The sequence below is a fragment of the Callorhinchus milii genome, unplaced genomic scaffold (assembly GCF_018977255.1).
Source record: "Callorhinchus milii isolate IMCB2004 unplaced genomic scaffold, IMCB_Cmil_1.0 Scaffold1, whole genome shotgun sequence".
Taxonomy (NCBI): Eukaryota; Metazoa; Chordata; class Chondrichthyes; order Chimaeriformes; family Callorhinchidae; genus Callorhinchus; species Callorhinchus milii.
The window spans coordinates 72,051,958-72,189,640 of record NW_024704742.1 but is presented as its reverse complement, the minus strand read 5'-3'; the positions used below and the strand labels follow the sequence as shown (position 1 = coordinate 72,189,640).

General features: G+C 52.0%; 7 protein-coding genes across 7 annotated transcripts; 3 read left to right on the top strand and 4 right to left on the bottom strand.

Moving 5' to 3' along the window:
- Positions 1–316: 316 nt before the first annotated feature.
- On the top strand, positions 317–2,618 carry LOC103173274 (serine protease HTRA2, mitochondrial-like; the record flags this gene model as incomplete). The annotated part of the gene is made up of 2 exons (XM_042344073.1): positions 317–538; positions 2,006–2,618. Coding segments are annotated over 2 exons (645 nt in total), but the record flags the coding sequence as incomplete, so codon positions are not given.
- Positions 2,619–14,227: 11,609 nt separating this feature from the next.
- Positions 14,228–23,710, top strand: LOC103188537 (neurofilament light polypeptide). Its single transcript, XM_042344015.1, has 7 exons — positions 14,228–14,236; positions 14,934–14,995; positions 15,207–15,282; positions 17,529–17,858; positions 18,787–19,605; positions 19,932–20,056; positions 23,558–23,710. The coding sequence occupies exons 1-7, from the start codon at positions 14,228–14,230 to the stop codon at positions 23,616–23,618; spliced, it is 1,482 nt and encodes a 493-aa protein (XP_042199949.1). The 3' UTR covers positions 23,619–23,710.
- Positions 23,711–25,643: 1,933 nt separating this feature from the next.
- LOC103188550 (matrix metalloproteinase-21-like) lies at positions 25,644–44,148 on the bottom strand. The gene is made up of 8 exons (XM_007908585.2): positions 44,045–44,148; positions 39,947–40,220; positions 37,762–38,593; positions 37,307–37,446; positions 34,133–34,274; positions 33,318–33,575; positions 31,544–31,716; positions 25,644–26,004 (listed from the first exon to the last, which is right to left on the bottom strand). The coding sequence occupies exons 1-8, from the start codon at positions 44,146–44,148 to the stop codon at positions 25,699–25,701; spliced, it is 2,229 nt and encodes a 742-aa protein (XP_007906776.2). The 3' UTR covers positions 25,644–25,698.
- A 2,796-nt stretch (positions 44,149–46,944) lies between these two features.
- On the bottom strand, positions 46,945–61,579 carry hspa12b (heat shock protein 12B). The gene is made up of 12 exons (XM_042337070.1): positions 61,319–61,579; positions 56,521–56,618; positions 56,105–56,229; positions 55,036–55,222; positions 54,818–54,922; positions 54,185–54,301; positions 52,423–52,603; positions 51,842–51,928; positions 51,569–51,673; positions 49,802–50,060; positions 49,261–49,364; positions 46,945–47,605 (listed from the first exon to the last, which is right to left on the bottom strand). The coding sequence occupies exons 1-12, from the start codon at positions 61,356–61,358 to the stop codon at positions 46,953–46,955; spliced, it is 2,061 nt and encodes a 686-aa protein (XP_042193004.1). The 5' UTR covers positions 61,359–61,579; the 3' UTR covers positions 46,945–46,952.
- A 12,574-nt stretch (positions 61,580–74,153) lies between these two features.
- Positions 74,154–79,899, top strand: tex261 (testis expressed 261). The gene is made up of 6 exons (XM_007908571.2): positions 74,154–74,331; positions 76,471–76,550; positions 76,893–77,046; positions 77,534–77,601; positions 78,410–78,512; positions 79,270–79,899. Exons 1-6 carry the CDS (start codon positions 74,262–74,264, stop codon positions 79,383–79,385), a joined length of 591 nt encoding a protein of 196 aa, XP_007906762.1. The 5' UTR covers positions 74,154–74,261; the 3' UTR covers positions 79,386–79,899.
- Positions 79,900–79,901: 2 nt separating this feature from the next.
- Positions 79,902–87,622, bottom strand: ankrd53 (ankyrin repeat domain 53). The gene is made up of 6 exons (XM_007908572.2): positions 87,551–87,622; positions 86,029–86,180; positions 84,329–84,528; positions 82,849–83,013; positions 82,480–82,600; positions 79,902–81,048 (listed from the first exon to the last, which is right to left on the bottom strand). Exons 2-6 carry the CDS (start codon positions 86,170–86,172, stop codon positions 80,185–80,187), a joined length of 1,494 nt encoding a protein of 497 aa, XP_007906763.1. The 5' UTR covers positions 86,173–86,180; positions 87,551–87,622; the 3' UTR covers positions 79,902–80,184.
- Positions 87,623–94,465: 6,843 nt separating this feature from the next.
- shtn2 (shootin 2) lies at positions 94,466–113,094 on the bottom strand. The gene is made up of 17 exons (XM_007908583.2): positions 112,891–113,094; positions 110,937–110,986; positions 110,562–110,613; positions 107,623–107,717; positions 105,725–105,881; positions 104,396–104,493; positions 103,487–103,568; positions 101,888–101,982; positions 100,923–101,069; positions 99,820–99,973; positions 98,707–98,771; positions 98,065–98,141; positions 97,286–97,347; positions 96,734–96,834; positions 95,884–95,934; positions 95,505–95,655; positions 94,466–94,617 (listed from the first exon to the last, which is right to left on the bottom strand). The coding sequence occupies exons 1-17, from the start codon at positions 112,979–112,981 to the stop codon at positions 94,466–94,468; spliced, it is 1,680 nt and encodes a 559-aa protein (XP_007906774.2). The 5' UTR covers positions 112,982–113,094.
- Between the last annotated feature and the right edge of the window lie 24,589 nt (positions 113,095–137,683).

Here is a 137,683-nt window from a genome sequence, read left to right as displayed (position 1 = left end):
TACAGGGTGATGCTGGGGTATACACAGGGTGATGCTGGGGTATATACAGGGTGATGCTGGGGTATACACAGGGTGATGCTGGGGTATACACAGGGTGATGCTGGGGTATATACAGGGTGATGCTGGGGTATGTACAGGGTGATGCTGGGGTATACACAGGGTGATGCTGGGGTATGTACAGGGTGATGCTGGGGTATACACAGGGTGATGCTGGGGTATATACAGTGATACTCGGGTATATACAGAGTGATACAGCTCAGTCCGGTGTGATTGGTGGTTCATAGCTGTGGTATAATTGGCTGTTCAGAGCCTTTAATGTGGGTTGTTTTTCAGGCACCCATTTAGTGGGCGTGAGATCCCGGTCTCCAATGGCTCGGGTTTCTTGGTGACGCAGGACGGCCTGATCGTGACCAATGCTCATGTGGTGGCCAACAAGAGGCGCGTGCGAGTGCGACTGGCGGACGGGGAAACATATGACGCCACTGTCCAGGATGTGGACCAAGTCTCTGACATTGCGACCATCAAAATCAATCCCATGGTGAGGGTGTGGCCCTCTCCCAGCGTTCCCCATCCTCGCTCCCCACTGGAGCTCTCTACTCTAATTCTATTCCCTCCTCTCTCCCTACTGGAGTCTCTAATCCTATTCCCTCCTCTCTCTCCACTGGAGCTCTCTACTCTAATCCTATTCCCTCTCCTCTCTCTCCACTGGAGCTCTCTACTCTAATCCTATTCCCTCTCCTCTCCTCACTAGAGTTCTCTTCTCTAATCCTATTCCCTCCTCTTCCCATTGGAGTTCTCTACTCTAATCCTATTCCCTCTTCTCCCCATTGTGTCTATGCTGGTGATCGCTCCCCCACTGGAGTTCTCTAATCCCATTCCCAGCTCTCTCCCCATTGTGATATATCGTGAACTGTGTTCAGTTCTGGGCATCACACTTCAGGAAGGACGTCAAGGTATTGGAGAGGGTGCAGAGATTTACCAGGATGGTACCAGGAATGAAGGACCTGAGTTATCAGGAGAGGTGAGAGAAGCTGGGATTATTCTCCTTGGAGCAGAGAAGGTTAAGAAGAGACTTAATTACAACAACAAGATTACATTTGTATAGCGCCTTTCACGTCGGGAGGACAGTGTACAGTATTTCAGACCCGAGGTGCTGAGGTGCTGGTGTGAGCCAATCAGGAGGGCCTCGGTCTTGTTCACATTCAACTGTAGGAAATCTGCCCTCATCCAGGACTTGATGTCCGACAGGCAGTCTGTCAGGATAGCAGTGGTCCTGGAGTTGAGGGTGGATGCAGAAAGATAGAGTTGGGTGTCATCTGCATACATATGGAGGTTGACCCCATGTCTGCGGATGATGTCACCAAGGTGGAGCATGTAGATATTAAAGAGGAGAGGGCCAAGGACAGAGTCCTGGGGGACGCCAGACGTGACAGTGCGGGGGCTGGAGGAGAAACCGTTAGACTTAATAGAAGTTTTCAAAATTATGAGGGAATTTAATAGGGTGAACAAGGAGAAACTATTTCCACTGATGGGTGGGTCGGTAACCCGAGGGCACCGATTTAAACTAGTTGTTAAAAGAAACAGAGGGGAGGAGAAATTTTTTTACACAAGTTTTTTGGATCTGGAATGCATTGCCTGAAAGGGTGATGGAAGCCAATTTGACAACTTTCAAGAGATAAGTAGATAATTATTTTGGGTGGACAGGTTTGCAGGACTATGGGGAGAGGGCAGGGGAGTGGGATTGAATTGGACAGCTCTTTTCAAAGAGCCGACACAGACACGATGGGCTGAATGGCCTCCTGTGCTGTATAATTCTATGATGCTATGATCCTGTCTGTGCTGGTGCTCGCTCCCCATTTGAACTCTCTATTCTAATCCCATTCACTGCTCTCTCCCCATCATGTCTGTGCTGTTGCTCGCTCTCTCTCTCCCCCTGTTCTTACCCAGTGGGGTTAGTTGTGGGTACAACGAGCCTGTGACTGACCCCGTGTGTTGGGACCTGCAGAGACCGCTGCCCACGCTGGGGTTGGGCCAGTCCTCAGACGTGCGTCACGGTGAGTTTGTGGTGGCCATGGGCAGCCCCTTCGCTCTGCAGAACACAATCACGTCTGGCATCGTCAGCTCAGTGCAGAGAGGCAGCCGCGAGCTCGGCATGGGTCACAGTAACATGGAGTACATCCAGACTGACGCCACCATCGATGTGAGTACAGCCAGCGTGCCCATGTCTGTGTGTGTGTGTCTGTGTGAGTGTCTGACAAGACATCTCCGACTACTTCCTCGTCTCCCTCGCCTCTCGTATCACTCTGCCCTCCTCCAAGCCCTCACGATCTTTTTGTGCCCATGGAAAAAGCTTCCCCTCCCCCAACTCCCTCACAAACGCCCTCTCATCCTCAGACCTTCTCTCCCTTTGGCCTTCCACCCACAATGATCCAGACACAGCTGTCAAGCTGCTAAACGAACACCTCTCCTCAACCTTCAGTTCCCTTGTCCACTTGAAAACCAGGTCCATCTCCAAGCCTACCCGCTTCCTCTGGTACAAAAGTCATCTCTGCTCCATCAAATCTCAAACCCAGTTGCTCAAGTGCAGATGGCACAAAACTCGCCCCACTGTTCACCGCCAGCTGTGGTTCCAGCTTCTTCATACCTACATCCACTCCCTTTCTCAAACTTAAACCACGTTATACTCACAGGACATTCTCGAGGCCAAAAACAACCCCAAAATCCTATTCTCTACGACCCATCATCTCCTCCAAGACCCCTCTCAAGCATCCTCGATCCTCACTTTGGATGCCAAGTGCGAAGAGGTCCTGGACTTCTTTATCTCTAAGATAGATAACATTTGCCTGGCTGCCATCTCCTCCTCCACCCACCCATGTCGCCTACCACCCCCACCCATACCTCCTTCATCACCCTCCCCTCCTACCACAGCTCCTACCACGGCCCCCACCCTGCACTCCTTTGCCCCCATCTCTCTTTCCTCCCTTTCCCCCACCATCACCCAGATGAAACCCACCACTTGCTGCTTTGACCCCCTGCCCACCCAGCTTTTGGTCACTCAACTCCCCCTCCTCTGCCCACTGTGGATGACACTCAAATCTACTTCTCCAGCTGTGACTCTCAGTCCACTGATGTCCTGTCAGCTTGTTTGACAGACATCAAGGCCCAGATGAGTGCAAATTTCCTGCAGCTGAATGTCAGAAAGACGGAAACCATACTCTTTGGCTCCCGTCAACGTCTTCTCTCCTGCAGGTCTGAACTCCTCAACCGCCCAGGGCTCTCCCTCAGACTCACCGAACCCATTTGCAACTTAGACGTTAGGTTCGATCCCCAGCTTTCCTCACATCCATTCCCTGACAAGGACCGCTTTCTTCCACCTCCGTCAAATTGCCCAACTCCATCAAATTGCCCACTTCTATCAGTACCTTGCAACCAATGCAGCTGAGATCCTCGCCCATGCCTTTGTCACCACTATTCCAGTGTATACCCCAGCATCACCCTGTGTATACCCCAGCATCACCCTGTACATACCCCAGCATCACCCTGTGTATACCCCAGCATCACCCTGTACATACCCCAGCATCACCCTGTATATACCCCAGCATCACCCTGTGTATACCCCAGCATCACCCTGTATATACCCCAGCATCACCCTGTGTATACCCCAGCATCACCCTGTGTATACCCCAGCATCACCCTGTGTATACCCCAGCATCACCCTGTACATACCCCAGCATCACCCTGTGTATACCCCAGCATCACCCTGTGTATACCCCAGCATCACCCTGTGTATACCCCAGCATCACCCTGTGTATACCCCAGCATCACCCTGTGTATACCCCAGCATCACCCTGTATATACCCCAGCATACCCTGTATATACCCCAGCATCACCCTGTATATACCCCAGCATCACCCTGTGTATACCCCAGCATCACCCTGTATATACCCCAGCATCACCCTGTGTATACCCCAGCATCACCCTGTATATACCCCAGCATCACCCTGTGTATACCCAGCATCACCCTGTACATACGCCCAGCATCACCCTGTGTATACCCCAGCATCACCCTGTACATACCCCAGCATCACCCTGTATATACCCCAGCATCACCCTGTGTATACCCCAGCATCACCCTGTATATACCCCAGCATCACCCTGTGTATACCCCAGCATCACCCTGTGTATACCCCAGCATCACCCTGTACATACCCCAGCATCACCCTGTGTATACCCCAGCATCACCCTGTGTATACCCCAGCATCACCCTGTGTATACCCCAGCATCACCCTGTGTATACCCCAGCATCACCCTGTGTATACCCCAGCATCACCCTGTGTATACCCCAGCATCACCCTGTGTATACCCCAGCATCGCCCTGTATATACCCCAGCATCGCCCTGTATATACCCCAGCATCACCCTGTGTATACCCCAGCATCACCCTGTGTATACCCCAGCATCACCCCGTGTATTACCCCAGTATGGCCCTGTACATACCCGGTATGGCCCTGTACGTACCCGGTATGGTCCTGTGTGTACCCGGTATGGCCCTGTGTGTACCCGGTATGGCCCTGTGTGTACCCGGTTTGGCCCTGTGTGTACCCGGTTTGGCCCTGTGTGTACCCGGTGCCGCCCTGTGTATACCCTGTGTGTACCCGGTATGGCCCTGTGTGTACCCGGTATGGCCCTGTGTATACCCGGTATGGCCCTGTGTGTACCCGGTATGGCCCTGTGTATACCCCGTGTGTACCCTGTGTGTACCCGGTGCCGCCCTGTGTGTACCCTGTGTGTACCCTGTGCCGCCCTGTGTATTATACCCTGTGTGTACCCGGTATGGCCCTGTGTATACCCTGTGTGTACCCGGTATGGCCCTGTGTATACCCTGTGTATACCCGGTATGGCCCTGTGTGTATCCGGTGTGTACCCGGTATGGCCCTGTGTATACCCGGTATGGCCCTGTGTGTACCCTGTGTGTACCCGGTGCCGCCCTGTGTGTACCCGGTGTGTACCCGGTATGGCCCTGTGTGTACCCTGTGTGTACCCGGTATGGCCCTGTGTGTACCCGGTGCCGCCCCTCAGGCCCTCTCACCTGCCCAGGATCTCTATGGAGACCACTGCGGGTCCTGTTTTCTCCACCACATCAGCGATGAAGTTGTAGCGGTGTCGCGGGCTGTCGGGCCGCACGGGTTGGGCGGCGAGGAGGGCGGGGAGCAGCCGGCGGGCAGCGGGGCCTGGGCCCCGGGGCCGCGCGTCCCCCCCCAGCTCCAGCCCCCGGCTCTGGGCCCACAGCAACGCCGACCCCAGCCCCAGCCCCAGGCCGAGCCCGAGCGCCAGGCCCCGCGCCCCCGCCCCCGCCCCGGGCTCGGCCCCCGACCCCACCCGCACCCGCACCCGCGCCCACACCCGCACCAACCGCCACAGCGCGCGGCCGCCAGGCACCACCATCACAGCAACGCGCCTGCGCACTGCTCAACACAACACAGCACCAGCAGAGCCCCAACACAGCACCAGCACAGCACCAGCACAGCCCCCACACAGCACCAACACAGCACCAGCAGAGCCCCAACACAGCACAGCAGAGCTCCAACACAGCACAGCCCCCACACAGCACCGGCACAGCAGAGCTCCAACACAGCACCGGCACAGCAGAGCTCCAACACAGCACCGGCACAGCAGAGCCCCAACACAGCACTAGCACAGCAGAGCTCCAACACAGCACCAGCAGAGCTCCAACACAGCACTAGCACAGCAGAGCCCCAACACAGCACTAGCACAGCAGAGCTCCAACACAGCACCAGCAGAGCCCCAACACAGCACCAGCACAGCAGAGCTCCAACACAGCACCGGCACAGCAGAGCTCCAACACAGCACCAGCAGAGCTCCAACACAGCACTAGCACAGCACAGCCCCAACATAGCACCAGCAGAGCCCCAACACAGCACAGCAGAGCTCCAACACAGCACCAGCAGAGCTCCAACACAGCACTAGCACAGCACAGCCCCAACATAGCACCAGCAGAGCCCCAACACAGCACAGCAGAGCTCCAACACAGCACCAGCAGAGCTCCAACACAGCACTAGCACAGCAGAGCCCCAACACAGCACTAGCACAGCAGAACTCCAACACAGCACCAGCACAGCACAGCCCCAACATAGCACCAGCAGAGCCCCAACACAGCACAGCAGAGCTCCAACACAGCACCAGCAGAGCCCCAACACAGCACTAGCACAGCAGAGCCCCAACACAGCACTAGCACAGCAGAGCTCCAACACAGCACCAGCAGAGCCCCAACACAGCACCAGCACAGCACAGCCCCAACACAGCACCGGCACAGCACTAGCACAGCAGGGCTCCAACACAGCACCAGCAGAGCTCCAACACAGCACCAGCAGAGCTCCAACACAGCACCAGCAGAGCCCCAACACAGCACCAGCACAGCCCCAACACAGCACCGGCACAGCACTAGCACAGCAGAGCTCCAACACAGCACCAGCAGAGCTCCAACACAGCACCAGCAGAGCCCCAACACAGCACCAGCACAGCACAGCCCCAACACAGCACCGGCACAGCACTAGCACAGCAGAGCTCCAACACAGCACCAGCAGAGCTCCAACACAGCACCAGCAGAGCTCCAACACAGCACCAACACAGCACAGCCCCAACACAGCACCAGCATAACACAGCCCCAACACAGCACCAGCATAGCACAACCCCAACACAGCACCAGCAGAGCTCCAACACAGCACCAGCAGAGCCCCAACACAGCACCAGCACAGCACAGCCCCAACACAGCACCGGCACAGCACTAGCACAGCAGAGCTCCAACACAGCACCAGCAGAGCTCCAACACAGCACCAGCAGAGCTCCAACACAGCACCAGCACAGCACAGCCCCAACACAGCACCAGCATAACACAGCCCCAACACAGCACCAGCATAGCACAACGCCAACACAGCACCAGCAGAGCTCCAACACAGCACCAGCACAGCACAGCCCCAACACAGCACCGGCACAGCACTAGCACAGCAGAGCTCCAACACAGCACCAGCAGAGCTCAAACACAGCACCAGCAGAGCTCCAACACAGCACCAGCACAGCCCCAACACAGCACCAGCACAGCAGAGCTCCAACACAGCACCAGCAAAGCCCCAACACAGCACCAGCACAGCAGAGCTCCAACACAGTGCCAGCACAGCACAGCCCCAACACAGCACCAGTCCCAACACAGCACCAGCACAGCCCCAATACAGCACTAGCACAGCAGAGCTCCAACACAGCACCAGCACTAGCACAGCAGAGCTCCAACACAGTGCCAGCAAAGCACAGCCCCAACACAGCACCAGCACAGCCCCAACACAGCACCAGCACAGCCCCAATATAGCACCTGCACAAACCCAACGCAGACCGAGTACAGCACCAGCACAGACGCAACACAGCACCAGCACAAACCCAATACAGCACCAGCACAGACCCAATAAAACCCCAATACAGCACCAACAAAGCCACAATACAGCCCCAATACAGGGCCAGCACAGCCCCAATACAGCACCAGCACAGATCCAACACAGCACCAGCACAGCCGCAATACAGCCCCTGCACAGACCCAAAAAACCCAATGCAGTGCAGACCCAATGCAGCCCAAATACAGCCCAGCACCAGCACAGACCCAACACAGTTCAGCACAGCCCCAACACATCACCAGCACAGCCACAACACAACACCAGCACAGCATTAACACAGCACCAGCACAGCCCCAACACATCACCAGCACAGCCACAACACAGCACCAACACCAGCACAGCATTAACACAGCACCAGCACAGCCCCAACACAGGAGTGGAGGGATTTGAAGACAAGGGTGAGGATCTTGAAGTCGATCCTCTCTGGGACAGGCAGCCAGTGCAGTCCTGGCAAGGACTGGGGTAATCGGGGAGCGGAGTTTGGTGCGGGTAAGAATGCGGGCGGCAGAGTTTTGGTTGATCTGGATTTTATGGATGGTAGTGGAGGGGAGACCGGCGAGGAAGGCGTTAGAATAGTCCAGCCGAGAAGTCCCAAAGTGAGGTGGAAAAATAAAGTTGGGTGTCGTCCGCATACATGTGGAAATGTACCTCATATCTGCGGATGACATCCCCAAGAGGGAGCATATAAATTAGAAAGAGGAGGGGGCCAAGGATGGATCCTTGGGGTACCCGCAGGTAACCGGGTGAGAGTGAGAGGAGAAGCCATTTGTGCAGATGTACTGCTGGCAGTTTGTGAGGTAGGACTCGAACCGGGCGAGTGCGTTCCCACTGAGGTGGATGACAGAGGAAAGCCAGTGGAGGAGGATGGCGTGATTCATGTGCCGAAAGCAGTGGAGAAGTCGAGGAGGTGTGCGCGGAGTTGGTTGGCACCAACGCATATTTCTAGGCCTTTTGCGAGGAAGGGTAGGTTAGAAATAGGGTGGTAGTGCCTGGGGTTTGAGGGATCTAGGGAAGGTTTCTTGAGGAGGGGGGTGATGACAGCAGTTTTGAGGGGGGCAGGGACTGATCCAGAGGAGAGGGACTGGTTGATGACATCAGCCAATAGTGGGCAGAGGAGGGGGAGCTGAGTGATCAGCAAGTTTGTGGGGAGGGGCTCGAGGCAGCAGGTGGTGGGTTTCATTGAGGTGATGGTGGGTGAGAGGGAGGAAGATGGGGAAGAAGGAATGTAGGATGGGAGTCGTAGTAGGAGCTCACGATGGGGACGGTAGAGGAGAGGCGATCTTGGAGCAGCTGGACGGCTGCTTCAGAATCTCCGCAGGTGGAAGGCCAGAGGGATAGGATATTTGAGGATGTGAGGGCCTTTGTGAGGGTCTCAGAGTGTAGCCTTTTCCATGGGCGATAGAGTATGGTTGAGGGCTTGGTGGAGGAGAGAGGGATTGAGAGGAGAAGGAGATGAGGAAATGGTCCGAGATGGCCTTGCCACTATGCTAAGGTCGGAAATGTCAAGGCCGTAGGTGATGACCAGGTCAAGGCCATGGCCACGGTTGTGGGTTGGTGAGTTAATGTGAAGGGTGAGGTTTAGGGAGGAGAGGAGGGCAGTGAAGTCAGAAGAAGTGGTGCAAGGGGAGTTTAAGTGGGTGTTGAAATCGTCCATTATGAGCAGGCGTTCAAACCAAAGGGAAAGGGAAGAGAAGAGAGTAGAGTAGAGATGTCTGTTTGGAAGGAGCCAGGGGACTTAGTGGGGCAGTAGACCAGGAGGATTTTCAGTGGGAGAGAGGGATGGAAGAGGGTGAGGTGCTCAAAGGAGGGGAAGCAGCAAGAGGAGGCTTTGGAGATGAGGGCCACCTCACCGCCACGTTGGTTTGCACGGGGGTGTGTGGTGGAAGGAGTAGCCTGGAGGGGAGGCTTCAACTAGGGTACGGGGTCATTGGGGAAGAGCCAGGCCCAATACACCACTAGCACAGACCCAACACAGCCTCAATACAGTACAAACCCAATACAGGACATCAGCAATTCAGACCCAACACAGAGCCGATAGCGCACTAGCACAGACCCAATACAACCCCAATATAGTACCAGCACAAACCCAATACAGCACAGCACCAGCACAGACACAACACAGACACAACACAGCACTAGCACAACGACAACAACAAAATTACATTTATATAGTGCCTTTCACATAGGGAGGACATCTCAAGGCGCTGAACAGACAGAGTTACGGACTCGAGCTGAGGGTCAGGGTGGGGGAGGGGGGAGGGGAGGGCAGGGGGATCAAAAGCACGGTCGAAGAGAAGGGTTTTGGGGTGGGTTTTAGAAGGTGGCCTGGGAGGGGGCGAGACAGAGAGATTGCGGGATGGAGTTCCAGAGGGTGGGCGAAGAGTGGCGGAAGGCCCGCCTGCCAATAGTGGGACTAGGAAGGCAGGGAACGTGAAGCAGGCCAGAGTCCGCTGAGCGGAGCACAACAACAACAACAACAAGATTCCATTTATAGAGCGCCTTTCACGTCGGGAGGACATCCCAAGGCGCTGTACAGTTGGGTCAGGAACCGAGCAGGGGGGAAATGGTCAGGGTGAGGGGAGGGAGGGAGCGAGGAGGGGGTAGAGAGTCAAGAGGGGAGCTGAAGGCACGGTCAAAGAGAAAGGTCTTGAGACCGGCCTTGAAGGAGGAAAGGGAGGAGGCGGCGAAGGCACTGGGGGATAGAGTTCCAGAGCCAATATAGCAGACCCAATATAGCACAGCTCCAGCACCAACTCCAGCACAAACCTAACACAGCCCCAATACAGCCCAGTACATACGCAACACAGCCCGAATACAGCACCTGCACAAACTCAATACAGCCCAGCACAGCTCCAATACAGCCCAGCACCAGCACAGACGCAATGCAGGACCAGCATAAACCTAACACAGCCCCAATACTGCCCAGCCCCAGCGCAGACCCAACACAGCCCAGCACAGCACAAACCCAACACAGCCCCAATACAGCACCAGCATAGACCCAACACAGTCAAGCACCAGCCCAAACCCAACACAGACCCAATACAGCCCAGCTCAGCACCAGTCAAACACAGCCCCAGTACAGCCCAGCACAAGACCAACACAGCCCCAACATAGCCCAGCACCAGCACAAACCCAACACAGCCCCAATACAGCCAATGACAGTGACCCTGCACACACACTGACCTTAGTGAGGGGGGAGGGGGTATTACCTCAGTGGAGTTTTTCTCATTTCATGCTGAGCTGTGTTCGCCATCAGGAAACTCACAGGGAACCTGGTACCAGCCATTCATCCAATGAGAACTCAAACCCACGCTTGTCAGATGTCAAATGAACAACTAGTAACTATCCTCATTGGGTGGGGGTAAGCGGGAACTAGCTCCAAAGTGACGTGTTTCGCAATGGAATGTTGGAATCGAGCCCTCTGTGAGGGTCTCTGGTTGGGTTCCTTGGCCAGCGGATCTACAGTATTCCAGGGCACTGCTGATGACAGCACAGCCCAGCCTGGCTCATCGTCAGGACCTGGAAGGGCAGATAACAACAACAACAACAAGATTGCATTTATAGAGCGCCTTTCACGTTGGGTCGGGACCCGAGCAGGGGGGAAATGGTCAGGGTGAGGGGAGGGAAGGGAGGGAGCGAGGAGGGGGTAGAGAGTCGAGAGGGGAGCTGAAGGGACGGTTGAAGGGAAAGGTCTTGAGATCGGCCTTGAAGGAGGAAAGGGAGGAGGCGGCGAAGGCACTGGGGGATAGAGTTCCAGAGCCTCGGGGCTGAGAGGCTGAAGGCCCGGCCACCGATGGTAGGGCGGTTGGGGCGGGGGATGTGGAGCAGACCGGAGCCAGAGGAATGGAGGTTACGGGCAGGTACGTGGGGGGATAGAAGGTCGGAGAGGTAGGAGGGAGCGAGGCCGTGAATGGCCTTGTAGGTGAGGATGAGGATCTTGAATTCGATCCTCTGGGGGATGGGGAGCCAGTGGAGGCGAGCGAGGGTGGGAGTGATGTGGTCGCGAAGCCTGGTGCGGGACAGTACACGAGCTGCAGAGTTCTGAATGACCTGCAGTGTGGAGGGAGGGGCCGGGAAGGCCGGCGAGGAGAGAGTTCCCGTAATCCAGCCTTGAGGTGATAAAGGCGTGAACCAGGGTTTCAGCAGCGTGAGGGGTGAGGTAGTGCCGTAGTCTGGCGATGTTCCGGAGGTGATGGAAGGCGGTGCCAGTTGTGGTGCGGATGTGGGGAAGAAAGGACAGCTCAGGGTCGAACAGAACCCCGAGGTTCCTGATGGCTTTGAGAGGTGGAGAGTGCAGCCTTGGATGCTGATGCTGTCAGCGCCTGAGGTGCGGAGGCGCTGACGTGAGCCAATCAGGAGGGCCTCAGTTTTGCGCACATTGAGCTGAAGAAAGTTGTCTCTCGTCCAGGACTCGATGTCGGACAGGCAGCTGTCAGGACATCGGTGGTCGTGGAGTTGAGGGTAGAGGAGGAAAGGTAGAGTTGGGTGTCATCCGCATACATGTGGAAGTTAACCCCATGTCTGCGGATGATGTCACCAAGGGGGAGCATATAGAGGGTGAAGAGGAGGGGACCGAGGACAGAGCCCTGAGGGACACCGCACGAGACAGTGCGGGGGCTGGAGGAAAAGCGTTTGCAGAGACAAAATGAAGACGGCGGGAGAGGTAGGACCTAAACCACTCAAGGACAGGGCCTTGAAGGTTGAGGTGGGAGGACAGGAGGTGGAGGAGGATAGAATGGTCGACCGTATCGAATGCGGCCGATAGGTCGAGGAGGACGAGGAGGCAGAGGGAGTCCTGGTCGCAGATGGTCAAGATGTCATTGGTGACCTTGACCAGGGCAGTTTCTGTGCTATGGGCAGCACGGAAACCCGACTGGAGGGGTTCGAAAAGTGAGTGGGTGGAGAGGAAAGAGCGCAGCTGGGAGGCGACGACTCTTTCGAGAACCTTGGACAGGAAGGGGAGGTTGGAGATGGGCCGGTAGCTTGATAGCTGCGACGCATCAAGGGACGGTTTTTTCAATGTGGGAGTGATGGTGGCAGTTTTGAGGGGAAGAGGAGAGGGACAAGTTAATGGTGTCTGTCAGAAGTGGGGCAAAGAGGTGGAGCTGAGAGATAAGGAGTGGAGTGGGGATGGGGTCCAGTGAGCAGGTGGTGGGTTTCAAGGACAAGATGAGTTTGGTGACAGAGGGTGGGGAAACGGGTTCAAAGGTGTGTAGGGGAGGATGGGTAGGAGTCGGAGTATGGGAGGGAGGGAGGGGGGTGGGTGGAAGTTGGAGGGGCAGTGACCACGGAGTGGATTCCTTTGATTTGGGATTCAAGGAAATCTAACATCTCCTCGCAGTGAAGGTTGGAGGAGATGACCTGCGCGGGGTGGTGGGGGGGACGGAGGAGTCGGGATGTGGTGGAGAACAGAAGCCTGGGGTTGTTCTTCGCCTCCAGGATTATCCTGGAGTAGAAGGACGACTTGGCCGAGGCTAGAGTGGAGCGGTAGATTTTGAGGAGGTCCAGCCAGATTTGCCGGTGGACCGTTAGGCCAGATTTGAGGCAGGTGCGTTCAGCGGCCCGCACCTGGCTCTTCAGTGAGCGGAGGTGGGTGGTGAACCAGGGGGAGGAGCGAGAGTAAGAGACAGTACGGGAGGTGATGGGGGCAAGAGTGTCGAGTGTGGAGGAGAGGGTGTTGTGGAGGAGGGTGAGAGCAGAAGAGGGGTCAGTGAGGGTTGAAGGCCAGAGGGAGAGGAGTTCAGAGGACTCCAAGGCAGCGGTTAGGGATTGTGGGGGTAACTTCTTCCAGGGGCGGTAGAAGATGGTGGTGGGTCTGGTGGAGGTAGGGAGGGGGGTGGAGGTGGTGAAGGAGATGAAGTGGTGATCGGAGACGGCCTTGTCGGTAATGGTGACATCCGAGACACTGAGGCCCCGGGTGATCACCAAATCGAGTGGGTGACCGTGAATGTGAGTGGCGGAGTTGATATGGAGGGAGAGTTTGAGTGAGGAGAGGAGGGAGGAGAAGTCCGAGGAGATGGAGCAGGAGGGGGTGAAGTGCAGGTTGAAGTCGCCCAGAATGATGAGGCGATCAGAGCAGAGGCAGAGAGATGTTAGGAGGATAGAAATATCGGAGATGAAGGTGGGAGAGGTTTTAGGGGGCGGTAGAGGAGGAGAATTTTGAGTGAGAGATGGGAGGGGTGGGAGAGGGTGAGGTGCTCGAAAGAGGGGAAAGAGCCAGAGGAGTAGGGATATAGGGCAAGTGGTGTCCTTGAGATAAGGGCTACACCACCGCCACGGCGGTTGGGGCGAGGGATGTGGTGGGAGGTGTAGCCGGGTGGTGTGGCCTCCGTGAGGGGGAAGGTGTCGCTTGGGGTGAGCCAGGTTTCCGTTAAGGCTATGATGTCGACGCTCTCATCAAGGATGAGATCGTTGATGACCAGGGCCTTATTACAGAGGGAGCGGACGTTTTGGAGTTCGATGTGGAGGGAGCGGTTGACAGAAGGGTGTGTGGGGATGGAGGGACAAGGCAAGGAAGGCAAGGACTCTTCACATTCGGCTCCTGTTAACCCTGCAAGCCAAAGCCCTAATGGGCAGGGTGGTCGTAGGTGGACAAGCAGCGGGAAATCTTGCCAGATAGTGCTCTCAAAGGCAAGCTATGCGGTTTTAGACTGTTAGACTCCAATAACAACAACAACAACAACAAGATTCCATTTATAAAGCGCCTTTCACGTCAGGAGGACGTCCCAAGGCGCTGCACAGTTGGGTCATGACCCGAGCAGGGGGGAAATGGTCAGGGTGAGGGGACTCTGGGGTCCCTTGACTCTTCCCAACCTACACCTAATATTCCCCACATTTAGAAAAAGCAGAATGCGTCCCTCCAAGGAGAAAGTGTACATTCCATTTCAATAAACATCTTGGGAATTTCCATGTAGAGATGGGATGAAAAGAATTCTCAGTTTGGGTTTGGGTAATACTGCAGGGAGGGGGGCAGGGGGTTGACAGTGACTGTGAGTCATAGCGGAGCTTCTCCCCCACCTACAGGGGCACCAGGGGGCCTGTCGTTGGGTGACGTGCTGAGTTGAGCTGTAATGGGAAGGGCTGTGACAGCTTAAGCTGCCCCTAGTGGTGGCTGGTGGCACAGTCACAGTCAGACACAGGACACTTAAGGCACAGGACGTGGTGCCGGGCACTCAATGCGGGCTCAGCCTCCCAGCCTGACGTTCCAGCCCGCGCCTGGAGATGCAATCCTGTGTGAAGAAACAGGAGTAGGCCATTCAGCCCCTCGAGCCTGTTCTGCCATTCTATTAAATCACGGCTGATCTGTACCTCAACTCCAATTACCCATCCTTGTCCATATCCCTTTATTCCTTGACCTAACAAAAGTCACCTCAGTTTTGAAAATTTTAATGGATCCGTATCCACAGCCTTTTGGGGGAGAGAGTTCCAGATTTCCAAAACACTGTGTGAACGCTGTTGATGTTGTTGTTCCCAGGTTATTCCTCCAGCGGTGGAAGGTGCTGGGCTTCTGATCAGCGTCATGGAGGTGATTGACACGCAATTCCCTCCTTAATGTCTCTAAACCCTTCGCATAGTTAATGTCGGGGAGGGGGTACATTGGGGGAGGCGGGGAGGGGTTACACTGGGGGAGGGGTACACTGGGGGGGGGTACACTGGGGGGAGGGGGTGCACTGGGGGGAGGGGGTGCACTGGGGGAGGGGTGCACTGGGGGAGGGGGTGCACTGGGGGGAGGGAGTGCACTGGGGAGGGGTGCACTGGGGGAGGGGTGCACTGCGGGGGGAGGGGGTGCACTGGGGAGGGGTGCACTGGGGGAGGGGTGCACTGGGGGGGGGCACTGGGGGGGGGGTGCACTGGGGGGAGGGGGTGCACTGGGGGGGGGGGGGGGGGGGGGGGGGGGGGGGGGGGTGCAGGGGGGGGGGGGGGGGGGGGGGGGGGGGGGGGGGGGGGGGGGGTGCACTGGGGGGGAGGGGGTGCACTGGGGGGGAGGGTGCACTGGGGGGAGGGGGTGCACTGGGGGAGGGAGTGCACTGGGGGGGAGGGGTGCACTGGGGGGGAGGGGTGCACTGGGGGGAGGGGGTGCACTGGGGGGAGGGGTGCATGGGGGAGGGGTGCACTGGGGGGGGCACTGGGGAGGGGGTGCACTGGGGGGGGGGGTGCACTGGGGCGGGGGTGCACTGGGGGAGGGGGTGCACTGGGGGGAGGGGGTGCACTGGGGGGGGGGGGGAGGGGGTGCACTGGGGGGGGGGGGGCATGGGGGGAGGGGTGCACTGGGGGGAGGGGGTGCACTGGGGGAGGGGGTGCACTGGGGGGGGAGGGGGTGCACTGGGGGAGGGGGTGAAGTTGCCAATTTCAGCACTTGGTGAAGATGCTGCGGCAAAGCAGTCGGGAGCAGCATATCCTTTGTTTGACAGCTCCTCCCGCTCTGCTTTGGCCCTGATGCTGTGAGTGGGAGCAATGAAGTGCAGACCCGCCCGGGAGGACTGCACTGCAGACATACATTGTGAACGGTGGCCGCTGGGCTCAGGCAGTCACTCTCGTTAAATAGGTTGTGGGTTCATGCAGCTCAACGGAGATTTTGAGCTCACCTTCCAGGCTGACACCCCAGCACAGTGCTGGGGGAGCGCTGCATCGTCAGAGGTGCTATCTTTTGGATGAGACATTAAACCGAGATCCCATCTGTGTTGTTCAGTTGGACATTAAAAATCCCGCAGTGCTGTTGGAAAAAAGAAGGGAGCACTGCCTTCCAGTTTTCTGGCTGACAATCCCTCAAATAAAATCGATGATTAACTTCATGGCTGTTTGTGGGATGTTGCTGTGTGCTAATTGGCTGCTGTGTCTCCCCACACAGTCACTACACTTTACAGTAAAATCCTGCGAAACGATTTGAAAAGGGTGGCTGGTATAATTATATCAAATGTATTTTTTTGGTCAGCCGGGTGACTGACACATGCAGAAACATGATAAGGCCCCCGTATCAAACGCAAGGATGATTATTATTATTATTATTATTATTATTATTATTATTATTATTATTATTATTATTATTTTTAAACCAATCACCCTGCTTAAGAATATCCAAACCAAACCGAGAATTCCATGCATCCCACCTATACCGTGTGTCAGTCTGGCTCAGCGGTCACTGTCTCGCCTCTGAGTCAGAAGATTCGAGCCCCACGTCAGGACCTGGAATGACAGTCCAAGCTGACAGGCCAATGCAGTGCTCCGAGTGCGTTACATTGTTGGAGATGCCGTCCTTTGGCCGAAGCATTAAACCGAGGTCCCGTCTGCCTGTTCAGGGGGATGTCAAAGATCCCATGACACTATTCAAAAAGAGAAGGGAGTTTCTTCCAGTGTCCTGGACAACAATTGCCGTGCACAATTGGCTGTGGTGGTTTTCCCACAAAATACATAATGAATCCGCTTTATGCTTGGGCGAGGTACCTTGGGACGTGCTCTTAATTTGAAAGGCTCTCTATAAATCCAATTTGATGTTGTTTACAGTGTGTCCTGCGTAGCGATTTAAGGCATCTCCATGACGTGATAAGGCACGATATCAAATGCAAAGATTATTATTATTATAATACGTGGAAATTCCACAGATGTTTGTTGGGATGTAAGGATTATTATTATTATTATTATTATTATCATCATCATCATATCCTGGTCGAAGTGAATAAAGATCACAAGAACGAGCAGGTAACGGTTTCTCAGCAGTCAAACCCGGGGAGAAATGGAGTGAATTCTCTCCCTCTATCCCTCCGACTTGCCCCTCACTTAACCCGTCTTCAGATTGCGCCTGAAGACCTTCCTCCTCGACAATGTCCGCGGTCACCTCCCTCCTCCTCCTCCTCCTCCCCGCGCCCCCCCCGCCCCTGCAGTCGAGCGCTCTTGGACGCTACCCCCCGCCCCCCCCGCGCGAGGAAGCGCCGTACAACAATCCTCGCGCTCGACGCGGCGTAGCGCCTCATCACGTCTTCCGGGCGCCTCGAGGCGCCTCGCGACGGTACCAAATAAAAGCCAAAGAAATAAGTGCAAGTTGCTGTCGTCGGCGAAATCCGCCCGTCCGTGATTGGTGCTGCTGACGGGCGGGGGGGCGAGGGGGGGGCGGGTTATATATATAGCGGTGCGGCATTGCAGGGGTTTCACTGCAGCAAAACCCGCGCTCCTGAGCGGTCCGCGCGGCAACATGAGCGCCTACGAGCCCTTCGCGCCTCTGCGCAAACCGTGGGATGAGCACCGCAGCCGCCCGACCAAGACCGGCGTCTGCTCGGGTCTGTACTCGGTGCACCGCTCCCCGGGCCCCGGTCCCGGCCCCGGCCCCGGCCCCAAGCGGGCGGCCCGGAGCAGCGCCGCCGCCGCGCTGCTCGCGGACTACACCGAGCGGGTGGACCTGTCGCAGGTGAGCGAAGCGACGCTGCTCAGATTGGGCGGGTTTTCACGCCCAAGTTGGGCGGTTTTTTTTTTTTTGGGGGGGGTTGTTTTTTTTTGGGGGGGTTGTTTTTTTTTGGGGGGAGGGGGGGGTTGTTTTTTTTTTGGGGTGGCACCCGTGAAAAAACACCGGTTGGGCAAATGCTTTTTTTTAATAGGTGTATAATATATATAATATGTATATATATATATATAATAAAATCAGGTGTGTGTATATATATATATATTTTAAAAAATGTAAACCCGCAAAATGTGTGTTTTTTTCACACACAACTACAACAACAAGATTCCATTTACAGAGCGCCTTTCACGTCGGGAGGACGTCCCAAAGCGCTGGACAGTTGGGTCGGGACCCGAGCATTGGGGGGGGGGGGAATGGTCGGGGAGGGAAGGGAGGGAGCGAGGAGGGGGGAAATGGTCAGGGGAAGGGGAGGGAGCGAGGAGGAGGTACGGAGTCGAGAGGGGAGCTGAAGGCACGGTCGAAGAGAAAAAAAAAACCTTTCTTGCATAGTTTTAAAATGCCAGCTCAAAAATATGCGTTTCCGGCTGTGCGAAGCAGAATGGCCAATCGGCAATGCATGTTACTGGGCTAGTATTTAATAGTAATAATAATAATCCTTGCATTTGATATAGCGTCTTATCATGTGTTCGAGATATCTCAAAGCACTTCACAGAATCTACTGTAAAGTTTTGTGGGCGAAACGTGGCAAACAATTGCGCGTAGCAGTGTCCGGGAATCTAACCTGGGTCCTCTCGCTTGCGAGGCGAGGGTTCTGGCCACTACGCCGCAGAACTCCGATTTGGTTGACCTTGGGCTACGCATGATATTGGGCTACGTTTTGGGCTGGTATTTGGTTGACTTTGGGCTACCAAGGTATTTGATTTGTTGCCCCCTGCAGGTGAGTAATGTGAACGCGGAGCTGCTGACGCTGAGAGCCCAGGAGCGAGAGCAGCTGGTGGACCTGAACGACCGCTTCGCCACCTACATCGAGAAGGTTCACTACCTGGAGCAGCAGAACAAGGTGCTGCTGGTGGAGCTGGAAGCCCTGAGACAGAAGCAATCTGACCCCCCAAGGCTCCATCTCATCTACGAGCAGGAGATCCGCGACCTGCGGGCTCTGCTGGATGCCGAGAGCAACGAGAAGGCGCGGATGGAGGGGGAGCGCGAGCGGCTGCGCCAGATCTACTCCCAGCTGAAGGACAAGTACGAGGAAGAGGTGCGTCTGCGGCTGGAGGCTGAGGATAACCTGCACAAGATGAGGGAGGAGGCGGGCAAAGTGGTCCTGGCCAACAGTGAGGTGGAGGGGACCGTCAGCTCCCTGGTGGAGGAGATCGCTTTCATCAAGAAGGTCCATGGCCAGGAGAACGCCGAGCTGCTGTCCCAGATCCAGGCTGCCCACCTGACTGTGGAGGTGGAGGTGACCAAACCAGACCTGGCCGTGGCCCTGAAGGAGATCCGTTCGCAGTACGAGACGCTAGCCAATAAGAACATGCAGGCGGCCGAGGATTGGTACCGAACCAAGGTGGCCACCGTGGCTGAGATGGCCAACAAGAACAACCAGGCCGTCAGATCCATCAAGGAAGAGACGGCTGAGTACCGGCGTCTCCTGCAGTCCCGAGGCTCCGAGATCGAGGGTCTCAAGAATGTCATTGACTCCTTACACAAACAGCTGGAGAGCCTGGAGGACAGGCAGGGCAAGGAGGTGTCCAAATACCAGGTACAAGCTCCTCCCTCCATCTCACCCCCCACCCACTCTCTGAATCTCACCCCCACTCCATCTCTGCCCCCCCTCCATCTCACCAGAGAGATTTACAGCACAGAAAGCAGATCATTCGGCTCATAGTGTGTCAGAGTGTATATTAATGCATCAGACTGAGTGTGTGTCGGTGAGTGTGCATGTTGGCACTGGCAAGTGTGGCAATGGGAAATGGCAACTTCGGTGTGAACAAGTAATGCAGTGTAATTGGCTGGGTCAGACAGTGGGACTGAGGCAGATAGACTGACTCTCGGCCTCTCAGTGACTGACTGTGTGTGTGTGAGCAGGAGAGGATCAGCGAGCTGGATAAGGATATCAATGATGCAAAACAGGAGATGACGCGTTACCTGCGGGAATACCAGGACCTTCTCAACGTCAAAATGGCGCTGGACATCGAGATCGCAGCTTACAGGTATGGCATCACTCAACCTCCACAGCTCATAACTCCAAGCTTCATGTTGGGTACTCTGAGCTCACAGTTCAGGCTGACGCTCCAGTGCACTGCTGGGGAGAGAGACCACCACATTGTCAGAGATGCCATCCTTCAGATGAAACATTAAACCAAGGCCTCGTCTATGCCAGTTCAGGCGGACGTTAAAAATCCTGCAGTGCTGTTCGAAAAAAGGAGGGCATTTCTCTTGCTCTCTGTCTCCTCCTGCCACACCAAACTGCCCTATTGTGGAGTCCTCCAGCATTGTGCTTAGTTTGCTCGCCTCACAAGCGAATAGGACCTGGGTTGGATACCTGGGCAGAGCGAACCCTTAGGCAAGCTTCCTTACTCCACACACCTCCGTTTACTTAGCTGTAATAATAATAATCCTAACTAGGAAATAGGAATCCAGTTGTTAGTCGATTGGCGGATCATTTTCCAGGGGTAATAATCACCCCCCCCCCACAAAATGGTCATTCAATTCATGACCGTTTGTGGGACAAGGCTGTGTGAAATTGGCTGTCGTGTTTTGCCCATAAAATACACAGTAAATTCACTTTATAGTATATTCCGTGAAGCGCTTTGAGACGTCTCAAACAACATAAGTCGCTATATCAAACGCAAGAATTATTATAGAATTATTATTGTAACCATAGGAAAATGGAACAGGAGGCGCCTGTTCATCCCTTTGAGCCTGTTCCGCCATTTAATTAGATCATGGCTGATCTGTACCTTAACTAATCCTTTCAATTCCAATTTCCCACTTTCTCCCCAAATGCCTTAACACCCTGACCTACCAAAAATCTATCAACCTCACTCTTGAAGGTGTGGATGGATCCAGCATCCATGGCCTTTTGGGAGAGAGAATTCCAGATTTCTGTCACCCTTTGAGTGAAAAAATGCTTCCTGATTTCACTCTTAAATGGCCTGGTTCTAATTTTAAGATTATGCCCCTTGTTTTGGATTTCCCCAGTAGAGGAAATCTGTATCTACCCTATCAAATCCCTTTATCATCTTAAATACCTCGATCAAATCACCCCTCAACCTTCTAAACTCAAAGGAATACAATCCAAGTTTACGCAGCCTTTCCTCACAACTTAACCCTTTTAGGCCTGGTAACATTCTGGTGAACCTGCGCTGCACTCCCTCCAGGGCTATTATCTTTCCTGAGGCGTGGTGCCCAAAACTGAACACAGTCTCCGGATGGGGTCTGACAAACGCTCTATACAGCTGAAGCATCATTTCTTCCCCTTTGTATTCCAGGCCGCTTGAAATAAAGGCCAATTTTGATTACTTTTTGCACCTGGGAACTAGTTTTTAGTGATTTGTGGATATGGGCACCTAAATCTCTGCTCTTCCACAGTTCTTAATTTCTCCCCATTNAAAAAGTATTCTGCTTTATCTTTTTTCGGTCCATAGTGTATGACCTCACACTAGAACTCCATCCTCTACATTGAACTCCATCAACTACAGCTTTGCCCACTCACTTAATCTGTCTAAGACCCTTTGTAACTTCCTACTCCCATCTACACAACTTACTAAGCCTCCTAGCTTAGTGTCATCTGCAAACTTGGATATAAAATTTTCTATTCTTTTATCCAAGTCATTATATTTATATATATGTATGGCGAATAGCTGGGGTCCCAGTACAGACCCCTGGGGGACAACGCTTGTCACGTCCCGCCAATCAGAGAACGTTCCTTTTATCCCTACTCTCTGTTTCCTGTTTCCTAACCAATTACCAAGCCTCGTCACAAGGTTACCTCTGACTCCATGTGCTTCCATTTTCACTAATAATCTTTAGTGTGGAACCTTATCAAATGCCTTCTGAAAGTCCATATAAACAAATCCTTAGACACTCTCTTATCCACCATTTTAGTGACCTCAAAAAATTCAACTAGATTAGTCAGAAACGACCTACCCTTCACAAACCCATGCTGACTCTCTTTGACTGTCTCATACTGTCCAAGTGTTCAGTCATTCTATCCCTGATGATGGATTCCAGTATTTTCCCTACAAATGACGTTAAGCTGACAGGTCTGTGGTTTCCTGGTTTCTCCCTCCCTCCCTTATTAAATAAAGGGGTGACATTCACACTCTACATCACAACTCTCTGGAGGTCTGTAGACTACTCCCAGCAGAGTCTTACCTCCTTTGCTGTTCCTTAATTCTACCCATAGTGTTTCCGCTACCTGATCGGCCTTACTGAAAGAAAGGAAAATCTTTCCTTTCCACTGCTGTAATAGTGTCTTTTATCAATATTGCTACTCCTCCTCCTTTCCCAATGTCCCTGTCTTTTCTAAAGATCTTATAGCCTGGAATATTTAGCTCCCAGTCCTGCCCAGCTTGTAACCAGGTCTCTGTAATGGCTACTACATCGTATCCTTTAAGTGGAATTTGTGCTTCTAACTCACTTTTTTTTATTTCTTATGCTACATGGATTTGTATACATAACTCTTATTTGGGTAACTGTCCCCAACATGCCAAAACGCCTTGATGATGTTCTTCTCACACTTTTTGACTTTTTACACCTTTTGTGATAACTTCCTATTACCTTTTTCTTTCCTGTAGTATTTGTTATTTTTATCACTATTTATATTCTGACCATTGCTCATCTTCTCCTTGCCTTATGTTTTGTTTTCTACCCGTCCCTCCCCTTCCACCCATCCCTACTCGTTTAAAGCTTTTTCTACAGTCTTATTTATCCTTTTCACTAGTACCTTGATCCCACCCCTGTTCAGCTGCAGCCCATTCCAGCAGTACAGCTCATTCCTGTCCCATTACTGGTGCCAGTGTCCCATAAAATGGAACCCCTCATTCTCGCACCACTCTTTCAGCCCACATTTATCTCTTTATCTGATCCATTTATCTTTATGACAATTTGCACGTGGCTGAGGTAGCCATCTGGAGATTGTTTTTTTCTGTCTTTTAATTTAACCCCTAGCTCTTGATACTCTCTTGGCACAACATCCTTCTTGCTCTTTCCTATGTAATTGGTTCCCGCGTGGATGACAATTGGTTCTTTCCCCTCCCTTTCCATCTCCGCCATTGTTTCTCAGTCTGACCCTCACACACAAACCAGTAATAATAATCCTTGCATTTGATATAGCGCTTTTCACGTCGGGAGGACGTCCCAAAGCGCTTCACAGAATTGAACTCAGGTCTCTCACTTGCAAAGCGAGTGCTCTAACCACTGAGCTACAGGACTCCACAATAGTAGTAGTAGTAGTAGAGGGTGCTGTGGAGAGGGTTCGGGGACCAGGCGGGCTTTGCCATCCCAGTGAGACACATACACTTAGCACAGAGCCCAGTCTGTGTGGGTGTCTCTCTCCTCACTTCTCACTCCATCCCCCCACCTGGAGGGAAGAATTTTCCACAATTCCTTCATTTTGAGTTGGAGGAGGTCCTGCAGGCTGAGAACAGGTGGAATTCAGGACCCGCATGACTCGGTACTGTTTTTTTTCTCTCTCCCCGTCTCCTCAGGAAACTTCTGGAAGGTGAAGAATTCCGCCTGAGCTTCTCGTCCCTCCCGTCGTACAGTTAAACCACTCGCCGAGGGTGAGCCACCATCACATCAGCTGTCATCACACCCAGCCAGCGCCTAGCACAACCCCCCTCTCCCCGCCAGCCCCCCCCCCCCCCCGCCAGCCCTTCCCCGGCCCCCCAAACTGCCATCAATCACAAAGACAGTTTCTCTCTCACCAAACACGCACTCGCACATTGATTCTTTCTGTCACAAACACAGTTTCCCTCTCTCTCTCTGACGACGAGATGTTGTGGATCAAGTCACGAGGATTGCAGCGCTATCAGCCAGTAGCGCCAGATCAACTGACCCCCAGCACAACCTCTCCCTCATTATAGGGGGGGAGGGCATAACACTGAGTCAGCGAGGCTGTGAGCAGGGCGGGAGGGGCTGAGCAGGGAAGGTGTTCAGGTGTAAAGTCTGTTTATTGTGTAAACCTGGGAGTTTGTTGCTGTCTGAGCTCACATTAAACTGTACTTGCCATCCATCTGCCCATCCTTACTCTGAGAGAGCAAGGCAGAGAGAGAGAAAGGTGGAGTGAAGAAGAGCGACAGCAAAAAGAAACAGTTAATGTGAATGCGCTACGTCCCCCCCCCTCGGAATCCCCGCCCGCCCATCTCGGAACCCGCACCCCCCGCCTCGGAGCCTCCGCAACCCCACCCCTCGGAAACCCCACACCTCGGAAACCCCACCCGCTCTCCTCGGAACCCCTCCCTGCAGGAGCCCCACCCACTCCCCATGGAAACCCTCCCACTCGGAACCCCACCCTCTCCTCTTGAAACCCCCCCCCCTCCTTGGAAGCCTGTCCTTTCACTTCGGTGCCCCTTCCTCCCATGGGGGCGGCTGTCACCGTCATGTTATCGCTTTTTGCTGGGTTTGTGTGTAACCCGGCTCCACTCAACAGGCGAGAAATCCACAAGGAATAAAGTTACTGAAACCTCCGAGTTGTGTGGTTCCCTCCAGCCCCACCACATCACCTCACACATCTGAGCTCCACAAGGGAGGGTTAAACTCCTCCAGGGAGGCGGGCAACGATGACAGGGGGACACTACCTGTCAGATGTCAAAAAAACAACTATCCTCCTCGGCAGGAGGTAGGTGGGGTCTCTTTGGAATTGACACTGGCTCCAAGGTGACGATGCTGGCAACCGAGTGTCAGAATTGAGCCCTCTGTCTGTCACGGTCTCCAGTCCGGTTTCTGAGCCAGGCGGGTCCACAGGAGGTGTTGTGTGGGGTCGCCTCTGACGGTGGTGATGTTGCAAGCAGCTGATCGCCATGGCTGAGTGTGAGAGTGACATCACTTTATTCCTGATCTTCGGTCATACAATACAGCTTGACAATAACAATAACTAAATTACATTTGTAGAGCGCCTTTCATGTCAGGAGGATGTCCCAACGCGCTGGACAGATAGAGTTTTAGACCCGAGCTGGGGGTTGGGATCGGGGATGGTGGAAGGCAGGGGAGGAAGCAAGGTGATCAAAAGCACGGGAGGGGGCGAGGCGGAGGGACTGCAGGATGGAGTTCCAGAGGGTGTGGGCAGAGTGGCAGAAGGCCCACCCGCCAACAGTGGGGTGAGCAAGGTGGAGGACATACATTTACACTAAGTACATTGTGCATTTCCATTTACACCAAGTACATTGTGCCCTGCAGGCAGAGGTACAGGCACAATACATTCACAGGCACTAGTAACTTACATATACAGTGAGAGATACAATCACACTATGCCGATACAGGCAGAAGGTCAGATACACAGAACAGTCACAGGCCCAGTATAGACGGGGTGGGGGAACACTACAGTGCAAGCCAAACAGGCCACTTGTTAACAATAACAGCAACACCAACGGTGAGCAGGTCACACAGAAGGAGAGGGAGCCGAGAGAATAGAATGAGAAGAGAATGATTGGGGGAAGGGGGAAAGAAAGGTCAGGAGAGAGAAGAGATGGGGGAAGGGGGGAGAGGTGCGGTGAAGGGGAGGATGCAGGGTGAGGGGGGAGATGGGGGGATACAGGGTGAGGGGGGTAGATGGGGTGAGAGGGAGATGAGGGGGGGGGATACAGGGTGAGGGGCAGAGATGGGGTGAGGGGGAGACACCACTCGCCCTCTACTCGGAGCCGAAGACGAGGGGTGCATCACCGTCACAGATGTCGAACCACTGCTGGTGGATGGAGCGGGCGGGGAGGAGGCTGTTAAGGGGCAATGAGGAGTTCCTTTCCCGGTCCCGCTCGCCCACCACCCGCCAGAACTCTGCATCCTTGAACATGAAGACAGCACTAAGGCTGTAGGAGAAGTAGACGGAGTCCAGGTTCCCCAGTGGGTGGTCTCCTGGGACCACCGGGGGGAATACGTCCACGATGCGCTTTGGCCAGCCGTCAAGGCGGGCATTCTGGTCAGTGTTAAAGGCTGTCACCTATCGGGCAGCAAAAGACAGCAGTCAGCACTGGGTTGGGCAACAACAATAATTTATATTTACACAGCGCCTTTCAAGTCAGGAGAACGTCCCAATAATAATAAGAATAATCCTTGCATTTTATTTAGCACCTTATCATGTATTCTAGACATCTCAAAATGCTTCACAGAATATACTGTAAAGTGGATTGATTTTGTATTTTGTGGGCGAAACGCAGCAGCCAATTGCACACAGCAGTGTCCCACAAACAGTCATGGATTAAGTGACCAAATTTTCGGTTTTTTTTAAAGGGATTATTACCCCCGGAACCATTTTGCCAATCGACTAAAAGCTAGGTTCCTACTTACTGCTTGGTAAACAGAGGCATGTGGAATAAGGTTTCATGTTGCCTAAGGTTTCAACAACAAAATTGCATTTCATGTCCAAGGAGCTGGACTGACAGAGTTTCGGATCCAAGCTGGGGGTCAGGATTGGAGAGGGTGGAGGGCAGGGAGGGAAGCAGGTTGATTGAAGGCACGGTCGAAGAGGAGGGTCTTGAGATGTTGAAGGAGGCAAGGGAGGGGGCGAGATGGAGGTACTTTGGGATGGAGTTCCAGAGGGTGGGAGTAGAATGGCAGAAGGCCCGCCCGCCAAAAGTGGGGCAAGTGAGGTAGGGGACATGAAGCAGGCCGGAGCCCGCTGAGCGGAGGGAGTGAGCAGGATGGTAGGGGGTTAGGAGGTCGCAGAGATAGGTGGGAACAACGAGGGCTTTGAAGGTGAGGACCAGGATCTTGAACTGTCTTCTCTGTGTGATGGGAAGCCAGTTGAGTAGGGTGAGGATGGGGTTGATAGGGTCAGGGAGTCTGGTGCAGGAGAGGACACAGGCTGCAGAGTTCTGGATGATCTGCAGCCTATGGAGGGAGGAGGTGGTGAGGCCGATAAGCAAGGAGTTTGCATAGTCAAGCCTCGATTTAATGAAAGCGTGTAAGAGGGTTTTGGCGGCTGTGGTGTGAGACAGTGGCGAAGCCAGGCAATGTTGCGGAGGTGGGGGAAGGCAGAGCGGGTCATGGCACAGATGAGAGGTAGAAGGGATAGTCTTGGGTCAAAAAAGGCATCAGGGTTCTGGACTGGCCTAGTGAGGTGGAGTGTGCATCCATGGATGGTGATGCTGTCAGTACCTGAGGTGTGGAGGCACTGATGGGAGCCAATCAGAAGAGCCTCGGTCTTGTCTTTCAACTGAAGAATATTAGCTCTCATCCAGGATCCTCAGAGGATCGAATACAAGATCCTCATCCTCACTTTCAAAGCCCCCTCCTACCTCTCTAACCTGCTAACTCCCTACCAACCTGTCCGCTCCTTCCATTCAGCGGGCTCCGGCCTGCTCTATATCTCCCACCTGATCCGTCCTACCATCGGTGGCCGGGCTTTCAGCCTCTCTGCCTCCACACTCTGGAACTCCATCCCACAGTCCCTTCACATCGCATCCTCCCTTGCCTCCTTCAAGGCCGATATCAAGACCTTCCTCTTCGATTGTTCCTTCAGTCGCCCTCCCACCTTTCTGCCTTCCCTCATCCCTACCCCACGCCTCCTCCATGCTTGGATCCTGACCCCTGACTGTCTAGCGCCCTGGGACGTCCTTCCGACGTGAAAGGAGCTCTATAAATGTAATTTTGTTGTTGTTGATGTCTAACAGACATTCTCTCAGGACATCAGTGGTCCTGGAGTCAAGGGTGGAGGCAGAGATGTACAGTTGGGTGTCATCCGCATACATGTGGAATTTGACCCCAAGTCTGTGGGTAATGTCACCAAGAGGGAGCATATAGATATTGAAGAGGAGGGGACCAAGGACAGAGCCCTGAGGAACGCCGCACAAGACGGTACAGGGGCTAGAGGAGAAACCGTTTGTGGAGATGAAGTGGAGGTGGTGTGAGAGGTATGATCTGAACCAGTCAAGGACAGAGCCGTGAAGGTTGAGGTGAGAGGAGTGCAGGTGGATAAAGATAAGAGTGGTCGACAGTGTTGAAGGCAGCAGAGAGGTCAAGGAGGACGAGGAGGTAGAGGGAGCCCTGGTGGAAGATGGACAGAATGTCATTTGTCACTTTGACCAGAGCTGTTTCTGTGCTGTGGGTGGCACAGAAACCCGATTGAAGGGGTTAGTGAAGGGAGTGGCAGGAGAGGAAGGAGCAAAGCTGGGAAGCAACCACGACTTTGGAGAGGAAAGGGAGGTTGGAGATGGGGCGGTAGTTTGAGAATAGAGATGGGTCCAGGGAGGGTTTTTTAAGGAGTGATAACGGCAGTTATTAATGGATGGGAACAGTTCCAGTCGACAGGTTTATGATGTCTGAGTAGAGGAATAAGGAAGTGGAGCTGGGAGGTAAGAAGAGGGGTAGGGATGGGGCGAAGGGAGCAGTTGGTCGGTTTCAGGCAGGTTATAGTGGTGGTGAAAGAGGAGTGGGAGACAGGTTTGAAGGTGTGGAGGGAGGGATGGGTAGGGGACGGGGTGGGAGGAGGAGATGGGAAGGGGGTAGCAGACGGAATAGCAGAGGCAGCTGAGCAAATCCCTTCAACTTTGGATTCAAGGAACCTAGCATCTGCTCACAGTTGGCATTTGAGGTGAGGATGGCGAGGCATGAGAGGGTGGGCAGAGAAGCCGGTTGGTGATGGAGAAGAGGAGCCTAGGGTTGTCCTTGGCCTCCAAGATTGTCTTGGAGTAGAACGACGATTTAGCGGAGGTGAGGGCGGAGCTGTAAGATTTGATAAGGTCCAGCCAGATCTGCTGATGGCCCATTAAATTTGATTTAAGCAGGTGCGTTCAGCGGCACGCACCTGTACTTTAAAGGAGCAGAAGTGGCTGGTGTACCATGGTGACTTATGTGAATAGGAGACAGTTTGGGAAGAGAGGGAAGCAAGGGAATCAAGTGTGGAGGAGAGGGAGCTGTGGAGAAGAGTGATCAAGGAGGATAGGTCATTGCGGGAGGAAGCCCAGGGGGGAAGGAGTTCAGATGACTCCAAGGCAGCCGAGAGTGGGGGGTTTTGAGGAGTTAAGGGAGATGAAGTGATGGTCCGAGATCGCTTTGTCGATGATGGTGAGGTCCGAGACGGCGAGGGGCTGACCACGGACGTGGGTGGCAGAGTGGATATGGAAGGAGAGGTTGAGGGAGGAGATAAGGGAGGAGAAGTCAGCAGAGATAGAGCAGGAGGGGTGAAGTGAAGGTTGAAGTCTCCTAGGATGAGGAGGTGTTCAGAGCAGAGGGAGAGGGAAGATAGGAGGGTGGAGATGTCGGGGATGAAGGTGGGGGAGGGCTTGGGGGGTGCGATTTATAAGGAGAATTTTCAAGGAAAGGTTGGCAGGGTGGTAAAGGATAAGGTGCTCTAAGGAGGGGAAGGTTTCAGAGGAGTAAGGGGATAGGCCGAGTGGGGACCGGGAGATGAGAGCCACACCACAACACAGTGGTTAGGTCGTGGCGTGTGATGTAGGAGTAGCTGGGTTGTGTGGCCTCTATCAGGGGGAAGGTGTCGCCTGGAGTGATTCAGATTTCAGTGAGGGCGAGAATGTCGGGAATTTTGGCTTGCCTGGGAATCGAACCGGGGGGATTCTAGCCACTATGTTTTGCACCTGAGGTGCTGTACAATGAGGGGTTTGCACCTGAGCTGGGGGTTGGGACCGGGGGAGGGGGGAGGTGACCAAAGGCATGGTTGAAAAGGAAGGTCTTGAGACAAGCCTTGAAGGAGGTAAGCCAGATGGACTCCGGGATGAGTACCAGAGGGTGGGGGCGGAGAGGCTGAAGGCCCGACTGCTGATGGTGGAGCAGGGGCGCGGGGGACCTTGTGTAGACCAGTGCCTCCTGAGCGAAGGGAGCAGACAGGTTGATATGGGGTTAGCAGGTTACAGAGGTAGGAATGAGCAAGGCCATGGAGAGCTTTTAAGGCGAGGACGAGGATTTTAAACTCTACAACAGCAAGATTCTATTTATAGAGACGAGAACGTCCCAAGGCGCTGTACAGTTGGGTAGGGACCCGAGCATTGGGGGGAAATGGTCAGGGGGAGGGAAGGGAGGGAGCGAGGAGGGGGTAGAGAGTCGAGAGGGGAGCTGAAGGTCAAAGAGAAAGGTCTTGAGACCGACCTTGAAGGAGGAAAGGGAGGAGGCGAAGGCACTGGGGAATAGAGCTCCAGAGCCTCGGGGCTGAGAGGCTGAAGGCCCGGCCACCGATGGTAGGGCGGTTGGGGCGGGGGATGTGGAGTAGACCGGAGCCAGAGGAACGGAGGGTACGGGCAGGTACGTAGGGGATAGTAGGTCGGAGAGGTAGGAGGGAGCGAGGCCATGAATGGCCTTGTAGGTGAGGGTGAGGATCTTGAATTCGATCCTCTGGGGGATGGGGAGCCAGTGGAGGCGAGCGAGGGTGGGAGTGATGTGGTCGCGAAGCCTGGTGCGGGACAGTACACGAGCTGCAGAGTTCTGAATGACCTGCAGTGTGGAGGGAGGTGCCGGGAAGGCCATCGAGGAGAGAGTTCCCATAGTCCAGTCTTAAGGTGATAAAGGCGTGGACCAGGGTTTCAGCAGCGTGAGGGGTGAGGTAGTTCCGTAGTCTGGCGATGGTCCGGAGGTGATGGAAGGCGGTGCCAGTTGTGGTGCGGATATGAGGGAGAAAGGACAGCTCAGGGTCGAACAGAACCCCGAGGTTCCTGATGGCTTTGAGAGGTGGAGAATGCAGCCTTGGATGCTGATGCTGTCAGCGCCTGAGGTGCGGAGGCGCTGACGCGAGCCAATCAGGAGGGCCTCAGTTTTACGCACGTTGCGCTGAAGAAAGTTGTCTCTCGTCCAGGACTCAATGTCAGACAGGCAGGCTGTCAGAACATCGGTGGTCATGGAGTTGAGGGTAGAGGAGGAAAGGTAGAGTTGGGTGTGAGAATTGGACAAGCTCCGACTGTTCAGACTGGAGCGATGTCTCAGAGGAGGCCTCAGAGGTTTATATAAGATGGGAAGAAGAAACCCAGAACAATGCTCTCAGATACACCAGGACAAGACGTCATGGGGTCAGGAGTGTGAGCAGAGCTAGTGGAGCCAGCCGCTGCAGAGTTCTGGATAGTCTACAGCTTGTGGAGGGAATAGTTGGGAAGTTCATCGAGCTGGGAGTTGGCATACGCGTGGGAAAATCTCAGCTACACCTCCACCAGCGACAAACAGAGTCACAGGGCTGAGGTGGGGTGGGTGGGGTCTGCTCCTTGACACAGCTCTGACCCCCTCCTCACCCGGCTCCCTATCTCCAGCACCACAATCTCTCAGACCTCCTTATCTCCAGTGTCCTGTATCCACTGTTTCCTCTCAACACCGCACTGCACCAATTCATCTTTCCTGACCTCACCCCGCTCCTGTCCTCAACACATCAATCTAAAGGGAGTCTTATTCTTTCTCTAATCCATGCTGTTACTGACCTGGGGGTGTTTACAGAAGTGTGTGGGAGACAAACAGTGTGGGGGAGTAAGATGAACAGTATGGGGGGAGATGGATGGTGTGGTGCGCGGGGAGGCAGATACGTGACAGGTGGCACTCACACTCACGTTATATCCCTTGAAGAAGTAGATGATGTGATCTCTCTTGTTGAAGAAGACTGTGTCGATGGGGCCCTCAATGCCAGGGAAGCCCTGGGTGATCAGCTTGGGGTATCGGTTCCCCTTCCAGTCCTCCGTGTACACCCGGTCATTGTCATTGTCATAGCGCCAGTACTGTGTGCCTGACATACACACACAGTCAGACTGACATACACACACACACACAGTCAGACTGACACACACATTGAGAAGGACACACAGTGAGACTGACATACACAGTGACGCACACACACACACACACACACACACAGTGACGCACACACACAGTGAGACTCACACACACATTCATTAATAATCTTGGGCCAGCCCCTTAGGACCTCCTCTCAACGTGAAAGGCACTAAACAAATGTAATTTTGTTGTTGTAATCTCCGCCTACATTCAGTGATTGCCACACTAAAGGATCTGTAAACAAGTCACATGTGATTCACACAAGAGGTTTGGGTGGGAGAAGACCCTTCATCCTCTCACAACTGTCCTCCCATCAATGTTTATTAAGCGACCTTCCTGGTGACCCTGTTCCGAGCTGTCAATTTCCCCCGTCAATACATTCCAGATCTTTGTCCTGGAATTGCTGCTCACACTCCTGACCCCATGACGTCTTGTCCTGGTGTATCTGAGAGCATTGTTCTGGGTTTCTTCTCTCAATCTTATAGAAACCTCTAAGGTCTCCTCTGAGACATCGCTCCAGTCTGAACAGTCGGAGCTTGTCCAATTCTCACAGCTCATCTCTCAACCACTGGGTACAGCATCACTGCTCTCCTCTGTATCCAACACTGGGATCAGCCTCACTGCTCTCCTCTGTCTCTAACACTAGGATCATATAAGAGACTTGTAAGCAACTTAGAAGCCCACGGTATTAAAGGGACAGTGGAGCATGGATACAGAACTGGCTGGAAGACAGAAAGCAGAGAGTGGTGGTGACTGGCTGTTTTTCACTGGAGGGAAGTGTGCAGTGGTGACCTCCAGGGGTCAGTATTGGGACCTCTGCTGTTTTTGATCTATATAAATGACTTGGCTATAGGGAGTACAATTTCCAAGACTGAGGATGATATTAAGCTAGGAGAAGTAGCAAACAGTGAGGAGGATAGTAGCAGACTGCAAGGGGACAATGGGCAGACACGTGGCAGATGAAGTTTAATGTGAAGAAATGCGAAGTGATGCATTTTCGGAGGAAGAATGAGGAGAGGCAATATAAGCTGATGGTACAATCTTAAAGGGGGTGAAGGAACAGAGAGATCAGTAAATCTTTGAAGGTGGCAGGACAGGTAGATAAAGCTGTTAAAAAAGCGTACGGGATACTAGGCTTTATAAATAGGGGCAAAGAATACAAAAGTCAGGAAGTTATGATGAACATTTATAAAACACTGGTTAAGCCTCAGCCGAATGGCCTCCTTCTGTGCTGTATAATTCTATGATCAGCCTCGCTGCTCTCCTCTGTCTCCAACACTGTAGGATCAGCCTCACTGCTGTCTTCTTCTCTGACACTGGGATCAGCCTTGCTGCTCTGTCTCCAATATTGGGATCAGCCTCGCTGCCCTTCTCTGTCTCTAACACTGGGGATCAGCTTTGACATTTTCTTCTGTCTCTAACATTGGAGATCAGCTTTGACACTCCTCTACACTGGGAAGGGGTTTGGGCCATTAGGAGTGTGTACAGTGGAAGTGAGTGAAAAGGAGGTTGGTATATTTGTGAGTTTGCACTACATTCCAGAGCAACATCTACCTTTAAAGAAGAGGGTGGTGTCTTTATTCCACGTCCATATATGGACAAAGGCATCCAGGTTGGACGGAGGGATTCCCCGCCAGCCCACTGACAGGGGGATAGGGTCCCCATACCGCGTGCGGTTCTTACGGTTCTCGTACATCCAGTACCAGCTCTTACGGAAGAAATAAGTGTTATAGCGGTACGTGACCTCCCCCAACTGGTTATACTCTCTGCGAACCCAGTCAAAGACGGTATTAAAGTTCCCCTTACACACGCCTGTATACGCAGACACAACACACAGATACACACACAGATAGACAAACACACATAGATATACACACATACAGACAGACACACACACACACATAGATACACACACACAGCCAGACATACACACAGACACACAGAGAGACAGAGTGGGTTTAACCTCAGTTACAACAACAAAGTTCACAAAATGAGCCACGCAGAACACAGCCCGGCCCAGAGCATAGCACAGGCCAGAACACAACATAGCCCACAGAACAGCCCTGCCCAGAGCACAGCATAGCCCAGAGCACAGCATAGCCCAGAGCACAGCACAGAGCACAACCCAACCCAGAGCACAGGCCAGAGCATAGCCCAGCCCAGAGCACAGCCCAGCACAGAGCACAACCCAAAGCACAGCACAGCCCAGAGCACAGCTCATAGAACAGCATAGCCCAGAACCCAGCCCAGAGCACAGCCTAGCACTGAGCACAGCCTAGCACAGCACACAAACAGGTCATTTGGCCCAGCCAGTCTGCACTGTTTGTGCTCCACACGAGCCCCCTCCAGCCCGTGGTGAGTGGACGCACCGTAGATCTTCTGGATGGCCTTCCTGTCCTCCCAGTCCAGCTCCAGGGTGGAAGCGTGGGGGATGTAGTTAGGCTGCATGATGGAGCCTGCGCGCTGCATGTGAGGCAAACCCAGCACATGGCCGATCTCGTGCACCGCCACCTGTGGGGAATCGCAATACAACAGGCAGAATTCAGTCCATCCGCCCCCAGCACAGCCGTCCCACCACAACACAATATAATAATATCATAATCTCTGCATTTGATATAGCAATTGTGAGCAATTGGCTGCCACAATATATAGTCATTCCACTTTACAGTATATCCTGTGAAGCGCTTTGAGATGTCTCAAAGCTCTTCACAATGTTATAAGATGCTATATCAAATTCAAGGATTATTACTAATACTATAGCACTCTATCACGTTGTTTAGATTTTGTGAGCGAAAGACAGCAGCCAATTGAACCACGGCAACGTCCCACAAATAGTCATGACTATCAATTTTTTTAAATGTTTTATTTTTATTTTTTAGGGACCCCCAGAAAACGATCTGCCAACCGACTAACAACCAAGTTCCTCCTTACTGCTAGGTAAATAGAGGTGTGTGGAGTAAGGAAACTTGTCTCAGGTTTTGCCCCACCCAGGAATCGAACCCGGTCCTCTCGTTTGCGAGGCGAGTGCTCTAACCACAACACTACAGGACTCTAGCACCTCTGATGGGCTCAGCCCCACCCCTACCCCAGGTCAAGTCGATCTCTGCTGTCACAGACCCTCACAATCAGGGCAGGTTGGATGAGGAAAGTGTTTTGCCTGTTTGATCTCAGAATCTCCACCTGAGAGTTTTCCTATCTCAATTGATTCCAATGTCCTGGCCTCAGTCCCTCCTGATTCCTGCTCCAGCTGCTCACTCCTCTCGCTGGAATGAAACCGTTCTCAGCAATTAAATAGGCACTGACATGTGCCTATCTTCCTGGGAGGGAGGTAATATAATAATAATCCTTGCATTTGATATTGAGCCTTATCATATCTTTGCGACGTCTCAAAGAGCTTCACAGAATATACTGTAAAGTGAATTGACAGTATATTTGTGGGCAAAACACTGTAGCCAATTGAGCACAGCAGTGTCCCACAAACAGTTGTGGATTGAGTGATCAAATTATTATTATTATTTTTGAAGGGATTATTATCCCCAGAAAAGCGATCCTCCAACCGAATAAAAACTGGGTTCCTACTTACTGCTAGGTAAACAGCCATGTGGAGTAAGGAAACTTGCCCAACGTTTTGCCCTGCTGGGATATTGAACCCAGGACCTCTTACTTGCGAGGTGAGTGCCCTAACCACTAAGCTATAGGACTCCATTTTATGCGCATGTTCTGAGCTCTGTGTATGCCGGGGGCGCGGGAACGTGGGAGTTGTAGTTACCCTGCTTGGTTTCTTCTCCTCTATCTGCAGACCATAGGCAATAACTGGTCTTTTGGTGTCTGGTCAATGCTTCTAACCAGACTGTACAGATGCCTTTAAATCTGGAATTTCTGGTCCCAAACTGGGCAGTTGGCAACCATATTGTGGGTTCAAGCCCTACGCCGGGGACATAAGCTGTGCCAGTGAGTGTGCCAGTGAATGTGACAGAGATGGGGTAGTAATTTGAGAACAGGGATGGGTCCAGGGAAGGTCTTTTGAGGATAGTGGTGATGACAGCTGTTTTTAAGGGGTAGGAAAGGTGTCAGTGGACAAGGAGAGGTTGATGAAGTCTGTGAGTAGAGGAACAAGGAGGTGGAGCTGGGAGGTAAGGAGAGCTGGTTGGTGGTGGAAAAGAGGAGCCTGGGGTTGTCCTTGGCCTCCAAGACTATCCTGGAATAGAAGAATGATTTAGTGGAGGCAAGGGTGGAGGGATACGTTTTAATGTGGTCCAAACAGATCTGCAGATGGACCATTAAATTAGATTTGAGCCAGGTGCATTCGGTGGCACGCACTTGTGCCTTGAGGGACCGGAGGTTGCTGGTGTACCAGGGTGACTTGAGTGAGTAGGAACCAGTTCGGTAGGTAATGGGGGCAAGGGCATCGAGAGTGGCAAGTGGGAGTTGTGGAGGAGAATGACCGAGGAGGTAGGTCATTGCAGGAAGAAGTCCAGAGTGGGAGGAGTTCAGATAACTCCAAGGGAGCAGAGAGGGAGGGGATGATTTTTTTCCAGGGTGGTATGAGATGGAGGTGGATTGGGAGCCAGCGGGGAGAGGGATTGAGGAGTTAAGGGAGGTGAAGTAATAGTCCAAGATGGCTTTATCGGTGATGGTAATGTCCCAAATGCTGAGGCCCCAGGTTATCACCAGATCAAGTGGGTGGCAGTGGATGTGGGTGGCAGAGTGGATGTGGAGGAAGAAGTTGTGAGAGGAGAGGAAATGCCAACAACAGTGAGGAATGTCATCAAGTCATCAACTGCAGGAAGTGGCCTCATAAAGATACCAAAAACAGAAAATAACCTCATGTAGACATCAACAATTTGCACAAAAGTCCTGGCTCCCAAATTTCTTTGGGTTTTAGGCTTCAGACATTGTCTTAAATGCAAGTTGTTGTTGCTGGTGCTCGCTCCCCCACTGGAGCTCTCTACTCTAATCCCATTTCCTTTTAAGTGTTATTCTGGTCTCACTTTCGCCAGCTAAACCATTCCATGCTCTAATAACACTCTGTGTATGAATAACTTTCTTCTAACCTCCCAATTAACTCTTCCAGTCACCGTCTTGAGGTTAGGCCCCTTGTTGCAGACTCAATTGTTCCAATGCCGGACTTCACAGCTACTCTTTTCACAAGCTGGAGGAGTCACTCCGCCTCACCACCTCCCTCCTGGAGTTACTCCACCTCCCCCCTCCCTTACCTCCAAAACTCACCTAAAAATCTTTCTTTTTGAATGTCCTTTCGAGCACTGTTACCCCCTCCTCCACTTACCTCACCCCCACCCGCAACCCCAACAACCCCCTCCCCCAATCCTCTTGATTCTGATATTCCATTGCCAGGAACCTCACCTCGGAGGCAGTTTATTTCAGCTGTGGTGAGACCCCTCTTACCCCCTCCCCCGGAGGATGTTGGTGTGTGTAATGTGCCGCTGGCTGGCTTGCGGGCTCTTGCTGGCCCGGCTTGCCTGCACGCTGTGTGCTGGAGCTGCCCTATTGGCCTGTGCTGTAAATGATAAACAGAGCCAGACCTTCAGTAAGCTGATGCCTTCCGTGCTGGTCGGGGCCACAAAGTGCTCGTCGTCATCAAAGTGAATGTTCCCCAAGCGCCAGGCGTGGGCATACTCACGGCCCGTCCCGTCAAAGACCTGAGAACAGCCTAGGTGTCTCTCTGTGGGCAACAGCACAGGCACAAGGCACCAGTCAGTGCCTGTCACACTCACAGGCACAATCACAGGCACACACTGGCACACACTGGCACACTCACTGGCACACTCACGCCTCCCCCTCTAACCAGGATGGTGAGGGAGACAGTCCCGGTGCCTGTCCCTGTCCTAGTACCTGTGCTGGTGCCTGTCCCTGTGCTGGTGCCTGACCCTATGCTGGTGCCTAGCCCTGTGCCTATTCCTGTGCTGGTGCCTATTCCTGTGCTGGTGCCTAGCACTGTGCCTGTCCCTCTTCCTGTGCCTGTGTGGCAGTGACTCACTGGTCCCGAAGCCCAGCTTGATGTCGATGTGGGAGCCGCTGGCCAGCAGGTCCTCCTGGAAGGTGAGTGGGGTGACCTCGCTCCACATGCGGAAGGCGAGCCTGAGGATCAGACGCTGGTCCTCCACACTCAGTTGTGAGCTGTAGCCCTCGGCCAGGATCCGCCATTTCAGCCGTGTCTTGGTGAAGCCCAGCTGCAGAGTCGCCGCGTCCAGGAAATCTGCCGAGCCTCGCGGCCACCTGCCGGCATCCAACACAAGCTGTAGGAACCGCCTTGCCCGAGCGGGGCCGGGGGCAGAGCCCGGGGTGATGACATCAGGGGTGGGGCCAAGGACGAGATCTGGGCCGGGGATGGGGACAGGGGCGGCAGCAGGGGTGAAGTAGGCACTAGGGATGGGGCCTGGAGCAGGGGTGGGGCCTGTGGTAGGGCCATGGGTGGGGCCAGCCTTAGAGACAGTGCCAGGAGCAGGTGTGGTTCTAGAGGGCGGGGCACGACCCTCCCCCCCGTCTGGTTCTGGCTCATTGTCTGGGGTCTTGTGGTCAGGAACACCGCACCGAGGCTTGTTCATGGCGTCGGTGGTGGCCATGTCCAGGATTCCGGTGACAGGCAGCCCATTGGCTTTCTGGAAGCTTCTGAGGGCATTGACGTACTGCGGCTTCATCTCCTGTGGCCGCACCTCTTCCTGGATGTGTCGGCGAGCGTAGCGGCCCTCCGAGAGCAGCTCGGAGATATCTGGGGGCGGAGGGTCATCGTTCAGCGGAACCGTCACGCCCCGGAATGCCAGAAGCTCCCATCTCACCGGCTTCGTCCAACCATATTTCACTAGATATTCCTGGACAGACAGAGAGAGGGGGAGACTTACTGCGGTGTGATTCCCATTGATTTTTTTTGATCAGACGGGGACACAGGCGGAAACCCATCACCATGCTTTAGAGTCTGTAAACCAAGCTGAGAATTCCACGTACCCCACCGACACATGGAAATCCCAGAGATACATTGGAGAGAAGCATCCTGTTTACCTAATTCCGGAGAGTATTAGGCGCAGGTTGGCAAGAGCCAAGGCTTGGGGAATCCCAGAATGTGCGTTGGGGGCAACTGCTGGATTCTAATCAGCTAAAACCACATTGCTTGCCACTGAGATCACTGTCTGGTAAGCTTTCCCACTGCTTGTCCAGCTAGGACCACACTACCATGGGGAGCTGAGTGGAAGGATTCCCCGCCCCTAGTGACTTTAACGGCTATTGGAACAGTGAGAAAGGAATTTGATAAATTCTTGACAAGGAGGGATATGAATAGTTGTGTACGAACAAGGAGTGGAAGTTCCTCGTGTTCTCTGTCTGTTAGACACTGAAATTACACAGAACCGGGGGAATTCTCATCCCTTCTTCATGTGGACCCTGATTTTCTGCAGTTCCTAAAAAGAAACCAGTTTCCAGGTTAAGACGGAATTTCCACAGTTCTGCAAAATCTTGGAATGGTTACACAAGCACAGGCTCTTTGGGCTCCGACCATCTAGGGTTAGGCACCCTAACCCTAACCCTAACCCCAGGTGTCAACCCTTCAGCCGTTTCATCTCATTGTTCAAGAATTCTTTCACTCCCAACCATCGCTCCACTCAGGGTTGTGTTGGACACTGTTTGTTGGGCATTGAATGATTGACATTAATAATAATGCTAATCCTTGTATTTGACATAGCACCTTATCATATTTTCGAGATGTCTCAAAGTGCTTCACAGAATATACTGTAAAGAAAATTGACTGTATATTTTGTGGGTGAAACGTGGCAGTGTCCCACAAACAGTTGTTGATTGAGTGACCAAAAAGTTTTTGTTTTGAAGGGATTATTACCTTAATTGAGTATTGGGCATTGCAGGCTTGGGCACCAGACCTGTATGATACTAGGGTTGGGCAGTGCCTATGAGCGGGTGGTTGACATTGGCATATGGTGCCCATTAGTAGTGCTCATTGGCTGGCAGTATCTGTTGGTGGGCAGTACCTATGGTCAGTGACTGGAGCTGAGTGTTGGTGTGTGATGCCTGCTGACAGGGCCTGAGTATTGGTGTGTGGTACCTGCTGTCAGGGACTGGGTTTTGGTGTGTGGTGCGCGCTTTCAGGGGCTGGGTGTTGGTTTCCGTTTTCAAGAGCTGGGTGTTGGTGGTGGTGCCCGTGCTTGGCAATGCCTTACCTGGGCTGACTCGGAGGTCAGAACTGGCCTGGCTCGCATCCAAATCCTCTCCCTGATGTCGGAGTGGTCACGGCTGTGATAGACTTTCTCACTCCCACTGGGAGCGAGCAACGTCAGGTAAATACACAGAGAACAGCCTATCACTGCCCTCGCTGGCCACCGACTGTCAGTCACTGCCCCTCGCGGGGAGCTGCCCCGCCCCCCTCTGCTCCTCATCAATAAATAGCTCCAGGAGAGGGTGAGGCCTCCTTGTCTGATCTCAGAGAGTTTCTGCCTGCGACACATGGGGGAGAAAGATCAGACGTGATTGATGGGTGAACCGTGTAAATCCACCGCTAGCTCCTCCAGCTCTCTCAGCCAACACTTCACCATGTTTGACAACCCTTCCCCATCACTCTTCCCTTCCCCCTGCAGTGAACAGGCCTCCATCCCTTCCTTGTTCCCTCCCTCACTCATACTCACTCCTTCCCTCACTCTTTTACAGAGGAGTATTTCAGAACATGCTTTGGCTTGCAGGGTCTGCATTTCCAGCCGGTGTCTGACACACATAGAAACTCATCACCTTGATTAGCCAGTGTCTGACACACATAGAAACCCATTGCCGTGATCAGCCGGTATCTGACACACATGGAAACCCATTGCCATGATCAGCCGGTATCTAATACACATGGAAACTCATCACCATGATCAGCCAGTGTCTGACACACATAGAAACCCATTACCGTGATCAGCCGGTATCTGACACACATGGAAACCCATTGCCATGATCAGCCGGTATCTAATACACATGGAAACTCATCACCATGATCAGCCAGTGTCTGACACACATGGAAATCTGCCACAATGAGCAGCTGGTATCTGACACACATGGAAACCCATCACCGTGATCAGCCGGTGTCTGACACACATGGAAACCCGTCACTGCGCTTCAGAGTCAACGAACCACACTGAGTTTCATATGTTTGCCACCCACACATGGGAATTTCCCTGTGTCTGGAATGGAATGTGCTCTCTCTCCCTGGAGGGACGCACCCCTTTATCTAATTCCAGAGAGTATTAGGCACAGGTTGGGGAGAGCCTAGGCTTGGGGATGTGAGGAGAAGGTGTCCATGGGCCGGAATATAAACTGGACAGAAAGGAAAAACAAGACGTGAACGAGGTTACAGTGGGACAGAAATTAAACGGGTCTGTACTGGGAGCCTCCTGTTCCTCATATATACTAATGACCTGGATTTGCGGACCCAATGTAAGATGATTACAATTTGCAGATGCAACCAAAGTTGAGAAGAGGGAAACTGTGGAATCAACAGAGAAACCTGTCACGCATCAACGATATCACAGAGAGATTGATAACTGGCAACGGAGTATGGACAGACAGTGAAGAGAGCTTTACTCTGTCTCTAAACCCGTGCTGTTGATCTCCTACCCTCCCTGTCTCTCCTCTCACTCTGTCTCCATCCCTCCTTCCCTTCCTCTCATTCTTTCTCTCTTTCCGTCTCTCTCTCTCTCTCTCTGGGTGAGGGCGATGTGGATGGCTGGGCTGAAGGGCTGGATGTCCCAAACTGTGGACAACCTTAACACTGGTTGTAGTGTGGGATGGAGCAGGTTAGGCTTCCTCAAGGCTGCGAATCCACCTTAAACTCCACTCCAATAAACAAGCCTTCACAAGGGAACCTGAATTCACAGACTGTTTCTCTCTTTCTACCTCTCATTCCCTCTTCCTCCCTCCAGCGTTCTCTCTCTCATTCTCTCTCTGTCTGTCGCGCTCCCTTTTTGGCTTCTCTTTATTTCTGTCTTTTTCCTTTTTGTCACTTTCTGCATGTGTCTCTCTGTTTCTCCTGTTCACCCCCCCCCCACTCTCTCGCTCTTGCCTTCTCTCATTCTTTCCCTCTTCTCTTTCTATTCTTTTTGTCTTTTGCATACAGATACACAAAACAATAAAAGTGGTATAATGTGAAGCGACAGACAGATAGACAGACAGACAAAAGGGCTGATAATATTTTTCCTGTCCAGTTATGATGCAGATAATTTGTTACTCACCCTCTTGCTGTCCTGTGTGCTGGCTCTCTATCTCTCGCTCTGCGCTGGCTCAGACCAGTGATGTTGGGTGCACGTGGCTGCTCTCACACTCTCACTTGCCAGCCTCAAGTTTTACAGCCAGATTCTTCCAGAGGGAGTGTTGGTGTTCCCTGGGCTCCAGCCAACGACAGCGCTGGGTACAGGCTCAGCCTCTCCGCTGCCTTCCCCCTCCAGCAGCGAGCTGGTCCGTGGCCAACACCCGGGGCAGTGCAGGAAAAGGCCACAGCATTCACAGCAGGGAGAGAGTGAGAGTGAGTGAGTGAGTGTGAGGAGATAGAGGCGAGAGAGCTTTCTGCAGCGCCCACCATCTCCACCGACACCCTATCCTCAACAGCCTCCACACACCATCGCCCCCATCCTCGCCATCGTCCACACCGCATCACCCCCAGCCTCACCAGCCTCCCACACCCCATCACTCCCATCCTCCCCAGCCTCCCACACCCCATCACCCCCATCCTCACCTGACTCCACAGAAAACATTTTTCCTCATCTCCCCATTTGCTTGTTTACCATCTTAAATTGTGTGTCAGCCTGGCTCAGTGCTAGCACTCTCACCTCTGAGTCAGAAGATTGTGAGTTCAAGCCCCATCAGATCTTGAAATCACACAGACTAAGCTGACACTGCAATACAGTGCAGGGGGTGTGAGGGGTGGGTGGGTGCTGCGTTGTCAGAGGGTGCCGTCCTTTGGCTGAGATGTTAATCCAAGGTCCTGTCTGCAGTTCAGGTGGATATTAAAGATCCCACAGGACTATTCGAAACGAGAAGGGAGTTTCTCTCTCCCAGTGCCTGGCCAACAATCCCCCAAATGAAATTGATCATTCACCACACGGCTGTTAGCAGGACATTGCTGTGAGTGGAACGTTGCTGTGTGCAAATTAGGTGCTGCATTCACCCACAAAACACACAGTCACTACACTTTAGAGTGAATCCCACTGAAGTGTTTTCAGATCTTTGATGTTGTCGGTTCTGAGAATATTTATCTTTTAAGAAACTACGGAAAAAGTGGCTTCAAACTGAGACTGATTGAGGAATTTACATTTTAAGCCAAATGGTTTTACGGGTGAGAACAAGTGGAATTTCAGGCCTGGGGAGCTGAGTGCGTGTGTCTGCTTTTCTGTCCTGCGAGAGGGTCCCATCATAACGGAGCCCGAGAAGGGATGGGGGGCACAGACCCTCTCTGCTCTGACCTAGTTAATTGACCTCGCGTGTTCCTGCTCTCACCTTTGTGTGCCTGTATGGCTGCCTCCCTCCCCTCCGGTGCTGAACGATTCCTGTGTGTCTCAGTGTTATCGCCTGTGTGTACAATGCACAGTATGATTCACTCCTACCTATATTATACCATCCACACTCCCAAGTCAGTGACAACACGGTTTAGAGCCAGAGTAAAGCTACCTCTACACTGTCCTTATAAACTCCCAGGTTAGTGACAACAACAACAAATTACATTTGAATAGTGGTCAGAAGGATGTTCCAAGGTGGTGGGACTGCGACCACATGGGTTAGAGACAGAGTAAAGCTCCCCCTACATTGTCCGTATACACTCCCAGGGCAGCGAGGTTGTTTGTGGGGGGAGATGGGTGAGGTAGGGTGAATGCAGTGCTTTCCCCCTCCCCCCCCCACCACCCTCTCCCCCGTGCTCACCCAAGCATAGGGATGGGGTGAAAGGTGACACAGCCCATTAGGCCAGGAGGTAAGTGGGCGTGACATTCCTGCGTGGTTGTCGGCCAGAATCCGGCTCCTTTCCTGCTCTTTCTGTTAACTCTTCACTCCCAATATTCCAACCAGAAAACTAAAGGAAAACTATTAAACAGTGTGAGTGAATGTGCGTAAGTGAGTGTGCATGTACACTCTTTCCTTCACACCCTCACTCTGCCCTTCACAACCTCGCTCCACCCTTCGCACCCGGCTCCACCCCTCATACCTTCGCTCCACCCCTCATACCCTCACTGCACCCCTCACACCCTCGCTCCGCCCCTCATACCTTCACTCCCCACACACACTCTTGCTCTGCCCCTTACCTCTGCCCCTCACACCCTCGCTCTGCCTCTTGCCGAATTCCAACATGGGTGACTCTTGGCCGACAGTTCAGGATGGTGCTCCAGCGCAGTGCTGGAGACACCATCCTCTGTATGCGGTGTTAAACCAAGTTCACGTCTGTGTCTATTCAGATAGAAGTTAAGACGAGGATGAATGAATGTGTGAGTGAATGCGTGAGAGTGAGTGAATATGGGAGTGTATCAGACTCTGAGCTGGGTGTTGACATGTGCTATAGACTAGTGCTGGGTGTTGACATGTGTTGAAACAGAGAGCGCGAGAGACTGAGAGAACAGGGAAGATCGACAGAGAGTGACCAAAAAAAAATTGACAGAAAGAGAGTGTGAATGAGAAAGTTTGACAGGGAGAATGAGAATGATTGAGAAAGAGAGCAGTGTGGATGGGGTTGGAATTGGTTGGAGATTGCTGGAGTTCAGGATGAATGATTGATATGCGTTCCATTGGCAGGAAGAGGAGCCATGGGGTGGGTGTGAGGAAGCCGTACGATCACCTGGCTGTAATCCTGAAAATCATTTTCCTAGAAATAAACCGATAAGAAGCAGATTCCTGGCAAGTCAGACAGCCAGCGCTGATAGGGCCAAACAAGGAAAGCACAGGGGTGTCTAGGCTTTCCAGGAACTGGCGATCGCTGGGCAGCGAGACAGAGAATAACAGAACAAACGAGCAAGACTGTCAATGTGGACAGACTGGGGTTTTGAGGTGATGAGAGAGATGGTGCTGAGGAATCTTGTGCGTGTGAGGTGGGCGATCATCTGCTCCTGTCTGACACTGTGTTACTGTGGGTTGGAGATGCTGTTCTTAAAATGAGTCATTAAAGTTGGTACCTTTTCAGTTCACTAGGAGTCCTGTAGTGTATTGGTTAGGGCACTCGCCTCGCAAACGAGAGGTTCCGGGAGTTGATTCCCAGACAGGGCAAAACCTTACTCCACACACCTCTGTTTACCCAGCAGTAAGTAAGAACCCAGTTGTTAGTTGATTGGTTTCTGGAGGTAATAAACTCTTCAAAAAATAAAATGTAGTCACTCAATCCACGACTGTTTGTGGAACACTGCTGTGCATAAATGGCTGCCATGTTTCACCCACAAATATACGGTCAATTCACTTTAAACTAGATTTTGTGAAACGCTTTGAAACATCTCAACAATGTGATAAGGCGCTATATCAAATGCTAGGATTATGATTACTATTATTATAAAACCATGGTTCCGTCTGTGCCTGTCAGCTCACATATTGGGGTCGGATCAAGCACAAGGATTATTTATTTATTATCAATAATTAGTTACAATAAATGGCAACAGGATAGAGAGTTATAGCAACAAATAATCAGATAGAATATATAAAAATAAAACCCATTTTTACAAATTTACCCACAACCTGATGTTACAGTGAAGGCACCAGTTATTGACAGAGATCCCCCCATTCTGCAGCCCTCGTGGGACATACACCTTTGTGTAACAAGCACCATGGGGAGTGGGGGGAGATGATCACTAGGGGGTTGGAACGAGGATGGCATTTTGGGGGCAGATGTCCATCAAATAGAGGTTAGGGGCGCAAGCTGCTGGAAGGCATTACCTAGGGTCCGAGTTCGTGAACACGTTCCTACATACAGCACCTGGAATCCACCGATTGGCTTGCAGAAAGGCAAGCAGCTGCTGCTTAAACGCTGCACCCTCAACTATTGGAATGGACGTGTGCTTGAACTGCAGACAGGAAGATGGTGGCAATGCTCTCGTGCATTTCATACTGAGCTGTGCAAGCCCTTGACTGTCCAGTGCCTTGGGATGTTCTCCCGACGTTAAAGGCACTATACAAATGCTACTTGTTGTTGCTGTTGTGTTGCCCATCGAGAGGGTCACGGGAAGTTCCTGGTACCTACCATCCGCCTAGCGAAAGCTCAAACCTACGCTTGTCGGATGTCGAATGATCAACTCGCGTCCTTTCAGGGAGAGAATCCAACAATCTATCCCTGGAAGTTCCATGTGTAGATGGGATACATAGAATTCTCAGTTTTGTTTGGATACTCATCCGCCCTCACACCCTCTGTGTCCTCACACTCCACCACTGTCAAGCACTCTGGGACGCTACCCTGCATGGGGGGCGCTATATAAATGCAAGTTGTTGTTGTTGGGTTTCTGCATGTGTCAGACACCCGGTTGACCCAAAATTATAACTGCAACTGTGCACACAGTTCCATGCATCCCACCTATACATTGAAATCCAAGATATAGATTGTTGGAATGGAAGGCACACTCTTCCCCTGGAGGGACACATCCTAATTCCGGAGAGTATTAGGTGCAGGTTGTCAAGAGCCAAGTCTTGGGGATCCCAGAGAGTGCGTTGGGGTAACTGCTGGAACCCAGCTAAAGCCACATAGCTTGTCATTGAGAGCACTGTCTGGCAAGCTTTCCCACTGCTTGTCCAACTGGGACCATCCTACCCATTAGGGCTTTGGTTTGCAGGGTTAACAGGAGCTGAGTGGGAGGATTCCCTGCCCCCAGTGACTGGTCTGCCCTTCCAAGTCCTCCCGATGAGCCAGGCTGGGCTGAGCTGTCATCAGCAGTGCCCTGGAATACTGTGGACCCGGCTTGGTTCAGGAACCGGACTAGAGACCGTCACAGAGGGCATTCTGACATTCTATTGCCAAATATGTCACCCTGGAGCCAGTTCAGCTCAGAGGAAACCCAGCTTTCCTCCTACCCCCAGGAGGAGGATAGTTGGTTATTTGACTTCTGACAGATACAAGCTGAGCTCCCACTAGGTGGATAACAGGTACTAGGCACTCTCTGCAAACTTCCTACCCCTCACTGCCCTCCTCTCCTCCCCCTCATTGGCCTCCCCCTCATTGGCCTCCCCCTCATTGGCCTCTCCCTTTTAATTGGAGAGGAAGTCGATAGCGACCTTGACGGAGCGGGCGGTGGTCATGTCCATGCCGGTCACTCTGATCTCTGTGTCACCAAATTGCATGCTGGTCCTGATCTCTCGGCGGTGCCGGGAGCTGCCGGTGGGGGGCTGGTCAGGGGATGCCTGTGGGAGGTCCAGGCTGATGGTGCCGCACTTGCGGACGCCCGGCTCAGTGACGTAGGCCACGCTGTCGGCTGCACTGCAGTAGATGTTGATGAGGATCTTGCTCTGGCCACGCCGGGCTGGAGTGTAGCTGCGGTGAACCACCTCACCTACCGCCACTGACTGATCGGCTGCCACGAAGCTGTCAAAGACATCAGTGCACCAGCGCACACCGTCCTTCACCAGCAGCTTGTCCTGCGGGTGTTTGCCCTCCACAAAGGTGTTGAGGACCCCCACCCCGTAGGTGAGGGGCGAGCGCCGCACACGCACCACCCCGGGGTCCAGGCCAAACAGCACCGCCCCCTTCAGGATGGTCAGCCCCACATCCTGGGGGATGATAACCCGACACTTGCCGCCCAGCATCCCCTGCACTGCCTGCTGCAGCATCGCCGACTCGGCAAAGCCCCCCACCAAGAAGAGGAACCGCACCCCCCCGACCTCAGGTCTTCGCATCAGGTTCTCTGTGTGAGAGAGAGAGAGAGAGAGAGACATAGGGAGTGAGCGGGTGAGAGCATGAGAAAGAGGAAGAGAATGAGAGAGAGGAGGGGAGAGAGAGTGAGAAAGAGGAGGGAGATAATGAGACATTGAGGGGAGAAAGGGTGAGTGAGACAGAGTGGGAGGAAAGAGAGAGCGGAAAGAGAGATGGGGAGTGTGTGAGAGAGATAAGAGGATTGAGAGGGAGAGACAGACAGTGGGGTGGGCGGGTGGAGGGGAGGAAGGAAGGAAGAGAAAGGAGGGAAAGAGGGACAGTGAGACGATGACAGTGGGAGGGGGGAGGAGAGAGAGAGATTTACACAGACTGTACAGCATGAAAATTGGCCACTCGACCCAACCAGTCTGTGCCGGTGTTTATACTCCACACAAGTCTTGGCCCACAACTTACTCCCTCCCACACCCTCTATTTCCCTCTGCTTCATGTGAAGGTTCAGCTTCCTCTTGAATGCATCTACATTATCTGATTCAACCACCACTTCAGGCAGCGAGTCCACAATCTCACTACCCTCTGTGTTAGGTCCCCCTTTAAACATCACATCTCCTCACTTTATACGCTAGCCTCTGGATATAAAGTCCAGGACCCCATTGGCCTTTTTATAGCCTTATCCACCTGTGTAGCTATTTTTAGAGATTTGTGGATCTGAATCCCCAGATCTCTTTGCTTCGCTATTCCTCTTATGTTCCTACCATCTATATCAGTGGTGGCCAACCTTTTTGGTCAGCCAACGAAATAAATTTTCTTGGTTAAACATTTCTGGATTTATGCCATAAATTTGCACATGACACCAAACTGTGAATTAATTTGCATTTTTCTATATTAAACTTCATTTGCTACCAGTCTGCCTATCCTGCAAGCCTGTTTATATCTACCTGCATTCTTCTGCATATCGTCTTTACTGTTTATAGCCCCCCACCCCCAGTTTTGTGTCATGTGCAAACGTTGACACCACACCTATATCTGAATCCAAATTAGTTATGCATATGGTGAACAGCAGTGGTCACAACATGGATCCCTGCGTAACTTCCTGCTTCTTGCCATTCTGAGGAGATGCTCTTGACTCCTACCCTTTGCTTTTGGTTTCCTAACCATTCTTTAATCCATTCTGCTGCCTCTCCACACACCCCTATTTTACTCACGAGCTTCTCATGTGGCACTTTATCAAAAGCTTTCTGGAAATCCAGATACACCGCACTTCCCTCATCTATTTTATTGGTTATATCTTCAAAGAATTTGCTAAGGTTGGTCAAGTGTGACCTTGCTTTCATGAACCTATGTTGGCTGCACACAATTATATTCTCCTTCTCCAGATGACTAGTTACTTCATCTTTTATTATGGATTCCAAATACCTCATCCACAGCCAATATTAAGCTGACTGGCCTGGAGTCTCCTGAATTAGCTCTATCACCCTTTGCTGGAGTTTAACTGGGTAAAACCACTAGTTTACTATTGAGAAGAAAGAGACAGAGCCCGAGGGAGAGGGATGGGGAGCAGGAGGGGGAGATGGGGAGCGGGGGGAAAGAAAAGAGAGAGAGCTGGAGAGAGGGGGAGGTGACTGTGTGGGGAGGGGGAGCAAGGTAGAGGGGGAGCGATGGGGGAGGACAGGTGAAGGGGTTACTGACCTATGTGCTGAAGCACCTGTTTGATAGTCGGCTGGAAGAGCTGGTTAATGGCCTCAGGAGAGAGACGCAGCATTCCCTGAGAGGACCATTGGACTGCGTTACATCTGGGGACAGAGAGAGAGAGAGAGAGAGAGTGTGTGAATGCAGAGAGAGAAAGCGAACAGAGAGAGAGTGAACAGAGAGACAATGAAAGTAAACAGAGAGAAAAGAGAGAGAAAGATAAAACAGTGAGAGAACAGAGAGAGAATCCTAGAAATTTTCAGCCCAGAAGGAGGCCATTCGGTCCAGAGTGTCTGCCTTGGCTCTCAGAGCACCTATCCATCCAATCCTCCTACTCCTCTCTATCTCCACATCCCTCTCTCACTCTCTCTCCCACACATTCTCTCTCTAAAATTCTCCCCCCCCCACTCTCTCACACTCTCTCTCCCTCTCTCTCTTTCACTTCCTCTCTCTCACACACATACTTTCTCACACGCATGCACTCTCTTGCTCTCACAGACACACTCTCACACTCTCTCTCTCACTCTCTCTGATCTCCTACGTGCTCCTCCTGATGGCAGCCTCCACGCTCTGTGATCTGTGCCTCCTGTAGAAGTCTATGAAGGAGAAGGGCAGGGAGATATTGAGTGCGTTGGGCCGGTTGGGTGATGCTGTCCGTTTCCGGGCCTCAAAGGCAATCATCAGGTCCACCCAGGCGGCCGGTCTCTTCAGCTTAAAACAACGAATGAAATCCCAGCCGAAAATCTGTCCCAGCAAATCCTCGAAGGCCAGGTCCACACCCAGCGCCCCGTGAGGGCCCCCTGCGAGAGAGACACCAACGTGAATGAGAGACACAACACCAATGTGAGCGAGAGACATATCACTGTGAGCGAATTTTGTCTCTCTGTGAGTAGAGTGTGTTGAGCAGGAGACATAACACCAACGTGAGGGTGTGATGTGAGCACACAATAGATACTGGCCATGGAAAAAAAGAACAAAGAGATCTGACGTTTAATAGCATCTAATGTGGAGGGATTTTGCATGTCCGAGGGTTTACAGCACACTGACAGCACATGCAGGTGTGTTGTGTATGGAGTGTGCTGCGTTGAGCTCTGCTTGTCACAAACTATGTCTATGTATCAGTACCTGCCTGGCTCAGGGAGTCCACCATTACACTATATAAAAGCACATAGCTTGCCATTGATATCGGTGTCTTGCAAGCTTTCCCGCTGCTTGTCCAGCTAGGACCACCCTACCCATTAGGGCTTTGCCTTGCAGGGTTAACAGGAGCTGAGTGTTAGAATTACCTGCCCCCCCACCGTGACTGGTCTACCCTTCCAGGTCCTGCCAACGAGCCAGACAGGGCTGTGCTGTCATCAGCGGTGCTCTGGAATACTGCAGACCTGCCTTGCTCATGAACCGGAAGAGAGACCAGTCACAGAAGGTGGGTTTGAATCTGACATTCAGTTGCCAAACATGTCACTTTGGAGCCAGTGGAGCCCTGGAAACCCTGGCCGCTCCCCACAAGGAGTGGACTGTGTGTTCCTGTAGCCAGTCATTGTGGGGCTTGAGGTGATACCATTTCTAGCCACGAGGTGGTGATTCTGCTCCACCTGCCCAGGTCCAGCAGTGGCTGAACCTGAGTGAGAGACATGGGGCTCTCAGTCTCTGGCTTTCTCCCCGTGTCCATGAGCCCAGCTCTCTCCTCAGTCTTGGTCTCACTCAGTCTCCTCCACCCTCACCTACGGCTCAGAGGGTTGTGTTTTCAGTACAGAAAACTTTCCCTTCTCTTTTCCAATAGCTCCGCGGGATCTTTCACATCCACCTGGACAGGCTCAGATGGAGCCTTGGTTTAATGTCTCATCTAAAGGATGGCACTTCTGCCCCAACCCCTCAGCGCAACACTGGAGCCTGGGCCTGGACTGTGATCGCAGAGACCCAACGTGGAGCATGAACCCACATCGTTTTGAACCAGGCGAGAGGCAGAGATGAAAGATTCCTTTGCATATAATAAGGGCTCATCCTATCGATTGTAAGGAAAGCATTGATTGACCTCAGACCCTCAATCCCTTGCCCCCAACACTCACACCCTTTGACCATCACCACTGGCCTTGAGCCCCAATTGGTTCCACATCCGAACCACCCCCTGTCCAGTGCTGGGTACCTAAGTGTGGTGTGGTGAGGTGTACTGAGGTGAGATGTAGTGAGGTGTGTAGTGAGGTGTAGTGTGGTGTGGTGAGGTGTGATGAGCTGTGTTGTGTAGTGAGGTGTGGTGCGGTGTGAGGTGTAGTGAGGTGTGCTGTTGTGCGGTGTGGGGTGTAGTGCTGACCTGAGGCCTTGTACAGCTCTTTCAGTGTTCCCCGTGATTCCTCGATCTGGTGCACCGTCAGGTCCACGGTGCCACCACCACAGTCAGCCACAATGTATTGGTCACCTGTCACACCGACACGGTCAGAGCAGGTCAGGGGTCAAACACAAACAACCCTCAGTGCTACGACCCCCTGTCTGTACAGCCCCTTTCCTCAGTGACCACTCCCCTTACGACCCCTACCCCCGCACCCTCCCACCCTGAATGTGACCCTCCCTGCCCCACCTCCCCTACCTGGTTGCATCTCCGCCCACAGCTCGCCAACGCCTGTCTCCACCAGGAAGGTGCGGCTGTGCCGAGAACGTCTCAGCTGTTCCCGGGCTGTGGGAGACAGGAAAAAAACACATTCGATCCTACGATTTCACTCACCCCAGCCCACCCCAACTCAGCCCAACCTAGCCCAGCCCACCCAAATCCCCCACCCCCGCCCAACCCAACTCAGCCCAACCTAGCCCAGCCCACCCAAATCCCCCCCCCCACCCCAGCCCACCCCAACTCAGCCCAACCTAGCCCAGCCCACCCAAATCCCCCCCCCCACCCCAGCCCAACCCTCCCCACCCCAGCCCCACTGCAACCCAGCTCCACCCCAGCCCCACCCCACATCAATCCAGCCCATCCCAGCCCTCGCCACCCCACGCCAACCCAACCCTCTCCACCCCACAACATCTCACCCCAACACACCCCACAGCGGAGGGGTGACAGGTGGGAAGGGGAGCGGGGACGGTACAGGGGAGGAGAGTGGGGACGGTGTGGGGGGAGGAGAGCAGGGACGGGAGGAGAGCGGGGGGGCAAGGGTGGGAGGAGAGCTGACTAACCCTGTCTGAAGCTGGAGTGGATGGAGCCGGGGCTGGGGCAATTGCCCGGTCGGGTCCCCGGGTGCTGGGGGCTCAGCTCATGCAATTGGTGGAGACGTAGTTTTCGACAGTAAATCGCTGCTGCCTCAGGCTCCAGGGCGATCAACAGCTGCTCCGCGAACTCACGGGAGGCCAGGCCCGCCTGGGAGAGACCCCGACACTGAGCACTCCTCCAACATTGAGTGCCCTCTCCTGCGACACTGAGCTCCCACCTCCCCGTGACACTGAGCTCCCACCCCCCCCACCCGCGACACTGAGCTCCCACCCCCCCCACCCGCGACACTGAGCTCCCACCCCCCGCGACACTGAACGCGCACCCCCCCGCGACACTGAGCGCCCACCCCCCCGTGACACTGAGCTCCCACCCCCCCCGCGACACTGAGCTTCCACCCCCCCCACCGCGACACTGAGCTCCCACCCCCCCGCGACACTGAACGCGCACCCCCCCCGCGACACTGAGCTCCCACCCCCCGTGACACTGAGCTCCCACCCCCCCCCCCGCGACACTGAGCTCCCCCCCCCCCCCCCCCCCGCGACACTGAGCTCCCACCCCCCCGCGACACTGAGCTCCACCCCCCGCGACACTGAGCTCCCACCCCCCGCGACACTGAGCTCCCACCCCCCCGCGACACTGAGCTCCCACCCCCCCGCGACACTGAGCTCCCACCCCCCGCGACACGGAGCTCCCCCCCCCGCGACACTGAGCTCCCACCCCCCCCGCGACACTGAGCTCCGCACCCCCCCCGCGACACTGAGCTCCCCCCCCCCCGACACTGAGCTCCCACCCCCCCCGCGACACTGAGCGCCCCCCCCCGCGACACTGAGCGCGCCCCCCCCCGCGACACTGAGCGCCCCCCCCCGCGACACTGAGCGCCCCCCCCCTCGCGCGACACTGAGCGCCCCCCCCCTCGCGCGACACTGAGCGCCCCCCCCCTCCGCGCGACACTGAGCGCCCCCCCCCTCGCGCGACACTGAGCGCCCCCCCCCCTCGCGCGACACTGAGCGCCCCCCCCCTCGCGCGACACTGAGCGCCCCCCCTCGCGCGACACTGAGCGCCCCCCCCCCTCGCGCGACACTGAGCGCCCCCCCCCCTCGCGCGACACTGAGCGCCCCCCCCCCTCGCGCGACACTGAGCGCCCCCCCCCCTCGCGCGACACTGAGCGCCCCCCCCCTCGCGCGACACTGAGCGCCCCCCCCCCTCGCGCGACACTGAGCGCCCCCCCCCCCGCGCCCCCCCCCTCGCGCGACACTGAGCGCCCCCCCCCTCGCGCGACACTGAGCGCCCCCCCCTCGCGCGACACTGAGCGCCCCCCCTCGCGCGACACTGAGCGCCCCCCCCCTCGCGCGACACTGAGCGCCCCCCCCCTCGCGCGACACTGAGCGCCCCCCCCCTCGCGCGACACTGAGCGCCCCCCCCCTCGCGCGACACTGAGCGCCCGCCCCCCCTCGCGCGACACTGAGCGCCCCCCCCTCGCGCGACACTGAGCGCCCCCCCCTCGCGCGACACTGAGCGCCCCCCCACCTCGCGCGACACAGAGCGCCCCCCCCACCTCGCGCGACACTGAGCGCCCCCCCACCTCGCGCGACACAGAGCGCCCCCCACCTCGCGCGACACAGAGCGCCCCATCCCCACCTCGCGCGACACAGAGCGCCCCATCCCCACCTCGCGCGACACAGAGCGCCCCCATCAACACTGAGGCCCCCCTCAGCCGCCCTCACTCACCAGGTATGCGGCTTCCCTCATGAACTGTTTCGCCGGCTGTTTCCATATAGCGGGGACTGTGATCACCCAGCGCACAGCCTCCGCCTCTAGTGGCTCCTGGGCATGATCGGCAAGCTCCTGTACACAACACAGAACACAGCCAGTCACTGTGTAACCTCACACAGCCAGTCACTGTGTAACCTCACACAGCCAGTCGCTGTGTAACCTCACACTGTGTAACCTCACACAGCCAGTCACTGTGTAACCTCACACAGCCAGTCGCTGTAACCTCACACTGTGTAACCTCACACAGCCAGTCACTGTGTAACCTCACACTGTGTAACCTCACACAGCCAGTCACTGTGTAACCTCACACTGTGTAACCTCACACAGCCAGTCACTGTGTAACCTCACACTGTGTAACCTCACATACCCTTCAGTCATTATCCCCATTTCTCATTCCTTATTATCTTATAATATTGATCATCCCGTGGGGTGGGGGTTGCGGTGTGTGGGGGGTGAGGTGTGTGGGTGGTGAGGTGTGGTGGGGGGGTGAGGTGGGTGGTGTGTGTGTGGGGAGGGCTGAGGTGTGCGTGGGGGTGAGCTGAGTGGTGTGTGGGAGATGTGGGTTGTGCTGGTGTAGGGGATCCGTACCATCAGGGCGTGGTGTCGGAAGTAAGAGAGTGCGTGGGAGAAGACCTGGAGCGCTCGGAGCCGCTTCCCATTCACAGCTTCCAACTCCGTGTCCATCGTCAGCTCCTGGAACACACAGTGAAATCTCTGTATTTCACTCCACACAGACACCCGCGCCCCATGCAGAGACCCTCACCCCACGTACAGAGACCCTCGCCCCACACCTACAGGCCACCTACGCTGGTGCTGTGGATTTTCATTTTGAACTTGTCGAAGTAGAGCCAGTGTTTAGCCTCCTCGGGCTCCAGGTCGTGGTAACAATCTCTGGCCGCGAAACCAAAGCTGTGGAATTGTGCAGCTGGCGTCAGGAGCAGGCAGGTCGGGGTCTTCTGGTTAGCAACGCCAGGGTCTCCACCTTCCCACCGCCTGGCACAGAGGCAGCCATCAATCTCACATTACACATAGTCTAGCAAAACATCCACAGGGCATGCAATACACACTGCATCCCACTACAACCCTACACAGCATGTAATACACCCCGCACAGCATGTAAATCACCCCATTCAGCATGTAATGCACCCCACACAGCATTTAGTACACTGCACACAGCATCCCACTACACACAGCATCCCACTACACACAGCATCCCACTACACACTATTGGATACTCATTAAGACAATAAGGACCAATTGACTAGGACCAGTGGAAGGGGATCAGGAGGCAGAAAAGCAGCAAGTAGGGAGAACTGAGTAGAGGGCTTTTAGTTGGACTGTTTAATTTTGTAACTGGTGAGCTGCAATAAAAGAGTTGTAGACATTGTTTGGTGAGGACATAACACACCCCGCATCCCAAGGCACCCCGCATCCCAAGGCACCCCGCATCCCAAGGCACCCCGCATCCCAAGGCACCCCGCATCCCAAGGCACCCCGCATCCCAAGGCACCCCGCATCCCAAGGCACCCCGCATCCCAAGGCACCCCGCATCCCAAGGCACCCCGCATCCCAAGGCACCCCGCATCCCAATACACTCCACGCAACACCCCAATACACCCCACACAACATCCCAATACATATACCATCCCAATACACCTCACACAGTGGTCAACTATAATGCAGATTATAGTACGGAATAAAGCTACCTCTACTCTGTTCATCCAAACTCCCAGGTCTTTATTAGGGACGGAGTAAAGCTCCCTCTACACTGTGCATCCACGCTCCCAGGTTAGGGTTAGAGACACAGTAAAGCTCTCTCTGCACTGTCTGTCCACTCCCAGGTCAGTGGTAGGGGTAGAGTTGAGCTCCTCTCACCTCATCATGTGGATGGACTCGGGTTCGTGGGTCAGGCTGTATGCATAGCCACTGGCTGTCGTCCCGAAGTCAATGGCGATGACCACCTGGAATGGCTGGTAGTGCGGAGAGCCACCGTCCGATCTCTGTAAACCGGCAGGAGTCAATGTGGCCCATAACTGTGTCAGTCTCACATCTGTGTGTGTATGTGTGTGACTGTGTGTGTTGTCTGTCTGTCTGTGTATAAATGTATGTGAGCATATGAGAATGTGTGTGGTGAGTGTGTGAGTGAATGAGTGTGTGTACATGAGTGTGTCTGTGTGTGAGTGAGTGTGTGCGTGAGTGAGTGTGTATTTGTGTGTCTCTGAGTGTGTGTATATGTGTTTGTGTGTGAGTGAGTGTGTGCCCCCACGGTGTATGTGGTGATGATCACATACCAGGGTGGGTGAGGGTGTCAGGGGGGCGACACCACAGCTGTCCCCTAGTAATGGTGAGTTCGGGGGGGATGGAGTCAGTGATCTCTCATCCCCATTGTCTAGCAAAAGAAACAAAATGTTATAGACATCCACAAACACTCACACAGACATAGCCTCATACCCACCCTCGCACACTTTCACACATACCCTCACATCCTCATTTTTTTAGGATTCAGCTGGATGTCTGACATATGTAGAAACTCATCATCATACTTAAGAGTATCCAAACCAAGCTGAGATTTCCACGCATCCTACCTACATATGGAAATCCCAGAGATAGATTGTTGGAATGGAACGCACACTCTCTCCCTGGAGGGACACATCCTGTTTACCTAATTCCGGAGAGTATTAGGCGCAGGTTGGCAAGAGCTAAGGCTTAGGGACCCCAGAATGTGTGTTGGGGAACTGCTGGAGTCTAACCAGCTAAAACCATATAGTTTACCATTGATGGGTTTGTCTGGCAAGCTTTCCCACTGCGGGTCCAGCTAGGACCACCGTACCCATTAGGGCTTTGGCTTGCAAGGTTAACAGAAGCTGAGTGGGATGATCCCAATGACTGGTGTGCCCTTCCAATTCCTGCCAATGAATTGTCATCACCAATGCCCTGGAATACTAGGGACCCGCCTGGCTCAGGAAGCGGACTAAAGACCGTCACAGAGGGCTGGCTCGATTCTGACATTCCATTGCCAGGCACGTCACCTTGGGGCCAGTTCAACTCTAAGGAGATCCTACTTATCTACACCCTCATACACACCCTCACACAGCCTCGTACACAGACACACACAGTATAATAATCTCTACAGAGAGTCTGTAAAACCAAATGTTTCAAAATGCTTCACAGGATTCACTCTAAAGTGTAGTGACTGTTTTGTAGATGAACATCGCAGCCAATTTGCGCGCAGCAACATCTCACAAACAGCCATGAAGTGAATGAGAGACTTTCCAAGATCACATGATTGATTTGGATAAAGAAGACCCTTCGACCCACCTGATCTCATCCTCCAGAATCTCAACCGTACCATACCCCCATCATGGCATCAAGCTCCTAATTAAATCAGTCCTGTGTCCGGGGCTCAACCACCCTTGCTGGTTCCACTGTACCCCTCAACTTGGTGTTGCACTGTCTTGGAGTTTTTTCAATCTTATTTAAAATATTAACACCTCTATAACATCTTCTCTGAGTCACCTTGTCTCCAGACTGATGAGCCCGAGTTTGTCTAATCGTTGCTCACAGCTCATTCCTCTAACACTAGGGATCAGCCGCGTTGCTCTCCTCTGCACTGTCTCTAGGGTCTGAGCAGCCCCTTATGTCACAGTGACCAGGACTGTCTGCAGTGTTCAAGGTGGGGCCTGACCCGAGCCCTGTCCAGTGTGACGTCTGGGGATCTGAACTCACATGATTGACAATCTAGCGTCCTGTTTGCCTTGTTTATTGCTGCCTCACACTGTGTGACATAGTGAGGAACGAGTCAACTAACACCTCGAGATCTCTCTCAGCTCCTCCTTGGCAAGTTCTGTCCCATTCGTGGAGTATTTGTGTTTCCTATTCTTGGATCCTATACGTAGTGCCTTACATTTATTAGTATTAAACTTCATTTGCCAGTTATCAGCCCATGTGCACACACCCTATCAGGCTCTCTTTGTAGGGCCTTTGCTGCCTCCTCTGATTCCACTGTACCCCCCGACTTGGTGTCATCTGCAAGTGTAACTGTCTTACACTGGGTCAGTGAATCCAGGTCATTAACATATACAAAGAATAGGCTTGATCTGGGGGATTGTTGGCCAGGACACAGAGAGAGAGAAACTCCCTTCATTTTTCAAATAACGCCACAAGATCTTTAATGTCCGCTTGAACAGGAACAGACGGGACCTCAATTTAACATTTCATCCAAAGGACGGCACCTCTGACAATGCGGCGCTTTTGCCACCACCGCATTGGAGCATCAGCCTGGACTCTGACAGTCTCTGACAGTACAGGATGAAGTTAGGCACAGATGACATTGGCTGTTACAGGCACTCGAGACAAGAGGGTGATGGAGGCTGTGTTCTCAATCTCAGACTGTCAGCTAGTCTGCCAGGAGAGGCCTGCAGTTAGACTCCCTCCTCGCTCCCCACTTCCCCCCCACCGATAGAAGTGGAGCCAGGGTTTGCCGAGTGCCCCTCCCCCCAGCCCCCGCAGCTCACGCCGCACCATATAACAAGAAACAGATGTAAATTCTTCCACACACACAGACCGAGCCAGAGGCCCCACTCCCCCACTCCCAGCCTCACGCTCCCACAGCAAGAGGGTAGAGGTGGGGGGGGGGGGCGAGAAGGGGGAAGCGAGGGGAGAGTGAGGGGAGAGCAAGGGGGCGAGCAAGGAGGAGAGCGAGGAGGGACAAGGGGGGCATTAAGGGAGAGCGAGGGGGCGAGTGAGGGGGAGAGTGAGGTGGCGAGTGAGGGGGAGAGTGAGGGAGAGAGCAAGAGGGAGAGAGAGGGGGAGAGTGAGGGGGGAGACTGAAGGGAAGAGTGAGGAGATGAGGGGAGGGCGAGTGAGGTCAGCAGAAAGCGAGCAGAACAAGGGGGCAAGCAGGTGGGGCAAGTAAGGGGGCACGAGTAAGGGGGAGTGAGGGTAGAGCGACGGGGCGAATAAGGAGGGTGAGGGGAGAGCGAGGGGGTGAGTGAGGGGGCAAGTGAAGGGAAACAAGGGGGCAAGCGAGGGGGTGAGGAAAGAGCGAGGGGCGGACAAGGTAGGGCGAAGGCTTGAGCAAGGGGTTAGGGGAGAGTAAAGGGGTGAGCGAGGGGGACAGGGAGTGGGAGGAGTGAGGACTGAGTGAGTGGTGAGAGAGGGAGTGAGCAAGGGGGCAAGGGGGAAGCAGGGGGGCGAGTAAGGGGGGTGAGTAAGGGGAATGAGAGGAGAGCGAGAGCATTCGTGAGGGGACAAGCGCGGGGAGTTGAGTGGGTGAGCGAGGGGGGCGAGGAGAGAGCGAGGGGGTGGGCAAGAGGGGGCGAAGGCTTGAGCAAGGGGTTAGGGGATAGTAAGGGGTTGAGCGAGGGGGAGGATTGAGGAGTGAGTGGTAAGCGAGGGGGCTATGCTGAGTGCTACTGGCACCAGGCTGTCCTGGGCAGTGTGGGCACAATAACAGGATAACAATGGCCCTTTAAGAGCCTGGCTGAGTGAGGGGGGGAGGGGGGGCTTTGGGAATGCTCAGCCCTTCCCGCCATTGTCTCCGTGTTTTTTTGGGAAGTGGGCGTCTCCTGGGAAAGGGATCTGAGCCTCTCCCGTGTCGGCTGGAATCTTGGCTGCGATCCCACTGCTCAGCTCCCCTGTCAGACAGTGAGTGGGAGCAAGCGGGGATTCAGACGGGGGACAGTGTGTGAACGTGTGGACGGTGGCCATCCCCGCTCCCGGCCCTACACACACCACACTGTCCTCACACACACACACACACACACATCGTCCACACACAAACACCATGCACACACACACCGTGCACACACACACACACACAGACACACCGCCCACACACACACAGATCGTCCACACACAAACACCATGCACACACACCATGCACACACACGCACACCATCTACATACACGCACTGTGCAGACACACACATACACACCGCCCACACCACACGACGTCCAGACACACACACACAGTGTCCACACACACAAACACACCATTCACACACACACACCACCGTCCACACACATACACCATCCACACACACACACGCCCTTCAATACACACACACCGCCCACACACACACACACCATCCACACTCACACACCATCCACACACATACACCGTCCACACACGCACACTGTCCACACACACACACCATCCACACACACATGCACACACACATACACACACACATCGCCCACACATACATAACGTGCAGACACACACACCGTCCAGACACACACACATAGTGTCCACACACACAAACCGTCCACACACACACACCGTCCACGCACGCACACCATCCACACACGCACACCATCCACACACACACACCATCCACACACACACACACACCATCCACACACACACAAACCATCCACACACTGTCCACACACACACATACCGTCCACACACATATACACACACCGTCCACACACACACACAAACACACCATATACACATACGCGCACACGCGGGCACTGTCGACCCACACAAACACACCTTATACACTTATTTTTATATTATTATTATTATACAGTCCACACACACACCATCGACACACACACTCACACATGCACCGTCGACACACACACTGTCCACACACGCACACCATCCACACACACTCTCTACACACATACACCGTCCACACATACACATACACACCATCCTCACACACACATGCACACAGGTACACATACACACACACACACAACTCTGACAGGAGCAACTCTACCTCCATCTGAACCATCTCGGGAAGGTGGAGGATGGTGGGGGGCACCTACAAATCTCACCTACAAATGAAACTGCACGAGAGATGTCTGTACAGTGAGGGATGTCTGTACAGTGAGAGATGTCTGTACAGTGAGGGATGTCTGTACAGTGAGAGATGTCTGTACAGCGAGGGATGTCTGTACAGTGAGGGATGTCTGTACAGTGAGGGATGTCTGTACAGCGAGAGATGTCTGTACAGTGAGAGATGTCTGTACAGCGAGAGATGTCTGTACAGAGAGAGATGTCTGTACAGCGAGAGATGTCTGTACAGAGAGAGATGTCTGTACAGTGAGAGATGTCTGTACAGTGAGTCCTACCTGTGTTGAGACTCCTCATGTCTGTGTTTACAGTTGTCATGTTTATCCTCTGTCAGGCTCCAAAACATCAACTTTCCTGTAAAAGAAGGGAAAGGAGTTCCCGGGCTGGGTGTCAGTGCTGATGCTGTTCTAGCTGTCGCTGCCGCTGCCTGGCTGTGTGTTGCTCAGTCGCTCCCTGGCCGGCCAACGCGCAGTGTCACTGACTGTAGCTCACAGCTTCACTAAACCCTATAACAAGAAGCAGATGGAGTTGTGCTGACTGATTGCAGCTCTCTGCTGGTGGAGCTGTTAGACAGTGAGGTGATGGTGGGGGGGTGGGCTCAGAGCAGGAGTCGCCAGCAAAGTCCCCCGCCCAGGCTGCCCTCCCACCCCCCCGGACGTCCTGACTAACTCACTAGTTATTAATAGTCACTCTGGCAGTCAAGGGGTTTGAAAAGAGACGCCCCTCCCCAGTCCCTGCCTCGCACGTTAACCCCTTCCTCTCTGACCCAGCCTCTGGCTCAGCTATTCACACTCGCGCCTCCGGGTGAGGAGCTTGTGTGTTTGAGCTCCCCCACCCTCCCCCATCACATCAGATTGAGCTCACAGTCCAGGCTGATGCTCCAGTGTAGTGGGGGGGGAGAGAGTGCTGCATTGTCAGAGACGCCTGTGCCCTGTCCAGGTGTACATTAAAGATCGCGCTGTGCTATTCAAAAAGAGAAGAGTTTCTCTATCCAGAGTTCTATAATAATAATCCTTGCATTTGATAAAGCGCCTTTCAATCGCAGCATCAGTCGCACAGGTAAAATCAGTCACTCACTTCACATCTGTTTGTGGTATGTCGCTGTGCACAAATTGGCTGCCGTGTTCACCCACAAAATACACAGTCACTACACTTTACAGTGAAATCTGTGAAGTGGTGTGAGAGGTTTTGATAAGAATCTGTAGCAAGGGAGTGAGGGAAGGAAGGGTGAGGGAGGGAAGGAGGGAGGGAGGAGGGAAGGAGAGAGTGATGGAGGATGGGGGGGACAGGGAGTGATGGAGGAAGGAGAGAGGGAGGATGGAGGGACGAAAGAGGAGGAAGGGAAGGAGGGAGGAAAGAGGGAGGGAGGGAGGGAGTAATGGAGGAGGGATGGAGTGGTGCGGAATGGAGGGAGGGAGGGGGAGAGAAGGAGGTTGTGAGAGAAGGAGGAGGGATGGAGTGATGGAGGAGTGAGGGAGGGAGTGACGAAAGAGGGAGGAAGGAGGGAGTGACGAGGGAGGCGGGAGGGAGGGAGTGATGGAGGAGGGAGGGAGTGATGGAGGAGGGGGAGTGACGGAGGAGGGAGGAAGGAAGGAAGGAAGTTAGGAGTGAGGGAGGGGGGAGCGATGGAGGAGATGAATTGAGTCTTGGTTTAAGAAAACAAAGTGTAAAACTAAGAAAATGTATAATTTGTGGGTTTGGTTAGCTGCCAGATTGGGGCCCTGGGCTGCTTATTTACACCCCTGCTGTGTCTCTCTCACTCCCTCTCTCTTTTTCTGTCTCTGTCTCTCTCACACCCTCTCTCTTTCTCTCTCTCACACTATCTTTTAACTCTCTCTCACGCATTCTCTCATTCGCTATCTCTCTATCTCTCACACACTCTATCTGATTCATTCTCACTCTATCTTTCTCACACACATGGGAAAGGGAGGGAAGGAGGAAGGGAGGCGGAAGAGGGAGGGGAGAGAGAGGAGAGGGGAAGAGAAGGGAGGAGAGATGGAGGAGGGGGAGAGCGAGATGGGGGGAGGGGGGGGAGGATGAGAGAGGAGAAGGGAGAGGGAGCGAGAGGGAGAAACTAAGTAAGAGTGGGAGAGAGGTTGAAATTGAGTGGGTGGGAGGGGGAAGGAAGAGAGGGAGGGAACCATTGCTCTAGGAGCTGGAAAGGACAGTAGACATATATTCACAGCAGAGGAGGACATTTCCCCATCGTGTCTATGCTGGTGCTCGCTCCCTCACTGGAGCTCTCTACTCTAATCCCATTCCCTGCTCTCTCCCCATCGTGTCTGTGCTGGTGCTCACTGCCTCGCTGGAGCTCTCTAATCCCATTCCCTGCTCTCTCCCCATCGTGTTTGTGCTGGTGCTCGCTTATCGAAAAACTCCCATCATCCGACCCCTTCAGGAGGAAAGAGAGGGGCAGGGGAGACTGGGACTCTTATTGACCGAAGTACGGAGGGCAGTTTTTACTGCCTCAGACACGTGCCCTCCCTCATGCCCCTCTTCTGGGCTGTTCGTCTCACAGTCTGTGACTGAACCTGGAAGTGTGAACCTGCAGTATTCCCAGACCACCACACGATGGAGGCAAAGCATAGCAATTAAAGTAGCTAATTTTTTGGTCAGCCAGGTGCCCAACACACACGGAAACCCATCACCATGCTCCAGTCCCCAAACCAGACTGAGAGTTCCTCATATTTAATAACAATAATAATCCTTGCATTAATATAGCGCCTTATCATGTCTTTGAGACGTTTCAAAGCGTTTCACAGAATATACTGTAAAGTGAATTGACTGTGCCAATTGCGCAAATTGTTAATTTTTTTAAAGGGATTATTACCCCTGGAAAAGCGATCCACCAATCGACTAGCCATTGGGTTCCTACTTACTGTTTTGCCCCGCCTGGGAATCAAACCGAGTCCTCTTGTTTGCAAGGCGAGTGCTCTAACCACTAAGCTACAGGACTCCATATTTATGCCATCTGCACATGGAAGTGTATAGAATGGAATGTACATTCTCTCTCCCTGGAAGGATACATCCTTCTTATCCAATCCCAGGGAATATTAGCTGCAAGTTGGCAAGAGCCAAGGATTGGGGACCCCAGGGTATGGGGTAACTGCTGGTGTTACATAATATCCTTCACACAGAATAACACAGAGCACTTTACAATGGCTGGGGGAGGCAGGAGGCTGATCAGGAGGGGCAGAGGAGGAGGGATAGCAAAAAGACACAAATAGATTTTAACAACAACAAAAAAAATTGCATTTGTATAGAGCTTTTCACATCGGGAGGATGTCCCAAGGTGCTGGACAGAGTTTCAGACCCAAGCTGGGGGTCGGGGTTGGGGAGAATGGAGGGCAGGGAGATCAAAAGCATAGTTGAAGAGGAGGGTCTTGAGATGGGTCTTGAAGGAGGCAAGGGAGGGGGTGAGGCGGAGGGACTACGGGATGGAGTTCCAGAGGGTGGGGGCAGAGTGGCAGAAGGCCAACCCGCCAGTAGTGAGGCGAGCGAGGCGTGGGACGTGAAGCAGGCCGGAGCTCGCTGAGTGGAGGGAGCGAACAGGATGATAGGGGGTAAGGAGGTTACAGAGGTAGGGGGAAGCAAGACCATGGAGGGCTTTGAAGGTAAGGACCAGGATATTGAACTGTATCCTCTGTGTGATGGGAAGCCAGTGGAGTTGGGCGAGGATGGGGGTGATTGGGTGTGGGAGAGGACATGGCCTGCTGAGTTCTGGATCATCTGCAGGCTGTGAAGGGAGGAGTTGGAAAGGTTGGCAAGCAATGAGTTTGCATAGTCAAGCCTCGATGTAATGAAAGCATGTGTAAGGGTTTCGGCAGCCTGCGGTGTGAGAGTGGCCGAGTCCGGTGATGTTGCGGAGGTGGGGAAGGCAGAGCGGAGCATGGCAAAATGTGGGGTAGAAAGTTAAGGGTCAAACAAGATGCCAAGGTTCTGGACTGGCTCAGTAAGGTGGAGTGTGCAACCATAGATAGTGATCTGTCAGCGCCTGAGATGTGGAAGCGCTGACGGGAGCCAATCAGGAGAGCCTCGGTCTTGTTGACATTCAATTGAAGAAAGTTAGCTCTCATCCAGGACTTGATGTCTGACAGACATTCTGTCAGGACAGCAGTGGTCCTGGAGTCAAGGGTGGAGTCAGAGAGATAGAGTTGGGTGTCATCCGCATACATGTGGAAGTTGACCCCATGTCTGCGGATGATGATAGCAAGAAGGAGCATATAGATATTGAAGAGGAGGGGACCAAGGATAGGTTCCTGAGGAATCCTGCACAAGCCGATTGTGGAGATGAAGTGGATTTAAGGTGGGGATTGAAGACAGATTGAGAGAGGGAGGAAGTTTGAGAAGTTAGGTGTGTAGAATTGGAAAGATCGGTCACCAATTAGAATCCGGCCTGTAACTCACTCCCGGGATCTATTTTCTGGAGCTGGGTGGATGGAGAATGTTCTGGTGGGAGGTTGGGATGGGGAGTGTTGGGGTGGGAGGAATGTTGTAGGGCAGGTGTTATAGGTGGGGAGTGTTTTGGGGCGGGGGGGGGGGATAGTGTTGTAGTGGTGGGGTGGGGGAAGATGCCAGGCACTGCTGCAGTCTGCCACACAGACCCATTAGATTGCTGTCCTTGCCTCTCAGTGTCACGGTGCTAACCTTGGTGAGTAATGTCTCCCGAGGCCCTGGTTGTGATCGAGACACTGAGCTTTGCTGACAGGTTAATGGTTAGTGAAGAGGGGTCACGAGCAGGCCTGATTTAAATATAGATGAATCTCTACATTCTAGGAAAGCACACGTTCTAGGAAAGCACACGGACAATTGTATCAATATTGAGGGTAAGTGAAGTTGAGGGAGTTTCGGATACGCTCCGAGGGCAAGGACCGATTCATTACATCATTCCCAGAGACACTGTTATTATTAAGTGCTCCAAGATGCTACCCCGTGTGAAGGGTGCAATGTAAATGCAAGTTGTTGTTATTATTCCTCGTTGTGTATTGTAGAGGGAGAGTGACAGTGTAGAGGGAGCTTTACTCTGTCTCTAATCCGAGTGGCGACAGTACAGTCCAAGTTCTGGGAGCCCATCATTGGCAAAGGATTGAGTTTAGAAGTTAAGATAATCCTTTATAAATCACTGGTTAGGCCTCAGCTGGAGTACTGTGTCCAATTCTGGCCACCATACTTTAGGATGTTAGGGTCTTGGAGAGGGCACAAAGGAGATTTACCAGAATTATACCACAGATGTGTGACTTCAGTTAGGTGGGAGAGAAGCTGAGATTGTTTCCCAAAAAATTTTTACCCAGAGAATTGTAAAATCTGGAATGTCTGAAAGGGTGGTGAAGGCAGATTCGATAATAGCTTTCAAAAGGGAATTGGATAGATAGTTCTAAAGGAAAAAATTGCAGGGCTGTAGGTTAAGAGTGGGGGAGTGGGACTGATTGGGTAGCTCTTTCAAAGAGCCAGCACAGGAACGATGAGCCGAATGGCCTCCTTCTGTGCTGTAAGATTCTATGATTCTCTCTGGGCTCCACCTGCAGAAATCTTGATGTAGCCATCAAGCTGCGAAACAGCCATCGCTCCCCCACCCTAAACTCACTCGCCCACTGAAACCCGCATCCACCCTTCCCACTCCTTCTGGTACAAAAGCCACCTTCACTTCTTAAATCTGAGTGCCACGCCCTGAAACGCATAAGGCACAAAACCAGCTAATGTTTACCACCAGTTCTGGTTCAAACATCTCCCAACGATCTGCATCTCCCTCAAAATAGCTAAAACTGTGTTTTACTCCAGTGCTCTCCTGGAGGCCAAAATCCATCCCAAGCTCCTGTTTTCACCACATAATCTCCTCCTTGTCCTGTCTCCCCTCCTCAACACCCTCCACCCTCTCTTCACATGCCAAATGCGAAGAGATCAAGTTTCATCCTCAGTATATTCTGTGAAGTGCTTAGAGATGTCTCAACGATGTGATAAGATGCTACATCAATTGCAGGGATTATTGTTATTATTAAGTCCTAGAATGCTCTAGGGTTGGGTCAAGTAAATGGGTGGTAGGTTAGGATAGGTGAGTGCGGGTGGGTTAGGGTTAGGACATGTGAGAGCTGATTGGTTAGGGTTAAGACAAGTGAGAGCTAGTGGGTTAGTACAGGTGAGACCTGGTGGGTTAGTACAGGTGAGAGCTGGTGGGTTAGTACAGGTAAAAGCTGGTGGGTTAGTACAGGTGAGAGCTGGTGGGTTCGTACAGGTGAGAGCTGGTGGGTTAGTACAGGTAAAAGCTGGTGGGTTAGTACAGGTGAGAGCTGGTGGGTTAGTACAGGTGAGAGCTGGTGGGTTAGTACAGGTGAGACCTGGTGGGTTAGTACAGGTGAGAGCTGGTGGGTTAGTACAGGTAAAAGCTGGTGGGTTAGTACAGGTGAGAGCTGGTGGGTTAAGACAGATGAGTGCGGGTTTGACAGGTGACTGCAGGGAGATGACGACAGCTGAGTGCTGGTGGGTTAGGACAGGTACCCACATGCCGAGCGGAGGTGCGCTGAGACCCGGGATGAGTCAAAAAAGGGCACAGGTGGTGTCACGTGTGGAGCGCTGGTTCCCCCGGATCATTTGCAGTTCACAACCCCGTCACACTTAACGCAAACTGACAGGGAAGCCTTTAGTGGAACAAATGCAAGTGTGGTGTCAGGCACGGTTGACCGAGTCCTGAACTCTCTGCCAAACACAGAGCAGATTAACATCAACCAAAATAGCAGCTATTTCAGATCACTTCTGTGTAAGGCGAGCAGTGCCACTGAGCTGTCCGACTGGGTTAGTGCATCCAGGCATACAGGAGAGATTCAAACACACAGTGTTATACATAGAGAATCAGCACACTGCATTATACCCAAAAATTCAAACACATTGCCTTATACAGATAGATTCAAACACACAGCGTTATATAGAGAGATTCAAACAACAAGAACTTTCACTTATATAGCGTCCTCCACCCAGGGTAGTGTCTCAGAGTGTTTAATAGTGGCTGAGCCTGAGTCAGAGATGGGGGTGGGGGAGGTGACTGTAGGCATGGTTGAAAAGGAAGGTTTTCGGGCGGGAAAAAGGGGAGAGAGGGGGCAAGGCTGAGGGAGTGAGGGAGAGCGTGTTCCACAGTTTCGGGGTGAAAGTGTGATCTTCAGTGGTTAAGCGGAGGGTGCAAGGGACAAGTAGGAGGCAGGTGCAGGTCGAATGAAGGTGCCGGGTGGTGGCTAAGGGAGTGAGGAGGTTGAAGAGTTAGGGAGGTGCGTTTACAGAGAGATTTAACACCGAGAATTATATAAAGAGAGTCAATAACAACAACTTGCATTTACATAGTGCCCTCCACACCTTGTGGTGTCTCAGAGCGCTTAACAATGGTGGAGCCCGAGGCTGAGCCAGGGGGAGGGGGAAGGTGATCACAGGTGCGGTCAAAAAGCAAGGTATTCAGGCATGACCTGAAGATGGGGAAGGAAGGGGTGAGGTGAAGGGGTTGAGGGAGGGAGTTCCAAAGTTTCGGGGCATAGTGGCTGAAGGCACGGCTGCTAATGAAGGAGCGGAGGATTTGGGGGGCACAGAGGAGGCTGGACCCAGTAGAGCGGAGGCAGCGGGTACTGGTGCGGGGAGAGAGGAGGTTAGAGAGTTAAACACAAAGCATTACACAAAGAGCTTCAACTCAGGTTATACAGAGATTCAGCACAGAGCATTATATACAGAGACAGAGATAACACAGGTCTGATATTATGGTTTGTGTGGTGACTTGAGTTCCTCCTTCGAGATTCCTCGCTCTTTAAACCAGTGTGTGGCTGGAGCAGATCATACTCCCACATAACAGTATCACTCCTCTGGCAGAGCTTAGCATTATTGTCTCTCTCAGAGATACACATACACATACAGTGTGTGAGAGGAACACACATACATACAACAACAAATTAAATTTGTATAGCATCCTTGAGTGAGAGAGAGAGAGAGAGAGACACACACACACACACACACACAGAGCACACACTTACATCAATAACAACAAAATTACAAAAATACAGAGTGAGGGGGAGTGAGAGGGATACACACATACACAGTCACAGAGTGAGAGACACACACACAGAGCACATACATACAGAGTGAGGGGGGAGTGAGAGACGCACACATATACACACACAATCACAGAGTGAGAGAGGGTGAGCGAGAGAGACACATAAGCGCTTACATAGATATACACACATGCGCGTGCATGCACACACAGGGGTATTAGGATGTGGAACACCCACTCACTGGTGGAAGCAAGTTCAGTAATAACTTTTCAGAGGGAGCTGGAGAAATATTTGAAGAGAAAGGATGACCCCTCCAACAATGCCAGGAATCAGAGAGAAACCAACTCTGACTGAGGTGTGTTCTTGTGCTGTGTGTGAGACCTGGCCCCAGTAAGCCTCTCACATACAGAGAATAATAATAATTATACTGTAAACAGCCATGGATTGAGTGACCAAATTATTATTTAAAAAAAAGTTTTTTAAGGGATTATTACTCCTGGAAAAGCGATCTACCAATCGACTAACAACCGGGTTCCTATTAACTACTAGGTAAATAGAGGCATGTGGAGCAAGGAAACTTGCCTAATGTTTCGCTCGGCCTGGGAATCGAACCCAGGTCCTCTCGCTTGTGAGGCATGTGCACTAAGCTATAGGACTCCAGAAATCTGAGGAGGCAGCTGGAGCTCTATTACTGAAGTGCTGGGAAGTTAGCTGTATTAGCAGGCAAACGCTGGTGTTGCAGGTCGTTTACATTGAAATTTAGAAAATTATTCACTGGCTGAGCTCTAATCTTCTATGTGCCAACTCCTGCTTACTGACAGGAACCAAAACCCTGCCCAAGAAAGAGAGACAAAGAGCATGAGAGAGAGGGAGAGACTGAGAGAGTCTGAGAGATAAGCAGAAATACCTAGAGCAAAGGGAAGAGAGAAAGAGACTGAGAGAGAGCGAAAGAAAAACTTAAGAGTGGTGGAGGCGGGGGAGACCAAGAGCATCAAAGAGAAAGAAACTGAGAGATAGGGAGATCGAGAGCAAGGAAAGAGAAAGAGAGACACCGAGAGAGAGAGGTAGAGACTAATAGACAGACAATTCCTCCTACACTGTCCGTCCAGCATGGGTTAGAGACAGAGTAAAGCTCCTTCTACGTCCAGACTCCCAGGTCAGTGACAGCAATGTCCCACACACAACCATGAAGGAATAACCAATTTCACATCAAACAGCCCGGGCACATTATGTTCCTCAGAGCTGATTCCTGGAATCCCGGGTGCTGGTCGCTGAGTCACATCTTTCCTGCTCACACCCAGTGAGACAGACTCATTATCAGCTGCCAGCCTATTCTGGCTATAGAGACCTCTAATCATGAGAGTGTAGCTGAACGCTGGGGGCCAGTAAGTCTGAATATTTACCCAGTAAGTAGAGAATCCCGGACCAATAAAACGTCACCTGAGGGAACTCCCACTCTCCCTAACCCCCCCCCAGCCACCCCATTGGGGGCACTTCATTGTCAGGCTCTCACGCAAAACCCACTGTGTTCAGGGCTCATGTGTGACAGACACACAGAGGAATGGAGAGGTTGTCACTGACCTGGGAGTGTGGATGGACAGTGTAGAGGGAGCTTTACTGTCTCTAACCCGTGCTGTCACTGACTTTGAGCCTTTGAAGGGTATTTTGTCAAAAAACTGCAGATGGTATTTTTGATGAGGGGAAACAGCAACTGATGCACAAGAATAATAATAATAATAATCCTTGCATTTGATATAGTGCCTTATCAAGTCATTGAGACATCTCAAAGCGCTTCACAGAATATACTGTAGAATGAATTGACTGTATATTTTATGGGCGAAAAGCAGCAGCCAACTGCACAGTGTCCTATAAACAGTCATGGATTGAGTGACCAAATTAATTATTTTTTGGAAGGGATTATTACCCCGGAAATGAGGTCCGTCAATCGACTAACAATCAGATTCCTACTTACTGCTAGGTAAACAGTGGGTTGTGGGTGAGAGGCCTGGGGTTGAGGTTTAGGGTGCATGTTCCTGTATAATATAAACCTGACATTGACTGTAGACCAAATGGCATCCTTCAGAGCTTTAAAGAGTGTGCTATATATTATCTCAGAGATCAGGTGGACTGTGCTTGCTCTTTCTGCTGCTCTACATCCTGAGGGCCTGGGGGGAGAAGAGGTCACTTTGCTTAGTTAATCTCTTAGATCACAGTGGTCCAACTGGCGGCCCACAAGCCGTATCTGGCCCCCCTTCCCTCCATTTCATCTGGCCCACCCCCGCCCTCCATAATCTGTAAATGTTATGTTATGTTTCTGGAAGGGAAACGCAAAAAAAACCTTATGTGGCCCGCAGACATTTCTCAAATAGGGCAACTGGCCCTCAGCAGCCAAAAGGTTGGATACTCCTGTCTTAGACTAATAAAGGTCAAATGATTTCTTATAGGCCTGTCTGCAAAGGCTACAAGGCCCCATTTCTCCCACTTTCATGAAGATTTGTCTTCGAGAAGTTTCTTTAATACAATAATAAAATGTCAGTGACTTGGAGTTTGAGGCTTTCCACCCAAGCAAACTGCAGTAGCTGAGCAGGGATGGAGTCTGTCTGAAAATAATGTTAAGAATGATGAGGGGAACTGACAGCTTAGAGAGTGGAGACTCTTCCCTCTGGTGGAGAATCACTAACAAGGGGCCGGAGTGTGGAACTCAGAGCCAGACCAGTGACAGTGAAATCACAAAACATCTCTTCACACAGAGGGGCTGAGAGTGGGCAACACTCACCCCAGGAGCCGTGAAGGCAGAATGGATCAGGAGGTTTCAAGATGGCGAGAGCGTGAATTAGTGAGTCAATTTATCCCTTTTACTTTGCACCTACACACAAAGGAGCATTCTCACACATACTTTCTCTCACACACACTCTCCCACATACACTCTTCCACACACACACATACATACACAGGAGTAGGCACCATTCACACACACACAGGAATGGGGATTCACACACACACAGGAATGGGCACTGATACACACACACCAAGGAGCGGGTATTCACACACACACACACACAGGAGTGGGCACTCAGACACACAAACAGGAGCGGGCGCATACACACAAACAGGAGCGGGCGCATACACACAAACAGGAGCGGGCGCATACACACAAACAGGAGCGGGCGCATACACACACACATGATCTGGCACTGACACAAACAAACACACACACGCAGATACATACACATACACAGGGCACTCAGACACATACACAGGAGCGGGCACTGACATACACAGGAAAGGGCACTACATTCACACACAGGAGCTGGCACTGACACACACACACACACACACACAGGAGCGGGCACTCAGACACACACACAGGAGTGGGCACATACACACCCACACACAGGATCTGGCACTGAAACACACACACACAGAGGAATAGGCACTCACACACACAGGAATGGGCACTCACACACACACAGGAGCAGGCACTCACGCACACACAAGAGCTGGCACTGACACGCACACACACACAAGAGCTGGCACTGACACACACATACACACACACAGGAGTGGGACTCAGACACATACACAGGAGCAGTCACTGACACACACACACACACACACAGACGAGCTGGCACTGACATACACACACACACACACACACACACAGACAGGAGTGAGCACTCAGACACATACACAGGAGTGGCACTGACACACATGCACTGACACACACACACACAGGAGCGGGCACTGACACACACACACACAGGAGCGGGCACTCACACACACACAGGAGCGGGCACTGACATACACACACAGAGGAGTGGGCACTCAGACACACACACACAGGAGCTGGCACTGACACGCACACGCACAGGAGTGGGCACTCAGACACACACACAGGAGCGGCACTGACACACCTGCACTGACACACACACACACATACACACAGGACCTGGAACTGACACACATCATTCTGGTTTATGCCGTGAGCTTCAGTGGGTTAAAACAACTGAAAAAAACGCTTGGCATTTATATTTCATTTGTGGCTACAGCAAGGTGTGGGTGGGCGAGGAGCTGTGTAAGTGCGCTGATGTCCTGTGTGTACTGGAGCTGGCATGGTATACGGTGCAGTGGCAGGTTTGCTAATGCACAGTGGCAGTTACAGGGGCTGTGATTCCCAGCCACAACCACTCAGCTCACTGACCGCACTTTGACCCCCGCTCTGCAGTGAGACTGCGCATGGTGCCCAGCCCCGGGGAGGGAGACAAGAATGACAAAAGGGGGACAAACGGGGGGCACGACAGCTCCACTACCATCCCCACATCTTCCTGTCCCTCCTAAAGGCCAACCTCATTGGCTGAGAAGTGCTACGTGCTCCTTACTAGGCTGACACTCCAGCACAGTGCCGGGGGGAGACTGCACTGTCAGAGATGCCATCCTTTGGATGAGACGTTCAACTGAAATCCCATCTGTCAGGTGGATGGTAAAGATTCTACAAAGATGTACAATGGAAACTGGCCGCTCGGCCCAACTGGTCCGTGCTGGTGTTTATACTCCACATGAGTCTTCACCCACTCCTCACTCCTCCCTCAGGTGAAGGTCCAGCTTCCTCTTGAATAAACCACAGTCAAAACGGAAGGTCTTTAGGCGGGGTTTGAAAGTTGGGAGGGAAGGACAAGGCAGAGGGATTGAAGGAGAGAGTTCCCGAGTTTCTGGGCGTACATCACTGATCGTGGAATGGAGGGTACGAGGGATATTGGGGGTGTTAAGTCAGGGCTGTGATATGGAGGGTGTTATATCAGGGCTGTGATATCGGGGACAGTGTTATATTGTAGCAGTGGTATGGAGGTGTTATATCAGGGCTGTGATATCGGGGACAGTGTTATATCGTAGCGGTGGTATGGAGGTGTTATATCAGGGCTGTGATATCGGGGACAGTGTTATATCGTAGTGGTGGTATGGAGGTGTTATATCGAGGCTGTGATATGGAGGAGGGTGTTATATCGAGGCTGTGATATGGGAGTGTTAAATCAGAGCTGTGATATGTGGGGGTGTTATATCGGGGCTGTAGTTTACTGGGTGGCCTGGGCGGGCGGTGGCGCTGTCGATGGAGCCGGAGGTGCTACCAGTCGTTGTGGGGCGGAGCGGCCTGTGTGGACCTGTGTGAGCCGGGCCTGGGCGCGATTGGGAGCTGTTGCCGGGCGGGATGGGGTTCCTGACCGCCCTGAGCTGGCTCTCGCTGCTGCTGCAGATCGCTTTCGTCACTCTGGCTATCGGTGAGTGGCGGCGGCCGGGCCTGGCGACGGGGACAGGCCGGAGACCACCGTTGTCATGGTTTCCAGGCCGGGAATTTACCTGTGGCTTTGGTGGGGCTGGGGGGTGGGAGAGGGGTAACCAATCAAAGGGCCCCTTACATCAAATGCGGAGAGGGGTAACCAATCAGGGGGGCGTTTACATCAACTGGGGCGAGGGGGTAACCAACTGCGGGGTGGGGGTCCCCGCAGCTCACGTGCTCAGCCCTCACTCCCCCAACTGAGGACCTTGAGCTCACAGTCCGGGGGAGAGCGCTGCGTTACAGATCAGCCACGACCTTATCGAATGGCGGGGCAGGCGAGAGGGGCCGAATGGCCCACTGCTGCTCCCAATTCTTATCTTATGTTCCGATGTTGTCGGAGGGGCCGTCCTTTGGATGAGACGTTAAACCGAGCCCCTGCCTGTGCCTGTTCAGGTGGATGTTAAGGATCCCCGCAGCGCTGTTGGAAAACAGAATGAAGTTTCCGAATCTATGGAACCCCCGGCCTCAATCCCTCCGTCTTGCCCTCTCTTTGCCCGTCTCCACATCGCACATGAAGGCTTTCCTCTTTGACCGTACCTTCGGTCATCTCTCCTATTCAGCTCAGGTCAAGTCCTGTCGCTGTTAAGTGCTCTGAGACAATAATAATAATAATAATAATCCTTGCATTTGATATAGCGCTTTTCACGTCGGGAGGACGTCCCAAAGCGCTTCACAGAACACACTGTAAAGTGAATTGACTGTATATTTGTGGGCGAACGCGGCAGCCAATTGCGCACAGCAATGTCCCACAAACAGTCGTAGATTGAAAATGACCAATTTATTATTGTTTTTGGTTTTGGAGGGATTATTATTAGGCTCTGTGTGGAGTAAGGAAACTTGCCCAAGGTTTCGCCCTCTGCCTGGAATTGAACTCAGGTCTCTCGCTTGCAAAGCGAGTGCTCTAACCATTGAGCTACAGTACTCCTGTAGTTATGCGTATGAAGGACACTTGTATAGTATAAGTGCAAGTTGTTATACTTGTGCACCTTATAGGAGATGCATTGGGAGGGTGTAGAGGTTGCATTAATCAGGGAGTGGTGATAGAGAAACTATATATATATATCAGACAAGGCACTGCCCACCAATCAGAGCTGTGGAAATGACATTCTTTCCAATATAGTCCAGCAATACAGTCAAGCGACAAAGAGTGGACTTTCAGCCTAGAGTTTCTGTCATGGAAACGCTGATCAACTCAAAGCAACAGACGCTGAAGATGCTGAGAAAGATTCTTGCCCTTTCGCCCCAACCCCGGCAAAGCACGAGGGCTATTATAACATATTCAGTTATTATAAGCCCCTATTTACCTAGCAGTAAGTAGGAACCTGGTTGCTAGTTGATTGGCAGATGGCTTTCCAGGGGTAGTAATCTCCTCCCCACCACCCCCCAAAAAAAATTGGTCACTCAATCTATGACTGTTTATGGGACACTGCTGAGCGCAATTGGCTGCCACGTTTCACCCACAAAATATACAGTCAATCCAGTATATTCTGTGAAGTGCTGTGAGACTTCTCTGTGACGCAACAAGGAGCTACATCAAATGCAAGGATTATTATTATACTTACTGAGAAATCATACTGACTGATCAGGGTAGAAGCCACCTTCCTCAGTTCCAGCCAACACCGCCTATTTCTCTTTTGCTCTGACTCGCTGAGGTTATCATCATGTAGTCCTCCATGCCGATCAACTAATCTGTCTCTGGCCCCCTGAAGTTGCTAACAATCTTTTTTTTACTGTTCATTCCGTCGCATTTCACCCACACAGTCAATCCACTTTACAGTGTATCCTGATAAGCGCTCTAAGACGTCTCAATGGCTTGATAAGGAGCTTTATCTATTATTATTATTATCAATTATCATTATTATTAGCCAAGGATATTGAGCCGAGGTGCTGGGGAACATGGAGGCTGGAGGAGGGTCAGGGGTGGGCATGCAGAGTCTCGGGGGAAGAGTTGATAGATTGGGAAAAGTCTAGATGAAGTGAAGTGGAGGTGAGGAAGCTTGGCAATGTCTTGATCGGTCAGTGGGCTAGGAGTGGGAGCTTGGAGCAGATGGGTAAATGTGTCTGTCTTCCGCCTCCCCAGCCGCTGGCTTATACTATCTGGCAGAGTTAATAGAGGAATACACAGTCATCACCAGCCGCATCATCAAGTACATGATATGGGTGAGTTCAGCATATCAGTACATCTCCCACTGCTTGCTCTCTCCCCACTGGGTCTTATTCCCCACTGGAGCTCTCTACTGTAATCCCATTCCCTGCTCACTCCCCATGTGTCTGTGCTGGTGCTCACTCCCTCACTGGAGCTCTCTACTGTAATCCTATTCCCTGCTCTCTCCCCCTCAGGTCCGTGCTGGTGCTCGCTTCTCCACTAAAGCTCTCTAATCTCATTCCCTGCTCTCTATGTGTTGGGCTATGGTGGTGTGTGTATTGTGATGTGTTGGGAGAGTTTGGAGGTGCTGTGCTGTTATTGACCTCCCCACCCCTCAGTGACTGTCTGTGTTTCAGTTCTCCTCAGCTGTGCTGGTCGGTCTCTACCTGTTTGAAGGCTTTCCGGGGCTGATGGTGGGCGTTGGCCTCTTCACCAACCTCGTCTACTTTGGGCTCCTGCAGACGTTTCCCTACATAATGCTAAGCTCACCCAACTTCATCCTGTCCTGTGGTAAGGTCCCGGACGGGCTAGTGTGGGATGGGCTGTGTAGGCGGTGCGGGAGGTGGCGCGTTGGTGGCGTTTGTGACGGCCATATTGCTTGTGCGTGGGCAACACGGGAGGTAGTATGTGGGTGGCCTGTGGACAACACAGGAGGTAGCGTTTAGGTGGCATTGTGGGCAACACGGAGGTAGTGTGTGGATGGCATGTGGGCAACACGGGAGGTAGCGTGCGGGTGGCATGTGGACAACACAGGAAGTGTCGTGTGGGTGGCCTGGGGGCAACACAGGAGGCAGCGTGTTGGTGGTGTGTGTGACAGCCATGTGGGCGACGTCAGAGGTGGGGGGGGGTTGGAGGGAGCCCAAGTGGGCAGACACTCTCCTCGGTGCTGGACATTGGACGGCTGTGTGGCATTGGTGAGCGGCCCTGGAGGTGGAGTGTATGCTGGCTGTTTAGTTGATGTGTGACGGGCACTGATCTGCTCCTCTCCTCTTCGCAGTCCTGGTTATTTATAACCATTACCTGGCGTTCCAGCAGTTTGCCGAGGAATACTACGCTTTCTCCGAGGTGAATGTGTGAGCATTAGCTTCACCAGACTGAGCGTGGGGAGGCTGTGTCTCCGGAGTGAGATGGGGGAGGGAGTGGGTATGAGGGAGTGTGTGTGAGTGTGTGTCTGTAAGTGTGATGGTATGTGTCTGTGAGTGCGATGGTATGTGTCTGTGAGTGTGATGGTGTGTCTGTGAGTGTGATGGTGTGTGTGAGTGTGATGGTGTGTCTATGAGTGTGATGGTGTGTGTGAGTGTGATGGTGTGTGTGTGAGTGTGATGGTGTGTGTGTGAGTGTGATGGTGTGTGTGTGAGTGTGATGGTGTGTGTGTGAGTGTGATGGTGTGTGTGTGAGTGTGATGGTGTGTGTGAGTGTGATGGTGTGTGTGAGTGATGGTGTGTGTGTGAGTGTGATGGTGTGTGTGTGAGTGTGATGGTGTGTGTGAGTGTGATGGTGTGTGTGAGTGATGGTGTGTGTGTGAGTGGTGGTGTGTGTGAGTGTGATGGTGTGTCTATGAGTGTGATGGTGTGTGTGAGTGTGATGGTGTGTGTGAGTGTGATGGTGTGTGTGTGAGTGTGATGGTGTGTCTGTGAGTGTGATGGTGTGTCTGTGAGTGTGATGGTGTGTCTGTGAGTGTGATGGTGTGTGTGAGTGTGATGGTGTGTGTGTGAGTGTGATGGTGTGTGTGTGAGTGATGGTGTGTGTGTGAGTGTGATGGTGTGTGTGTGAGTGTGATGGTGTGTGTGTGATGGTGTGTAGGTGAATGTGATAGTGCATGTGTGAGTGAGTTCCTGTCCCGGTGGTTACTGACTGACTGTGTGTGTCTCAGGTGCTGGCGTACTTCACTCTGTGCCTGTGGATTATCCCCTTCGCCTTCTTCGTGTCACTGTCCGCCGGGGAGAATGTCCTCCCGTCCACCGTCCAGCACGGAGGTGAGTGTCTGCCCTCTCGGGCTCCCTCCAACCCACCTCCGCTCCATCCCAACCCCCACTGTACAGGACTCCTCATCTCTCTCGCTCTTCCCTTCCTCCTACACTCTACAGATCAGGAGGCCGAGGGAGTAAAGAGTAGCAGACAGTGAAGTGGGAATGAAGGGGATGGTATCCAGCCAGACTGAATTGTTTATTCCCTCGGTGATGTTGAGAGTCATGAGAGAACGAGGCGCAAAACTGCCGACCAGCCGGCAGGTGTCATTAGCCTGAAAATGGTGTCCAATGTTAGCCCAAAAGGCCACCTGGTGGAGGACAGCAGTATTACCACATCCCGTATTGATCTGATTTCCAAAACAGCTCCGGGCTATCAATCCATCGAAGCTACATTTCTTCCTTTTGAAACAGCGCCTTATCAGGCGTTGAGATGTTTCAAAGTGCCTCACAGGATTTACTGTAAAGTACAGCGACTGTGTTTATAGGTGAATGCAACAGCCGATTTGCCACAGCAATGTCACATAAACAATTAATGACCAATTTTAGATGGGGTGGGGGGAGGGGGATTGTTGGCCAGGCTCTGGGAGTCAAAAATATGAAAGACTACTAGGTTAAACAGAGTTATGTAGAGTAAGGAAGCTTGCTTAAGGTTTCACCCTGCCCTGGAATCGAACCCGGTTCTCTCGCTTGCAGAGGCCAGTGCGCTATCCACTACGCTACGGGACTTCACAAGTTGTTTATTGGTTATTGTTTGATTTTCCAGACGACGTCGTGTCAAACTACTTCACTAAGGGCAAGCGGAGCAAGCGCTCAGGAATCCTCATCATCTTCACCTTCTTCAAAGAGGCCATCTTACCCAGCCGGCAGAAAATATACTGACGCGGGCAGAGGTTGGCGAGAGACTGGCCCCGCGGGGGAGGGGAGCATGGGTGTCTAAGCAAAGCGGGGGAGGAGCCCCCCCGCCAGGGCCCGGCGTCCGATCTGGACAGTGATTAGGATCTCGATCTCTCAAGCCCTCTCCCTCCCTCGGTTGCCATCCGCACAGGGATTGGGGTTTGCACAGGGATTGGGGTTTCATGCTGACTTCCCATAGATTATGAACTGAGTTCCATTTAGCGGAACTGGCTGCTTCCCCTCCCCTCCCCCATACACACACACACATACACACACACATAGTGTATTAAATGTAAATGGTCCCATTTTACAGGCATTCTGTGTCTGATTGATTTATTCTATTGGATGAAGAGTTCAGAATCCTCTGTAATGGACAGAGCGAGGAGCTGGTGGACATCAATACAGAGACAGACACAGTCAGTGACACGACGCTGGCCAGGAGAGATAGTCTGACACAGTGAGAAGGAACAGGAGACTATAGAAAGGAGGGAAATGTCTTTTGGGAGGGAGATGGGAGGGAAATGTCTGATGTGCGACTAGGTGGGGCAGTGACCACAGCAGATACCACAGTGACCTTTGGGCCCTGGCGAGCAGGTGCAGGGATCATTCACATTCCCAATGTAAGCAAGACACTTCAGACATCCAGTCTCTGCTCCTCACTGTCCAGTCTCCACCGCTCACCATCCAGTCTCTGCCCCTCACTGTCCAGTCCCCACCGCTCACCATCCAGTCTCTGCCCCTCACTGTCCAGTCCCCACCGCTCACCATCCAGTGTCTGGCTGTGTCAGGGCTGCGAGCAGTAAGTGCTGACGGCGGGCTGCGTGTGTGTGGGGGGCTGAGGGACGAGGCAGGCAGACAGGTCGTGTTTAGGGGGCTTGGTAGTGGGAGGTTTGGGGGTGGGGGGCTTGTCGGTGGGGGTCTGTGTGTAGGCAGTGAAGGCCTCGGGCTCCAGGACCTCCCGCAGGTGCAGTCCTATCTCAGAGACGGGGAGACGGTCGCTTGGGGGCCGGCGCTTCCTCAGGACGGTAAGGATGTTGGGAGAGCGGAAGTTCTCGGGGTAGTGCAGGCGGGAGAAGACTGTGAAGGGGAAGAGGTTTTTCCTGATGACGTGGTCAGGAAGGCTGGGCATTCGGCCTACCTGCCAGCCAATGTATGTGCGCAGCTCGGGACGTCCCATCTTGCTCACCCCAAGCCGGAAAAACGGCTCAAAGTTATAATCCTTCAGCACCCTCTTGGGGTCCACGGTTGTTCTCAGCATTACCGGACGGTTGATTTTGGTGACGGGGTGGGTGCTGGGGTTGGTGCTGGGGTTCCAGCGTGGTTTGCGGGCCGTGCCCACTACTGCCATGGTGGTCTGGTCGTCGAGCTCCTTGGGGTGCGCTCGTCTCCGCAGCTCCCTGATCCAGTCCCGAGGAGGGGTCGCCTTCCGGCACGACCCCCGGCTCTTCTTGATGCCAAATTCCTGGGCGGCTTTGAGCTGGTCGGAGCTCTGGTTGAGGATGAGCGAATCACGGCGTTGTTTCAGCCATTCCGTGGGCGCATTGCTGCGTTTCTTGTAGAAGGCAGTAGGTTTGTCCAGGATATTACGCATGTGTTTCTTCTCCAACCACCACTTGAAGGCCTCGTTATTAAAGTACTCCTTCTCCTCCTGCAGAGATCACCTCAGTAACCACACTTTCAGTTACTTTGCTCTGAAGCTTTGAAATTCTCTACCCCAATCACTCCACCTTGCCCCTCTTTCAAATGCAAGTTGTGATTGTTGTAAACCAGGCACCCAACCCAATCCCCTTGTCAGCCCTCCCATTTTGCAGCCCTTAACTTGACTGTGTCTTAGGCCTCACAGGGCCAGAGTTAAATCCCTGTGTTGGAACGTAGTAAAACAGGCACATTAGGAGGTCTCATTCAGCCCACCAAGCCTTTTCCGCCAGTTTACTGGTAGTTGTTTTCATGCCCATGCTCTGCCTTCACCACCCTGTCTGTCTCTTATCATACATTATTGGTTGTCTCCAGATCTCTCTGGGGCCTAATGTTCCCCACTCTTACAGTGCTGCGTGAGGATATGCACAACTAAAGACCTTCCTCTTCCATAGTGCTCACAGTCACCTTCCCCCTCTCCGGCTCATCCTGAGCTTCAGGCTCAACCTCAGCTCTAACCCTCCTGGCTCTGAGGTTAAGGCTCAGCCCCTTGTAATGATCCTCAGAGGGAAGAATCGTCTACTCTCTAACCTGTCAATTTCCTGTCATTATTTTATACCTCAATCACATCTCCTCGTAACTTAAGTACTATCGTCTACAATTCCCTTCACACCTGGCTCCTCCCTACTTTTCCAACCTGCTTACTCCCACTCCACTATCCACCGCCTCTACTCCGCCGGCTCCGGCCTTCTGCATGTCCCATGTGCCCTGCGCTTCACCATCAGCTGCCGCACTTTCATTCAATAAGCCTCGAAGCTTTGTAACTCCCCCAATCCTTCCACCCTGCCTCTCCTTCCCCACTTTTAGAACACAACTAAAGACCTTCCTCTTCTACCATGCTTACGGTCACCTTCCCCCTCCCCCCGGCTTGTCGTCAGTCTCCGTCACTGTTAAGCGCTTATAGGACACTGTCCTACATGAAGTGCAAGTTGTTGTCATTGTTATAGCCCCGGTCTACCCAACCTCTCTCATCGTAACTCAAAACATCCCGCCCAGAGATGAATCTAGGGACTGTCACTGGTCGCTGGTTACTGATTGTCGCGAGAGAGTGAGGTTTTTTCTTCACACCGCTCTGCTTAACAACTAAACAGCTTTATCCGGCCATTTCTAAGGCTGTTCAGTCACGTAGGTCCAGGCCTGAACTTCCGTTCATACCAGCTGGGAAGGACCTCACACACACACACACACACACACACACTCCAGCCCTGAGCTCCAGCCTTGCCTGGCCAGGCTGTGCTGTGCTGGGCTAGGCTGTGCTTGGCTGGGGGCTACCCTAGGCTAGGCTGGGCTGATCTCGGAAACTAGCTATTGGGAATGGAGAAGGGAATAATGCCCAGTGTTCTAGCCCCCTCCTCCTTCTCCCCGGCTCCCTACCAGACCTCACCTCTTCCATGTCATTCATGTACTTTTCTTCCACCAGCATCAAAGGCTTCATCTTCTCCAGTTTGTTCATTTCTTTCACAATGTCATTGGCGTTACTCTCCCACATCACGCTGGCGAGATACCTGCCAACACAGCACCGACTGAGACACAACACCACACAGAAACCGCTTGAGACGCACAGCTAGGTTGGGTTGCGCTGGGAGCTGAGGCTTTGCTGTGCTGGGGACTGGGCTGGGCTGTACTGGTCTGGGGCTGGAATGGGCTGGTGATCTGTGCTGGGGTGTGCTGAGGGTGGGGTGAGCTGAGCTGTGCTGGGGTGAGCTAAGGTGAGCTGGGCTGAGCTGAGCTGGGCTCTGCTGGGATGACTCACTTGGCACACCTACGGCGACCCCAGATCTTGGCTTTGTCGATGGGCTTGTGGTCGCTGTTGTCCTCGATGTTGACATTGGCTCCGGCCTCGATCAGGGTCATTAGATAGTGCAGCAGCCCCTCGTTAGCTGCCATGTGGAGCGCGGTCATCCCACTGGTCGTCTGCCTGTCTCGGGGATGGGGGGGAGACGTCAGTCGTCAGCGTCAAAGACCCTGCCCCCAGTCAATGCTTCCAACCATTACCTACCATTCACCTGGTGAGGATCCAAAACCGCACTTGTCCTGCTAGGACCACCCTACCCATTAGGGCTTTGGCTTGCAGGATTAACAGGAGCTGAGTGGGAGGATTCCTTGCCCCCAGTGACTGGTCTGCCCTTCCAGGTCCTGCCAATGAGCCAGGCTGGGCTGTGCTGTCATCAGCAGTGCCCCGGAATACTGCGGACCCGCCTGGCTCAGGAACTGGACTAGAGACCGTCACAGAGGGTGGGCTCGATTTAAAAATCCGTTCCATGTTCCATGTCACCTTGGAGCCATGGAACATGGAACGGAGGAAGATAGACACAGGAAGATAGACACTAGCTGGTCATTTGACAAGTGTTGGTTTGAGCCTCCACTAACTAGGGGAGGGAGCGAGGAGGGGGTAGAGAGTTGAGAGGGGAGCTGAAGGCACGGTCAAAGAGAAAGGTCTTGAAACCAGCCTTGAAGGAGGAAAGGGAGGAGGCGGCGAAGGCACTGGGGGATGGAGTTCCAGAGCCTCAGGGCTGAGAGGCTGAAGGCCCGGCCACCGATGGTAGGGCGGTTAGGGCGGGGGATGTGGAGCAGACCGGAGCTTGAGGAACGGAGGGTACCGGCAGGTAAGTAGGGGGTTAGTAGGTCGGAGAGGTAGGAGGGAGCGAGGCCGTGAATGGCCTTGTAGGTGAGGGTGAGGATCTTGAATTCGATCCTCTGGGGGATGGGGAGCCAGTGGAGGCGAGCGAGGGTGGGAGTGATGTGGTCGCGAAGCCTGGTGCGGGAGAGTACACGAGCTGCAGAGTTCTGAATGACCTGCAGTGTGGAGGGAGGTGCCGGGAAGGCAGGCGAGGAGAGAGTTCCCATAGTCCAGCCTTGAGGTGATAAAGGCATGGACCAGAGTTTCAGCAGCGTGAGGGGTGAGGTAGTGCCGTAGTCTGGCAATGTTTCGGAGGTGATGGAAGGCGGTGCCAGTTGTGGCGCAGATATGAGGAAGGAAGGACAGCTCAGGGTCGAACAGAACCCCGAGGTTCCTGATGGCTTTGAGAGGTGGAGAGTGCAGCCTTGGATGCTGATGCTGTCAGCACCTGAGGTGCGGAGGCGCTGACGTGAGCCAATCAGGAGGGCCTCAGTTTTGTGCACATTGAGCTGAAGAAAGTTGTCTCTCGTCCAGGATTCAATGTCAGACAGGGGTGACTAGAGATTGGGCTGTCCCTGTGCACCCCCCCACCTCACGGTAACCTGTGACCTACACATCGGTTTGGGCGCCGTGGCTGAGCAGGTACTTGAGGCACTGGAGACCCCGGATCTGATGGCCTTTGCTGATGACCATGTGTATCGGCCGCCAGCCCTCAACACTGGCCTGGTTCACGTCCATGTTAAACTCCTCCACCAGTACCCGCAGCGAGTCCAGCCGGCTGTGCAGGGCCGCCATGTGGAGCGCCGTGTGGCCCTGACACAGAGAGAGTTGGTGTTAGTCCCTGTGTGGCCCTGACATACAAAGACACAGAGAGTGTCCGTCACTCACTGTGTGAGCCTGACACAGAGAGACACACACAGAGTGTCACTCGCACACAGACACACACACATTCCTTCCCTGTCAATGACTCACGTACTGATCACTCTGTCTGGCTGTGTCTCACACACACACACGTGGAAACATAGGAGCAGGAGTAGGACATTCAGCTCCTTCAGCCTGTTGCACCATTTTACTACATCATGGCTGACCTGTACCTCAACTCCATTTACACGCCTTTGCCCCATATTGTTTGACATCCTGATCTAACAAAAATCTATCCACCTCAGTCTTGAAAATATGAATTGATCCAGCATCCACAACCTTTTGGGGAAGAGAGTTCCAGATTTTCACTACACTTTGGGTGAAAAACTGCCTATTGATTTCACTCCTGAAGCTTAACTCTAATTTTAAGATGATGTCCCTTGTACTAGACTCCTCCACCAGAGGAAAACTGCCCAAAACTGAACTCAGTACTCCAGATAGGGTCTGACTAAGGCTCTATATAGTTGAAGCACAATTTGTTCTCATTTATATTCAGGCCCCTGTGAAATAAAGGCCAACATCCTATTAGCCTTAAGTTTTGTACCTGTGAGCTTGTTTTTAGTGATTTGTGTACGTGGACATCCAAATCCCTTTACTCCTCCACAGTTCTGGATTCACATGCTGGTCTGTGGCCTGTCACACACACACAGACACATACAGACACTGTCACACACACAGTCACACACACATACGCACTGTCAAACCCCACATTTGTGCCATGACCCGTTCCAACTTTCCTCATCTCTGCAACATTGTCTACCTCCGCCATCGCATCTCACCACAGGCTGTCGAGACCCTGATCCATGCTTGATTACACCAACTGTCTGCTCACTGGACTTCCCAATTCTTCCCTCCACAAACTGCAGATTATTCAGAACTCTGCAGCTCGTGTCCTCTCCCGCACCAGGCTCCGGGAACCTATCACCCTAATTCTTGCCCGGCTTCACTGGCTCTCTATTCCTCAGAGAATCAAGTACAAAACCCTTGTTCTTACCTTCAAGGCCCTCCATGGTCTTGCTCCCCCTAACTCTCCTACCTCATAACCCCATATCAGCCTGTCCACTCCCTCCGCTTGGCCTGATTCAGGTCCCCCGCACTTCCCATCCCACCATTGGTGGTTGGGCTTTCAGCATCTTTGCCCCCACACTCTGGAACTCTATCCCTCAATCCCTCCGCCTCACCCTCTACCTTGTCTCCTTCAAGGCCCATCTGAGCCTTTCCTCATCGACCATGCCTTCGGTCACCCTCCCAACCCCACACACCCTGCTCTCCTCTCCTCTAACCCCAACTCCCAGCTTGGAACCAAAACCTCTGATTGTCCAATGCCCTGAGACGTCTTTCCGATGTGAAGGGTACTATACAAATGTAATTTATTTTTGTTATCACACTCACAGCCTGGTCCGTGGCCAGGTTGCCCTTGTTCTTGTTTAAGCTGAGCCGGAGCCAAGTCAGGTCCCCGATACTGGCCGCCATCAGCTCATCCTGGTGAACCTTCAGTCCCATCCATGGCTTCATCATCCTGGTTGCCATCCCCATCCTACAGCCTGTGGGGGAGAGAGAATGAGTGAGTAAGGGAAAGCAGCCCCCAGCCCCCATTCTGAGGGAGTGAGAGAGAATAGCCCCCATCCCATAGCCTGGGGGAGAGGGAGAGAGGGAGTGAGAGAGCAGACCCCAACCCATAGTCTGGAGGAGAGAGAGAGAGGGAGTGAGAGAGCAGACCCCAACCCATAGTCTGGAGGAGAGAGGGGGAGTGAGAGAGCAGACCCCAACCCATAGTCTGGAGGAGAGAGAGAGAGGGAATGAGAGAGCAGACCCCAACCCATAGTCTGAAGGAGAGAGAGAGAGAGAGGGAGTGAGAGAGCAGACCCCAACCCATAGTCAGGAGGAGAGAGAGAGAGGGAATGAGAGAGCAGACCCCAACCCATAGTCTGAAGGAGAGAGAGAGAGAGAGGGAGTGAGAGAGCAGACCCCAACCCATAGTCTGGAGGAGAGAGAGAGAGGGAATGAGAGAGCAGACCCCAACCCATAGTCTGAAGGAGAGAGAGAGAGGGAGTGAGAGAGCAGACCCCAACCCATAGTCTGGAGGAGGGAGTGAGAGAGAGGGAGTGAGAGAGAGCAGCCCCCAGCTCCACACTCGCGGGTGAGGCGAGAGGGAGAGGGAGGAGAGAATGAGAGAGTGAGGAGAGAGAAAGATTGAGTGAGGGAGGGAGAGAAAGAGTGTAATTGAGTGAGAGCGACAAAGTGAGTGAGGGCGAGGGACTGAGAGTGAGAGAGAGAGAGTGACAGACAGATTGAGGAAGAGATAAAATGAGGGCGAGAGTAAGGGTGAGGGTTAGGGTTTGTGACATACACACAGACTGAGATTGAGTGAGGAGAGACAGAGTGAGTGAAGGGAGGGAGAGAGGGAGGGAGGGAGAGAGGGAGGGAGGGATAGATTGAATGAAGAGAGAGTGAGGGAGAGAGACTGAGATTGAGTGAGGAGAGACAGAGTGAGTGAAGGGAGGGAGAGAGGGAGGGAGGGAGAGAGGGAGGGAGGGAGGGACAGATTGAATGAAGAGAGAGTGAGGGAGAGGGATAGATTGAGTGAGGAGAGACAGAGTGAGTGAAGGGAGGGAGAGAGGGAGGGAGGGAGAGAGGGAGGGAGGGAGGGACAGATTGAATGAAGAGAGAGTGAGGGAGAGGGATAGATTGAGTGAGGAGAGACAGAGTGAGTGAAGGGAGGGAGAGAGGGAGGGAGGGAGAGAGGGAGGGAGGGAGGGACAGATTGAATGAAGAGAGAGTGAGGGAGAGGGATAGATTGAGTGAGGAGAGGCAGACAGACAGACAGACAGGCAGAGGGAGGGAGGGAGGGAGGGAGGGAGGGAGGGGAGGATGGGGTGTCTGTATCTCTCTCACTGTCCAATAAGCCACTGACTTTGTCCACATTAACTCCGGGAACAAACCCGGACCATCAGCTCTCTCTGTGCCCAATCCCTGCCGTCTCCATGGCTACAGGTAAACACACACACACACACACACAGAAACAGAGATAAAGACGGACTATAGAGACAAGAAACAGACAAAAACTTCCCACTGAGTGTGAGCACTGCCCTCCCACACACACTGAGTGTGAGCACAGCCCTCCCACACACACACTGAGTGTGAGCACAGCCCTCCCACACACACTGAGTGTGAGCACTGCCCTCCCACACTCACTGAGTGTGGACACTATCCTCCCACACACACACTGAGTGTGAGCACAGCCCTCCCACACACACACTGAGTGTGAGCACTGCCCTCCCACACACACTGAGTGTGAGCACTGCCCTCCCACACACACTGAGTGTGAGCACTGCCCTCCCACACTCACACTGAGTGTGAGCACTGCCCTCCCACACACACTGAGTGTGAGCACTGCCCTCCCACACACACTGAGTGTGAGCACAGCCCTCCCACACACACACTGAGTGTGAGCACAGCCCTCCCACACACACTGAGTGTGAGCACTGCCCTCCCACACACACTGAGTGTGAGCACTGCCCTCCCACACTCACACTGAGTGTGAGCACAGCCCTCCCACACACACACTGAGTGTGAGCACTGCCCTTCCACACACAGAGTGTGAGCACAGCCCTCCCACACACAGTGTGAGCACAGCCCTCCCACACACACTGAGTGTGAGCACTGCCCTCCCACACTCACTGAGTGTGGACACTATCCTCCCACACACACACTGAGTGTGAGCACAGCCCTCCCACACACACACTGAGTGTGAGCACAGCCCTCCCACACACACACTGAGTGTGAGCACAGCCCTCCCACACACACACTGAGTGTGAGCACAGCCCTCCCACACACACACTGAGTGTGAGCACAGCCCTCCCACACACACACTGAGTGTGAGCACAGCCCTCCCACACACACACTGAGTGTGAGCACAGCCCTCCCACACACACACTGAGTGTGAGCACAGCCCTCCCACACACACACTGAGTGTGAGCACAGCCCAGCTAGGACCACCCTACCCATTAAGACTTTGGTTTGCAGGGTTAACAGAAGCTGCGTGGTATGACTCCCTGCCCTCAGTGACTGGTCTGCCCTTCCAGGTCCTGTCGATGGGCTGGGCTGTCATCAGAGGTGCCCTGGAGTATTATCGACCTGCCAGGCTCAGGACAAGATGACCATGACAGGAAAGTCAAAAGTGTCTGATTGTGGGACACCCATTCACTTCCCGTCAAGCTAAATCCACCAGTAACCTCACACTAATCAGCGTTTGACCAAAAAAAAGTTTATTATATCAATTCAACGTTATTGTATCAATTTGAGAACTTGCTCATTGAGGAGTTGAAGGGAAAAGATTGTAGGTTTGTAACAACAACAACAGCTTGGATTTTTATAGCGCCCTCCACTCCTGACGGCGTCTCGGAGCACTTTACAGTAACGGATCCCGGGGCAGAGCCAGGGGGAGGGGGAGGAAGGTGACCAAAGGCGCAGTCGAAAAGAAAGGTCTTCAGCCGAGACCTGAAAATGGGAAGGGAGGGAACGAGACAAAGAGAGTGAGGAAGGAATTCCAGAGCCTCGGGGCATAGTGGCTGAAGGCACGGCCGCCGAGGGCAGAGCGGAGGACTCGGAGGGCGAGGAGGAGGCCAGACCCGGAGGAACGAAGGCAGCGGATACTGTTTTGTGGAGAGAGGAGATCAGAGAGGTAGGGGGGTGCAGAGGAATGGAGGGATCTGAATACAAGGGTGAGGATCTTGAAGTCGTTCCTCTCTGGGACAGGCAGCCAGTGCAGTCTGGCAAGGACTGGGGTAATCGGGGAGCGGAGTTTGGTGCGGGTGAGAATACGGGCGGCAGAGTTTTGAATGATCTGGATTTTATGGATGGTAGTGGATGGGAGGCCAGGGAGGAGGACGTTAGAATAGGCCAGCCGAGAAGTGACAAAGGCATGGACCAGGGTTTCAGCGGCTTTTGGAGTGAGGTATTGGTGGAGATGGGCCATGCGTCGGAGGTGGAAGAAAGCGGTGTTGGAGAGGGAGCGGATGTGGGGGAGGAAGGATAATTAGGGGTCGAACCTGACCCTAGGTTACGTACGGGTTCGGAGAGTTTTAGGGGGAGGTCGGGTAGGTGGAGGAGATGAGAGCCATGAGATTTTAGACGTTGACGAGAGCCAAAGAGTGTGGCTTCCATCTTGTCAACGTTCAGCTGAAGGAAAATTGCGCTCATCCAGCGCCTGAGGTCTGAGAGGCAGGCTGACAGAACATCGGGGGATTGGGGGTCGCAAAGAGAGGTGGAAAAATAGAGATGGGTGTTGTCCCCGTACATGTGGAAGTGTACCCCATGTCTGCGGATGACATCCCCAAGAGGGAGCATGTAGATCAGAAAGAGGAGGGGCCAAGGATGGATCCTTGGGGTACCCCGCAGGTAACCGGGAGAGAGCGGGAGGAGAAGCTGTTTGTGCAGATGTACTGCTGGCGATTTGTGAGGTAGTACTTGAACTAGGCGAGTGTGGTCCCACTGAGGTGGATGACAGAGGAAAGGCGTTCGAACGCCGCAGAGAGATCCAGGAGGAGGAGGCAGAGGGAGCCCTGGTCACAGATAGAGAGGATGTTGTTTGTGACTTTCACAAGTCCAGTCTCTGTACTGTGGGCGGAAACCGGACTGGAGGGCCTCGAAGAGGGAGTGGGAGGAGAGGTGAGCGCGGAGTTGATTGACAACAACACGTTCTAGAACTTTTGCGAGGAAGGGCAGATTAGAAATGGGGCATTGGTAATGGCTGGGATTTGAGGAAAGGTTTCTTGAGGAGGGGGGTGATGACAGCAGTTTTGAGGAGGGCAGGGACTGATCCAGAGGAGAGGGACTGGTTGATGACGTCAGCCAGTAGTGGGCAGAGGAGGGGGAGCTGGGTGACCAGCAAGTTGGTGGGGAGGGAGTCGAGGCAGCAGGTGCTGGGTTTCATGGAGGTGATGGTGGGTGAGAGGGAGGAGGGAGAAATGGGGAGGAAGGAATGAGGATGGGGGTGGTGGTAGGAGCAAATGATGGGGAGGGTGAGGGGGACAGAGAGGGGTTGATGGTTGGTGACAAGGGGCAGGTGGATGAGGCTGCCTGGCAGATGTTGTGAATTTTAGATGAAAAGTCCACGACCTCCTCGCACTTGGCATTTGATACGAAGATTGAGGAGGCCTGAGGGGGGGAACGGAGGAGGTAGTGGGTGGTGGAAAAAAGGATTTTAGGGTTGTGTTTAGGCTCCATGATGATGTTGGAGTAGAAGGCCGTTTTTGCGCGTGTCAAGGAACGGCGGTAACTGTGATGCTCGAGCCATAACTATCAGGCCAGTTTTCTGCCATCTGCACTCGAGCAGCCGGGTATGGGATTTTAGGCGGCGGAGATGGTTGTTGTACCAGGGGGATTGAGTGAGTTTGGAGATGGTCCTGGATTTCAGGGGGACGAGGGATTTGAAGGTGGAGGAGAGGTGATCATGGAGCAGTTGGACGGCTGCTTCAGGATCTCTGCGGGTGGAAGGCCAAAGGGATAGGATGTTTGATGATGCGAGGGCCTTTGTGAGGGTCTCAGGGGCTAGCCTTTTCCAAGGGTGGTAGAGGATGGTTGAGAGCTTGGTGGAGGAGAGAGGGATGTGGGAGGAGAAGAAGATGAGGAAGTGGTCCGAGATGGCCTTGTCCACTATGCTGAGGTCGGAAATGTCAAGGCCATGGGTGATAACGAGGTCAAGGGCATGACCACGGTTGTGGGTGGGTGAATTTATATGAAGGGTGAGGTTTAGGGAGGGGAGGAGAGCAGTGAAGTCAGCAGAAGTAGTGCAAGGGGAGTTTAGGTGCTCGGAGCAGAGGGACAGGAAAGAGAGGAGAGTAGAGACATTTGTGTGGAAGGAGCCGAGGGGCTTGGGGGGGCGGTAGACAAGGAGGATTTTCAATGGGAGAGAGGGGTGGAAGAGGGTGAGGTGCTCGAAGGAGGGGAAGCAGCCAGAGGAGTAGAGGGTAAGACCAAGGGAGGCTTTGGAAATGAAGGCCACCCCACCGCCACTTTGGTTTGGACGGGGGGTGTGGTGGTGTGGTGGAAGGTGTAGCCTGGAGAGGAGGGGATGGGGTCATTGAGGGAGAGCCAGGTTTCGATGAGCCAAAGAATGTCAAGGTGCTCGTCCAGAATGAGGTCGTGGATGGTGAGGGCTTTATTTGAGAGGGAACGGACGTTTTGGAGGGAAATGCGGGTGGGTTTGCTGGAGGGAGGGGAGGGAGGAGAGAGTGATGCGGAGAGGATTTTGGGGTGTACAGGAGAGATGGTTGTGGAGAGTGGTGTGAGTGGAGAGTTGGGAAGGGTACTTATGAGGGAGGGGGAAGTTGGGTTTGCCTTAAGGTGGTTTGTGTGGAGGGAGTGAATGATTGGACACTTGGGGTTGCTGCTCCGGGACAGCAAGTGCCTGGAGCCATGATGGGCCCGGCGTAGGATGCCCAGGCTGGAGCAGAGGGAAGTGGTGATGGGGTCGAGGAGAGAGAGAAGGCGGGGAGGGCGGTGGGAGAGAAGGACAGAGGGGGAGTAGCGGATAGAGGGGAGTGGGAGGAGAGGCATAGGGGCAGGTGGGAGGAGAGACATAGAAGGGGGCGGGAGGAGAGACATTTGGAGTGGAGGGGGAGGCTCGGGTCGGGGTGGCAGCCAAAATGCGCATGCAGAGACCGGGAGCGAGTGATCAAGTGGGACGACATCAGCCCGTAGGCTCAGCCTCCCAGGTCATGGCCGGGATGGCTGTGCCAGGGGCCAGGACATTGTTGTTGTTACTGTTTATTTAAAAAAAAAAATTTTAACTGTGACGTCACACCGACGTCACTTTGTGAATCGCGCCACCCCGTCACTACCTCCCGCCCCGCGCTCTCCCACCTCCACTCCCGACTGAGTGGCTCCTCACCTGGCTGTGCTTTTATACGCAGCTAGGCCTCAGCTCTGCCCCCCGCTCTCCTACCTCTGCTTCCGACTTGTAACTAGAGAGTGAGCGAGAGAATGAATCTCACACCCACATAACAATAATAATAATCATCCGTCCATTTGATGTAGCATCTTAGCACCTCATTGAGACGTCTCAAGTGGATTGACTGTGTATTTTGTGGGCAAAATATAATAATAATCCGTGCATTTGATACAGTGCCGTATTACATCAAAGCACTTCACAGGATTCACTGTAAAGTGTAGTGACAGTGTACATTGTAAAGAAACTCATCAGCCAATTTGCACACAGTGATGTCCCACAAACAGCCACGAAGTGAGCGAGCCAATTTGTCTGGGGGGATTGTCAGGCGGGACACAGATGAGAGAAACTCTCTTCTTGTTTCCAATAACACCACGGGAATTTTAACGTCCACCTGAACAGGCACAGACAGGAGATCGTTTAACTTTTCATCCTAAGAACGGTGTCTTCGATAATGCAGCACTGCACTGGAGCGTCAGCCTGGACTGTGAGTCTTTGACGTTGGTTGGAACCCACAACAACAACTTACATTAATTAGAGTACATTAGAGTACAAGAGTAGGGAAGTTTTACTGCAGTTGTATAAGGCCTTGGTGAGACCGCACCTAGAATATTGTGTGCAGTTTTGGACTCCTTATTTAAGAAAGGACATACTTGTCTTAGAGGGGGTGCAGCGTAGGTTCACTGGTTGGTTCCTGGGATGAGGGTTTTGACCTGTGAGGATAGGTTGAGTAAACTAGGCCTATATTCTCTAGAATATAGAAGAAATAGAGGTGATCTTACAGAAACTATGAGATTCTTAAGGGTCTTGACAGGGTAGATTCCGTGAGACTGTTTCCCCTGGTTGGAGAATCTAAAACTAGGGATCATGGTGTTGGTATAGAAAAAAGTTAACAGGAATATGACTTATATGCAGCTGTCTGTGGGTAGAACGCCTGACCAGCGACCAAGGTTATGAGAACATCTGATTAAGGAAGAACAGGGAGGGTGAGAAAAGGGACAAGATAAGGAGGAAAACTAGTTTAGGATGGTTTCAGCAAGCAGAAGAAACTTAGGCTAGTGGAAAAGTACCATCACGAGCAGATCACGAGTACACCAACTCTGTGTATAAATACAACAGACTCACAAAGGAAAGTTGAGCTCGACAGAATAAGAACTACAGGTCGCTGAGCCGAGTGCTGGTCATCAGGCACGACTGCTTATCTGGTAGTATATTTCTGTTACATGTATCATTGTTGCATTGTTGAATAAATTGTCTTGATTGTACAACTCTGTGTTCAGCCCTTTATTGGTTAATGGCAAGGATCCAATTATGGTAAAAGGAACCAAACAATAGTCTCAAGATTAAGGGTCAGCCTTTTCAAACTGAATTGAAGATAGTGAATTTGTGGAATTCTCTACCCCAGAAGGCTGAGGTTGTTAGATTTCTAATGAATAGAGGGATTAAGGGATATGGGGATGGGGCGGGTAAATGGAATTAGGTTAGAAGATCAGCCATGTTCTTATTAAATGGCGGAGCAGCTCGCACGATGGGGAATAGATCAGCATTTAGAAAGGAGATGGATAAACCCGGGAGGGGAAGAAGGTTCGAGCAGAGGATGGTGGGGGGCAGATGGGGGAGGGCGGGCAGCATAGGGATGGTCGGCTTGTGGGGAGTGAACTCTGGGATGGTATGATGGACTGTAATTTTGTAGTTGTTGTTGTCTCCCACGTCCTGTGCTTCTGTTTCTGCAGTTGCTGCTGTGTCTGTTTCAGTGCTGTGTCAGTGCTGTGTAAGCCTGTGTCGGTGCTGTGTCAGTGCTGTGTGAGCCTATGTCGGTGCTGTGTCAGTGCTGTGTGAGCCTGTGGAGGTGCCGTGTCAGTGCTCGGTGATCCTGTGTCAGGCTGTGTCAGTGCTGCCCTCGAAACACTGCTCTATCCTCTTGCTCTGCAAGATGGCCCCTGTTCGTTGAAGCATCTTCCAGGGGTTCGTTTTGACCTCCGCTCCCCCCAAGGGTGTGCTGCCTACAGGACTAGGGTCGCACCGCGAGGCTGGGAAAGACGAGAGCACAGAACATAGCGTCACAGCAAACACTACACAGAAACCCATCACCATGGTCAGCTGGTGTCTGACACGCAAGGAGACCCATCATTGTACTTAACAGTAACAGTACAGTACAGTACAGTAACAGTTCTCTTTGACCGTGCCTTCAGCTCCCCTCTCGACTCTCTTCATCCTACTCGCTCCCTCCCTTCCCTCCCCTCACCCTGACCATTTCCCCCTCCTCTCTCCCTCCCTTCCCTCCCCTCACCCTGACCATTTCCCCCCTGCTCGGGTCATGACCCAACTGTGCAGCGCCTTGGGACGTCCTCCTGACGTGAAAGGCGCTCTATAAATGGAATCTTGTTGTTGTTGTTGTTGTAATAGTATCAAAACTAGACTGAGAGATGCACGCATGCTTCCTAAGCATGGAAATCTCCCCATATCCAGATTGGAATGCGCACTCGCTCTTTCCCTGGAGGGAAACATCCTTCTTACCTAATGCTGAATAGTTTGAGGCTCAGGTTGGCAAGAGCCAAGGATTGAGGACCCCAGAGTATGCTTTCGGGTAACTACTGGAGACTGGCAAGCTTTCCTGCTGCTTGTCCAGCTGGGACCACCCTACACATTAGGGCTTTGGTTTGCAGGGTTAACAGGAGCTGAGTGGGAGGATTCCCTGCCCCCAGTGACTGGTCTGCCCTTCCAGGTCCTGGTGATGAGCCAGGCTGGGCTGTGCTGCCATCAGCAGTGCCCTGGAATACTGCGGACCCGCCTGGCTCAGGATCCCGACTAGAGACCATCATAGAGGATGGGCTTGATTCTGACATTCTGTTGCCAGGCACGTCACCTTAGGGCCAGTCCAGCTCCATGCTTGCCCCGTTGATTTAACTCCCGATACCTGGATTGTTTTCCGGAAGGTCGTCTGGGGGTTGCTGCGAGGGAACGTCCATCACTCTGCGTCTGCGGAGCAGGATGTTCTGCAACTCATTGTGTTTGTGTCCACTCCCCAGCCGACTCTTCCAGCTCCTCCGCTTGGTCCTCATCCCCTCCTGTCACCGGAGACACAACTGTTACCTACAGCCCAGGCTTCACACACGCAACCAGGCCTCACACATACCCCATTCCCTGCTCTCTCCCCATCGTGCCTCTGCTGGTGCTCACTCCCCCAATGGAGCTCTCTGCTCATAATCCCATTCCCTGCTCTCCACATCTTGCCCCAAAGCACCCACAGTAACAGTGTGAGAAGCGCCAGACCAAGAACAATGTCAGATACTAACCAAGATCCCTTTAAGCTCTGTCACTGGACTCTCTGCTCTCGGGCTCGGGAGCTGCAGGCAAGAGCAGAGCACAGAGCGGTCATTGCGTCACACACACACACACACACAGACGTCACTGTGTCACAAACACACACAGACATACACAGAGTTCACTGTGTCACACACCCACACAGAGAGGAAAATAACTAAAGCAAGGAAGAATGAGAAGGAAAGTGATAAACATAAAAGAGAAAGAAAAATAGCCTAAAAACGCAATTTAAAACATGTCTCAAAGCGCTTCACAGGATTCACTGTAAAGTGCAGTGACTGTGTCTTTAGTAGGTGCATGAGGCAGTCAATTTGCGCACATCAATATCCCACAGACATCCACGATTTTATCTGGGAAATTGTTGGCCAGGACACCAGTAGAGAGTGTTGCGGGATCCTTAACATCCACCTGAATAGGCACAGACTGAGTTTTAACGGTTCATCCGAAGCACTGGGTCTCTCTGACAATGCAGTGCTCTCTCCCCACAGCACTGCACTGGAGCATCTGCCGGAAACCACAATAACAACAACAATAACAATAACAATAACAATAACTTGATTTATATAGCGCCCTCCACGCCGGGCGGCGTCTTGGAGCGCTTCACAGTAACAGATCCTGGGGCCGAGCCAGGGGGAGGGGGAGGAAGGTGACCAAAGGCGTGGTCGAAAACAAAGGTCTTCAGCAACCTCCTGAAAGGTCTTCACAACTCCTGAAGCAGAGGCTGGAGTGGGAGGGACTGACCCAGGCTGAAACCAGCAGAACCCAATTGGCCGGGTGGGGGGGAATATGAGGAGGGTCCCACGTACTACTGTGGCTGGTTACCTCTGTGTGGCATTTGGTGGGTTTCAGCGAGACCCCGTTTTTGATTCGCTCCATCATTTCATCCACGGCCATTGTCTTTAGGCTGTCCAGGGTGGTGGTCTCTGTGGACAGAGACAATGCTCTCACTCAACTCCATCACAGGCACCGCCGAGACCTCAATCTGGCCGGCAAACTTTTATTTTTTCCTGTGAGTTGATCAGCCCCTCCTCACCTACCTCTAATCCCATTCCCTGCTTTCTCCCCATTGTGGCTGTACTGGTGCTCACTCCCTCAATGGAGCTCTCTACTCTAATCCCATTCCCTGCTCCCTCCATTGTGTTGGTGCTGAATCTAGATGCCCCACTGGAGCTCTATTATTACTATAATCCCATTGCCTGATCTCTCCCCAACGTGTCTGTGCTGGTGCTCGCTCCCCCATTGGAGCTCTCTACTCTTATCCCATTTCCCCTGAGTATGAGTATTGACCATCGTGAGTGTGAGCAGTGACAGTGTGAGTGTGAGCAGTGTGGGCGTGAGCAGTGTGGCTGTGAGCAGGGTGAGTGTGTTACTCACTGTTCTCTGGCCCAGCTTCCTTGCGTTCCTGCTTCCTTCGGCGTAACAGCTCTGCCAGGGGCCTGGAGTCCGAGCACAAACCCTGATAAGAGCCTCATACTAACACATCCTCCAAGCCTGTGTTCTGAGCCAGGTTTTCCCACTCTTCTGGAGCTTCAAACACACAGTGAGTGTGAGCCAGACATTGAGTGTGAGTATGAGTGTGATCCAATCCATCGCAACACTAATTCTCACACATCCCTCTTCCCATCCACACATTCACACACACACAGCCTCTGGGTCGTGGTCAGAAATTCTAGCCAGTCTCAGGCTGTGGAGCCTGTGTGTGTGAGTGTAGCACCCCTATTTAAGGCTCCACTTTGGAAAATTTCCGAATCCTTGTTTTCTGGTTGGAAAGCCTGTTTTTTCCACTGTTAGAAACGCAGTTGGTTTCCGAACTGATTCAGTGCCAGAGTGAATGATTGCATTCTGCCGTAAACCTAACGTTTAAGACAAGGTGGTCTCACGGCTGGGATCAAGTGGAATTTGGGGACTCTGAGAGTGGCTGCGCTCCGACCCCGCTCCCACCACATACAATAACAACATCAAATTACATTTGTAAAGCACCTTTCACGTTTGGAGGACGTCCCAAGGTGTTGGATGTTGGACAGTCAAGGATTTACACAAAATCATATAGATACTGGCTCCACAGGCTGAAATTGGTTGCGTGTGTGTGTGGGGGGGGGGGGGGGGTGGGGGGGAGGCAGGATCAATGTTGCGATGGATTGGATCACACTCACATTAACACACTATCACCTCTGTTCCTGGGCTGTGTCTGGACAATGGGAATATTGGCCCAGAATCCTGGAGAAACTCCCTGCTCTAACACACGAAAAACACCGAATCTTCAGGAAGGTTATAGTCTTGCGTCTCTGACACCAAAGCACTTCACAGGATTTACTGTAAAGTGTAGTGACTGTGTGTCTATAGGAGAACTTGGCAGGCAAATTGCAGACCGATGTCCCACAAACAGCTTTGTCGTGAATGAACAATTAACCTGGGGAATTGTTGGCCAGGATACCGGGAGAGAGGAACTCCCTTCTCTATTCCAATATCGCGCAGGATGTTTAACATCCACCTGAACACGCAGAGATGGGACCTAAGTTTAATATCTCATCTGAAGGGTGGCGTCTCTGAAAATTTGCCGCTATCTCCCTCCAGCACCTGCCTGGAGCATCAGCCTGGATTGAGAGCTCAGAGTCCCTGATGTGGTTGCTTGAGTTTGAGCAGGTTCAATCAAATTGGGTGTTGTTCACTCAGGGGTTAAACACATCCGTTGCTGAGTGCTGAAGTTTCACTTACTCGATCGGCACTCTGGATGCTGGTGGGTGTGCAGGCGGGGGTGGGGGAGGGGGTGGAGGGGGGGGAGGGGGTGGGGGAGCCCCTTCCTGTTGCTCCTCATGGGTTGTGTTGTCAGCAGCCTCCAGCTTCATCCGAAGTGTCTGAACTAAAGAGATTCGATCAGAGTGATTATTAATAATAATAATTAATAATCCTTGCATTTGATATAGATCCTTATCACATTGTTGAGACATCTCAAAGCGCTTCACAAAATATACTGTAAAGTGTAGTGACTGTGAATTTTGTGGGTGAAATATGGCAGTGTCCCACAATCAGTCGTGATTGAATGACCAATTTTTTTTTTAGGAATTATTATCGCCTGAAAGCGATCCGCAAATCGACTAACAACCGGGTTCCTAGGTAAACAGAGGTATGTGGAGTAGGGAAACTTGCCTAAGGTTTCGCCCTGCCAGGGAATCAAACCCGGGTCCTCTTGCTTGTGAGGTGAGCATGCTAACCACTACACTACGGGACTCCATAATGACCAATTTTATCTGGGGGATTGTTGGCCAAGACATCGAGGGAGAGAAATTCCTTTCTCTTTGCCTATAGCGAGATCTTTAACGCCCACCTGAACAAGCACAGACAGGATCTCGGTTTAATATCTCATCCAAAGGATGGCACCTCCGACAACGGAAACCACCGCTCAGCACCATGCTGGAGCATCAACCTGGACTGCGACCAGGGAGGGTTGTAGGGCACAGATTTTTGAAGAATTGTTAAATCGGGTGTTTATTTAAACCACAACACCTTATGCAGTTCACACAGGGTTGCTTCTCGGAGCGCTTAACAGCCAGTTTCTTTTCAAGAAAAGTGGAAAACTGGCTTCCAGATTACCACTGTGATTGAAGGATTTTTCTCAATTCTTGCTTTCAGGAGCTTTCCCGCTGCTTGTCCAGCTACGACCATCCCACCTGTTAAGGCATGGCTTGTAGGGTTAACAGGAGCTAAGTGGGAGGATTCCCTGCCCCAGTGACTGCCGATGATCCAGGCTGTGCTGAGCTGTCATCAGCAGCACCCTGGAATACTGCGGACCTGCTTACCTGCCTCTGTGACCGGACTAGAGCTCAATTCCGACATTCCATTGCCATGTCACCTTGGAGCCAGTTCAGCTCCGAGGAGACCAACTGCCCCCCCGGTGACAAGACACTGACCTTCTGTCTCCAGCTCAAGGCTCTTGGTCTCTGCGACAGCCAGCCTGCTCTCCACATCCTCCTTCTGCTCGTCAGCTATACTCAGGGCCAATGTCAGCCTGGCCACCTCGCTCTCCGCCTGGCTCCCCTCCAGCCTGTGCTTCAGCTCCTGTACCTGCATAATGAGGATATCATTATCCTCCTGCCCCACCATGGTCCTGCCCCAACCCCACCATGACCCCCGCCCCAACACCGCCATGAGCCATACCCCAACCCCACCATGACCCCCGCCCCAACACCGCCATGAGCCCCACCCCAACCCCACCATGAGCCCCACCCCAACACCGCCATGAGCCATACCCCAACCCCACCATGAGCCCCACCCCCACCATGAGCCCCACCCCAACCCCACCATGACTCCCCCCCCAACACCACCATGACTCCCACCATGACTCCCACCCCAACCCCACCATGAGCCCCACCCCAACCCTACCATGAGCCCCACCCCAACACCACCATGACCCCCACCCCAACACCACCATTAGCCCCACCCCAACACCATCATGACCCACCCCCAACACCACCATGACTCCCACCCCAACCCCACCATGACTCCCCCAACACCACCATGACTCCCACCCCAACCTCACCATGACCCTTGCCCCAACCCAATCATGACCCCCGCCCCAACCCCATCATGACACCTATCCCAACCCCATCATGACCCCCACCCCAACCCCAACCCAATCATGATCCCCGCCTCAACCCCACCATGGCCCCTACCCAACCCCACCAACCTGTTCCACAGGTTTACTACTCGCTCACGGAAATACTGTTTGCACAGATTCATTCTGAATTTACCCCCCTTCAATCTCAGGCTGTGTCCTCTGCCTCCATCCCCACCCCAATCCGAACTCTGTCGCCGTCCCAAACTTCAAATCCTGCCTATGTTCCACCTCTGCCCCTGCCTGCCCTCTGCCCCTGCCTGCCCTCTGCCCCTGCCTGCCCTCTGCCCCTGCCTCCCCTCTGCCCCTGCCTGCCCTCTGCCCCTGCCTGTCTCTGCCCCAAGTCCGCTCTGCCTCGCCCCAAGCTCTTGGGGTTAGGGGGGTTGGGTAGTGTCTTACCAGCTGCTGGTGCTGGTGTCTCTCCTGCTCCAGGCAGCGGTTGAGGGAGGCCACCTCCTCCAGGGCTGTGAGCAGTTGCTCGCTTGGCAGTACATTCTGTAACAGAATTACACTCTGCCGGCTCGCCTCCCGCTGCCTTACCAGCATCTGGGCTCCCGCACCAGCACACAGTCAGTCACACCGTCAGGCACACAGTCACACAGGTACACAATCAGGCACACCAGCACACAGTTAGGCATAGTCATACCAGCACAGGACAAGCACAGTCACACATTCAGTCACATCCGCAGACAGTGAGGCACACAGTCATACAGGCACACACACAGACAGAGAGTCACACATTCACATCGTGCAGACAGACAGGCACACAATCACACAGATAGCCAGTCATGCAGACAGTCAAGCAGTCACACAGACAGACAGACAGACAGACAGACAGTCAGTCAGGCACTCACACACACACCCAGCGAATCAGTCAGGCGGTCACCCAGACAGTCAGGAAGAAAGTCAGGCAGTCACACAGCCAGACAGCCAGGCAGACAGTTAGGCTGTCACGCAGACAGACAGACAGACAGACACAAAGTCACACACAGTCAAACGCATACATAGACAGTCAGCCACACAGTCAGTCACACAGACAAACTGTTGGTCACACCAGTCAGATAGACAGACCTACAGACAGACACAGGGCGGAACAGTTCAGCAGTTTGGGTGGGTGGGGGGGTGGCAGCTGTGTGGGCGAGGCAGTGCAACGTGGAGTTGGGCTGGTTGGAGTGGGACTGTGTGGGCTGTGCTGTGGGGTTGGGGGAGTGGGGGTGGGCTGTGGGGTGGGGGAGTGGGGGTGGGGCTGAGCTGTGGGGTTGGGGTAGTGTGGGTGGGGATGGGCTGTGGGGGTGGGGGAGTGGGGATGGGGCTGGGCTTTGGGGCAGGGCTCTATGGGCCGGGGCAGAGCAGAGGGGATATACCTGGTGGGCGTAGGTTTCTGCCTGCTGCCTGAGCTCCTGTTCTAGGTCGAGCTGCTGCTGCAGCTCCTGGTAATCCTGAGTGACCAGCACCGACACTACAGCCAGAAAGGGTGGAGAATGACTGTCAGCATCAGCCACACCAGGACCATTACTCTTCCCCCCACCCCCGTCTAGACCGCTCCAGTTCAAAACTCTCCAGTCAGGATTGGTGATGATCTTAAATTGATGTGCTTTAGTTACCAACTCACTGGGTATGGGGGAAATGGCAGGGGTGTGGGATTCAAAGATCTGCCATCTTTATTTATCTATACTAATAAAACGACAATATGGCGCTGTGGCTTCCTGCGTCACAGAGCATGTACGTAGCCAAGCGGCGGGAGCAAAATAAAGAATACAGACGAAGCTATGCCAACAACAAAATCACATTTTTAAAGCGACGAGTCCCCCCACTGAGTTCTCCCACAGGAATCCTCTGACAGCAGTCCTCCTCGAAGAATATAGATAAAGATGAAATGTCTGTCTGTCTGTTTGTGTGTCAATCTACATTCCGCATTGGATCATTTGGTTGCAAGCAAAGCCGCAATGGGTACAGCTAGTAACCTAATAACGTGCGTGGGGGTGGAGTTTAGCAGGGTCTCTTTGGAGAGCTCCTAAGAGACTGGCTCCAAGGTGACATGTTTGGCAACAGAATGTTGGAATCTGGCCAGCCTTCTGCGACAGTATCTGTGTCCAGTGCCTGACCCAGGCGGGTCCTCAGTATTACAGGGCACTGCTGATGACAGCACAGCCAGCCTGGCTCATCGGCAAGACAGTCACTGGGGACAGGGACTCTTGTTGATTTTCCCATTGATTCCCTCTCGATCCTGATGAAGATGTTGAACCAGATCTGTGAGAAATTGCCTCAAATGTCCATGATGCTTCTGAGCCAGCAGGATTCTGGGAAGGTTTTTTGTGCATGTCAACTGCCAAAGAGTCTGATGAGCACCTTGTGCGCAACTGACTGGGCCGTTGCTGTCTGTGCATAGATGGACGGAAATGCAAGGGGATCCAGTGTCGTGGCGCGGGGCTCAGGAACCAGCTCAGATCTGGAGGCAACGTTGAAGTTCGCAACCAAGTATGCAAAAAACAACTTGGTAGCTCAGAAACCTGCAGTATTGGCTGCTCAGCTAACCTGGATTTGCTATCAGTTCCTGTTAACCCTGCAAGCCAAAGCCTTAACAGGTAGGGTGGTCCGATCTGGACAAGCAGTGGGAAAGCTGACCAGACAGTGATCTCAATGGCAAACAATACAGTTTTAGCTGGTTAGACTGCAACAGTTACCCCAACGCACACACTGGGCTCCCCACGCCTAGGCTCTTGCCAACCTGCGCCTTAAACTCTCTGGAATCCAGGGAGAGAGCGCACATTCCATTCCAACAATCTATCTCTGGGATTTCCATGTGTAGGTGGGATGCGTGGAATTCTTAGATTGGTTTGGATATTCTTAAGCCTGGAGATAGGTTTCCACATGTGGCAGACACCTGGCTGATCAAATAAATACGTAGAGAAGAGAGGCCAGGCTAGACCCCTCTCCTTGCCCCTCAGGAAACCAGTACTCACCTGTATTGATGCGTTTGAGAGCCTTGCTCTGCCTCTCCTGCACTTTCTGCAGCGCAATCTTCTCTGTCCGCTCTCTCGCCACCTACAACCAGCATCACAAGGCAAGTGGGTTACTCTCGGTATTTAGCCTCAATATTTACCCCCAGTGTTTACCCCCAACGTTTACCCCCAGTGTTTACCTCTCAAATCACACCCACCTCTCTGCTAAACTGCAGACATTACCTGGATCAGCCGCTTGCACTCTCCTCTTTGGGTCAGAACCTTGTGGGTTCAAGCCCCACATTGAGGACTTGGAGCTCACAGTCCAGGCTACCTCTCCAGGGCTATGGTAGTGGAGCGCTGAACTATCAGAGGTGACATCCTTTGGAAAGAGGTGATAAAGCCAAGCTCTCGACTGTTTGCCTTTACCTATAAATCATTGCACACCCTCACACCTCTCTGATGTCCTACCCACTCCTCTCCACTTACCTGCTCTGCTCAGCTAACCTGGGTTTGCTGCCCATTTCCTGATCTCACAATTAGGCCTCCCCCTTATTGCCTCACACTCCACCTCGCCCCTTTTCAAGTTGTCTTAGGACGCACCTTTTCGGCTGTGCCGATGATGCCCTCCCCCACACTCAGCATCCACCCCGCCGCTGTGAAGTGCTCTGAGACATTGCCCTAAGTAAACGGCACAATGCAAGTATAAATTGTTTTTATTGGTATCACAATAGTATTTCAAAAATAAAAGGGAGTTTCTCACGGTGTCCTGGCTGATAAATCCCCAGCGCAACTGGATTATATTAGAGGACAGGAAGGGGTTTGGGCCATTGGGAGTGTATACAGTGGGAGTGAGGGGAAGGAGTCAGTTGGTTTCAGTGACCACTGTGACAGGACTCCGCTGGACGAAACAGCCTGGGGGTGACTCACCTCTTCTGTCAGTTGGGTGAATCGAGCTTGCAGGGTCTCCAGCGAGCTGCTCAGCTCCCTCCTCTCCTCCAGCAGCAGTGTAATCCTCTCCTGAAGGTCTGACCAGAGAGAGATATCTCCATTAGTCTAAGCAGCAACAGGACCTGTCTTGGGGGACAAGCGCTCCGAGACGCTGCCCCGTGTGAAGGCTGCTATATAAATGCAAGTTGTTGTTGAGGGTTGGTATATACTGACAATCCGGGGCAGGTTTACATTGTAGTGGCACCATCAATATACCTCACTCTCGAGATGTGTTATTCTATATATAAACCCCACTCCCTTAGATTCTAGCCTGTACCTCACTCCTGGGATGTGTTATTCTATATATAATCCCCCTGGAACCCAGGATTAGATTCCACCTTGTAACTCACTCTTGTCTAAGCATTATTCTCGTTGTGTTTAGATCTCAGTAAACACAACGTAAGGGTCCTCTGTCTCTGTCTCTCTGTTCATAGCAAATAAACAATACAATGAAAGATGCACGGACCACTGACATTCCACCAGCAGGTGTCACTAGCACATTGAATATGATGAACAGCAGGTCGGAAATTCCGCCTAGTCTCAGCTACGGGACCTATTTGCCATAACATTTGCTATGACCCAGGATTGTGGGAATTCCTAATTCAAGGCTAAATTTGGGAGCTATTTTTCCACAGTTCTTAAAAATTAAACGTACAATAGTATAATAATCCTTGCATTTGATATAGCGCCTTATAACATCGTTGAGACGTCTCAAAACATTTCACAGAATATACAGTAAACTGTAGTGAACGTGTATTTTGTGGGCGAAATGTGGCATCAATTTCAGCACAGCAGTGTCCCACAAACAGTCTTGGATTGAGTGAATAAATTATTATTATTATTTTGTTTATTTATTTTTTGGAGGGAGTATTACCCCCAGAAAGCAGCCCACCCATCGATTAACAAGCAGGTTCCTACTTACTGTTAGGTAAACAGTGGCGTGTGGAGTAAGGAAATTTGCCTAATGTTTCACCCTGCCCGGGAATCGCACACCTGTCCTCTCGCTTGCAAGGTGAGTGCTCTAACCACTATGCTAAGAACTGAATTGTGGAAGTTTCTGCAACTTCCCCTGTAAACCTGCAAACAAAATGCTCCACGAGCTAAGACTAGGAGAAATCTGGGACCTTAGCCCATCCTTGTCCGGTAGTCTGAAGGGTCTGTCTTCTGCCACACTCACTCGCTCGCTCGTGCGTGCACACATCCACCCACCCACCCTCCTGCACACAACCGTAACTCACACAGAGATCACCAGCATGGGGCTGCTCTCACCTTTGACCTGGAGCTGGTATTGGTACTCTGGGTTGCAGGTGGGGTTGGGGGTCTCCTTGTCCTCAGCCCCGAGCTTGGTAATGTCATCTGGGAGAGAGTCCCACATAGGCTGTAACGCTCGACTCAGCCGTACCAGCTTCTTATTCTCCTTGTTCACCTGGGAAATGGTGACAGATTAATCCTCATTGTCGCTGTGTGTTACTGGCTATAACATTGTATATTATATAATAACACACCGTGTGTAATGGCTATAACACAATAAAAACAACAACAAATTACATGTGTATAGCACCCTTTACGTCCCAAGGAGCTGGACAGACAGAGATTTGGACCTGAGCAGGGGTTTGGGATCAGGAGGGGTAGAGGGCAGGGAGGGTAGGGGTAGGAGGGTGACCGAAGGTATGGTCAAAGAGGAGGATCTTGAAATGGGCCTTGAAGGAAGCAAGGGAGGGAGCAAGGCAAAGGGATTGTGGGATGGAGTTCCAAAGGGTGGGGGCAGAGAGGCTGAAGGCCCGACAGCTGATGCTGGGGTGGACCGGGCGGGGGATGTGGAGAAAGCCTGCTGAGCGGTGGGAACAGACAGGTTGATTTGGCGTTAGCAGATCACAGAGGAAGGAAGGAACACAGCCGTGGAGGGCTTTGAAGATGAAGACGAGAGATTTTAATGCTTTCCTCTGGTGGATGGGGAGCCAGTGGAGCCGGGCGAGGGTGGGCATGATAGAGTCATGGAGCCTGGTGTGGGAGAGGACATGAGCTGCAGAGTTCTGAATGAACCTCAGCTTGTGGAGGGAAGAGTTGGGAAGGCCGGGAGTTGGCATAGTCAAGCCTAGATGTACGTACAAGGGTTTTGGCAGGCTGAGGGGTGAGGCAGAGGTGGAGCCGAGCACTATTGCAGAGGTGGGGGAAGGCAGAGCGGGTCATGGCATGGATGTGGGGTAGAAAGGATAGTTGAGGGTCAAACAAGACATCAAGGTTACAAACTGGCTCAGTGAAGTGGAGTGTGCCTTCCTCCTGACGTGAAAGGCGCTATACAAATGTAATCTTGTTGTTGTTGTTGTGCATCCTTGGATGGTGATGCTGTCAGAGTCTGAGGTGTGGAGACGCTGACAGGAGCTAATGAGGTGTGCCTTGATGGAGGCAAGGGAGCGAGCGAGGCGAAGGGACTGTGGGATGGAGTTCCAGAGGGTGGGGACAGAGAGGCTGAAGGCTCAACTGCTAATGGTGGAGCAGGCAGGGCGTGATGTGGAACAGGCCTGAGGTTGCTGAGCAGAGGGAGTGGACAGGTTGGTATGGAGTTAGCAGATCACAGAGGTAGGGACAAGTAAGGCTGTGGAGGGCTTTGAAAATGACTTCCACACTGTATGTGGACACCCAAATCTACTTCTCCTCCACCTGGGATCCCAGGTCCCCTGATGTTGTGTCAAGGCCTGGCTGAGCACCAACTCATGAAGTCCTGTAGCTTACTGGTTAGAGCACTTGCCTCGCAGGCGAGCAGACCTGGGTTCAATTTACGGGCAGAGCAAAACATTGGGCAAGTTTCCTTACTCCACACACTTCTGTTTATCTAGCAGTAAGTGGGAATCTGTTTTTTAGTTGATTGGTGGATCGCTTCCGGGGATGATAATCCCTTCAAAAAATAATAATAATCATAATAGTAATTGGGTCACTCAATCCATGACTGTTTGTGGAACACTGCTGTGAGCAATTGGCTGCCAAGTTTTGCCAACACAATATACAGTCCATTCATTTTACAGTATATTCTGTGAAGCGTTTTGAGATGTCTCAAAGATGTAATAATGTAATAAGTTGCCATATCAAATGCAAGAATTATTATTATAACTCCCTCACAGCTGGATATGTCCTAGAGGGAATCCCGACCTCAGTGAGAGATGACTGACCTTCACAGCAAACACCTCGGCGTTCACACGACAAGTCTTCTCGATCTCCAACTGCATCTCCAGCTCGCTCATCTCTTGGATAATCTGCCTGGAGACTGACCGAGAATCACAACAACTTTCATTTATATAGCATACCTCAAGCAGAGTAGCATCCCAGAGCGCTTGGCAGCCTGATGCCGAACCGGTGGGAGGTGACCATAAGCCAAAGAGCCAAAATTCAATCTTGATTTGGAAGCTGGGCTTGTTTTACAATTTGCGTGGAGGCCGGCTAAATGCAGTGATGCTGTGATAGAGACCCAGATACAGGTATCTGTTCATCTCTCACCAAACCTTACATAAGCTAAAGACCAAAGAGTAAGGTCTTTAGGCGCTACCGGAAGATGATGAAGGAAGGGGCAAGGCAGAGGGATAGAAGAAGAGTGTTCTAAAGTGTTAAGACATAGTAGCTGAGAGCCTGTCCACTGATGGTGGAATGGATGAGACGCAGGACAAGCAGGAGGCTGCAGGAAGTACTGGATTGGGGAGAAAGCAGGTCAGAGAGGTAGGGAGATGTCAGAGTATGAAGGGATTTGAAGACGAGTGTGAGGATCTTGAAATCAACCCATTTGGTGACAGGGAGCCAGTGGATTGTCATAGGCAGGACATCAGAAAGGATCTAGCTCTAAGGTGAGGTTTCTAACAATGGAATATCAGAATCTATCCCACCCTCTCTGACAATCTCCAGTCTGGTTCCTGAGCCAGTTGGGTCTGCAGTATTCCAGGATGCTGCACAGCCTGGCTCATCGGCAGGACTTGGAGGTGCAGACCAGTGATGACCAGACCAGACTCCCAGCTGACTACTAATAAATTGTTCATCCAGCCATCATGCCTATCAGAATAAGCTGGTATCAGCCCGGTTCAATCACTCACAATCTAATCTCAGTCAGGATGTTATGGCTTCAAGCCTTACATTGGGGAACTTAAGCTCACAGTCCAGGCTGATGCTCTAGTGCAGTGCTTGCAGTGCAGTGCATCTGACTGGACCACATCAAAACCTATCGCTCCACTCTCGCCTCAGCCAAATCGTCCTTCTATATCAGGTTAATCCTGGAGACGAAGGGCAACCCCAGGCTCCTGTTCTCCACCACCAACCAGCTCCTCCGCCCTCCCCACCACGCCTCGCAGATTCTTTCCTCCAACTCCCACTGCAAGGAAATGCTGGACTTCCTTGAGTCCAAAATCGAGGGAATACGCTCAGCTGCCACTGCCCTCCCAACTTCTACCCCCTTCCTACTCCCCACCCCACACTCCGACTATTACCCATCCCTCCTTCCACACCTTTGAACCTGTAACCCCCTCCTCTATCATCACCTCTATATCCTCCATGAAACCCACCACCTGCTCCCTGGACCCTATCCCCACCCCACTGCTTAAATCCCAGCTCCACCCCCTTGCTCCACTACTCTCCGACATCATCAACCTCTCCCTGTCATTTGGCACTGTTCCTACACCCTTCAAAACCACCACTGTCACCCCACTCCTTGAAGAAACCTTCCCTTGACCAACACAGCTATCTAGCTTCTGGCCCATCACTGCCTTACCCCTCAGGCTGCCGAAACCCTCACCCATTCATTTGTCACATCAAGGCTCGATTATGGAAATTCCCTCCTCATCAGCCTTCCCAACTCTTCCCTTCACAAGCTGCATATCATCCAAAACTCTGCAGCTCGTGTACTCTTGCGGACCAGGCTCCGTGACCCCATCACTCCCACCCTCGCCCGACTCCACCGGCTCCTCATCCCTCAGAGGATCGAATTCAAAATCCTCATCCTCACTTTCAAGGCCATCCATGGCCTTGCCCCCTCCTACCTCTCTGACCTGCTGACTCCCTACCAATCTGCCCACTCCCTCCGTTCAGCAGGCTCTGGCCTGCTCCATGTCTCCTGCCCGACCCACCCTATCATCGGTGGCCGAGCTTTCAGCCTCTCTGCCCCTACACTCTGGAACTCCATCCCACAGTCCCTTCACCTCACTTCCTCCCTCGCCTCCTTCAAGGCCGGTCTCAAGAGCATCCTCTTCGATCGTGCCTTCGGTCTCCCTCCTACTTCTCTGCCTTCCCTCTCCCTTACCCCACCCCTCCCCCATGCTTGGGTCCTGACCCCTGACTGTCCAGTGCCTTGGAACATCTTCCTGATGTGAAAGGCGCTCTATAAATGTAATTTTGTTGTTGTTATTGTTGTTAGAGGTGCCATCCTTTGAATGAGACGTTAAACAAGGTTCTGTCTATGCATGCTCAAGTGGATGTTTAAAACCCCATGGCGCTGTTTGAAAAGAGAAAGGAGTTTCTCTCTCCCGGTCCTGGTCAACAATCCCCTAGATAAAGTTAGCCATTCACTTTATAGCTGTTCGTGGCATGTTACTGTCTTTGCCCACAAAAGACACAGTCACAGTCATAGTAAAATCATGTGAAGCTCTTTCAGATGTCCTCCCGACGTGAAAGGTACTTTATCAAGTTCCGTAGGGTTGTGGTTAGCACGCTTTCCTCTGTTTAGCTAGCAGTAAGTAGGAACCTGACTGTTAGTCGATTAGCAGATTGCTTTCTGGGAGTAATAATCCCTCAAAATAAAAATTGGTCACTCAATCCATGACTATTTGTGGAACACTGCTGTGCACAATTGGCTGCTGCATTTAGCCCACAAAATGTACAGTCAATTCACTTTACAATATATTCTGTGACGCGCTTTGAGTCACCTCAATAATCAAGTGATAAGACGTTACATCAAATGCAAGGATTAATATTATTATTTAATATTCTTAATGTACAGAATATTATGATGCTGAACCAATGTTAAGTGCAGTTGCTGTGTGTTTGTAGGCAAACCCCACTACCTGTTAAACCCAGCAAACAAGTGGGCAGTGAAGGAGTAGTTATAGCTGGCGATCACAAAGTGACCTCTCACCTTTTTCCATGTCCTCCAGCTGTTTCTGTACCTCGTCCTTCTCCCTCTCATCCTGTAACATCAAGCCACACCTCCATCAGCACCAGCCAGGATTCCAGTACCTTGTGGTGATCTCCCGACATCGAAGGTGCTATACACGTGTAAATGTGTATTGAACATCAACCCACCTCCCATTCCCGAGCCATTCCATCCCTCCCCTCCACCTTCCCAGTCCTTACCCCTCCTCCCAAGGCCTCCCCCGCCCCCAGGGTAATGGGTTTTTGTGTGTGTCAGACACAAGGCTGATCACAGTGATGGGTTCCTGTTTCTGTCAAACACCTGACAATAAAAAAAAGTCCCTCGTGAGAAGCCCTCTCCCTCGGGGTGTGTCAGTACCTTCCCATTTTCATCGGGATCCGCTGAGTCATCGCTGCTCTCTGTAATCACTGCAGGGAAACAGATAATACAGTGAATTAGACTCAACTCCTGTTAACCCTGGAAGCCAAAGCCCTAACGGACAAGCAGTGGGAAAGCTTACGAGACAGTGTTCTCAATGGCAACCTTTGCGGTTTCAGTTGGTTAGACTCCAGTAGTTATATAATAATAATCCCTGCATTTGATATGCCGCCATATCATGTCTTCAAGACCTCTCAAAACGTTTCACAGAATAATAATAATAATAATAATCCTTGCATTTGATATAGCGCTTTTCACGTCGGGAGGACGTCCCAAAGCGCTTCACAGAACACACTGTAAAGTGAATTGACTGTATATTTGTGGGCGAACGCGGCAGCCAATTGCGCACAGCAATGTCCCACAAACAGTCGTAGATTGAAAATGACCAATTTATTATTGTTTTTGGTTTTGGAGGGATTATTATTAGGCTGTGTGTGGAGTAAGGAAACTTGCCCAAGGTTTCGCCCTGACATGCCTGGAAGTGAACTCAGGTCTCTCGCTTGCAAAGCGAGTGCTCTAACCACTGAGCTACAGGACTCCATTTACAGAATATTCTGTAAAGTGAAATGATTATCTTTTGTGTGCGAAACGTGGCAGCCAATGTGCACATCAGTGTTCCACAAACAGTCGTGGATTGAGGGATCAAATTATTTTTATTTATCTTGAAGGAATTATTACCCACGGAAAAACGATCCACCAATTGACTAACAACTGGGTTCCTATTTACTGCTAGGTAAACAGAGGCGTGTGGAGTAAGGAAACTTGCCCAACATTTTGCCCTGCCAAGAATCAAACCCAGGTCCTCTCGTTTGCAAGGTGAGTGCTCTAACCAACAACAGCAACAACAACAAGATTCCACGTCGGGAGGACGTCCCAAGGCGCTGTACAGTTGGGTCAGGACCGAACAGGGGGGAAGTGGTCAGGGTGAGGGGAGGGAAGGGAGGGAGCGAGGAGGGGGTAGAGAGTCGAGAGGGGAGCTGAAGGCACGGTCAAAGAGAAAGGTCTTGAGACCGGCCTTGAAGGAGGAAAGGGAGGAGGCGGCGAAGGCACTGGGGGATGGAGTTCCAGAGCCTCAGGGCTGAGAGGCTGAAGGCCCGGCCACCGATGGTAGGGCGGTTGGGGCGGGGGATGTGGAGCAGACCGGAGCCAGAGGAACGGAGAGTACAGGCAGGTAGGTAGGGGCTACAGGACTCCACAATGCCCATTCTCGGGTCCCCAAGCCTTGGCCCTTGCCAGTCTGTGCCTAATACTTTCAGGAATTATGTAAGCAGGATGCATCCCTCCAGGGAGAGAGTGCACATTTCATTCCAGCATCTATCTCTGGGATTTCCATGTGTAGGTGGGATAGAATCATAGAATCTTAAAGCGCAGAAGAAGACCACTTGGAGACGTGATAAGGCGAAATGCAAGGATTATTATTAGTCCCACTCTCCCGCTCCTAACCCATAGCCCTACAAATTTATCCTTTTCAAGTGTATTGATATAGCGCTTTTCACGTCTTCTAGACGTTTCAAAGAGCTTCACAGAATATGCTTTAAAGTGAATTGACCGTATATTTGTGGGTGAAATACGGCAGCCAATTGCACACAGCAGTGTCCCACAAACAGTCGTGGATTGAAAATGACCAATTTATTATTGCTTTTTTTGAGGGATTATTATTAGAAGTGCAGAGTAAGGAAACTGTATCTTCTGGTTACCAACGTACCCACCAGAAGAAACAGTTTCTCCTTTTCTACTCTATCAAATCTCCCCTCATCCTTCTTTGCTCTAAGGAGAAAAATTTCATCCTGTCTAGTCTCTCCACATAACTCTCAGTTTGGTTTGGAGACTCTTAAGCACGGTGATGGGTTTCCGTGTGTGTCAGACACAGACGGACAAAAAACAGACACAGTACCTGTGAGGAGATGGGATTTCTCTCTGTCCAGGCTGTGCTGGTCTCCGGGTCCCGGCATTGTAGGGGGAGACAGGTTTGGGGGGCTGTCCATCAAGCAGGTTCTGTCCCGGGCGTCTGCCAGTGAGGAGGCCAGGCCTGTTCGCTGGACTGGGCAGGAACTGAAAGTAGTGAGATGGGGTAGGGGAGGATGGGAATGGGTTGTTTGTGTGTAGATGGAGGACACATACTGCGATCTTTTGTTTTGGTTTGGATTCGGGGCCATTTCCTCTTTTCTACACTGAGAGAAACTGAATCTGGCTGTGAAGGGGAAGTCAGTACTATCACGGGAACAGCCTGGGACACATCCCCTTCCTCAACATCCACACTCCCAGGTCAGTGACAGATGGATTAGAGGCAGAATGAAGCCCATTAAATGCCCATGTTAGTTGCTGATAATCCCATAAACAAAATGGTCACTCAACCACTGTTTGTGGGACACTGCTGTATGCACTTGGCTGCCACATTGGCGCCCCCCCCCCAACCTCTCACACACAGAGCGCACTTCTCCCCCCACAGTGCAAGGGTTCCCCTCCCTCCCCACCCACACACTGCCGCATTTCTGCTTTTCTATTTTTTCTCCAATTTTCTCTGAAATATAGCCCAGCATCTATTTCTACCAGCAGCTTTGTTTGGGCTTTCACATCCTCATAATCCTTTGTGTTTGTGTGTGACAGTGTGCAAGTGTGTGTGTGAGACAGTGTGTGAGACAGGGTGTACGTGAGTGTATGTGAATGTGTGAGTGAGTGACAGTGTGTATATCAGTGTGCGTATAGGTGTGAGTGTGTTTGTGTGAGTGAATATCAGTGTAGGTGTGTCAGGGAATGTGTGTGAGTTGATGTGAGATGTGTGAGTGACTATGTCAGTGAGTGAGTGTCAGTGTGTGTGAGTATTAGTGAGAGTGTTTGTGAGTGTATGAAATCTAACTCTGTTATTTTGCTGATGGTGAGAAATGGCTGGACTCTGATCACTGACTGACCACCACATCTCACCCGGTGGAGAGAGTTTCTCACTATTTTGGGAGGGAACTACAGAGAAATCTAAAGCAAAAACAGCCCAATGTTGAAGACAGAAAAGTAGATGGGGATAAGGGGGGGGCTCCAGAATGATAATAATAATCCTTGCATCTGATTTGCTGCCCAGACACTCATCCGCACAAAACTCCATATCCCCATCACACCAGTCCTCCACCATCGGTAGCCATGCCATCAGCCACTACGCCAGAAACTCTGGAACTCTCTCCCTCAATCTCTCTGCCTTGCTCCCTCCCTCCCCACCTTGAAATCGCACCTAAAGACCTTCCTTTTTGATCGTGCTTACGGTTTCCTCCCTCTTCCCTCACCCCCTGGCTTGTTGTCAGACCCCTCCACTGTCAAGCGCTCCAGGATGCTACCCCATGTGAAATGGCGCAATATAAATGTAAGTTGTTGTTGCTCTTGTTGTTGATATAGCGCCTTATCATGTCATTGAGACGTCCCAAAGTACTTCACAGAATATATTGTAAAGTGCAGTGACTGTGTATTTTGCGTGTGAATACGGCAGCCAGTTGCAGATACCAGTGTCCCACAAACAGCCATGGTGCAGGTGACAAATTTTATTTGGGGGATTGTCAGCCATGACCCTGGGAGAAAGAAACTCCCTTCTCTTTTCCATAAGCGCTGCAGGAACATTAACATCCACCTGAACAGGCAGATGGGAGCTCGGCACCTCTGACAATGCAGCACTCTCCCAATACTACACTGGAATGTCACAGATCAGAGCTGATGGGTCCTCTACTTCTGAACCGATCAGATGAAAGCCGGAGTCAGTGCAGTGGTTGGTGGCAGTGCAGGGGGAGGGAGAGGTCGTGGCGGGAGAGGTTGTGGGTGGATGGGGGGAATTCTGTATGGATTAGTCTACAGAAGGTTGGAAGCTTTGGGAACCTTAGATCCAAGATTGCCTGGTTCTTTCCAGCCACAGTCTTTGCCTCTGATTCTCAGAAGTGGAACTGAGACTTCTCTGTGAGGAGATCTTGAGGTTTAGGCTGGGTCTGACTCTGATCTTATTCTTCCTGCTCAACTCTCCCCGTTCTCCCCAGATACAGGCTCGGCCCCAGCCTTAACCTCAAGGTTCCTCATGCAGAGTTCTCGCTTCTGATTCTGAAAATGAGTCCAAGACTGTACAGAGGAGCTCGGGGGAGGGGTTTGTGGGGAAAAAGAGCAGAAAAAGAGATACAGTCAACAATAACTTGCATTTATGTTATGCCCTTCATGCAGGTTGTGTCTCAGAGCACTTCACCTCCCGTTTACACAGGGACATACATTCTACACAGAGAAAATAATGATAATAATAACAATCCTTGCATCTGATAGAGCTCCTTATCACGGCATTGAGATGTCTCAAAGCACTTCACAAAATATACTGTAAAGGACTGTATATCTTGTGGGTGAAACGTGGCAATTGCGCACAGCAATGTCCCACAAACAGTAGTGGATTGAGTGACCAAATTATTATTTTTTTGATGGGATTATCAGAAAGCGTTCCACCAATCAACTAATAACCGGGTTCCTACTTACTGCTCGGTAAATGGAGGCGTGTGGAGTAAGGAAATTTGCCTAAGGTTTTGCCCTGCCCAGGAATTGAACCCAGGTTCTCTTGCTTGCAAGGTGAGCGTGCTAACACTAAGCTACAGGACTCCACTCCAGATAAGGTCCACGGAGAGAAATATAGTCTACACAGCGACAGATAGTCTACATTCTCAGGTGGGACAATATCTAACTTTGTTTGCTCTTAGAATGTCTATTTTTCAGGATTAATTCTTAATTCCCTTCTCTCCACTCTGCAAACATACTCTTTACTAATAATAACTCCAGCCCTAGGCTGGTAATTGAGAGCAGTCAGGACAGTCTGACTGTCTGACAGGGAAGATGGCCATCCAATGGCTGTTTATTAATATTATTAATAATAATTACCGTGCATTTCATACAGTGCTGTTCATTTTGCGAGGACATTTCAAAGCGCTTCAAAGTGTTTCCTGCACTTAGGCCTGGACAAGGGGGAGGCAAAGAGATACGCTCCACACAGATGGCCTGTGACCTGGGGAGACAGGAATTCTATCCCAGTGAAGCCACTCATCTTCTTGCCAGTTGCCAAGACCAAAGCCTGAAGCAAAGTCCATTTTAGAATAAAACATAAAACACTGCAGATGCTGGAAATCTGAAAACAAAAACAGAAGCTGCTGGGAACACTCAGCAGGTCAGACAGCATTTATGGAGAAAGGAAAGTGAGTCAATGTTTCGGGTCCATGGGTCGCTGACACGTCATGGACCCGAAACGTTGATTCACTTTCCTTTCTCCATAGATGCTGCCTAACCTGCTGAGTGTTCCCAGCCACTTCCCTTTAAGAATAGTTTGGTACCTTTGCGGCAATTCTGCCTTCTCACCACTTGGTGGAAGCAGCGCACTGTCCAGCCAGTGATAATATTAATAATCTTTACATTTGTCATAGAACAACAACAACAAAATTACATTTGTATAGCGCCTTTCACGTCGGGAGGACGTCCCAAGGCGCTGGACAGACAGTGTTTCGGATCCAAGCTGAGGGTCGGGGTGGGGGAGGGGTGAGGGCTGGGAGGAAAGCAGGGAGATCAAAAGCACAGTCGAAAAGGAGGGTCTTGAGGTGGGTCTTGAAGATGGGGAGAGAGAGGTCGAGATGGAGGGACTGCAGGATGGAGTTCCAGAGGGTGGGGCAGAGTTGCAGAAGACCCGCCCGCCTATAGTGGGGCAAGCAAGGCGGGGGACATGAAGCAGGCCGGAGCCCGCTGAGTAGAGGGAGCGAGCAGGACGGTAGGGGGTGAGGAGGTCGGAGAGGTTGGGGGGAGCAAGACCGTGGAGAGCTTTGAAGGTCAGGACCGGGATCTTGAATTGTATCCTCTGTGTGATGGGAAGCCAGTGGAGTCGGGCGAGGATGGGGGTGATAGGGTCACGGAGTTTGGTGCGGAAGAGGACACGGGTTGCAGAGTTCTGGATGACCTGCAGCCTATGAAGAGACGAGCTGGGGAGGCCGACAAGCAAGGAGTTTGCATAGTCAAGCCTCAATGTAATGGAAGTGTGTATAAGGGTCTCAGCGGCCTGCGATGTGAGACAGTGGCGGAGCCGGGCGATGTTGCGGAGGTGGGAAAAGGCAGAGCAGGTCATGGCACGGATGGGGGGGTAGAAAGGATAGTTGAAGGTCAAACGAGACGTCAAGGTTCCACCTGGCTTAGTCTGCATCATTGGTTGGTGATGCTGTCAGGTGTAGAGACTCAGGTGCTGACAGCATCACCATCCACGTGATGCTGCCAACAATGCTGCTATAGTGCCTTATCATGGCTTCAAGACGTCTCAAAGCGCTTCACAGGATATGCTGTAAAGTGAACTGACTGTAATTTGTGGGTGAAACGCCCAGAGTAAGACAGATGCTGACATCTATCAGCGGGAAGTGGTACTGCAAGTGATTCACTGACTGACACACACCCAGCGCCAGCACTAACCCTCTCCACTCATGTACAGCCTTGCTTTACCCTCGGTCCTCGCACAGTGTGTATTCAGCACTGAGAGTGCTGACTTCTGAGCCAGGTCAGTCATTCTGCCTCCGAGTTGCAAGATAAAAATAATACTAACCCTTTCATTTGATAAAGTGCCTTATCATGTCTTCGAGACGTCTCAAAAAGCTTCACAGGATATACTGTAAAGTAGATTGACCATATATTTTCTGGGCGAAATGCGGCAGCCAAACAGTCCCACAGAAGGTTTTGATAGGATAGACAACTATATAGTTTAAAGTTATAATAATAACTTTAAACTATATAGGATAGATAAACTCCTTGTGTTTCTACTTGTGGAAACACAAGGAGTTGTTGAGGCAAATAGCGTAGGTGTTCTAATGTATTCTAATGTATGTAACATACATGGATTGAATGACTAAATTATCATTTTTAAAATGGATTTTTTGTTTTAAGGGATTATTACCTTAATCCTGCAGAAAAGAGATCTGGCAATCATCAAACAATCAGGTTCCTACTTACTGTTAGGTAAACAGGGATGTGTGAATTAAGGAAACTTGCCTAACGTTTCGTTCCCGCCCAGGAGTCGAATCCTGGTCCTCTCGCTTGAGAGGTGAGTGCTCTTTCCACTAAACCACAGGACTCCACAAAACAACTCTCCCCAGTCCTGTACGTGATCTACCCATTAACAAACTTTCCTTGATTCGTTTTTTTAGATTGTTAGTTCAGTCCCATGTTGGGTACTCTGAGCTCACAGTTCAGGCTGATGCTCCAGTGCAGTGCTGGGGGGAGTGCTGCATTGTCAGAGACGCCGTCCTTCAGACAAAACTTTAAACTGAGCCCCTGCCTGTGCCTATTCAAATGGACGTTAAAGATCCTGTGGCACTACTTGAAAAGAAAAGGGAGTTTCTCTCTCCCGGTGTCTTGGACGACAATCCCCCAAATGAGATCACTCACTCACTTCACAGCTGTGTGTTGGATATTGCTGTGCGCAAATTGGCTGCTGTGTTGCCTACAAAACACATAGTCACTACACTTTACAGTGAATCCTATGAAGCACTTTGAGCTATCCTCCTGATGTGAAAGGCATCAGGAGACATCTGATCAATGTGAAAGATACCTTTCTGTCTCAGAGATGAAAGTGACAGACTCTAGGGTACTGAGGAGGGCTAAATGGACTAAAATAAAAAGGAGGGCTAAATAGAATAAAATAAAAATGGACTAAAATAATCCTTAATAATAATCCTTGCATTTGATATAGTGCCTTACCATGTTGAGGTGTCTCAAAGTACTTCACAGAATATACTATAAAGTGAATTGACTGTATATCTTATGTGCAAAACCTGGTAGCCAAATGTGCACAGTAGTGTCCCACCAATGTGGATTGTGTGACTGTATTTTTTTTGAGAAATTATTATCCAAGGAATGCAATCAGCCAATCATCAAAGAGCCAGGTTCCTACTTACTGCTAAGTAAACAGAGTCGTGTGGAATAAGGAAACTTGCCTAAGGTTTCGCCCTGCCTGGGAATCGATTCCGGGTCCTCTCGCTTGTGAGGCGGGTGCTGTAACCATTAATAATAATGATAATCATTGCATGTGATATAGCGCTTTTCACATCTTCTAGACGTCTCAAAGCACTTCACAGAATAAACTGTAAAGTGAATTGACTGTATATTTATGGGTGAAATGCGGCAGCCAATTACGCACAGCTATGTCCCACAAACAGACGTGGATTGAAGTGACCAATTTATTATTGTTTTTTTTTCTTGAGGGATTATTATCAGGTGTGTGGAGTAAGGAAACTTGCCCAAGGTTTTGCCCTGCTGGGAATCAAACCCAGGTTTCTCGCTTGAGAGGTGAGTGTTCTAACCACTGAGCTATAGGACTCCAACATTAAGCTGCTATTACAACAACAGCTTGCATTTATATAGCACCCTTCACCCCAGTAGTATCCCATAGCACTTTACAGTGGCGGAACACGATGCCGAGCCGGGGAAAGGGGGTAGGGGACCATAGGTACAGTCTTCAGGCACTGCCTGAAAATGGAGAAGGAAGCAGTGTAAGGTTCATATAAATTTGTGAGCATGCGGTCAAGTATGAACTGACACATATTTCCTTTTAAGTAGTAATATTTGATAAAGAATTAGTAAAGAAAAAGCATATCAAAGTTATAGGTTTCATCAAATCGAATTAATGCTTACAACAGATAAGTAAAGTTCACTGCAATGAGTTGATCAGACTGATACAGTGGCTTTGATGAGAAATCGGCTTGTTAATGTGCGTCAATCCATGTTGATTGTAGCAAATCACTCTTTCCTCGAGATTGGTTGCGGATAGCTAGTCCATTCCCAAATCTCTTTCTTCTCCGATATAACCCAAAAATCTCAGTTTCTTTATACCTTTTCGGTTACATATGCCAATGTGTTATTAGAAATACCAGCTACAAACCAAGGACAAACTTTATCAAAATTCCAACAGGTTTTTTCAAACAGGTCTTTGTCTGCCCACAATGAAGTTGAAGAAAACTTTGTTCCTTAAATATCCTTTCACTGTTTTCTATTGTCCTTGGTCTGCATGCATTTGTGTATATAGTCAGTTTTTACCAAATAAACAGGTCCTTGAGTCTTTGCAATTTTCTTTGGTCAATTTAAGACAGCTCATAATTCTGGGATTGCTTACAGGGCCATGGCAGGGGGATCGACGAAGGATATTTAAGAGACTAATTAAAGTTGGCAGCACCCAGGCTGTGCTGAAGCCTTTGATCTCTCTAAAGCTGCCTGCTGTGTGCACACCTGCAATGTGTGGTGTGGGCCATGCGGTGACCTCTCTCTGGGGCAATGTCAGACAGCTCTGGCCGGAGCCTCTTTCACTGAGGCCAGGTCATTCTGGTCCCAAGAGTGAATACTGACAGCATTCCCAGACGACCCCATTCAGCCTCATTCCCTCCACAACGCATACACTCTCACCCATTGCTGCACTCATTCGCCACAGACACTCTCACCCACTCTCTCAGCCTTCCTCCCTCCCCACAGACTGTAACACAAACCCTCCCACAAACTGTAACACACACTCTCTCACCCATTCCCCCTCCAATACACTGTAACACCCACTCTCTCACCAACTCCCTCACATAGATTAGGGTCTGGTGGATTCCCGTAGCAACATGGTTAGCAAGGTTCCCATTCCTGGGCACGGCGAAACCTTAGGTAAGTTTCCTTACTCCACATGTTGTTATTCGATTGGTGAAGCCCTTTCACAAGGTAATAATCCCTTAATTAATAAATTAATAAATAAATAAATTGCTCCCTCAATCCATGACTGTTTATGGGACACTGCTGTGTGCAATTGGCTTCTGCGTTTTGCCCACAAAATACGCAGTCAATCCACTTAATAATATATTCTGTGAAGCATGTTGAGATGCTTGGTGCAGGATAGGTCACAAGCTGCAGAATTCTGGATGGTCTGCTGCTTATGGAGGGAAGAGTTGGGAAGTCCGGAGAATACAGAGTTTGCGTAATAAAGCCTGGACATGATAAAAGCATGTTTTGGTAGGGGAGAGGCAGTGGCGGAGGCAGGCAATGTTGTAGAGGTGGGAGAAGGTTGAATGGATCAGAATTGGGACTCAGTTGGAGTCAAACAAGATTGTCTCTGCTACAAAGGTGTGACTGTTAGTACCAGACTGTGTAAGGGGTCACTGTTATCTATGCTTGTATCAAATCTAGGTTCGACTACACTAACTTTCTGCTTGTAGGTCTCCTCAGCCTTCACAAGCCACAGACCATTCAGAACTCTGCAGCTCATGTCCTCTCCCGCACGAGGCTCCGTGAGCCGAACGCTCCCATCCTCGCCCGGCTCCACTGGCTCCAAATCTCTCAGAGGATAAAGCTCAAGATCCTCATCCTCGCTTTTATAGCCCTCCACAGCCTTATTAATCCTTATTTCCACCATCCCCTCTCTTACCTCTCTGTGCTGTCTCCCCTAACCCCCACCCCTGCCTGAGGGCTGATGATGCCCCACTGATCGCTCGGCTCCCAGTCTCGTGTGCGCGTTTGGCTGCCACCCCTGACCCAGCCAACCCCTCCCAAAATGCTCCACTCCTACTCCTCACCCTTCGAAGACCCTCCTCTTCAATCGTGCTTTCGATTACCCTGATTCCTCCCTGGCCTCCACCCTCCCAATCCCGACCCCCAGCTTGGGTCCAAAACACTGACTGTCCAGCGCCTTGGCATGTCCTCCTGACGTGAAAGGCACTATACAAATGTAATTTTGTTGTTGTGGTTCATCACTCCCACTCAATCCTTCCTCTTACTGCCCTCCCCGTCTTCTCTCTCTCCTGGACCCTCCCACAGCCTCCCTCTGGTCCAGCCTAGGCATCCTCCACCAGGCTCACAGCAGCACTCGGCAATGGTTGTCCCAGAGCAGCCTCCCCAACTGCCCCATCTGCACATACGCTGCAAGGCTCGCCTCCCCACTCCATCAGGTAAACTCTCACATCCTTCAACATCATGCAGTCGCATGGTTCGAGTTCTTCTTAACAAACTGTCAACAATACATTTCAGCAAATGTTTTTTCCTCCTGCCCCCACCGTAGGGTACCCCAAGGCTCCATCCTTGGCACACATCTTTTCCTTATCTACATGCCCTCTCTTGGCGATATCATCTGCAGATATGGGGTCATAGGATCATAGAATATTACAGCACAGAAGGAAAGGAGGCCATTTGGCCTATCGTGCCTGTGCCAGTTCTTTGGAAGAGCTACTTTGGAAGAGCGTTAACGACCAAATCTACTTCTGCTCCTCTAGCTGCGACTCCCAGTCTACTGATGTCTGTCAGCTTGTTTGATGGCATCAAGACCTGGATGAGCGCAAATTTTCTGCAGCTGAATGTCAGCAAGATGGAAGCCATACTTTTTGGCTCCCATCAAAGTCTTTTCTGCTGTGGGTCTGAACTCCTTAACCTCCCTGGGCTCTCCCTTAGACTCACAGAACTCATGCGCAACTTAGGTTCAATCTCCAGCTTTCCTTTCTACCCCATATCCGTTCCCTGATCAGGACCATTTTTTTTCCACCTCTGTCACATTGCCCACCTCCATCTGTACCTCACGCTACCGCAGCTGAAACTAGCCTCCATCACTTGGACTATTCCAATGCCCTCTTCCCTGGTCTCTCTAGTTCCACCATACACAAAATTCAATTAATCCAAAACTCCGCCGCCCGGATACTCAGCTGCACAAAACTCCACAGCCCCATCACACCAGTCCTTGCCAGGTTCCACTGGCTCCCAATTACCGAATGGGCCGATTTCAAGATCATCTCATTTGTTTTTAAATCCCTTCATTCCCTCGCAACTCCCTACCTATCCGATCTGCTTACCTCCCCATTCTACCACCCGTTTGTCCTGTTTGTCCCTCGTCCCCTCCGCTTCACCATCAGTGGCCATGCCTTCAGCCGCTATACCCCGAAACTCTGGAGCTCTCTCCCTCAACCTTGCCCTCTCACTCCCCGCTTTCAAATCCTGCCTAAAGACCTTTCTTTTTGATCGTACTTACAGTCACTTCCCCCCTCCCTCTCCCCTTAGCTCAGTGTCAGACTGCGTCACTGTCAAGCGCTTCAGGACACTACCCTGCTTGAAGGGAGCTATATAAATGCAATATAAATGCAAGTAGTAGTTGTTGTTGTTGTTGACCTTCTAAAACCTTATCAACCTGTCTGCTCCATCCGGTCAGCAGGCTCCAACCTGCACCATTCCCCCTCCCCCCGCCCTGCTCATCCCACCATCGGCGGGTGGGCCGTCAGCCTCTATGCCCCCAATCTCTGGAACTCTACCCACAATCACTTTGCCTCGCCCTCCCCCTTACCTGCTGCAAGGTTTACCTCAAGACCTTCCTCTTTGACTATGCCTTCAGTTATTCTCTGCCCCACACCCTATTGCCCTCCACCCCTCCTGATTCCAACCCCCAGCTCGGGTGCAAACCCTTCATTGTCCAGCACCTTGGGACATTCTCCTGATGAAAGTGTAATTTGTCCTGTGCTGTGTAAGTGCAACGTGTTGTTAGTGTCAGGTTGTCTATGTGTGTGCTGGGTGGGGGGGCAATGCCAATTGTGTACAGCAGTGTCACACAAACAGTCGTGGATTGAGTGCCCGCATTTTTTTTTAAGCATTATTAACCCTAGAAAGCGATCTGCCAATCGACTAAAAACGTGTTCCTACTTAATGCTAAGTAAACAGAACTGGGTGGAGTACGGAAACTTGCCTAAAGTTTCCTGGAAATCGAACCCAGGTTCTCTAACCAGTACATTTTGGGATGGAGGGAGTGGAGGAATGGAGGAGTGGAGGAGTGGAGGAATGGAGGGATGGAAGTCCTGTAGTTCAGTGATTAGAGCACTCGCTTCACAAGCGAGAGTACACACTTGCTAATAATCCCTCAAGAAGAAAAACAATAATAATATGGTTACTCAATCCACGACTGTTTGTGGGACACTGCTGTGTGTAATTGGTTGCTGCATTTTGCCCACAAATATACAGTCAATTCACTTAACAGTATATTCTGTGAAGCACTTTGAGACATCTAGAAGACGTGAAAAACGCTATATGAAATGCAAGGAAGGATTATTGAGAGAAGAGTGGAGGGAAGTGCTGAGTGAATTGAGGAAAACCTGATTCATTCTCTTTGTCAGCGCTATCTCCTAATTGATCAGACTGGACCAATCTCAGGAAATTGATTTAATTAAGCAGCGGCAGGCGATGGTGGGTTGAGATGTGATGTTAGGGACCCTCTCTAAATTCCTGTCACTATTCTCAGTGAAAACCTGTCCTTGATAGTGCAGCAAAGCTCTGTGAATGTGATGGCTCTGCTCACTCCCACTGGAGCTCTCTACTCTAATCATGTGGTGTCCTGTAGTTTAGTGGTTAGAGTCTTCACGTTGCAAGCAAGAGGAAACTAGGTTTGATTCCCAGGCAGGGCGAAACATTGGATAAGTTTCTTTACTCCACATGCCTCTGTTTACCCACTAGTAAGTTGGAACCCAGTTGTTAGTTGATTGGTGAATCACTTTTCCTGGTGCAATAATCCCTTAAAAAATAATAATTTTGTTACTCAATCCACGACTGTTTGTGGGACATTGGTGTGTGCAATTGACTGCCGCGTTTTACCCACAAAAAGTATACAGTCAATTCATTGTACAGTATATTGTAATTGTATGTGAAGTACTTTGAGACATCTCAAAGATGTGATAAGGCACTATATAAAATGCAAAGATTATTATTATTATTTATTATTATAATCCCATCTCCTGCTCTCTCCCCATTGTATCTATGCTGGTGCTCGCTCCCCCACTGGAGCTCTCTATTCCAATCCCATTCCCTGCTCTTCCCCCAATTTATCCGTACTGCTGTAGATGATATACATATGTGGAATTCTCAGTCTGGTTTGGAGACTGTTAAGGACGGGTTTCCGTGTGTGTCAAACACGGGCTGACCAAAACATTAGGGAGCAGGTGTGAGATTGGGGGCACGGGGGGAGGGTGTTATTAATAACAATAATCCTTACATCTGATCAAGTGCCTTTCATGTCAGCAGGATATCTGATAGGATGTCCTGCTCCACAGGATGTGCTGTAAAGTGCAGTGATTGAGTATTTTGTAGATGAGCATAGCAACTGATTTGGACGAAGCAATGTCACCTCAAACAGCAAACTTCATTCCATGAAGTGTATGTTCAATTTTATCCCGAGGATTGTTGGCCAGGACACTTCCTTCTCTTATTCAACGCGCCATGGAATCTTTAACCTCCATCTGAACAAACGTTTAATGGCGGAGAGAGAGAGAGAGTAAGAAAGAGAGCTCAGTTTAATATCAGATGGAACTCAGTTTAATGTTTCATCCGAAGGACATCGTCTCTGACAATGCAACACCATGCCAGCACTGCACTGGAGCATCAGCCTAGACTATGAACTCAGAGTCCCCGACGTGGGGCTTAAACCCAGAACCTCCTGCCTCAGTGGGGTGAGTGTGAATGGCTGAGCCAGGCTGATATGGTGTAAGGAAGGAAGGGAAATCTCTCAAATCGACAATAATGGAGTGTTAAAGTCACTCCCTTCTCCACCGACACCTGTCCTTTTGCTGATGTGTTGCTTCTATTCAGTGAGAAAGTGTAAATGAAAGGCAGAGAACACAGCTTTCCAGAGAGGTCACTGACCGAAGGCACTAATTAACAGCTGCTCTCTCTCTTTCTCTTGCACTCTTTCCCTCTCTTTCCATCTCACCCTCTCTATTCCCTGACTATCCTCCTTTGGGGGAGGATGCAGGGCATTACTGAGGAAAGCCAGCCCAACCTGGCTCATAGGCAGGACTTGGAAGGACAGACCAGTCACTGGGGGCAGCGAATCCTCCCACTCAGCTCCTGTTAACCCTACAACCCAAAGCCCTAATGGGTAGGGTGGTCCCAGCTGGATAAGCAGCAGGAAAGCTTGCCAGACAGCCATATCAATGGCAAGCTATGTAGTTTTAACTGGTTAGACTCCAGCAGTTTCCCCAACACACACTCTGGGGTCTCCAAGCCTTGGCTCTTGCCAAACTGTGCCTAATACTCTCCAGAATTAGGTAAACAGGATGTGTCCCTCCAGGGAGAGAGTGTGCATTCCATTCCAACAATTTATCTCTGGGATTTCCATATGTAGGTGGGATTCATGGAAATCTCGGCTTGGTTTGGATACTCTTAAGCATACTCTTAAGCATGGGTTTCCGCTTGTGTCTGACACCCGGCTGACCACAAAAACTCTCTCCTTCACCCTCCCCCCCCACTCCCTCCCTCCCCACTGCCTTTCTCAAAGCTCCTGAGGTTGCCGCTCTGATTAATGTGTCTTTGTCTCTTTCTCACACTCTCTCTCTCTCTCTCTCTCTCTCACCTCCTGGCCCACTCCCTAAAAAGATGTTTAGTTAATATGACACACAAGTTGTGAAAGCCCTTTATTGGGCTGTGTGGTACAGACTGTCCGGGGCTGAGGTTTCTCTGTAGCCCTCACTGACAGACAAACACTACCAACAACAGTTATTCTCTCAAAAGATCCCAAAGAGGCCAAAGCCCAATTAGGCTGTGAGCTGTCACATTGAGCGTTTTCCCCACTGTGAGCATTGGTTTTCTATCCTGTTCCCTGCAGGCCGACACATCACTGACCCCCCCACACACAGGCTCCAGTTTCCCAGGTTAACACTGCCCTGATGTTCCTGATACCTCCACACAGTCTGATATTAACCTCTATGTTGGCTGATATTAACAGTGATACCTTTATATAGGCTGATATTAACAGACAGCAGTAACCATGTGAGTATACGAGGGAGCAGTGGAATTTCCATGGGTAGGTGGAATGTAAGGAATTTTCAGCTTGGATTGGAGACTCTTAAGCATCGTAAGTGGGGTCTCCTCGGGGCTGAACTGGCTCCAAGGTGACATACCTGGCACCAAACGTCAGAATCAAGCCAGCCCACTTTGGTGGTCTCGGTCATCCGGTTCTTGAGCCAGGCAGGTCCGCAGTATTCCAGGGCATTGCTGATGACAGCACAACCCAGCCTGGCTCATCAGCAGGAAGGTCAGATCAATCACGGGGGACAGGGAATCCTCCCACTCAGCTCCTTTTAACCCTTCAAGCCAAAGCCCAAACGGGTAGGGTGGTCCCAGCTGGACAAGCAGGAAAGCTTGCGAAGTGGACTCAATGGCAAGCTACGCAAATTTAGCTGGTTAAACTACAGCAGTTACCCCAATGCACACGCTAATGGTCCCCCAAATCTTGGCTCTTACCAACCTGCGCCTAATACTCTCCTGAATTAAGTAAGAAGGATGCAAGCCTCCAAGAAGTGAGTGCACATTCCATTCCAACAATCTATCTCCGGGATTTCCATGTGTAGGTGGGATACATGAAAATCTCAGTTTGATTTGGAGATTCTTAAACATGATGATGGGTTTCTCATGTGTCAGATACCTGGCTGATCAAACAAAAGGGGTATCAATGGGAGGTGTTTCTGACTGCCACCGGCAGGGTGGACTTTGGTTAGAGTGGGAGAGAAGTAACAGCTTTCTCTCTCTCTCTCCACTGTCTCTTCACAGGTGAAGGGGAGCCATGGCAGAGGGGTCCTAGTTTGAGGTTTGACAATGTGAATAAAGAGAAACTCTCTCTGCTGGGTGTGAGTTCACACCATTGATTTCAGACCATCACCAAAATAACAGAGAAATTAGAGAGGATTTTACACACTTACTCTCACTGACACTCACACACACTGACACACTCACTCACTCTCACTGACACACACTGATACACTCACTGACTCTCACCGACACTCACACACTGACACACTCACTCACTCTCACTGACTCACACACTGACACACTCACTCACTCTCACTGACACACACACTCACTCTCACTGACACACACACTGATACACTCACTGACTCTCACCGACACTCACACACTGACACACTCACTGACTCTCTGACACACACACTGATACACTCATTCACTGGTAGTGACACTGACACACATTGACACACACATATACACTCTTACATACACAGACACACGCACTACAAACAGATGCACACTCTGTCACACAAGTACACATGTACACCCTCACATATACACGCTCTCTCACACACAGTCACACTCAGGAGGTAGGGTAGTGCAATGAAGAGTGAGCGGAGGCTCTGTCATAGCGGGATCTGCACAAGAGCCAAATTGTCTCCTCTACTGTAAAAGTGTAGGAGTCTAGGATTTCCTCTCGCTCTATGTCCTCTCTTTCTTTCTCTCTCTCTCTCTCTCTCATTCTATCTCGCTCTCTCATAGAACCATAGATAGTTACAGCACGAAAGAAGCCCATTTGGTACATCGCGACTGTGCTGCTCCCTTAAGAACAATCCTTTCAGTCCCATTTCCGTTCCCTTTAAGCAAGAAGGATGCAGTTATCCCTGTAGCTGACTGCTTTTTAGGTATTTTTCTAGTTCAAGGTACTTATCGCTGTCTGTCTCTCTCGCTCTCTCTCTCGCTCCTTCCTGAATGCCCTTCTCTTTTGTGGGATGTGTCAGTGTGTCAGTGTTGGCAGTGAGCACTGTATGTGAGTGAGTGGCTGGGCTGAATAGCCCTGCGGGGGAGCTCACACTATGCCACTAATTAGAGTACAACGTGGGGTTCCCACACACACCTGCACCGTCATGTGAGGCAGAACATGGATGGTCAGTGAGGCATGAATCGGCAGCCCCAACCCACAAGCTCAGAGAGAGAGAGAGTGTGTGTGTGTGAGAGAGAGAGAGAGAGAAAGGGTGAGAGTGTACGTGAGAGAGTGAAGGGGGAGAGAGAGTGAGAGTGTGAAAGAGAGGGAGAGATGGGAGAGAGTGTGTGTATGAGAGAATGTGTGTGAAAGAAAGAGAGTATGAAAGAGGATGTGCGTGAGAGAGAAAGAATGTGTGAGAGAATGTTTTTTGGTCAGCCGGGTGTCCGACACATGTGGAAACTCATCACCATGCTTAAGAGTCTCCAAACCAAGCTGATAATTCCATGTATCCCAGAGACAGATTGTTGGAATGGAATGCACTCTCTCCCTGGAGGGAAGCATCCTGCTTACCTAATTCTGGAGAGTATCAGGCACAGGTTGGCAAGAGCCAAGGTTTAGGGACCCCAGAGTGTGCGTTGAGGTAACTGCTGGAGTCAAACCAACTAAACCGCATTACTTGCCATTGAGATCACTGCTTGGTAAACGTTTCCACTGCTTGTTCAGCTAGGACCACCCTACCCATTGGAGCTTTGGCTTGCAGGGTTAACAGGAGTTGAGTGGGAGGATTCCCTGCCCCCAGCGACTGGTCGGATTCCCTGCCCCCAGTGACTGGTCTGTCCTTGCAAGTCCTGCAGATGAACCAGGCTGGGCTGTGCCCTGGAATATTATAGAGGCGTGGCTCAATTCCAATATTCCTTTGCCAAACATGTCACCTTGAAGCAAGTTCAGCACTGAGGAGACCCCGCTTACTTCCTCACAAAGATTACAGTCACTCATTGGTTATTTGACATCTGACAAGTGCAGGTTTGAGCCCTCACCGTCTCCTTACCATCATTCCAACTGTGAAAAGAGCAATATCAATTGAACACAAAAAAGTCTTATATGTCACATCCTTCAAGGGAACTATTAGCTTCTCGCACAGAAAGTTATGGGTTCGAATCACAAGTTGGACCTTTGAGCTCATAGTGCAGCCCAACACTGTGAGACAATACTGTGGAGCACTGCATTGTCAGAGGTGCCATCCTTCAGCTGAGATGTTAAACCCAGGTCCATTCTGCTCAGAGATCTTATGACACTGCTTGACACGATAGTGAGCCGGGAATTTCTCTCTTTCCCGGTGTCCTGGCCGACAGTCCACTAGTCAGGGTGGTCCAACTGGTGGCCCCGGGCTGCATTAGGCCCACGGGCTGATTTCATCCACCCCTCCCTCCATATCCTATAAATGTTATGTTACGTTTCTGGAAGGGAAACATAAAAAATATTGCTTATGCAGCCCGCGGACATTTCTCAAATAGGGAATCTGGCCCTCCATAGCCAAATGCTTGGACCATCCTGCTCAAGATAAATTACTCCATCACTTCATGACTGTGTGTAAAACATTGCTGAGCATAGCTTGGCTATAAATACAATCACTACACTTGGTAGAGATTTCTGTGAAGTGTTCTGAGATGTTTTGGTGTTTAGATACTATCAAATGCAGGGATTATTATAATAATAACCATTATAATATTATTGATATGATTTATTATCGTTCCTTCTCTTGACTTTGCCCTCTCCCATAAAGAACAACAACAAACCTCTTTAAAACCTCTCCCTCATTGTGCTTTTGGTTGATAACTCCCACCCCAGCATTTCATTCATCATTGTGAAGATCTGAGATGTCTGCCTTGTGTAAAAAGTGCTGTGTAAGTGTGAGTTGTGAATTGCTGATGGGTTTGTCACAGCACCTCATTGCTGCTCAGTAAGCAGGTGTTTGTGTGTGTGCATGCATGTCTGCGTGTGTGCATGCATGTCTGCGTGTGTGCAGGTAGTGTGTGTATGAGGGCATGTGTACAGGTTTTGTCTGTGTATACGTATATGTGTATGCGAGTACGAGTGTGAGAGTGTCTATCTGAAAGTGTGTATGTGAGTGTGTGTCTATGTGAGTATATGACTGTGTGTCTGTGTGTGAGAGTGTGTATGTGTGTCTGTGAGTGTGTGTGAGTGTGTGTGGCTGAGTGTGTGTGTGGATGGGTGAGTGTGTATGTTAGTATGTGTCTGAGTATGCGTGATTGTGTGTGTGTGTGCCTGTGTGCGTGTGTTTGTGTGTATGTGAGTGTGTGTTTCTGTATGTATCTGAGTATGTGTGATTACGTTTGTTATGGAGTCCTGCAGCTCAGTGGTTAGAGCACTCGCCTCACAAACGAGAGACTTGGGTTCGATTCCCGGCAGGGCAAAAACCTTGGGCAAGTTTCCTTACTCCACCTGCCTGATAATAATTCTTCAAGAAAAAAACCCAATAATAAATTGGTCACTTCAATCCACGACTGTTTGTGGGACACTGCTGTGCGCAATTCGCTGCGAGTTTCGCCCACAAATATATGGTCAATGCACTTTACAGTATATTCTGTGAAGCATTTTGAGATGTCCAGAAGGCATGAAAAGCACTATATCAAATGCAAGGATTATTATTTATGATTATGTTAGCAATGGCAGTCAGCATGGCAGTGCTCTCTCCTCTGACTCAGAAGATTGTCGGTTCAAGCCACACATCGGGACTTGGAATAGTCATATGCACAGTCTAAGATGACCCTCCAGTGCAGTGCTGGGTGAGTGTTGCATTGTCGGAGATGCCGTTCTTCGGATGAGGTGTTAAACCGAGGTCCCATCTGCCTCTCCAGGTGGAGAGGAAAAGACCCCGTGGCACGATTGGAGAGAAAGGAGTTTTTCTCTCTTGGTGTCCTGGCCAACAATCCCCCAAATGAAATAAGATGTGACCCTTTATTGTGTGAGGATTATTTGGGCCAAGTCGCCGGTTGTCAGCCTAGGCCTTGATTAGCGTAACAGGAAATGTAGCTGTGGGGATATATAATCCCTGTATTTGATATAGTGCCTTATCATGTCGTGGAGACATCTCAAAGTGCTTCACAGAATATATTGTAAAGTGTAGTGACTATATATTTTAGGGGTGAAACCCAGCAGCCAATTGCACACAGAAGTACCCCACAAACTGTTGTGGAATGAACGGTCAAACTTTTTTTTGAGGGATTATTACTCCAGGAAAGCGATCCGCCAATTGACTAACAGTTGGGTTCCTACTTACTGCTAGGTAAACAGGCGTGTGGAGTAAGGAAACTTGCCTAAGGTTTTGCCCTGCCCGGGAATCAAAAGCGGTTCCTCTTGCTTGCAAGGCAACACTCTAACCAATACACTACAGAACTCCATGATGGACAGGAGGAACAACAAAGCTCGTGGGTTCACCATCTGGGAGGGGAATTAGTTGGGTTTCCTGGAGCGAGAGTAACGTGGTTTCCTGCTTGTGCTGAGCCGCAGGAGAGCGTGTTATTAGGGAATGGGAGGGTCAAGTTCAACTGAGGCAGAGGTAATCCTGACAGCAATGGAAGTGACAGGAGGGGGAGGGCTCCCATTGTAGGGCCCAGCGGGGAGCAATGGCAGGTGTGGGAAAGGGCGGATTATTGGGAAGTGCGGGTGCGAGGATCAGCAAGACCCACGCCTGGGAGGCCCTGAGGTCAGGAGTGTCAGCACCACGCTGGCCCGGGGGGGAGGGGAAACCAGGCCACTGCCGGCCCTGACACTCGCTAATGGTCAGGCTGACCCTCACTGAAGCGTTTCCTCACACAGAGGCTTGTGAGAGTGTGGACGCTTAGCCCCAGAGAGCTGTTGAGATGGAATCAATGGGGATGTTTAATAGAGAGACAGACACAGACCTGGTGGCATTTATACAGTCGTACAGCATGGAAACAGGCATTTAGCCCAACAGGTCTGTGCTGATGTTTATACATACAAGCCCCAACCCCACTATTTCCCTCTCCTACATCTCACGATTTCCCTCTCCTATATCTCACTATTCCCCTCTCCACCCCCCTTTTCCCCTCTCCTATATCTCACTATTCCCCTCTCCACCCCTCTATTCCCCTCTCCTACACCGCTCCCTTTCCCTCTCCCTCGGGTCTGCATCTAGTTTCCTCTCAAATATGTTGATATTTTCTGTTTCAACCACAACTTTTGACAGTGAGTTCCACACTCTCACCACCCTCAGTGTGAAGAAGTTCGCCTAAACTCCCTGTCAGATTGAACAATAATAATCCTTGCATTTGAAATAGCCCTTATCTCAAGGACACCACTTGCCCTATCCCCCCACTCCTCTGGCTCTTTCCTCTCTTTCGAGCACCTCACCCTCTCCCACCCCTCCTTCCTCTCACTCAAAATCCTCCTCCTCTACCGGCCCCTAAAACCTCTCCCACCTTCATCTCCGATATTTCTGCACTACTTACATCTCTCTGCCTCTGCTCTGATCGCCTCATCATCCTGGGCGACTTCAACCTGCACTTCACCCCCTCCTGCTCCACTCCTCGGACTTCTCTTCCCTGCTCTCCTCGCTCAACCTCACCCTCCACATCAACTCCCCCACTCACAGTCACGGCCACCCACTCGACTTGGTGATCACCCGGGGCCTCAGTGTTTCGGATGTCACCATAACCGACAAGGCCGTCTCCGATCACCACTTCATCTCCTTCACCACCTCCACCCCCCTCCCCACCTCCACCAGACCCACCACCATCTTCTACCGCCCCTGGAAGAAGTTACCCCCACAATCCCTAACCGCTGCCTTGGAGTCCTCTGAACTCCTCTCCCTCTGGCCTTCAACCCTCACTGACCCCTCTTCTCCTCTCACCCTTCTCCACAACACCCTCTCCTCCACACTCGACACTCTTGCCCCCATCACCTCCCGGACTGTCTCTTTCTCTCGCTCCTCCTGCTGGTTCACCACCCACCTCCGCTCACTGAAGAGCCAGGTGCGGGCCGCTGAACGCACCTGTCTCAAATCTGGCCTAAAGGTCCACCAACAAATCTGGCTGGACCTTCTCAAAATCTACCCCTCCACTTTAGCCTCGGCCAAGTCATCCTTCTACTCCAGGATAATCCTGGAGGCGAAGAACAACCCCATGCTTCTGTTTTCTACCACATCCCAACTCCTCCGTCTCCCCCGCCACCCCGAGCAGGTCATCTCCTCCAACCTTCACTGTGAGGTGATGCTGGATTTCCTTGAATCCAAAATCAAGGGAATCCGCTCCGCGGTCACTCCCCCTCCAACTTCCACCCATCCCCCACCCCCTCCCACACTCCGAGTCCTACCCATCCTTCCCTACACACCTTCGTACCCGTTTCCCCACCCTCTGTCACCAAACTCATCCTATCCCTGAAACCCACCACCTGCTCCCTTGACCCCATCCCCACTCCACTCCTTATCTCTCAGCTCCACCTCCTTGCCCCACATATCACAGACATCATCAACCTGTCCCTCTCCTCTGGCTCTGTTCCCATTCCCCTAAAAACTGCCATCATCATTCCCACTTTGAAAAAACCCTCCCTTGATGCGTCGCAGCTATCAAGCTACCGGCCCATCTCCAACCTCCCCTTCCTGTCCAAGGTCCTGGAATGAGTTGTCGCCTCCCAGCTGCGCTCTTTCCTCTCCACCCATTCATTATTCGAACCCCTTCAGTCGGGTTTCCGTGCTGCCCATAGCACAGAAACTGCCCTGGTCAAGGTCACCAATGACATCCTGACCATCTGTGACCAGGGCTCCCTCTGCCTCCTCGTCCTCCTCGACCTATCGGCAGCATTCGATACGGTCGACCACTCTATCCTCCTCCACCGCTTGTCCTCCCACCTCAACCTTCAAGGCCCTGTCCTTGAGTGGTTTAGGTCGTACCTCTCCCACCGTCTTCACTTTGTTTCCACAAACGGCTTTTCCTCCACCCCCGCACTGTCTCGTGCGGTGTCCCTCAGGGCTCTGTCCTCGGTCCCCTCCTCTTCACCCTCTATATGCTCCCCCTGGTGACATCATCCGCAGACATGGGGTTAACTTCCACATGTATGCGGATGACACCCAACTCTACCTTTCCTCCTCTACCCTCAACTCCACGACCACCGATGTCCTGACAGCTGCCTGTCCGACATCGAGTCCTGGACGAAAGACAACTTTCTTCAGCTCAACGTGCGCAAAACTGAGGCCCTCCTGATTGGCTCACGTCAGCTCCTCCGCACCTCAGGCGCTGACAGCATCAGCATCCAAGGCTGCACTCTCCACCTCTCAAAGCCATCAGGAACCTTGGGGTTCTGTTGGACCCTGAGTTGTCCTTTCTTCCTCATATCCGCGCCACAACTGGCACCGCCTTCCATCACCTCCGAAACATCGCCAGACTAAGGCACTACCTCACCCCTCACGCTGCTGAAACCCTGGTCCACGCCTTTATCACCTCAAGGCTGGACTATGGGAACTCTCTCCTCGCCGGCCTTCCCGGCACCTCCCTCCACAAGCTGCAGGTCATTCAGAACTCTGCAGCTCGTGTACTGTCCCGCACCAGGCTTCGCGACCACATCACTCCCACCCTCGCTCGCCTCCACTGGCTCCCCATCCCCCAGAGGATCGAATTCAAGATCCTCATCCTCACCTACAAGGCCATTCACGGCCTCGCTCCCTCCTACCTCTCCGACCTACTATCCCCCTACCTACCTGCCCGTATTCTCCGTTCCTCTGGCTCCGGTCTGCTCCACATCCCCCGCCCCAACCGCCCTACCATCGGTGGGCGGGCCTTCAGCCTCTCAGCCCCTGGGGTCTGGAACTCCATCCCCCAGTGCCTTCGCCGCCTACTCCCTTTCCTCCTTCAAGGCCGGTCTCAAGACCTTTCTCTTTGACCGTGCCTTCAGCTCCCCTCTCGACTCTCTACCCCCTCCTCGCCCCCTCCCTTCCCACCCCTCACTCTGACCATTTGCCGCCTCCTCGCTCCCTCCCTTCCCTCCCCTCACCCTGACCATTTCCCCCCTTCTCGGGTCCTGACCCAACTGTCCAGCGCCTTGGGATGTCCTCCCGACGTGAAAGGCGCTCTATAAATGGAATCTTGTTGTTGTTGTTGTTGAATTAGTGCCTTATCACGTCATTGAGATATCTCAAAGTGGTTCAGAAAACATATTGTAAAGTGAAAGGCAAAATACTGCAGATGCTGGAAATCTAAAATAAAAACAGAATGGGGATGTCAGTCAGGGATTCTCCTGCAGGAAACTGTGCTCATGTGGAAGGAGCTGGGGGAGTTTGTGCTGGAAGCTCTCAGTGTGGTGAGGAGCGGGTGGCAGATGGGTGGGGCGGGAACAGGCAATGAAGCACAGATTCACAAGGTTATGTTTGACTAACCAGCTGGGATTGTAGCTGAGATGGTGAAGATGCGGGGGACAGAGGGTGGCTATATACCAGCCACCTCCAGGCTCACACCCCACACAGCCAGGTAGGTATCAACCCTGCAGCGAGGGGCAGCTTCTCATTACTTCTGGCATTTCTCTACAGAAAGGATAATCAAGTTTAATTTTCAGGCCCTAAAATCATCTTCCTCGCTCCCCTTGCACACCCTGTCCCCCCCTCCTCCTCGCCGCCCTCGCTCCCCTCCTCCTCACCCCACCTTGCCCCACCTCCGCCTCACTCCCACTCCTCCGTGCCCCCTCTCTTCCTCATTCCCCTCTCCCACTCGCCCTTTCTCCTTGCACGCCTCCTCCTTGCCTCCCCCTCACGCCCCTCCTCCTCCCCTCCCCTCACTTAATCCGCCTCCCCCACCCCCAATTCCTCCTCACTCCTCTCCCTCAACCTCTGCCAAAGTCGTGCACAAAATTGGGTCAGAGAGTAACAAGGTCACTACTGGGACCTGACCCTGACAAACCTTGTTTCTCCGATCTGTGATTGGATGCAGTCCATCAGACTCACTCTGAGCCAGTCAGAGGCATAAGGTCTCAGCCGGTCAATCCCTGGCTTGAGTGAGCCAATGGTGGAAGTTGATGGCAGAGCAGAAACACAATGGGAACCATTACCATCTCAGCCACTCGGCTTGAGGTCCTTGGTTTGAGCCCCCACATCAGGGACATTGAGCTCACAGTCCAGGCTGATGCTCCAGTTGGGGGAGCGCTCCACTGTTGGAGACACCATCCTTCGGGTGAGATATGAAGGAATCAATCTAGAAATCCCTTCATTCACTCCTCAACCTATCCCCATGTCCCTCATTTCCTACCCCACTCCTATGCTCACCCTTTCCATTCACTCTGCGGTGTGTGCTCTCTCCACCACCATCACTGGCCAAGTCTTCAGACACTACAACTCTAACCTCTGGAACTCCCTCCACCCCTCCATCTTCCCCTCTTTAAATCCAATTCAAAACCTCACTGCTCCTATGGTTACCACCCCCTCCCCTGCTCAGTCACTGCAAAGCCCTCTGAGGCACTATCTTATTGGAATGCACGTGGTTAGTGTAGAAATAGCCAGGTAGCAGACACCACACGTCATATTGGTGCACTTCAATCATGTGATAAGATCTATTCCTCTCTTATACTTCTCTATTCCCCTCTACTAAGCCGCTCGATTCCCCTCTCCTACACCCCTCTATTTCCCTCACCTGCGCTCTTCTATTGCCCTTTCTTGGACCCCTCTATTGCCCTTTCTTACACCCCTCCTATTCCCCTCTCCCACAACGCTCTATTCCCCTCTCCTATAATAATAATCCTTGCATTTGATATAGCACTTCACGTCTTCTCGACGTCTAAAAGCGCTTCACAGAATAGACTGTAAAGTATCGTGACTCTATTCTGTGGACAAAATGCGGCAGCCAGTTGTGCACAGCAGTGTCCCACAATAATCATGGAATGAGTGACCAATTGTATTTGGGGGATTGTTGGGCAGTTCACTGGGAGATAGAAACACCATTCTTTTTTTGAATAGTGCCATGGGATCTTTAACGTCCACCTGAACAGGCAGACGGGACCTCGGTTTAACATCTCATCCAAAGGACGGCACCTCCGCCAATAATAATAATAATCCTTGCATTTGATATAGCGCTTTTCATGTCGGAAGGACGTCCCAAAGCGCTTCACAGAACACACTGTAAAGTGAATAGACTGTATATTTGTGGGCGAACGCAGCAGCCAATTGCGCGCA

Coding starts and splice junctions, on each gene's coding strand:
- LOC103188537 (XM_042344015.1), top strand. Junction 17,859..18,786: donor AGCGGGTGGACCTGTCGCAG/GTGAGCGAAGCG, acceptor TGCCCCCTGCAG/GTGAGTAATGTGAACGCGGA. Junction 20,057..23,557: donor ATCGAGATCGCAGCTTACAG/GTATGGCATCAC, acceptor CCGTCTCCTCAG/GAAACTTCTGGAAGGTGAAG.
- LOC103188550 (XM_007908585.2), bottom strand. CDS start 44,148: ATGGTGTCTCCAGCACTGCGCTGGAGCACCATCCTGAACTGTCGGCCA. Junction 31,717..33,317: donor CACCACCCTCTTCTTTAAAG/GTAGATGTTGCT, acceptor TGTGTATGTCAG/GCACACAGTACTGGCGCTAT. Junction 26,005..31,543: donor ACTTCTTCAAGGGATATAAC/GTGAGTGTGAGT, acceptor GCTGCCCGATAG/GTGACAGCCTTTAACACTGA.
- hspa12b (XM_042337070.1), bottom strand. CDS start 61,358: ATGACAACTGTAAACACAGACATGAGGAGTCTCAACACAG. Junction 52,604..54,184: donor TGAGGGAAGCCGCATACCTG/GTGAGTGAGGGC, acceptor GGTCTCTCCCAG/GCGGGCCTGGCCTCCCGTGA. Junction 51,674..51,841: donor GTGGGCGGAGATGCAACCAG/GTAGGGGAGGTG, acceptor TCGGTGTGACAG/GTGACCAATACATTGTGGCT.
- tex261 (XM_007908571.2), top strand. CDS start 74,262: ATGGGGTTCCTGACCGCCCTGAGCTGGCTCTCGCTGCTGCTGCAGATC. Junction 77,047..77,533: donor CAACTTCATCCTGTCCTGTG/GTAAGGTCCCGG, acceptor TCCTCTTCGCAG/TCCTGGTTATTTATAACCAT. Junction 78,513..79,269: donor GTCCACCGTCCAGCACGGAG/GTGAGTGTCTGC, acceptor TTGATTTTCCAG/ACGACGTCGTGTCAAACTAC.
- ankrd53 (XM_007908572.2), bottom strand. CDS start 86,172: ATGGGGATGGCAACCAGGATGATGAAGCCATGGATGGGACTGAAGGTT. Junction 82,601..82,848: donor GGTCGCCGTAGGTGTGCCAA/GTGAGTCATCCC, acceptor CTGTGTTGGCAG/GTATCTCGCCAGCGTGATGT. Junction 81,049..82,479: donor ACATGAATGACATGGAAGAG/GTGAGGTCTGGT, acceptor TGATCTCTGCAG/GAGGAGAAGGAGTACTTTAA.
- shtn2 (XM_007908583.2), bottom strand. CDS start 112,981: ATGGACAGCCCCCCAAACCTGTCTCCCCCTACAATGCCGGGACCCGGA. Junction 107,718..110,561: donor GCTGGAGGACATGGAAAAAG/GTGAGAGGTCAC, acceptor ATTCTCGGTCAG/TCTCCAGGCAGATTATCCAA. Junction 94,618..95,504: donor CCTTCCGGAAAACAATCCAG/GTATCGGGAGTT, acceptor CGTCTTTCCCAG/CCTCGCGGTGCGACCCTAGT.